This window comes from Cryptomeria japonica, chromosome 7 (assembly GCF_030272615.1).
Source record: "Cryptomeria japonica chromosome 7, Sugi_1.0, whole genome shotgun sequence".
Lineage (NCBI taxonomy): Eukaryota > Viridiplantae > Streptophyta > Pinopsida > Cupressales > Cupressaceae > Cryptomeria > Cryptomeria japonica.
In genome coordinates this window covers 385,817,905-385,962,083 of record NC_081411.1, presented here as the reverse complement: position 1 = coordinate 385,962,083, position 144,179 = coordinate 385,817,905, and the positions used below count along the sequence as shown (strand labels likewise).

The 144,179-nt window shown below is 36.4% G+C and overlaps 1 protein-coding gene and 1 long non-coding RNA gene across 4 annotated transcripts; both read left to right on the top strand.

The window, feature by feature from the left end:
* The first annotated feature begins 51,489 nt into the window (after positions 1–51,489).
* Positions 51,490–59,449, top strand: LOC131067108 (uncharacterized). Of its 3 annotated transcripts, none has more exons than XR_009111777.2 (3): positions 51,490–52,195; positions 52,366–52,555; positions 58,997–59,449. It is a non-coding gene; the product is annotated as an uncharacterized LOC131067108 (long non-coding RNA). The 3 variants fall into 3 exon arrangements; XR_009358496.1 differs by having other exon boundaries at positions 51,491–52,195; positions 52,371–52,555; XR_009358497.1 differs by having other exon boundaries at positions 51,492–52,195; positions 52,388–52,555.
* A 7,356-nt stretch (positions 59,450–66,805) lies between these two features.
* Positions 66,806–137,160, top strand: LOC131856785 (uncharacterized). Its single transcript, XM_059208708.1, has 4 exons — positions 66,806–66,911; positions 72,927–73,109; positions 136,765–136,901; positions 136,969–137,160. Exons 1-4 carry the CDS (start codon positions 66,806–66,808, stop codon positions 137,158–137,160), a joined length of 618 nt encoding a protein of 205 aa, XP_059064691.1.
* The last annotated feature ends 7,019 nt before the right edge of the window (positions 137,161–144,179 follow it).

Below are 144,179 nucleotides of genomic sequence, written 5' to 3'. Positions count from 1 at the left end.
CTTGCTAAGCATGTATTATCAAACATTAACAATTTGTACCACATTCTCATGCTTCTATACATAACAAATGTCAAACTTTTATGAAATTTTAATCTTAAATAATTGATAAAAATAAATTCTTATATTTCAATCAAAATTAATGTAATATATTTTCAATTCCCTAGAGTTTGTACTATATGGAAAATATTTTATAGAACTCTATTCAAGACAAATTCGTGGTGTTTGTAACAGAAGCGGTGCTCAAAAGAATGGTATGAATGAGGAAGATGTGCAACATACATATGTCAAGTTTTTTAGGACCTACTCTTTATAAGTTAATTATGCATTTGCTTGAGACATTTCAACAAAATTTTAAATCAATTCCATAATGTTTATGACTATATTGTGCATTTTCTACATATTTATTTATAAAAACTATTAGTCATTGATCATATTTCAATGTTTATTTATACTAAAAATTCTAACATTTCAATCTCCCTACCCTTAATTCCAATCACCTACTTTTTGTTGATAGATAGAAAATTGCTTAACTTGTTTGACTTCTTCAAAAAATGAACCATAATATGTCAATTTATCAAAATTGACTTTTCCTACTCTTCTATTTCCCCTCTTCAATGTTTTGTCCAATATTATTGTATTCAGCGTAACATTTGCACACCAAGGTGCAATTGCTAGTAATACGAGATTGTATAAAATCGTAAACAAATTAGAACATGTGGTATAGATGATGTGACCTCTCAGGAAGGTCCAATGCTTCACCTATATGAATATAACCTAGATGCAATGAGTGCTAAGTGTTTCATTCATTCTCATGAGAGATGGGTTCTTGTGAACCACTACTCATGAATGATGGGTCAATGAGTTGACTCAAAATCTACATAGTTGAACCTTGATAGCAATATCACAATATATGATGTATGTTTAGCCTAATATGTGATGTTGGAATGATAGTCTTTTTGTGGTTTAAAGGTAAGGTTAAGGATCTTGTTCTAGATGTGAGGATGTAAAATATGGAAGAATTGAGCACGTACAATATTCTTGGGGATGAAACATTTCAATAAATTTGTACTTATAGAACAATAGGAGTTTAGGTTATGTAAACAAATCAATTTGTTGAAAAGGATTGAGAAGCTTCAGTTAAATGTAGAAGGTAGGTCTAAAATCAATTATTCAAATCATGGCATCATTCAAAAGTGATAAGGTATCAAGCATTAGTAGAAATGAAGTGGGTGTGTGGAAACTAAGAACGATGATGACTAAATGTTTGTAATTTGATTTTGAGAATGCAAATCTTGCCAAGGAATGTTCTTAGACTCTTGCAATCATGTTGGCTTTGAGCATCGCCTTTGTGTTTATATTTTTGTGGCTACTCTATGCTTTCATAAAACACATTTTTTATGCTTGCCTACCTTTCTTTATTCTTATCTTGATTGTCATGGATGTGTTATGATTTGTAGTGTGTGAGATCAATGAGAATAGCAAGGAGTCATTTAGCCTTATCGTGAGGATTTATCTATTTATAGTTATATAAGCAATATGTGCAATTATAATTTGGGTCATTTATGAAAAATAAATAGCATATAGAATTGGTAATTAGAGATATGCATATTGTTTATGAAGTTCTTAGAAGAAATACATAATTGCTTCTAAATTTATATGGATTGAATATTTTGATATCATTGTACTTGGTTCCCATCATAGTGTTATTTTAGAGAGATGCGAATTATCTTTTTCTTGTTGGGTCAATGCATTTGTGAGTTGAGGGTTATGTAGGAGGAATTGCACCTCTATGCCGTATTAGATCCTTCAACAAGAAGAGAATTATTGTAGTTATTTTATTGGGAAAAAATATTAATTTGTTTCTCCTTGTGTGGTTCTACCATGGCTAGGATTTGATTTTGAGGCCACTGATTTTCTCCTCTAGCTCCACATTCTTGGGTTTCAATTTTAATGCTATTGTAATCTAGAGCAAAATTTATTGGGAATGTTCTTTATTTCCTTCCTTAGGGCTAGTGAAGGAAATTGCAATCTTATCATTATTAGACATTTTCATTATGCAAGGATGATACCTTGATCCTAATCGAATTGTTAGAGCCATACCTATTAGGGCCTCAATTTACATTTTAGCTTTAGAATGTATACCTTGATCCTAATCGAAATATTAGAGCCATATCTAGTAGGGCCTCAATTTACATTATAGCTTTAGAATTTTGTTCCTTAATCATCTAGTGAAAGTGTTGTACTTAGAAAATTAAAAATCTCCATTATGTTTCAGCTTGTATCTCTATTAATAAAATCTACATGATTCTTGTTGGCTCGAGAGAAGTTTTTAACTTCATTTATCTTAGAATCTGAACTAGTTGGAAACCATATGGTCTTATAGATTGTTGCATATCTAGAACAACTTTTTTGAACCTAAAAAATAATTTTTTCATTGGTTTCTTGTTCTTAAAAATATTTTTGTTACTTATGTGTTTCTTAATTATGGTTTATCTTCCAAAACTTGTGATTTTTATGTATGCATGAAACCTTTGAGCATCTATTTTTTTATTGCAAATATGTTGTCCATATTTGGTCTTATTTTTTGGTCAACTTGTGAACTGGAATGATAAGATTGTCTTTTCATGGCATGAGGTCCTTGTGGATAATGTTGATGCTTTCAACTGTGAACTAAATAGATTTTTGTTGATTTTTATTAATGTGATTTTGTGGTAGATTTGGAAGAAGAGAAACAATGAGGTATTATGAGGGAAGAGGAGGGATCTTACTGAGTTCATTAGGGAACTCACATATTTGACTATTATGTTTCAGGCCTCAATTACATTATAGATCCCAAAAGAATGCTTCATGATCCTCTTGAAATAAAGTGTAACGATGGTTTAAAAAAAAAACAAACACATCAACTCAATTTTTCTGACAAGGCAGCAATAACCTGAATCAAGAAGACTTGGAGCTATTGAATAACTACTTGCAAGAGAAGAAGATCACCAAACCTATGACTAAAGAGACGTCAAAGAAGCAAAAAACTAAATTCCAATTTGATCCTAAGGAGATTGATCCCAATTTTATAGTGCCTCTTCTAGGAACCTATGCATGTGACAAGGCACAATCTAGTAATAATTTTATAGGATCGTGTGACTAGCTTCAGATTAAGCAAAATGACATAATGCTATATCTTATGTAAAGAAATTATCTCTTTTTTTGCCTTTTTGTTATTCGGTAATCAATATTGAACATCTGGAGTAGTATCTTCGTATAATGTAACTTTGTTTTACAAACTATATCTGATAGAAAAAGAAGAGATCTCATTGTTCTCTCTTTGCCCTCATGTATGAACCTTAACTTCATGTATAATATAAACAAGGTTTGTAATAAATAAACATATATTATTAAATTGGATAGTAAGCTAATGAATATGTGTGTGAGACATACCAAATATCCTATCATGGTAGGAATGTGGGTGAATTGTATCATCATGTGTATGAATATAGGCAAGTCTATCATAATGGTTGGTAATATAAAATAAGCTCAAAATATAGAAGTTAGAATATATATAATCTCACTATCATGAAACCTCAACTTGTTTATAATGACCTTGAGGTAATAAGTGGCATAATGACATCCTATTCATTTGTAAGAACAACATTTCTCCAACCATAAATAAAATTATATGCTAGAAATAGTACAATGTTCCTATTTATGAGGACTATAATAAGGCTATCTAGAATTCCTTTGGAAAGATAAACTTTGTGAATTATATTCATATGGGGAACATGTTTAAAATTCAAGTGGAAAGTAAATTATCTTAATATTATAGTTCTTCAAGAAAGTTGATATTACATAATTAAATATTCTTCACATCAGAACACATGTAGTGATTGACCATGGGGATTCCACTACAACTAAACAAGTTAATCTATATAAATGTGTTGGCACTGTCATTCTTAATCAGAGTTAGTTTAGTACTCTTGTTGTTAATTTTGTACCATCTTAACCTATTGAATTGATGCATGTCAGTAGAATCATACATAGTTGTTTTTTGTATCACCATCCTGATCTTTCTTGGTTAAATTAGTCCTTAGCTTTTGGGAGATACTTTATAAGAAGAGTAGGAATCCTCAAGGATTATACATTGCAAATGTATTCAAAAAAATGATTCCATCTAGTACCTATATAAGTTAAATCCTTAAATATGGATAGCTCCTCAAATAATTGGATGATCGAGTTATCTTTCCTTTTATAATTTTAATAAAAGCAATGCACATAACTAGGTTTTATTGTGTATCTTTCTTCTAGAAATATTCTTAGGTGGACTATAATGCATTTGATTTAGGCATGCGAATATGTTCCTTGTCATGTGATCATTGTACTCTACCAATCCATAGACTACTCTATCCCCTTTGGATTGTACAATGTCCTCTCCTCTTAAACACCCTTGTAATTATTTAGTGTAGCTTACTATAAATCATATGCACTTTCACATATTTCACAAATGTTTTTTAACCCATCTTGACAGTTTGTGTGTTGTCATTAACGATACTAATGGTCACTATTGTCACAAAATTTTGAACCCTTGTTGAGGTATCAACTCAACAACCTTGTGAAACATGGAAACTACCTCAAACTATGGCACCTTATGGAAGGGGGTTGGATGTTCAAAGAAGGTCAAATTACTTCTCAATCCAAATGTGGATGTTGAAGCAACTCAACACTCCAAATTCTACTTCTAAACCTATCCTAACAACTTGTAGAGGAAAATGGAAGAAGGAAATGCTAAAATGAAAGGAGGTGATGCACCAAGATAAGAGATGTTTCTCTCCCCACCCAAAAGTGACACAAAGAAACAATTGAAATACCTAGGAGATGCACAAACCTTATTTGCATGAATGACTGGACCAAACACATGTATGAAGGTTACAATTTGTTGAATGTCAAAGGAGAGAAGGTTTCCCACAAGTCACACTCGGAAACAAGTTAACACATCATATAAATAAGTGAAAGCCACAAAACATGCACTTACAATGAAGGTAAGAAAACATACACAACATGTATAAGTTTAAGAAATGCAAGAATGATAATTTCAATTCATTATAAGGCCAATGGCCAAACTTGAAGTTGCAGAAATGCAAAAAATATATGTCTTTTCAAGAGAAGTGAAAGAGCATAAGAATAGCTCAAGCTAACAGGGGGAGAACCCTTTAAAAGGAGGATTAACAATCTTTATATAGAAAATTGGTTGCAGAGAAGAGACCAATGGTCAAGGAAGGGAAGCCTTGACCCCTGTGTGTGCAGAGGAATGTCAATTAAAGAATGCAGGGAAGTGCATAGACTTGACATGGCATACATGCAAGCAACCCGACCATTCCTTGACATGCCAATCCCAAGAAGAAAATTACTTCTAGAAAATTGATTGCTTGGTATTCCAAAGTTAGAGCATGCAATTTTGACATGAAGGCCATCAAGTAACCATAAAGAAACATGGCCCTAAACTCCACTTGATGGAAATCCTACAAAAACATTAAATGCACCCTTGTAGCTTCATGAATGAAAGTATACAAGTCGCAAGAGTTAGTAGAGCATTAAGAGCTTTGAGTGTTGATCATGCCATCTGGAAGTGTCACAAGTCAAAAACTTGGGTTTTCAGGTTTTGGAAGACTTGGGAAACTTGGGTTTTCAGGGTTTGGAAGACTTGGGAAACTTGGGTTTTTGAGGTTGAAAGACTTTGAAAAAATGGGTTTCTAGGGTTTGGTAGACTTGGGAAACTTGGAATTCTACAGTTGGAAGACATGGGAAACTTAGGTTTTCAAGGTTTAGAAGACTTGGGAAACTTTGGTTTCCAAGGTTTTGAAGACTTGGAAAACTTGGGTTTCTAGGGTTTGGAAGACTTGGGAAACTTGGGTTTCTAGGGTTTGGAAGACTTGAAAAATTGGGTTTTTAGGGTTTGGAAAACTTGGGATACCTGGGTTTTTGGGGTTTGGAAGACTTGGGAAACTTAGGTTTCCAGGGTTTGGAAGATTTGGGAAACCTGCATTTTCGAGATTAGGAAGACTTGGGCAACCTAGGATTTTGGGATTTGGAAGACTTGGGAAATCTAAGTTTCTAAGGTTTGGTAGATGTGGGAAAATTGGGTTTTCTGGGGTTTGGTAGACTTGGGAAACCTAGGTTTTCGGGGTTTGGAAGACTTGGGAAAGTTGGTTTTTTCAGGGTCTGTAGGTTCAATGAAGAACTTACCTATCAAAAAGATAACAATTAACACTTAATGACAAGTGGCCTTTCCCTTGATCAATTGGGATAGTGTTGGTCCATGGAACATATCTCTAATCAATTCTCACTGATGGACCAAGGATGTCATAAAAATGACAACATTTTGGTGACCTTTGTGGGATGCTTGCCTACTAAGCATGGAATATAGAAGCCTTAAGCATACATTAGGCAATGAGTCACTGGAAGGACCCAACAACATCTGTGTGCCAACACTTGGAGAGAAGCTGGAAACTAGAGCATGCACTCTCTTAAGGAGAATTTAGTAGGGCAAAATCACTTAGGAAATCAAAAAAATGTCCAATCTAATATTTATATTGCTATATATGGAAAGGAGTTTAAACAAATCCATTGAATGGATTATCAAAATAGCTACCTTTCCTAACCATATTCTAATGCTCTTCATTCTCGTGGATAACTAGCCAGGAAAAGAAAAATCATAGGCACTCGACAAGCTGTTGGAATGCTTCCCAAATCTTGATAACAAAGAAGTTCACCCATGTTTGAATTTTGTCCTCTTAAGGTGGATGGGTGAAAATAACTTACTCTCCTTGATGTGCAACTTCATGCTTAGACATAATCATGACAAGGGAATTCCTACAAAGCTCAATCTAAGCTAGATGCCTAATTAGACACCCTCTTGAAAATGTTGAATCAAAGCAAGCATCCTTGGATTCAATATCATGTTATGATTCTTTGATTTCTTGTTGGCTAACAGAGGCTAGCACTAAGGACTCAGCTGATGGTATGTGGACCTCTTTCTGTTGTTGTTGCAACTCGTGACTCTTCAATTCAAGGGTTGGTGGCTTGACATCAATGGATGAAAAAAAGACGTCCCTCTCATCCCAAAAGTGGTCCTCTTCATGAATCTTTTCATTTTTTCCTCCCATGACATGTAATTTCTCTTCACAAGTCTTCATGATAGTTTGAAGAAATGAGATGCTCCTTCTCTTGAAATGTAGGCTTCGTTATAGCATCATAGGCTTCCTCACCATCAAGAACAAGATTATACTTATGCTCCTCCACCTTCAGCTCAATGTCATGCTCATGTTATAGCTCTATAACGTCCTTGACTTCCATCTGCTAATGATCTGAGACCTCATCAATTGTAGGTATGTCCTCTTCCTCATTCTTAAAGAATAAATGAAGGTTTTCAAATAGGAGGAATGAATCCTCTTCCTCATTGTCTTTTTTTGCCTAGATAGAGCCTTCCAGAGTAGGCTAAGAGTGATTATATTCAATCACCTCATGCAACTAGGCCGACGCTTCATCCTTGCAAGCCTGTGAGAGCTCACAAATGGCAGGCAACACCTCCCCCTTCCTCTACTCACAGGCACCATCAACTCTCCATGCATCAGGTTTGTCCCTGAAGAGAGAAATAGTATCTAGACAAGAGGGTTGAGTGGGTGAAAAAATTTGCAAGGGAAGCCGAGGCATTTGAATTTCTTACATAGGAAAAGACCCCCGAGGTGGGCACCTCTATGAGATAGTAGATTGGGAGCCTCTCAATTTTGGGATGTTGAGTCTTGAAGGTTTAGAGCGTGTCCCTTGTCTGAAACTTTGAATTTCAAACTTGGGCACCTTAGGGGTAGATTTTTCTTCTTGCATGAGATACCTCTCCGAAGCTACTAATTGCCTAATTTGTTCCTCATGAACAACAACCTGGTTTTCAAGGAACTCCTCATGTTGTTGTTTCTATGCCTCTTCATATTGTGACTAGAGTTGAGATTGATGGGCAAGTTGAGCTTATCGTAGGTATCTCTCTTGCTCCAAGTCAATGGCCTTGAGTTGCTCCTAGAAGCTCAATATTATACTTATGATGTTGAGGTCCCCTAAACTTTTCACATTTTTATGCTAGTTGCAAGGATGCAAATGTTGAATGGGAGAAAAAGAGTCATCTTGGGGTTGTTCATAAACATATGGTGGATTCCAAGAAGGTTGAGCTAGGGTGGGTGGGTGGTAAGCATTTAAAAACTTCCCACTCGCTTTTGTAGAAAGGTTGTTTGGAATGAAACTAGGAGCAGTCCTAGTTTGATATTGTTCGCAAGGAGGTGAATGATAATTTGCATATTCATGAAATGGAGGGGGAGAATAATTCTACTCATAATATCTTTCCATGGCAATAGCATAGAGAAGGCCAAAGCTTATTTAAAAGATTATGCAAATATGAGTAACAAGTCCGCTCTAATCAAAGAGCTAGACACATACTAGTAGGGTCACCAAATTGATTGAGCTATAGAGTCACCAGGTGCTTGAAACACACCTCTTGAAGGCTGAGTCTACTGAAGAATGGACTAATATTCAACCCAATGAAGAACTTGTCCCACCAGGTGTTCCAGATACCGTTGTCACAAAAATTTTCACCTTTGTTGAGGTATCCACTTAGCAACCTTGTGAAACATGGAAACAACACCAAAGTGTGGGACCTTGTGCAAGGGGTTGAATCTCCAGAGAAGGATGACTTCCTTCTTAATCCAAATGCAGGTGTTGAACCAACTCAACACTCTAAATTATACTTCTAAACCTATCCTAATGACTTGCAGAGGAAAAGGGAAGAAGGAAATGCTAAAATGAAAGGAGGTGATGCACCAAGATAAGATATGTTTCTCTCCCCACCCAAAAATGACACAAAGAATCAATTGAAATACCCAGGAGATGCACAATATCTAGTTGCATGAATGACCCAAAACGCATGTATGAAGGTTAGAATTTGTTGATATCAAAGGGGAGAAGGTTTCCCACAAGTCACACTCAGAAACAAGTTAACACAACATATACATAAGAGAAAAACAAAAACATGCACTTACAATGAAGGTAATAAAACATACACAACATGCATAAGTTAAAGGAAGGAAAGAATGATAATTTCAATTCATTATAAGGCAAATGGCCAGACTTATAATTGTAGAAATGCAAGAAATATACAATTCTTCAAGAGAAGTGAAAGAGCATAAGAATAGCTCAAGCCAGTAGGGAGCAAATCCTTTACAATGAAGCTTAACAAACTTTACATGGCAAATTGGTCATAGAGAAGAAACCAGTGGTTAAGAAACAAAAGCATTTTACCCTTGTGTGTGCAAAGGAATGTTAGTCAAAGAAGGCAGGAAGTGCACAGACCTGACATGGTGTACATGCAAGAAACATGATCATACCTTGACAAGGCAATCCCAAGAAGAAAAGTACTTCTAGAATATCCATTGCCTAACATTCCAAAGTTAGAGCAAGTAGGCCTGACATGAAGGCCATGAAGTAACCTTAAATAAGCATGGCCCTGTACTCAACTTGATGGCAATCCTGCAAAAACATTAAATGTGCCCATGTAGTTGCATGAATGAAAATGTACAAGTCACAAGTGTTGGTGGAGCATTAAGAGCTTTGATTGTTAATCATTCCATCTGGAAGTGTCGCAAGTTTGAAAATTTGGTTTCTAGAGTTTGAAAGACTTGGGAAACTTGGGTTTCCAAGGTTTGGAAGACTTTGGAAACTTGGATTTTTAGGGTCGGAAGACTTGTGAAACTTGGGTTTTCAGAGTTGGAAGACATGGGAAACTTGGGTTTTCGGGTTTTGGAAGACTTGGGAAACTTGGGTTTTTGAGGTTTGCAAGACTTGGTAAACTTGGGTTTTCATAGTTGGAAGACTTAGGAAACCTAGGTTTCTAAGGTTGGAAGACATGCAAAACTTGGGTTTTCGGGATTCAGAAGACTTGGGAAACTTGGGTTTCTAGGGTTTGGAAGACTTGGGAAACTTGGGTTTCTGGGGTTTGGAAGACTTGGAAAACTTGGGTTTTTGAGATTGGGAAAGACTTGGAAAACTTGGGTTTTCGGGATTGGGATGACTTGGGAAACCTGGGATTCCAGGGTTTGGATGACTTGGGAAACTTAGGTTTTTGGGGTTCAGTAGACTTGGGAAACCTGGGTTTCTGGGGCTTGGAAGACTTGGGAAACTTGGGTTTTTCAGGGTTTCTAGGTTCAATGAAGAACCTACCTCTCAACAAGACAACACTTAACACTTCATGACCATTGGTCTTATCCTTTATCAACAAGGGCATCACTAGTCCATGAAACATATCTTTGATCAATTCTCACCAATGGACCAAGGGACCATAAAAATGGCAACAATCACCTAGCACTATTATGTGATCGGGGACTTCTATTATATTTCAACATGTTCCTATCTTGACTATTATACATGCTTGGAACTATCATATTTATTATATCTCTTTATTTCTCCATGTACCCTCTATTATTGTTCATCATAACTATGAATGACCTTGAAATTTCATTAATATTTTCCTTTGTATCTTTAACATGCTCTTCTACTTTTAAGGTTGTCCTCATAGATCCCTGTGACTTCTATAATAATTGCTCAGAGTTTAGTCACTTTTATAATGCCCTCTCTTTTCCATTAACTATGTTGAATACTTTAGACAACTAAGAGGGGAGGGGTGAATTAGTTGTATAATAAGAAATATATTACTTTTCCTACAGAAATTGATTCGACAAATTAAAACTTAAAGTACTTAACCATAAACATCTATGAACATGAAATAACACACACATGAAACACCAAATATGATGTGGAAAACCCAAGAAGGGAAAAACCACAAACAATGTTAGTTCTCAATATGAAAACACCTATTAAGGTGATACCGGTTAAGGTGATGTTTACAAATATGGCTCATTGTCAAAATGCTCACTATAGGGGGACTCACTGCCCAATTAAAACCACTAGAAAAAGGAAGGCTCACTACCTGGAAGAATAAAGAAAGAATTCACCACATAGGCACAACTGTCACATAGTTGTACAATGCCCAAAGAAACCTTAAGCACACTGCCACCAATACCAAACAACATCAGCATACAACCATACTGATCAACAAATTTGGATCAATAAAGATAGATCTTCCTTTTACAGTCAATTGTGTTCTATATATCTATGCCTCTATATATTATTTCATTACAATCATTCTTTATATATACTAATCTTTGAAATAGAAATTTCCAAGTTCGCCAAGGAGATGATAAAACATAATTCAAAATAGATCTTCACTAAGCATTCCCATGGTGGAAATGAATGAGAAGTGGACCTCACCACAACAACACATTATCCAAATTCTGCAATCACCAAACCAAAAGATAGAGAATCTGAGGTCAATCGGACTAGGAAAGAGCATAGCCAAAAACACATCTCTAGAGCACACCAACACGTGTCGAATCAAAATAACAAAGATACATGCATGAATAGAAAAAATCCAAAAATGCAACAAGAGAACTGAACATGCGAAGCAATGTAGAACTTTGCAAACTCTGCCAGGCAATCATCATCATCATTGCATAGACTTCTAGAGCACAACTTCTAGACCACCAGAACATGAGAGTAGTATCTCAAGGCAATATCCAACAACATGTCATCATATCATGAATATATTTGCAGCCAATCAGAAATGTGGACCACAAACCAAATATTGAAACATAGAATCAATACATTAACATCATTGAAAACCATAAATGACAACCATACCGATACATCAAGCAACTTCACATTTGTAACAATCTCCCCCTTTGTCATTAACAACAACATTCATCAACAAAAAACAATTTCTCCAACATCTTTCCCAAAAACTCTCCCCCTTTGACATCAAAGACAAAGGTGAACAACAACTCAACTCAGATTTCACACAACTCCACCTCAGAGGAATCCCCAAACATTAGCTAAGACTGAAATATGCATGAAGTTCCCTAGACTAATGCACTACCAAATGCACTTAGTTCAAACTAGGAAGGGGTATGACCCCCAACATTTGTCGGAGATAATCAAAATTATCTTTTCATAAAGTCTTCATAAACATATCTACAACTTTCTCTTTGGTAGGTACATATTCAAGTTTTACTTCACTATCCAATACTTTTTCTCTCAAGAAATGATATTGAATGGAAATATGTTTTGTTTTGGAATGTAATACTAGGTTCTTAGAAATATTGATTGCACTTTTTTATTATCATACATGATTGAGATAGTTTCATCAAACATCATGCTATAGACACACAAATCTGTCCACTTAATTAAATGAATATTTAATATTTATTTGATTAATTAACCATCAATAATCAGTTAATTAAATGAATATTTAATTAATTCATCCTCAACCTCTTCTTCTATTAACTAAATAAATTATTCAATTTATTCAAATTAATTCATTAAACCATACTCTAACAATTGGGCATCCCTTTCTTTATGGGAGCAGGGAAACCCTCTTTTTGGAATTCTGTGATTGACAAATTAAAAAGAAGAATTTATGTGTGGAAAGCTAGATTTTATCTCTGTCAGGCAGAATCCTTCTTGTCAAAACTGTTTTGGATACAATCCCAAACTACTACATTTCAATCCTTCAAGCCCTAAAATCTATTGTTTCCCATATCAAGAAAATTATTCAGAATTTTATTTGGAAAGGTAATCTTTCAGAGGATAAAAAGATCCCACTTGTATCTCTCAACAAAATGACTACAAGTAAATCTATGGGCAGGGTTGGTCTACATGATATTTCAAAAAGGATCAAGGCCTTTGGGGGAAAGTTGGTTTGGAAAATTTATGTAAAACCACATACTTTGTGGTGTCAAATTATGCAATAAAAGTATTTAGATACTCCTAACCCATCGCATATTTTTACTATCCTTGATCCTCCATCAGGCTCTGTGGTTTGGAACTTCATGATGGCTTCTAGGAATGTGATTACTAGATATTTATCTTGGCAAGTACATAATGACAAAGATGTCAAATTCTGGCATGACTCGTGGAGTGGTCTCCCCCCCTTAATCTTGAGGAATCTTACCTTTATTACTCAATGGGGATCTTACCTTTATGATTACATAGATGATCTTGAGAAGCCTTCAAATCATGTCATTTGGAAGAATCCAACTTCACTCCCGATCTCCCCGACTTAAAAGGTAAAATTTTCTTTGGTTCTCAAGAACCGCATCATTTTTATCTCCAATGGTTCGGACAAATTGATATGGTGCCCTACGAAGAACGAAAGTACTCTATCAAGGAAGGATATAAGGCAATTCATCAGATGTCGATTCAATCCTATTCACAAAGAGCTTATAACTTATGTTGGAACAACAATATTCTTCCCAAGGCAGGGATGTTTGCTTGGCTTGCTCTACACAAGAGAACACTTACCAATGAGAGACTTGATAAATTGAACATTGCACCTCCATTTGCCTGTGTACTTTGTGGTGAGCATAATGAAACGTTAGATCATCTCCTCCTCCAATGTGATTTTGCTCATAATTGTTGGATGTTTGTGCTTGCTAAACTTTCCTTTAGCATCCCTCTTCCAAATAATATATGGGATTTGTTCTAGTCCTGGACAGTCTTATACTCATCCTCTCTTTTTGTGTGCATTTGGAAAGTGATCCCATCCACAGTAGTATGGTCAATTTGGTGGGAAAGAAATAAACGTATTTTTAGAAAACAAACATCTCCTCTTTTTGATGTTTTCAATTACATTAAAAAATCAGTATCAGAACTGGTTAATGCTCATGTTTCAAATTAGTTCAATCCAAGTAGGGAATTTACTTCTTGGGATGGTCAAGTTATTAATTGTTGGAAGGGCATCACTATTTCCGTATCATCTTTCTTTTCGAGAGTGAGAATTAGTAAAATTGACAAAAATAAAGTGAAATGGTGTCCTCTGAATTCAACACATTTTAAATTGAATTTTGATGGCTCCTCTAAAGGGAACCTAGGTGATGCAGGAGTGCGAGTATGCATTAGGGACCATACAGGGTGTGTTTTTGCTTTGAAATTTGTTTCCATTCCACCGGGTACTAACAAGTATGCAGAGGCATATGCTTTGCTTGAAGGCATTCTACTAGTTAAAAAATTGAACATCTCTTATATTCACATCGAAGGCGACTCAGCTATTATTATCAATGCTTGCATAAAGAGAACTATTGACAATTGATAGATAAGATATTTGCTTGAACAAGTGTAGGCACTCATTGATACATTTGTAAATTTTACTATTTCACATGTGTATAGAGAAGGAAACCGGGTTGCAGATCATTTGGCAAATATGGGAAGTTCCAAGGTAGAACCTAATGTGATGGGTCTGAATTGTGATCTCAATTCTTTTCCAATCCTTAGAAAAATAATTTTGGAGGAAATGGGTACAGGATAATATTGTACAAGGTTATGCAGATGTTTTCATAATGATAAAAAGTTGATATGTGAGGTATTATAATTGCAGGGTTCCGTGGTTGTCCAGTATCTGAATAATGTGAATGGATGTTGATTTGGGCATCTATGAAACGAGATAGACTATGGACTGCTATGTAAATGTGTACAAATTTCATGATGTTTTGGTTCGGACTTCATCTTGGTCAACATACTTTAGGAAGCATTCGGTACTTGGAGATGGCTTGCGACATTTGGTATTCTAGAGATTACAAGATATATTGTACTTTTGTGGTATATTAGGGATTTAAGTTTCACAACCTTTCTATGTAATATTGAGCAAGGATCAAAGTTTTTCTTTCTGGTTCTTTTCTCTGGGAACTCTTTGAATCAACTTAAAGAAATATATAAATAAAATATATTAAGTGGCATTGCCACCTTTTCTCAAAAAAAAATATTTAAATGAATAAAACATATTTATTTAATTTAATCCCTTTCCTCCTTTAAATAAATAAATAAATATTTATTTAAATCCCTAAACTACCCCCCCCCCCCCCCCCCGCCACTTGCGTTCTCCTACAAATGCAAGTTGCGCCTATTTGGTTGAGTAAAGTAATTTTATATTAATTAAAATCATATTTTCTCTCACCCACTAAACCTAGTTGCAACCTAAATCCCCTTCTGGATTCTTCTAAACCAATCCTAATTAGCCTAATCCATCCCCTAATTATTGTCACATCCCTAAGAAATTTGAAGTCACTTCTCAAAGCCTCCAAAGTCTTTGAAAAGGATTAAAGGCTTTATGTCTTCAAAAAGTTAACCCCTAAAGTCTTCCAAACCATTAATGGCTCTTACATAACCATTAATGGTTAATTCCACTTGCCCACATGGTTAGAGGCTTTCCCTCTAACTCAACCCCCATTTAACTCATGGGTCTCTTCAAACATTTATTGCTTTGACTATGGTTATCCCCACTAACTCTTGCACAAGAGTTTTTCCATTGGATAAAGGCATTATTCATTGGATAAGGGTTTTATTCACGAACTCAAGCTTAACTAAAACCTCCCAAGGTAACCTTCATGTATTATCATGCATTTAATGCTCCTTCCCTCTCCTCTCAAGCCATCTCATGTTGACATTTGTCATCCTAGGATTGGGTTGAAAGCTATCACATGGATCACAAACCCATCAATCCTGACCCTTGTTGAGATTACTCAATCTCAACCAACCATTTCTATATTTTTCCTATAAATAGAGCCCATTCCCTCTTCAAAAAGATCCAGAAATCTAGTATGCATCAAACTTATAGTAATTTTGAGAGAGAATTTAGAAGCATTTTTCTTTGTTATTTTGGCTAAAATTAAGATAGAATAATTAAGATACTTTATCATATTAGCTTGTTTACATTTGCATAATTAGTTATCTTCATTTTCATAATCTTGAATCTCCATAAGACATCCATAATAGTGCAAAAAGATGAGGGCTACACTCATGTGGAACTTGGAAAGGAGAGGAACAAGGGAGGAGCAACTATGAGCATGTTGGAGAGCATCTTGGAGGGTTTTATTTCATTCCTTCGTTTTTGTATGCTTTTCATTATCTGTTTTATATCTCTCTTGATATGCATGTTTAGGATCATAGGTTCATCTTTTTTTCACTTTTGTAACTAACATACTAATGTTTTTGTGAACTTGTGTGCACCTTTCACCATCCATTCTAGTGTGCATCATTTGGTGAACCCAACGTGAATCAAACACGCAACCTTCTGATTCAAAACTAAACTTTTTTTTGTGATTTTTCATAAATTTCCACACATAGGTTGCGCTTTAGCACTATTGACATGCGTTTTAGCTATAATACCCTAAAATTGGTCATCTAAACCATGGGCCCCTAATCTTGACAACATCACCAAGGTCCTAACCAAGGCAATTAAATTAATCTTGAGCACATTATTAATTCTTTAATTATCAAAAATCATATGGCAAATCAACTACTCAACATTAATTAAATATTTATTTAATTAATTGAATTATTCCAAGAATATCATTTTGATCAATTATCCCATTTTAATTTATTAAATATCCTTGCATATTTAATTAAATTAATAAATTTGCCATTCAATCATGCAAAAAGGATTAATTTATTACAAAAGATGAATTAATTTATTACAAAGAGTTGAATTAAAACAAAACAAACAAAAAAAAAGAATTTAATTAAAAGAGAAATCAAACTTGAGATATTATTTCTTTTTCTAAATTTAGAACTTGAAATCAGAAAAGCAATTTAATTGAATTGTGGAATTATTCTCTAAATTGGAACTCAAAGCTTTTCAAAACAGAAAAATAAGTTTAGTTGCATTGAAAAAAAGTTTTTTCTTGAATGAATCAAATATGTGCATGGAATTATCTATTTTTATCAGATGTGCATGGAATTAATTTATTATTATTTTCCAATGCAACTTGGACTTCTAATTTGAGTGCATTTCAATTAAATTATAATTGGAATCTATCTCAAGGTTAACTCAACCTGATTTCTCAATTATTTTCAATTAATCCTAAATTGAGCTTTTTGTGATTCTCTATAAATTTAGTCTTCAGCTCTCATTCCGATTCACCCTAGAGATTTTTGAGAACACGCTTGGAGATTATTATCATGCTAATTTCGTTTTGGAGTCATTGAAATCATTGTGCTTTTTTTAGATTACTTGCATCCATTTTACATTCATTATTGCTTGCATCCCATTGTTGCTTGAATTGGTTATTATTGCTTGAATTATTCATCCATCTTGCATCCATATAGTTTAATATCATATAGATTAAATCCTTCGTCTTGGTGTAGTCTAGTCACTGGTATTGCTTATAAAAAATCTGAGAGCAATCTTATACTCGCATCTTTTAGAAGGCAATTAGTCGCTTTGCTATGGTTTATTTCTTATTGATTATTGATTACTAACCATGCATATAATGACTTAATTGAAGTGTTGTGCTTGTAGCTATAGGTTCACTTTTTCACACACACATCTTTGGCGCCCATCGTGGGGCCCGAAGACTACATTTTTTCTGCCTCCAAGACTGATTGCTTTATTTTTTGTTATTTTCCAGGTTTCAGATTTTTTTTGGTTTTTCGTCCATACATCTCGTACGACAATTCTTACAGGCTAAAATGACAAATTGCAGGTGTCACACGAATTACAAATATATTATCGTATGAGTAGATCCTCTGTCATACGAGCAGATTCTCTGTCGTATGAGCATAAATCATCTGTCGTATGAGCCAACATCATCAGCAATCTTGTTTCGCACTATATTGCATCCTGTCTCATACGAATCAAGTATTTTTCATACGATTCTGTATTTTTTGGTAAAGGAGGCAAATTTCATTTTTTTTTCATTTCTGATTGATTATTCTGACGACTGACCTTGACTATTTATCTGTCTATCTCAGAGTTTTTCATAGCCTAACTAGTTTTTTGCAGAACGCTTGTCGCACAAAGACAATATGACTACTGATTCGTTGTCTTTGTAGGTTGCCTGAAGGAGAATCGACCAAACATCGTGTATTCTTTAAATTCATTTTTAGGAACCTAACTTGCTATCTGGTTAAAGAATAAATCTGTCTTTTGTGTTTTTAGAAGATTCTGAGAGGTAGGAGAGTATGCTCTTGTCTTTTTCTAGACAATCAGAAATCCAGACCCTTGAAGCTTTTTCTTTATTTGAGATTTGTACATCTTTAGCAGGCCTGCCCTCCCAAGGGGTTGAAAAACTCTTAAAGCCGTTACGACCGGTGTGAGGGGAATGACCTAAGTGGGAACGACTAGATGCCAAGTACTCCAACCCACTATAAAATAAAAGTGATTTGATGAAAATCAAGTCAACGACAGTGCTCGGGAATAGCTCTCCTCCGTACCTTTGGGTATATTAAAGCTTGGTTTTCAAGGCTAGGAGACCTCTTAATTGAGTTTATACCTCGACGCGCCAAACGGATCCCTAACTAAATCCAATTTAAAATTAGAAGCTACCTGGTTCATCTCTGAAAGGGGGATAATTTTTGTGCAAGAGAGATAGTAACTCTCTCAAGATACTTGTCATTTCGTGCCCCCATTAGCATTTGGAGTCAGATAATACGGCGTTGAGAATCCATTGCGTGAGACTCAGCAGCCGTATTCTGATTAGCTATTGGGTGTGTACCTGAGTCTACAAGCAAAGGATTTCTTTCCTCACCAAATTCTTTAGGGTTTGCATGTTGTGATTGGAGTCACTATACATACTACTTGTTTTCTGTGTTTCATCCCCGAAACAAAAAAAACTGAAATACCAAAAATTAGTGAAGACCAGAAACAACTCAGTGAGTCGAAACTCTATCCGTGTCAAAAAATAGTCCATCCTAAGTCAAAACTCTGTCCGTGTCAGAAACTAGTCTATCCTGGTAAAAAATCAGTCCATCTCAGAATTGGTCATACTTAGCAAATCGAAAAAAAAAAAAAAAACTCAAAATTTCTAGGCTCTATCATGTGAACAGTCATACGAGTCTAATAATTCATCATCCTATATCACATCCTGTGTCGTATGAGTTTTTTGGTTTGTCATCCTAGACCCAATTCTGTGTCGTACGAGCCATTTTATTCTGTCATCTGACTTTGTATCCTGTGTCGTACGAAACATAACTGCTCTGAGTCTTTTGTCGTCCTGCACATGCCCATTTGTTGTATGGTACGAGGCAGCAACTCATATGAAATAGAACTATTGTCGTCCTGTAGCTGCTAAATTGTCATCTGGTCCAGAAAATCCTATCGTACGAGTCTTTGGTTTTGTTAGAACAGAACAATCAAACTTGCCTAAAAACAGCTTACAACAAACATAATACTAGTTATCATTTTCTTGAGCATAAACAGATCAAGACAGTGTACCTCTGCCATTTGCGTTGCACGATTTGGTCGATCACCTCTCAGCTAGTTCAATCAACTACCTATCAAATTTTAGTCACTTAGATAATGTCTTATACAGGATAGATCGTTCCTGAAACCAAACTGCATCTTACACTACGCTTAGAATCAACTTGGATAACGTCTTAGATAGGATAGATTGTTCTTGAAATCAAACAAAATCTTAGTTGTCTCTCCCAAACAATACTCTAAACAGAATAACTAGCTCTGAAATTGATCTTGACCTCTGCATCATAAAACAACTCTAGGTCACACTAATCCATAAAAATGCCTATTCAAACCAGGAGTTCTCGTAAGAAACAAGCCAAAGGCAAAGAACAAACCTTCACTTATCAAGATAATCCATTCTATGTGAAGGATCCCCTCACTGACATGCCATCATCATTAGGCGGACCAATTTTTGATGAACTGAAATCTCCCACTATACATGAGATAGAATACAATGATGGAAACAAAAATGACTGTAATATTCCTGAAAATCATAATGACTCCTCATCATCAAGTGAGATTGACGAAGCTGCTAAACCTCTAGAAAAATAAATACTTGACTGTCAGAAAGACAAAGACTTTAGAAAAATGATGAAAACTATCATGACCCGAGAAAAGGAAGACTATTTCTTAGAACTAGCAAATCAAGGTGCCAAACTTCCTATTGGGTATGATGTTCAAACACTTGTTACTAAAAGAGAAGACTCACCTATAATCATGGTACACAAACAGTTACTAGCTTTGCAGATAGAGCTCACAGAGCTGAAGAATAAGGACAAGTCCCTGAAACAATATGTCCCTTTCCATTTAACAAGAATTTACACATGCCTCCATTCCCTTCACGAGTGGAAATCCCAAAATTTGACAAATATGATGGTGCCTTAGATCCTTAAGATCATGTTAGATAATTTAGTGTTGCTTGTATGGAATTCATGCACGATCAAACGTACCTCATGCGCCTCTTCCCAAGGAGTTTAGGGGGTCAAGCAATGGAATGGTTCTCAAGTCTACCCAAAGGAATAAAAACATTCAAAGAACTAATCCAACTATTTTTACAACAATACTCATACAACATTCAACATCTTGTGACTATGATCGATCTTTGTAATACTCAACAAAAAATAGGGGAACCTCTTCTTACATTTCTCCAACGCTGGAGAAGGATGTTCTCTAGGTACCCACGACCTATTCCAGACTCTGAGAAAATGGATATATTTGTCAATAACTTGGTCCCCGAACTGAAATATAGTGTACAAATGCAAGTACACCCATCATTTAGCAAAATGGTAGATAATGCCATTCGAATGGAAGATGTGCTCATAAAGAAGGGAGATATCACACCTTGGAAAGAAACACAAACATGATCTAGCTCTAAAGAGAAGAACAAGTATTGGAAATTTGCCAAAGACAACAACAAGAATGTTGTTAATGATGGAGTAGTAGACACTGTCAAAACCAACTCAAAATCCACAATATTCAACTTGGCTAGTGGTACACAAGCACTTAAAGCCGCTGAGATTGCAGCAGAGAATCCACCAAAGAAAACAAAGGAATGGTTCAAAGAAAAGCCTTGTCTTTCCAAACCTAAGCATGATTTTACTCCTCTTGAAGAATCATATGAGTCTGCTTTCAAAAATCTGTTGGCAAACAACTTTATAACACTACCAAATAACTCCAGACCATATGATCTGGATGTCAAACCAAGATGGTGGAGAGAAAATGAATACTGTGACTTCCATCGGAATAAGGGTCATAACATAAACAATTGCATGAAGCTAAAACATGCGATTCAGGATCTCATAGACACTGGTAAAGTTGTTGTTGGGAATCATCCAACCAATGCTGATCATAAAGAATTTAAAGACCCTTTGCCTGCTTATGAACAAGGTGATTCCTCAAAGACCAAAGGAGGTGCCAAGGTAAATTATGCTTATGCCAGCTAGGACAACGTTATCAACAAGATTGAACCTTCACACTTATAATATTGCAATGTGATTATAGTTCAAGATAAACCAAATGAATCACGATATGCAAAAGCTCTGACCAGATATCAAAAGAAAGTTACCCTCCAAGGAGATAGTTCTTCCAAACCGGCTCAAGAAACATCAAATCCAATAGCCTTGCCAAACAAACAAAAGCAATCAACCTTGGACAAATTTAAAATATTAACCTCATCATCATCCTCTGGATACAGCGTGGTTGAACAGTTAAAAAGGACAAAGGCTCAAATTTCAATTTTTGAATTGCTACAACTCTCATCTGCTCACAAGGAAATCCTAGACAAAGCATTGCTCACTACCAACATTCCAAAAGATTTAGACATTGATTGGTTTCAGTCTATGGTGGGTCATCTGACTTCACCTCACTATTTGACCTTCTCTGAGGAAGATGACAATTCATTAAATCATCCACATAACCATCCATTGCATATTGAAGCCATGATCCACAAACATAGAGTTAAACGTGTTTTGATAGATGGAGGCGCGGGGTTGAATATATGTACTTATCATCTACTTACACAACTAGGATTATCTGAAAATGTCATTGATCTAGGCAAGAAAATAAAAATTAAAGCCTATGATGAAGAAGAGAGGACCTCCAAAGATTTGGTATCATTACCAATCAGAGTGGGACCGGTAGAGAGAGATGTCCTTTTCCAGGTTCTCGATATTCCATTGTCATACAATATATTACTGGGTGGGCCATGGATTCATGAAATGAAGGCAGTACCATCAACATATCACCAATGCTTAAAGTTTCCTTATAATGGAGCTAAAGTCAATATTCCTACTGATACAAATGTCATCTGTAATGCATTAACAAAAGGTGTAGATACTTTTGTGCCTCATAATAGGGCAACCTCTCCAAATGAAGATCCAAAAACATTGATGAAAGACTTAGAAAAGAGATTGAAGATTACAGATACCAACATGGATGGCTGTAAGATAGAACCGGTACTATCATTAGTTTCTCCCCCTCCATCGCCAAAACAGTCAGGCAAGCCATCAGAGGCTATGAGGACACAAACTTCAGCTCCGAATACTATATATGATGGTCTCTTCATACAGTCTTCTACCTCCTTGGCGGATGAAATAGAAGAGGATGTTGTGCTTAACTGGCTCTTTAAGGAAGATAGTCCAAATGAGGAGGTATGACATTGTGAGATTTCCTCAAACCAATATGGTCGTGGTTACAAAATGATTCAGAGAATGGGATACTTAGGTACTGGTCCTTTGGGCAAACAAAAAGAAGGTATTACTGAACCAATTCAGCTACAAACCAAATCCACACATGATAAGGCTGGACTGGGATATAATCCTAAAAAGACATCATAACAAAAGCATGTTTCTAAGTCTAAAGGCTTGAAAAAGATATCGCCTTTAACATTACATGAAGCAAACACTAAACAAACAAAAGTAGAGTGTAGAAAAGAGAAAGAGGAATCAACGGTCAAGAAAGAAGAAATAGTCAGTGCTCAAGCTTCGATGGTATCAGCTCCAATAATACAAGAAGTTGAGGTTCCTGAGGATATAAGAGATGAAGTTGTGAGAATCAGAGAATTGTTTGCACCATTAAAAGTTCCAGTCACATATACTGGCAGGCAACAAGTAGATGATTCAGAGACTGATTCAAACAAGTATGAATGGGGTCCTGACTATCTTTCAGACACATCTACTACAGAAACTCTAGAAGAATCTAGTGGTGTCATTGATGATACTCAAGAGTTGATGTGCATAAAACTAGAGAGGGAAATAAAAGAAATTAGACAAAAGAGGCAAGCAAATTATGAACAAGCATTGAAAGAAGGAACAATACCAGAAAGCTTCTCATCTATGTGTCCTTATCCTAAAATAGAACAAATCAATTATAGCACTACATGGGAAGAGTTAGAAGCTACAGAACAAGAACCAGTTATCAGTCCAGAAGAATCTAAATGGAGTAGATGACAAAAAATCATAGAAACACTGAGATCATGTCAACAGGTGTGTCAGATACAAATGATAAATGAACTACAATATGAAGGAATTTGTAGCATTAAAGATGTTAGTATTGATACCATACGTATGCTTACTAAATCACCTAAAAGAGACTTGGAAACTTCACCTGATAACTCTGATGACTCTGATGACAGTCCTGTTCATGATGATACCCACTCATCCTCAAATTCTGAATCATTTGATACAAACAATGAAAAGTTGCCTACTAGTCTTATTGATGTTAAACCACGACATGACGTCTAGTCCGGCGTAGTAAACGACGTTACAAGTATGTCTATTGGATTAGATCGATTAAATATTAACGTGAACTAAAGTTAATCATGATCTGACTCTTCCTGGTCTCGAGACACTTACGCAAGGTATCATTCTATGAACCTATGAACTCTTCCACCAGTGAATGGAGTGAAAATATGACTGAAGAGGATATCAAGTATCTTACTCGCAAAAACAAGAAAAATAAAAATAAAAGATCTGATGGTGAAAACCATATTGTAGCGATGTCAGAATCTAAAAAAGAGAAAATAAAGGACGTACCTAAAGGTGAAAACCTCTCTGAGGCGCCTAAAGGTGAGATACTTGGTATACTGCCCAGTCATTTTCAGGAGCAGTCTTCCATATTGATTGAGCCAACTCAGCCAGTGAATATCGGGAATCAAGAGACACCACAAATTATTCACGTAGCTCAATCACTATTGGTAGAGGGACTGAAGGATTTCACTCAGCTATTCTTAGAGAAGAAAATAAATTTTGCATGGACATACTCTGATATGCCAGGCTTGGATCCTGATCTCATTATGCACCATCTCTCAATCACACCAGGAGTAAAACCAGTCTAACAAAAACTCTATAAGATGCACCTGCATGTCGCACTATTGGTGAAAGATGAACTAGAGAAACTAGTCAAAGCTAGATTTATCAGAGCAATAGATTATGCTGAATGGATTTCTAACATAGCACCTATGTCGAAGGTAGATAAATCTATCAGAGTTTGTATAGATTTTAGAGATCTCAATAAAGCATGTCCAAAAGATGATTTTCCATTGCCAAATATTGATATGATAGTCGACATGACAGTTGGGTCTGAGATGTACTCACTAATGGACGGATTTTCTGGCTACAATCAGATTAAAATCTCTCCTGGAGATCAAGAAAAGACATCTTTCACTTGTGCATGGGGAACCTTTTGCTGGAACGTTATGCCATTTGGGTTAAAGAGCGTAGGGGCGACCTATCAAAAAGTAGTTACAACTATCTTTCATGACATGATGCATAAGAATATGGAAGATTATGTTGATGACACCTTAGTGAAGACTATGAAAAGATCAACGCATATTCAAGAGTTAGGTCCTATACTTGAAAGAATGGAAAAGTTCAAGCTCCAGTTAAATCCAAAAAAGTGTGCATTTGGAGTGACATCTGGTAAACTACTTGGCTACATCATTTCAAAGAAGGGCATCGAGGTTGATCTTGAGAAGGTCCAAGCTATAATGGAAATGCCAGCTCCAAAGAACATCAATAAAATGAGAAGTCTACAGGGATGTCTCCAATCCATTAGAAGATTCATTTCTCAACTAGCAGACAAAGCTCAACCTTTTAAAAATGTATTGAGAAAAGGAATAATATACAACTGGGATTAGCAGTGTGAACAACATCTTCAGCAGATAAAAGAGTGCCTATCTAACCCACCGATATTGATGCCACCTATTCAGGGTGAGCCACTAATCTTATATATATCAGCAACTGATTCATCACTGGGGGCACTTCTGGCGCAACAGGATGACAACAAAAAGGAAAGAGCTATTTATTACATCAGCAGGACATTGGTGTCTTATGAAATGAGCTACAATATAATATAAAAAGCATTTTTGGCATTAGTCTTTGCATCACAGAAACTGAGGCACTATATGCCTGCACATTCAGTCAAGTTGGTGGCCAAAATTGATCCACTCAAGTATCTTCTTAATAAAGCAACACTCATCGGACGATTGGCAAAGTGGGTAATGATCCTTATAGAGTTTGACATTGAATATGTGGACCGCAATGCCATAAAAGGACAAGTAATTGCTGATCAACTTGCTGAAGCTCCACTTGAGGATACTCAACCACTACACATTGAGTTCCCAGATGAATCAATAACGCATCTTACTCAACAACCCTGGAAGATGTTCTTTGATGGTTCCTTTACTCAAAATGGTTCAGGTGCTGGCATACTATTCATTACTCCTCAAAAATACTCAATTCCAAAGTCTTATAAGATTCTATTCCCTTGCACAAACAACATTGTAGAATATGAAGCTTTGGTGAATGGAATAAAACTAGCCATTGAATGGAAGGTTGTTGAATTACATATTTATGGAGATTCTCAGCTAGTCATCAATCAAATCAATGATACATATCAGACTCGAGATGAGAAATTGATGCCTTACAAGAGGATGGTAGATGATTTCAAGAAGTATTTTGCTTTTGTATCATTCCAACAAATTCCTAGATCAGCGAATAGAGAAGCAAATGCTATGGTTACCTTGGCATCTATACTTGAGCTACATGAGTCCAATTTTCATTTTGATTTCCTGGTGGAAGAGTTATATTACCTTGCTTATGATTCTCCTGAGACCCAAATAGTCTGTTCTATTATTGGGCACGACTCATCCCGATACAACCACATCTATTCCTATCTATGTGATCAAATTATCCCTGAAAACTTTACTCATAATGAGAAAAGAAACCTAACTTGAAACGCTTTGTGGTATGTTATCATAGCTAATGATTTATTTAGATGAGGTTTGGTCGGTACTTTGTTTAGATGTCTAGAAACTGAAGAATCTAAACGTGCATTATCGGAAGTCCATGAAGGTATTTGTGGATCTCATTCAAATGGTTTTACTTTAACTCGGAAACTATTATGGGATGGCTACTACTGGCCAGATATGGAAAAAGATGCCATTAAATTTGCTAAGACTTATGAGAAATGTTAGCTTCATGGAAATCTCATACATGCCTTAGCAAGGGACCTCATACCATTTATAACACACTGGCCTTTTTAGCAATGGGCCTTTGATCTCATTGGTTAGATATATCTAGCTTCATCCAACAGACATAAGTTCATCATAACTGCCACTGAGTATTTCACCAAGTGGGTAGAGGAAGTTCCGCTTACCAAGGCAACCGATAAACAAGTCGCCTTATTCATCCTAAACTATATAATTTGCAGGTATGGGATACCTTCGTCCATCGTGATTGATAATGGAGGACAATTCAAAAATAAAGATCTAGACGAGCTTTGTGAGAAATTCAAAATAAAGCAACACTGGTCATCAGTATATTACCCTCAAGGTAATGGACAAGCTGAGGTGTCTAACAAAAACCTACTGACTATCTTGCATAGAACAGTGAACAAGTCTGGGAAGGATTGACATCTGCAGCTCAATCCTGCAGTATGGGCTTACAGAACTAGTATCAGAACACCTATTGGGGCTACACCTTTTTCTTTGGTGTATGGGTCCGAAGCAGTATTACCTATTGAAGTAGAAATACCATCTCTAAGAGTTTTGTTGCAAGGTCTTGTTACTGATGAAGATCATAGAATATATAGATTGCAAGAACTCGAATTGCTGGATGAGCATCAGCAAGTGGCGTTTGATCATCTCAGAGTGTATCAGAAGAGAATGTCCAGAGTGTATAACAAGAAAGTTTGACAAAGATAATTTCAAGTTGGTGACCTAGTTCTGAGAGAAAATCCAAAAAATCAACAGTTTCGCGACAACAAAGGGAAGTTTGAACCTAACTAGCTGGGTTCCTACATTGTTACTGCAATATTCAGTTCTGGTGCCTATCAACTCTCAAACTCGGAAGGAGAACAACTCCATGAACTGATTAACACCATCCACTTGAAGAAATTCTTCGCTTAGCACTCTTTGCTCCAGCAAACTTGTACAGTTGGAAAAAGTCCTGAAAAAATTCTAAAAATCGGAAAAAGTCCTGAAGAAACCCCCCCAAAAAAAAAGAATAGAAAAAAAAAAGCCCTGGTGAAAACCTGGTAAATAGGCACTTTGGTAAAAAAAAAAAAGAATCTCTGCTAAGCAGGTGAAAACCTGGCAAATAGGCGCCTCTTGTACTCAAGCACTACATCTATCAACGCAACGTTGGCATTTCCCACTTTCAAGCATCTTTTGCTTTCGCTTGTACATATTTTCAGTCACTTTTGTGACATCCTGGTTCGTTGGAACCCTCATGACTTGAAACTGATCAACGTCCTAGTCTTAGGTTACTTGACAGAGCACATTACATATCCTAAGTAGTGTCAACCAAGTCATTATTCCGTCAGTGAAACCTGGTCATCCACTCCAAGTCAGTTACCTGTTTCCTGACTACTACAGAGTTTTTATCACTGAGTTCACAAGCAAAACAACATAACGGAAAACAATTACTACATAGTTTGGGCTATGAATGAAAATTTTCTTTGTATGCTATCTTTTATATTTTCGATTAATGTCCCTCTGAGTAACTCGAGGAAGTCTATTGTGACTAAGAGGAGCAAGGATTGGGGGCGTAATATTTTCTTTGTTTTCTGCTTGTAGGAATGATCCCGATGATCTGGAAACATATAAATTAGCTGGGTGTCTGTGATAAGAGCCTTCACATTAAGGTGAAATCGCCTCACATACCTCGACTCCGCTTATTTGTATGTTGCAGGGAGGTCCATATCATTTCTTTGTTTGTTTTGAGGGAATTTCTTTATGATGCAATTCAGGTCCCTGCGAAATCTGTCCAAGGATATGAACAAAAAAAAAAGGGTCATTGCAGACAAGATAACTAATATTGCACATTGAAAAAGAAAGGACTCTAACCTTCCTGTTGTGTTCATTATGCTCAGTGATGAATCTTAAGTATTTTAAATCCAGTGACTAGGTTTAGGTGCATTTGACATATCATTTTGCATTTCATTCTGCATTTTTGTGAATCTAGAGTGATTTCGGCATAGTAATAATCTCCTTATCTTATGAATGAGAGCTGAGAGCGTCATCATTTCTTACGCTAAGTGGTCTTTTTTATCATTATTTCTTTGATCAAGTACTTGTGTTTTGAGATGTTTAGCTGCATACATCACATTTCATATAGATTCATTCATTCATTTTATTATTAATCATTTGCATTCATCTTATTGCATAGAAAAAAAAAAAAGTTGCACTACTCATTGTCATTCATTTATTTGCATATGAAGAGAAACAAAAACATAGACATTCATTATCATTTGCAATACATACATTCATGCTGAAAGAAATACATACATGTAGAATAAAGCATATAGAAACATCTCATAATCGAATTGACACAAGTATAATGAAATCAAATTGGATCTCGTATATATATATATAATTTCAAGTCTAAGAGTACAAAATGATGTCCAATGACATGTACAAAACTCCCATCGGAGCAAGAATCGTATCGGCTACAAAAAAATGGGTGTGTCTACAAAAAAATATCCTTGCTACAAAAAGGATCATCTAGCTGGTGCCCTCTCCCTCATCGCCTGGTGGAGGAGGAGGAGCTTGATGCCCAGGATCCTGGCGCGGTGCTCGTGCTCCCTTCGATCTAGCCATATACTGTGAATAGGGTTGCACCTACTGTGCAATAGGAACTGCGACACTATATGCTGCCACATAATATGCAGCCCTACTACTCTGAAGTAGCACCTCCTGTCGAAGAGACTCTATCTCTGCTCTTGACTCGACTCTCAATGCTGTGATTTGGCGATCATGCCCTACCCTAACCTCAACTAGCTGTCAGTCTCGCTCCACCAGCTGAGTCTGAGCCACTGTCAACTGTGACTGAAACTCTGCAAGGCGTGCTCTCATCGACCGACCCATGTTAGCCCCCTGCTCTCTCGCAGGCTCTCCATCACCATCTCCACCGCCATCTCCACCTATGGCTCCACCCTGCTCAGCTCGTCGCTGTCGGACCTACCTCGGAGCTACTCGCTCCTCCTCTCCACCACCCAACCTCATGCCTACTCTCCCAAGGGATCCACCCTCAACCCTTTGCTGTCCAACATCATCTCGCACTCCGTTGCTGCTAGGACCAGGATCACCACCAGTCCGTCATGGAATATTTGGTCTCTGTGCCTGTCTTTGGCCCTATCCCTGCCTATGGCCCTATCTCTGTGCCTGTCCCTATGCTTGTGCGGGGGCATCATCCTTGTACTGAGGCAATACCCCCACATTTGCTATATCCTCCAGGTAATCCCACCTTAGCCGGTGTAAACCTATCAGCTCTTGCATCGCTAAAGCATAGGATAGCCTAGGTGACCATCCTTGTCTCTCCTCATTAGCGTATCGATCATACATTGTATACTCCTGAGAGATACCCTGAGGTCAGTCGTACTGCCTCATCACTCATGAAATGATGAATCGCTCCACAATAGTTTGCAATCTCCCAATCAGTGGGCATGTAACAAAAAGATCTCTCTGAACTGCCCACCAGTCATCCCATGACTCCAACCCCCTGCACGGTCTCCATATAACAGCTATCAGATCATCAAGCTGTTGTCGCCAGAAGTCTATCTTGCGTAGATGGGGCTACATAATATATCCGGCATACCTGTAGATAATAGGCTGCCCGGGCTCTCTGCTATCATCAACTATCGGTCGACAAATGGGAAGGTGCTCCCAAGCCCACACCTGTAAAATGTAAACCCCTGCAGCCATGCTCCGCCCATCTCTGTAAACAATCTCATGCATCTCCTGATACATGTGGGCCAATAAGCAAGAGCCACAGCCAAGTATCTGAGGGGTCTCTATCAACCTCTCTAGCATACGACCCCATCCGCTCTGAAAACCCTATTGCCCTTTGTCTGGCATCAAGAAGCAACCAATGAAACCTGCTAGGACACATGCCAGCGGATACTCCTCACTGTACCTACCCATCAATATATCCCAACTCATAGAATGAGTCAAGATGTCAAGATCCCTGAATACGTTCCTAAGAGCTTGTAGTCTAGGTAACAATGCAGTATCATAATCCACCTTATCCCTAGTAAAAGGGATACGAAGGATCTTGTACACATCCTTGGGAGTGATAGTCAACTCCCCAACTGGCAAATGAAAGGTATTATGCTCTAAATGAAATCACTCTACCAACACTGTCAACATCCCGTGGTTCACATAGATATCAGGTAACCTCATCAGGTGAGTAAAGCCACACATATGAATATAAGCCTGCTCGACCTCAGACAAATCACGAACTAAAGCCATAGTAGGAGGATATACGCATCTGAAGAGCATAGGAGGTAAGCACACTTGCACAAAAACCCAACAATGATCATCAGAAAACATTTCACATGAGCCTACAAGAGAAGTTAAACATCACGCAAATCCAAATAAGTCAAATGCAAAACCAAAATTTCATGTTTACACTTTCAAAAATGGTCACTATTTTTCGAACGACAAAACACAGTTAAACAGAATCTCGTATGAGTCAGGAATGGCTTTCGTATGAGAAAACAGCCTCAAACGACACTTTATTGGACTCCACACGACAAAATGGTCTCCTAACTGACCTGTCGTATGACACAAGGGTGGATCTAGTATGACAAATCTAATGGCTTCAAATGATAAAAGAAAAATTGCCAATTTCTCGTACGAGACAGGATCCTATCTCGCACGATAAACCGCAACACCTAACCCAAAACCCGTGAAAAACATGAAAAATAAACAAAAAATTTCAAAATTGGAAACATAAAGAGGCTAAAGATCGATCACTTACCGCTAGCTCGTAGTTTTGAGGTTGATTGTGATGTCTCTGGCGCTCAAATCGATGCTAACGAGTAGGGACCACCATTTTTCTTCGTAGAAGGCTTTTTGAATTTTCAAACTTGGAGGGTTAAAATGAATTGAAAATGACACTTTCGTCCTATATATAGCCTAAAACCTAATTTTTCAACTTGCTCCGATGGTCACGAAAATTTTACCCTTAGCTAATATGCCTGCTCTGATTCCATTTTCGCGATCGAAATCGAAATTTGAGATCATTTTGCTAGTCAATTTCAAAATTTTGACCACTTAGCGCTTTTTTTTTCATCAAATGCTCATTCTTTCTTCAAATTGTGCTCAATTTCAAACACTGAATCTTAATTCAATTTCATTCTACACATCAACATTACAATCAACGCTATGCTCAATTTCTTATCAATCATCGTCGAAATTTTCAAAAAAAATCCTCAAAATCGATCTGTGCTCAAATAAGTTATTTTTTGCCGTACAATTGCCTATAATCAATCCCTCACTATCTTTCAATTTCGCTCTCGAGGGGGCATACTCATGACCTTATGACTTCACATCTCACAAGTCGAGAAATTTTTTCAAATCTTCATAAAAAATCGAGCAAAATCTTTTCAATTAAAGAAAATCAATCCTTATCGCTAAGGGGCATCTCAGTTTCATTGCTTCACATCAAGTTGAGATCTCTCGATCATCTGAATCAAATCAATCGCCAGGGGCATATCAGTTTCATCGCTTCAAATCAAACTGATATTTGTCTTTTATTTGAAATAATCTCTTAACATTAATTAGTTTCATCGCTTTAAATCAAACTAATTATTCGTTTAAACTCAATCAAAAGTTTAAAGAGTTTCTTTGATCACACTAAATATAAACAGGTGTTTAGTATTCGTTTCTTGATCAAGCTGGACTATTTATTCTTTGCTCATCGTGTCTTGATCAATCAAGTTCAAGATCGATTTTTATCATCACTCACTGTATCTAAGATCAATCAAGTTCTAGATCAGTAAGATCCGCTTCTTGATCAATCAAGTTCAAGTTATTTATCTTTGTTTTCTATCGTTCCTCAGTTCAATCAAGTTCGGGATCAGTATCACTTTAATCAGACTTTATTCAGCTTTGTCGCTTCAAATCAAGCTAAACACCTTGCTTTTTATCTAGTTCATGATCAATCAAGTTCAAAACTGGCATCTCCTAGACATCACACATTCTTTGAATCAAAGTGCTGCTCGCACATTAATTCAAAGAGGGGCAAATGTAATACCCTAAAATTCATCATCTAAACCATGGCCCCCTAATCTCGACAACATCACCAAGGTCCTAACCAAGGCAATTAAATTAATCTTGAGCACATTATTAATTCTTTAATTATCAAAAATCATATGGCAAATCAACTACTCAACATTAATTAAATATTTATTTAATTAATTGAATTATTCCAAGAATATCATTTTGATCAATTATCCCATTTTAATTTATTAAATATCCTTGCATATTTAATTAAATTAATAAATTTGTCATTCAATCATGCAAAAAGGATTAATTTATTACAAAAGATGAATTAATTTATTACAAAAAGTTGAATTAAAACAAAACAAAAATTAAAAAAAAAGAATTGAATTAAAAGAGAAATCAAACTTGAGATATTATTTCTTTTTCTAAATTTAGAACTTGAAATCAGAAAAGCAATTTAATTGAATTGTGGAATTATTCTCTAAATTGGAACTCAAAGCTTTTCAAAACAGAAAAAGAAGTTCAGTTGCATTGAAAAAAAACTTTTTCTTGAATGAATCAAATATGTGCATGGAATTATCTATTTTTATCAAATGTGCATGGAATTAATTTATTATTATTTTCCAATGCAACTTGGACTTCTAATTTGAATGCATTTCAATTAAATTATAATTGGAATCTATCTCAAGGTTAACTCAACCAAATTTCTCAATTATTTTCAATTAATCCTAAATTGAGCTTTTTGTGATTCTCTATAAATTCAGGCTTCAGCTCTCATTCTGATTCACCCCAGAGATTTTTGAGAACACACTTGGAGATTATTATCACGCTAAATTCGCTCTAGAGTCATTGAAATCATTGTGCTTTTTTTAGATTACTTGCATCCATTTTACATTCATTATTGCTTGCATCCCATTGTTGCTTGAATTGGTTATTATTACTTGAATTATTCATCCATCTTGCATCCATATAGTTTAATATCATATAGATTAAATCCTTCATCTTGGTGTAGTCTAGTCACTGGTATTGCTTATAAAAAATCTGAGAGTAATCTTATACTCGCATCTTTTAGAAGGTAATTAGTCACTTTGCTATGGTTTATTTCTTATTGATTATTGATTACTAACCATGCATATAATGACTTAATTGAAGTGTTGTGCTTGCAGCTACAGGTTCACTTTTTCACACACACATTAGCGCCATTGACAACAAACGATTTAGCGTCTTTGATCGAGTTCTGGTGCTTTTGACACAAGATTTAGTGCTTTTGTTGTTGTTATAGCACTATTGTTTGTTAAATAGTGCTATTGTCACATCCCTAAGCAACTTGAAGTCACTTCTCAAAGCCTCCAAAGTCTTTGAAAAGCATTAAAGGCTTTGCCTTCAACAAGTTAACCCCTATAGTCTTCCAAACCATTAATGGCTCTTGCATAACCATTAATGGTTAATTCCACTTGCCCACATTGTTAGAGGCTTTCCATCTAACTCAACCCCCATTTAACTCATGGGTCTCTTCAAGCATTTATTACTTTGACCATGGTTATCCCCACTAACTCTTGCACAAGAGTTTGTCCATTGGATAAAGGCATTATTCATTGGATAAGGGTTTTATTCACTCACTCAAGCTTAAATAAACCCTCCCAAGGTAACCTTCATGTCTTCTCAAGCATTTAATGCTTCTTCCCTCTCTTCTCAAGCCATATCATGTTGACATTTGTCTTCCTGGGATTGGGTTGAAAGCTATCACATGGATCACAAACCCATCAATCCTGACCCTTGTTGAGATTACTCAATCTCAACCATCAATTTCTATATTTTTCTTATAAATAGAGCCCATTCCTTCTTCAAAAAGATCCACAAATCTTATATGCATCAAACTTATAGTAATTTTGAGAGAGCATTTAGAAGCATTTTTCTTTGTTATTTTGGCTAAAATTAATATAGAATAATTAAGATACTTTCTCATATTATCTTGTTTACATTTGCATAATTATTTATCTTCATTTTCATAATCTTGAATCTCCATAAGACATCCATAATAGTGCAAAAAACTGAGGGCTACACTCATGTGGAACTTGGAAAGGAGAGGAACAAGGGAGGACCAACTATGAGCATGTTGGAGGGTTTTATTTCATTCCTTCATTTTTGTATGCTTTTCATTATCTGTTTTATATCCGTCTTGATATGCATGTTTAGGATCATAGGTTTATTTGTTTTTCAATTTTGTAACTAACATACTAATGTTTTGTGAACTTGTGTGCATCTTTTGCCATCCATTCTAGCATGCATCATTTCGTGAACCCGACGTGAATCAAACACGCAACCTTCTGATTCAAAACTTTTTTTTTGTGATTTTCCATAAATTTCCACACACAAGTTTCACTTTAGTTCTATTGACATGCGTTTTAGTGCCATAGACAGTAAAAGATTTAGTGCCTTTGTTGAAGTTCTGGTGCTTTTGACACAAGATTTAGCGCTTTTGTTGTAGTTATAACGCTATTGTAATATTTTAGTGCCTTTGTGCTCTCTGTCTGTCAGTATTTTAATTCTGTCGAAGTTTAAATTAGCACGTTTGTCCATGTTTTAGAGTTGTTGATGTTTATTTAGTGCTTTTGCTAATACTTTGGCACTTTTGTCTGAAGTGGCGCTTCTGTGTTTACACAGAGTAGCGCTTTTGTAACAGAGAGTTCAAAGAAAAAAATTGTAACCGAAAAATTAAAAATTTAGGCTTGTAGAAGCCCACCAAAATCCTTCATTTCACTAACTTTTTTCTTTTTTTGTGCAGGTTGCTAACGTTTTGTTTGCAGGATTGAAGGAGTTAAAATTAAGAATTTATTTCTTTTCTTTCTAGCTTTGTTTAAAGTTAGACTAAAAATAATTCACTTTCCTTTGTTTTAAAAAGAATCTCGTCTTTTATTTTTGGACTAAAATCAACAAAATCTTCAATTTGGGCTTAAAAAGAATTTCATTTGCAAGCTGAAAAGAACCACAAACTCAAACAAACAAACTTTGCTTTCTTGCAAGTTAGGGACAAACTTTTCATTTTGGGCTTAAAACAAACCAACAACTTTCATTTCTTACAAGGATAAAATTCACAATCAACCTTTTATTTGCAAGTTAAAAAGAACAAACAACTTGTCCATTTTGTTTATAAAATATTTTTACTTTGAGCAAACGTGCTTTCATTTTGTTGAACAAAATTTTCACTTTCCTAGTTAGAGAACAAATTGCTTTGTGGGATTAAAAAGAACACCATGGTTGTTGGAGCAACATCTCCAAATAGCAAATAGATCACATTGCGATAAAAAGGTTAAAAAGAACACGTGTTTTCCATGTTTGGCACGCTTGTGCAAATCTGTAGAGTGGTCCCATTTCTAACACACGCTATCCTCTCCCTTGAGTCTCGTGGTCCTAGGTGCAAGAGAAAAGTGTTAGTAATGCTCTAAATTTTCTATTTTTAAGAGAGGTCTGCCAAGAGACACATCACTCTTGGGAACGACCTTGCGCGGTTAATCCTTTGAGCCACTATATAAATTAGGTGAGAGCGAAAGTTGTAGCCTTGGGTATAGTTGTTCCTACAATGTAACTTGCCGAAAGGACATATGGGCCCCACCACAGTTACAAAGCTCTTAAGTGAGTCACTGCAGAATGAACTTATGTCCAAAAATATCGAACATTACTAGAAACCTCCTATTTTAGAAGCCCACCCATTCTATTGATTGAGGATATTTGTGAAAAGTTCAGTGCAAGAGCATAATTGTTTTGCTCGCAAGATACTCACCATACATATTTCCTTGAGTAGAAATAGGGCTTTTTGAAAGGCTACTTGTAGCTTGATGAAAGTGGTGACTCCCCCATCATAGGGATCATCTATCTATTATGCTCGTGCAAGACTTAGTATATCACATCCTTACCTGCCACGGCAAGATTCATAAGGTATGTAGTACCAAAGTCAAATAAATATCAAGATGTGGGCTAAAAATATCGCAACTAGCCATGACCTTAGGGATAAAAAGTGTTTGAGTTGTCTTCATCTTGTTTTAGACTAGTAATAATTTGGGCCGACTTCAGGCTTTGGGAACATAAAGTGCATTTATAAAGGGTCAAAAAGTTCATGATTGGGTTGATTTAGACCCACACCTATTGTGCCTTTTATTGAAAAGGGGCAAGGTTATTGTGCTTGCTGTGTTTTCTTGTCAAAAAAATTCAAAACAATTAAAACCAAGTATCAATCCAACAAATCTATATCAACATTGATAGAACAAAACAACATCAACAAGTGAAAACAAAGTATCATTTTGTATAACCATCACTCATATCAAAAAGAGTAAATTTCTCTACATCAACCTATCAAAAACATCAACTTTGATCATTTTTATGACCATTCATCATCAAACCGAGAAAAAGGAAACTCAGTCAAAGGAAATGATCCTACTCCAAGTCAAGATCAAGATCAAGTAATATTTTCATCCTCCAAATCCATTTTAGGTCCTTTCATTCCAAAGTCAAACTTTTCATCCTCCAAATCTATCTTAGGTCCTTTCATTCCAAAGTCAAACTCTTTTTCTAAATCTATCTTAGGTCCTTTCATTCCAAATTCAAACTCTCCATCCCTTCCATCCATATTGGGTCCTTATCTCCCTCCATCCACCAATCCATCACTTCAAATAATCCATAAGAAAGATCAACAAAGGAACACATCCTTTGAACTCCTTTCAACCATCTATGCTTGGGGGCAAATTTCATCCACTCTATTCTTCCTACCATATCTCCCATTATCCTTCCTCCAATATCCATTACCCTATCTAAATTCATCATTATCTATGAACTTGCTTCACCTCATCCATATCCTCTAATCCATACCATCTATCCTATCTATTCATAGCTTCTATCATCTAGTGCTATCTACGATCTTGCTTCACATCATCCATATCCTCTAATCCACATCCCTTATCACATCAATTCAAAGCATGAATGCATGACCCATCCATCAATTCAACAACATGATAAATCTCAAAGTCTGAAATAAAACTAATCACATGTATTGTTAATCAATTCATCACTCGAAATCAACATAAACATCAAACATGTCTTATACAGGGATAGGTACACTCGAAACCAGACAGATCGGTCTTATACGGGGTACTCACTCTTTGAAACCAAACATTCCTATCAATCATCAAGTCTTAATAATCAATCCATCTATCAACATGAACATCAACATGTCTTATACAAGGATAGGTACACTCGAAACCAGACATATCGGTCTTATACAGGGTACTCAATCTTTGAAACCAAACATTCTTATCAATCATCGAACAAATCAAAACAATGACATAGATCAGTATGACTACTGGATTTTGTTCTAAGTTAGCCTTATATTTATTAATTGATGGTAGTACATGTTTCACAGATCATGTTGTACATATCATATCCACCCATCTGAGTCATCACCATAAATTCACAAATGCTTATCAATACTAGACATACTTAGCATAGTCATTGTCCTTGGTTTATCTGAATCAGTTATCCAAATCATATCCCACCATGGCTTGGTGATTAGTGTACATATCCATATCAAAGTAGTATCAATAGCAAGGGACAAAATTCTAACCTCGGTGGGGGCATTTCGCCTTCAGGGTTTTCAACATTGGACCAAACACGTAGTAAGACAACAACATAATTAAAGTGATCATTTAGTTGCATATCATTTTAAAACTTGCATTTAGTTGCATATCATTTTAATATTGCATTAGTATCACATCATTATCATTATCATTATCATACATCTCATCATCATCATCTAGACACATTCATCATTGCATCCCTCGCATGCATATCTATCGCATCATCATGGAATCTTTCTTCATTTTCATATCTTCATCATTCTTCCAACTATCATCTATCAATTCTTATACAAGATATATCATTCCTAAAACTAGATGTTTTGATCAAGTCTTATACAGGATGTATCTTTCCTGAAACTAGACATTTTGATCAAGTCTTATACAGGATATATCATTCCTGAAACCAGATGTTTTGATCAAGTCTTATACAGGATGTATCCATCTTGAAACAAGATGTTTTGATCGTCTTATACAGGATATATCATTTATGAAACCAGACACTTTGATTATCTTATTCTTATACATGTGGTGTCATTCGTAAAACTAGATGCTTTGATCATTTTTGTCTTATACAGGTGCCATTCGTAAAAGGCTATTGCTCCATTATCTTTCAAACTCATTGCGATCACATCCATTGCATCCATTCATCCATCATTCAAACCATGGCTTGTTATTGATCTCCAATCATGGTTGTTACTTCGTGTGTCCTACATCTCGCTTCCATAGCAACATCTAACTGGGGGCAATGCTCTTAACCTACTAATGGAAGTGGATTCTACATTACTTGTAAGTCATTGGGTTCTTCATTCAAAATTGTCTGGAAATATACCAAAAACATTCACAAAATCCATAAAAACATGAAAAGAACATCAAAAAGCAATAAAAAACATTAAAACATATATTATTCTTTGTACATACACATCGCAACAGACACCAAACAAACATTTTGAGCTACTCAAACGATGACCACCTATCAAATCAACCAACCAATCAAAACATCTTCACACAATCGTCTTTGCAAGAATACATCCTTCCTCACGAAACAAAGACATGGTAACATTTTCTTTGACAAGAAAATTTTGTTTAAGTTGCTAAGCACTTGGTCAATTTTTTATTTCTTTATTTATTCATATCAAGTTCCTACGCTACTCCAAGATACCTTAAAGTGATTAGAGTAGTCGGGATGGTTCCTAATATCTTTTTTTGTTTGCTGTCTGCGGATTGTTCCAATGAAGTTTTGGGGCATGTACTAATGGTGTATACGTGGGAAGTTCACTAAGCTACGTAATCCTATACAAAATACAGTCATAGATCACTATGGCTTATTGACTATGACGTATACCTCAACCATTTGCACATGAACCAGAATGGAGGGTAACTTTCCTTGTCTGTGATGCTTGCTTACAGGTGAAATGCTCAAACTTGGTTTTTGCTACCTTGACCAAGAACAATACTACCATGCTCGATGATGAAAATTAATTCACTGTGAATAATCTATGGATTGTCGTTTTATCTCATATGTATATATTGCATTCTGTTGCATTCCATCCATCCATAAATCCATATCGCTACATATCATTCATACATAGTAATGATGATGCATACTCTCTTTTGTTGATCCTCTGCCATAGGAATGATTCCTAGGTCCTCCATACCTTCTATCTAACACTAAATCCCCCCTCACCCTCTCTATCTAGGTCATCATCATAAATCGCATACCCTACATCGTGTCCCATCAACCTAATCAAGCCATGTTCATCACCGTCCATCTCTAATAGGAGGGGCTACGTTTCCCATCCTAAGTCATCCTATAAGAAAAGCAAGTTACTCTGTCCACATAGGTACATCGACCCACACACACCTAGACTATCAACATATACTTTGATCAAGTATCTTCGGGTCTCAACAGGTAATCGATTATGGAAATCCTAGACTACAATAGGCATTTACATCAATTGCCTAGTCTCAACGGGGCTACTATGATTCACCACAACCAACCTACAACGCAAACACTATCAATTGATCAACCAATCAAACACAATCAAATTGGACAATTGCATCAATTGTCTAAGTCTAAATGAGTATTTTGCTTCAGATACCTTGACTTCATCGAGCAATTACATCAATTGTCTATGTCACAATAGGTCACTTTGATTCACTTACTCAGACTTTATCATGTCCAAGCGAACAACTAACATCAACTATCACGCTTACATTCAACCAGGGCAATTCAACCGATTGCACCAGATTGTCTAGCGAATTTTGATCAATTGTACAGTATCAATCAAAAGAACACACTACAATTACATTGTATCTCTTATCTGACCTAAGGGTACTCACTGGCTTGCCATTTCTCCGTATTCACTCCGTTTTCTCTCATTCTTTCACCATTATTTCTAATTTCTTCTATTCTACCCCCCATCAACTTCTTTCTCTTTTTCGAGAGATCGCTCGATTTTTTGAAATTTTTTGGCCCATCTCTTGAGGGGGCATAGCACCCACTAAATTAACATTTATGGGGCATATTTATTCACACCTATCTTTCTTTCTTTGAAACAATGCAATAATCCACACTGTCTCAAAGATGGGCAAATGTAGACACATAAATATGTCCACTTAATTAAATGAATATTTAATATTTATTTGATTAATTAACCATCAATAATCAATTAATTAAATGAATATTTAATTAATTCATCCTCAACCTCTTCTTTTATTAACTAAATAAATTCTTCAATTTATTTAAATTAATTCATTAAACCATACTCTAACAATTAATTAAATGAATAATTTTATTTTTTTAATTTAATCCCTTTCCTCCTTTAAATAAATAAATAAATATTTATTTAAATCCCTAAACTACCCCCTCCCCACCACCACTTGCATTCTCCTACAAATGCAAGTTGCACCTATTTGGTTGAAATAAAGTAATTTTATTTTAATTAAAATCCTATTTTCTCTCACCCACCAAACCCACTTGCATCCTAAATCCCCTTCTAGATTCTTCTAAACCATTCCTAATTAGCCTAATCCATCCCCTAATTATTGTCACATCCATAAGCAACTTGAAGTCACTTCTCAAAGCCTCCAAAGTCTTTGAAAAGCATTAAAGGCTTTATGTCTTCAACAAGTTAACCCCTAATGTCTTCCAAACCATTAATGGCTCTTAAATAACCATTAATGGTTAATTCCACTTGCCCACATGGTTAGAGGTTTTCCCTCTAACTCAACCCCCGTTTAACGCATGGGTCTCTTCAAGCATTTATTGTTTTGACCGTGGTTATCCCCACTAACTCTTGCACAAGAGTTTGTCCACTGGATAAAGGCATTATTCATTGGATAAGGGTTTTATTCACTAACTCAAGCTTAACTAAACCCTCCCAAGGTAACCTTCATGTCTTCTCAAGCATTTACTGCTTCTTCCCTCTCCTCTCAAGCCATCTCATGTTGACATTTGTCATCCTAGGAGTGGGTTGAAAGCTATCACATGGATCACAAACCCATCAATCTTGACCCTTGTTGAGATTACTCAATCTCAACCATCCATTTCTCTATTTTTCCTATAAATAGAGCCCATTCCTTCTTCAAAAAGATCCATAAATCTTGTATGCATCAAACTTATAGTAATTTTGAGAGAGCATTTAGAAACATTTTTCTTTGTTACTTTGGCTAAAATTAACATAGAATAATTAAGATACTTTCTCATATTAGCTTGTTTACATTTGCATAATTAGTTATCTTCATTTTCATAATCTTGAATCTCCATAAGACATCCATAATAGTGCAAAAAGTTGAGGGCTACACTCATGTGGAACTTGGAAAGGAGAGGAACAAGGGAGGAGCAACTATGAGCATGTTGGAGGGTTTTATTTCATTCCTTCATTTTTGTATGCTTTTCATTATCTACTTTATATCTCTCTTGATATGCATGTTTAGGATCATAGGTTCATTTATTTTTTAATTTTGTAATTAACATACTAATGTTTTTGTGAACTTGTGTGCACCTTTTGCCATCCATTCTAGCGTGCATCACATGCCAATATCCTTCATTGTTTGTTTCATCCAAAGTACCTATGTGCAACATGAAGCCGTTACAATGTACTCAACTTCTGCGGTTGATAAAGATATAGAATCTTGCTTCTTACTTAAACTATGCAAATAACCATGAGCCAAATAAAAATGCTCCTCCACTAGTACTTTTCCTATCATCAACACTTGCCCAATTTACATCAGTATAAGCCTTCTAAGCAAAGTCTGATCTTCTGGGATACCACAGTCCAAAATCATTTGTGCCCTTCAAATATCTGAATATCCTCTTCACTACGACAACATGTGACTCTTTTGTTTCTTGCTAAAATATAGCTGCAAGACAAATAACATACATGATATCTAGCCTTGTAGCAGTCAAGTATAATAGTCCTCCAATTATTGATATGTACTTGCTAACATCAGCCTTAGGAAATTTATCATCATTATTCAACTTGCATCTGGTAGTCATAGGAGTTCAGACCGGTTTGGAATTATCCAATCCAAACTTCTTCAACAACTCTCTAACATACTTTGACTAAGAAATGAAAATACCTTTTTTATTTTGACTCACTTGCAATCCAAGAAAGAAATTTAATTGAAAATTCCTTTTGCATTTCACAAGCAAACTTTTTGTGCATACCATCATTTCTTACAAAAATTATATCATCCACATACAGAATAATAATTAACATCTTACTTCATTCAATTTTCAATTAAAGATTGCAATTAACAGACCCTTTTTGAAAACCTTGATCTAGTAGATACTTTTCCATCCATACCAAGCTATAGGATCTTGCTTCAATTCATATAGCAACTTCTTCAATCTGCAAACAACATTTGAATTATCTAATAACTTGAATCCTTTCGATTGTTTGGTGTAAACTTCTTTCAACTCCCCATTTAGAAATGTTGACTTCACATCCATTTGATACACATCGAAATCCTTATATGTTGCAAAATCCAAAAACATCCTAATAGCCTCCTTTTCTAGTAACATGAGTGTATGTTTCTTCGAAATCAATGCCTTCAACTTGTGTGTAACCTTTGCATATCAATCTTGTTTTGTTTCTTACTGCATGACCATCTTCATCAAGCTTATTTTGGAACACACATTTTGTTCCAATAATATTCTTATCTGCCAGTCTAGACACCAGTTTCCAAGTCTTATTTTTCTCAATTTGATTCAACTCTTCTTTCATTGCTTTCAACCAATTTTGATCACCATAGGCTTCTTCAACTATCTTAGGTTCAATTTTAGAAAGTAAACATAGAAGAACTTGTTCTTCAGCAACTTTGCTTCTTGTAATGGCTCATTTGTTCTTGTCACCTATAATTTGATTCTCAAAATAATATTTTTGCATATACCTTGGAGTTTTGGATATAGTTGTTGGAGCAACTTGATTTTCTTTTTGCTTGTCTTCATCTTTGTCATTTTCCATTTCTTCGTAAAATTCATATCCTACTTGAATACTAGTTTCTTTGAAAATGTTCTCATCAACCTTCACATTTGCACTTTCAACAATTCTATTCAAACTCTTGTTATAACATCTGTAATCTTTACCCTTCATAGAATAACCAAGAAATATACCTTCATCTTCTTTTCTATCAAACTCTCCAAGATTTCCTTCATCTCTTTAGATATAACATTTACTTCCAAAAAAATTGAAATACTTCATAGATGGGATCCTTCCATACCATAACTCATATGATGTCTTCCCATACTTCTTCCTAAATAGAACTTTGTTAAGGTATACATAGCGGTGTGTATAGCTTCTCTCCAATAAACTTTTGGTATATTTGCTTCTTTGATCATAGTTCTTGCCACCTCTTGAATAGTCTTGTTCATTCTTTCTACTACGTCATTCTTTTGAGGTGTATTGTGAGCTAATAAATGTCTTCTAATTCCATATTTCTCACAAAAAGTATCAAATTCATTAGAAATAAATTCACTTCCTTAGTCAAATCATAATCTTTTCATTCTTTTATCAACTTCATTCTCAACTCTAGCTTTAAATATCTTAAATTTTTCTAGTTCTTCTATCTTTCCTCTTAGAAATGTAGCCCAAGTCATTATAGAATGATCATCAATTAAAAGTATGAAATACCTCTCACCTTGAAAACTCCTTGTTCTAGTGGGACCACAAAGGTCTATGTGTATCAAATCCAAAAATCTGATAGAAGATTGTTCCTTTCCTTTAAATATTCATTTTGTTTGCTTTCCCATTTGGCATTCTTTGCAAATACTGTTATCTAGTTTAGTTAGTCTTGGTAAATCTCTCATAGCTCTTATCATACTAATCCTCACCAAATTGTCAAAATTGATAGGACACATCCTCTGGTGCCATAGCCAACTTTCATTGATCTATGATAACAAGTAATGTCCTATAGTAGCTTCTAGTTGATACATATTTCCACCTATATTTTTCCTAGCAATATTAGTTATGGATCTCTTTTGAATCTCACAACTATTGGAATCAATGAACACTGAGAAGGGGGGAGGTTGAATCACTATTTTGTAATTTTCAAACTGATTAATTTGATTCTCAAACCACCAGATGCATAAAAATGAAAGTGAAATGCAAAAACATAAAGCAATTAACCACACAACCATAACACCAAGATTTTTAAGTGGAAAATCGAAAAGGGAAAAACCACGGTGGGATTTGAACCCACAATATTATTATACTATGACTAGAAGTATGATAAAATTACATGAGGGGAATGCACTTGCATTCAGGCACACTGGTTAGAGCTCACTACTCAAACACAAAAAAACTACAACTCAGAGGAAGTCTCACTGCCTTACAGGCTATTACAATTGATTACAATAATAAATAAACTAAAGTATAGCATCTACATATGCCAAAATGTAGTTCCAGTTAGTCTCAGATTGTTTCCTACAAATGATCTATCATTCTGCTCTATTTTCCTACTCTTTCACACACCGGACCACCAAAACCGTCAATCACATTCACCAAACTTGCAAATTCGCTCATACAGACTTCTCTGGCTCATTACATACATCAAAATGATCAACCAAATCGATCTTATATATCCGCACCAATAAAAAGAATAATTTACCATGTCGGCTTCCAAAAACCGCATAACACACAACCATGAAATGTGTATCACCAAGTCGACTCAATCCGTCCGCAAATCCAAATGCAAACCAAAACAAGATGATAATAAGATTCCCATAACTCGGCCCAATCACCTTGAATACAAAACTGATAATCAAAATCAACCCTAAGATTCTGCAACACACTTTACACCAAAATAGCTTTGCTCAAACTAAATTACCAGATACCGGATCTCAAAACTTGCTCACGAATTAACACTAGATATCAGGATCATGAGATAATCTACCTCAAACCTAGAATCAACTACATCTATCACTGCAACCAGAATTATCCAATCAAAATCAAGATCCACACATCCATCGGTTACCGTGTTCCACCTTCCAAACTTATGCCTTATGAATAAAATGACTTTTGGTAAACCAAATCTATGTACACCGGATGTGATTTCTGAACTCAGTTGCCAATTTCAATGCTTGAATCAGAGATAAAGAGCTTAGATCAATAGGCCCTTGACCAAAATCATTTGGATCGATGACAATCTGTTTACACCAACTACTTGAGGATAATAATACTTTCTTAAGAAATAAAACTATCATAATAAATCAATTTACTTGAAAGATAATTTTTGTTTTAAAAGAATATATATTTAATAATTAAACTTCAAAACTTGAATAAATAAACAAAAATACAAATTATTATTTTTTAGGACAAAATTTGTGAAGCTTGGAAATAAATCCGATACAAAATAATAATAACTTACAAAATGATTCTAATTTCACATAAGATACTAATTTCTTGGAAGAAAAAACAACAGTAATAATAAAAATAATTAGTAGCATAGTCTTAACTACTTTGCAACAAATTCAAATACTTGAAAATAATGAAACTATGCAATTAATTGTTTTAAAATTAATTATCTACTCTTTAGGTATTATATGGTATTATAGTTTGGAAGTGAAACTAATTACTCGATGAGTACAATTTTCTTAGTAGAAAAACTATGAAATGATTAACTAAATACCTGAAAGGTACTTTTTTTTCTCTCTTTCGAAAACAATCTTATTGAATTGAAAAATGATCTAATTACTTCTTTTGTTTTCAATTAATACTAAAAAGAACCTTATTATTTGAAAAAATAAAACTCTATAAATCATATTGCTCTAAATGCATCTAAAAACTAATTAAAATGAACTTATATATATATATATATATATATATATATATATATATATATATATATATATATATATATATATATATATATATATATATATATATATATATATATATATAGTAAACATTTAAATTAGTAAGGATTAACAACTTGCAAATAAAACTCATCTATATTCTAGATTTATTTCCTTAAATCCTTCATACTCTTGGAACTAAATACTATATATTTCTTCAAAATATGATTGGTAAGACAAGTAATCTAACTTTATTGCACATATAAGATAACCTTATCACATTCAAATTATTAAAAGAGAAAACTTATTCATGGATATTATTTGTATTTCTAAGAGACCATTTGGGTTAGGTTTCTTTATAAGTCACTTTGATTAATAATATATGGACCCAATATTCTAAGACAACTAAGTTCCATTAATCTAAAAAAAACTAGAAAAATTCTTTAAGTTTACTAATCTTCTACTAATAACCTTAATAAAAATATTTGATCAAACTAATGCAATTATAATTTTTGTTGCATATATAACTTTAACTAAAATTGATACCTTAAATGTGACACAATATTTAATTCTTATTTATTCATATTGAGCTAATTCTAAATGAATAAAATGGTTTATACCTTTTATTTTACTTACATAATACTTATATCAATTCGAAATTTAACTATTTATATTTAATTTTCTTAGTAATGAAGGTTTCTCTAACTGTGAAAGTGGTTACTAAAAATATCTCAAATAAATTAATTTGTGTGTTCAAAGATAATGTAATTGCTTTCATGCAAAAAAACAACCAGATTTTAGGAAATGATCTTAAAAAACAAAATGTAAAGATTCTAAAGAGTTCTTACTTTTTGAAGGTCTTATTTCTAATTATATTGCTTTATTAGGTCTTTTAAAAGCAAAATTTTAGAGTTGTGGGAAATGAGTAAAACCACATTCAAATTGATTTTGATCTTATAACTTTTCTCTTACAATCAAATTTACCTTCTATATATATAAAATCTTAAGTTCAAATTACATATTCACCATAAATGTTTTTTATTAAAAAAACAACGTTGACTAGGGGGCACCGACCCTTAACATAGTCAGAGACTATAAAAAGGACAAAATAAACCAAGGGAGCAAGCCCCTTTACAACAATCAGATAAAAAAACAAACTAGACCCAACTCAAGGAGGGGAAGAGACACCCAAGCCTTGAGAAGGAGAGGTTAGGACAAGGGGGGAAGACCTCTCCTTCCGCCTTCGACGAACCACAGTCCAGGCGATACAATCTTTAGGACCAAGAGAGAGATCAGGTGGAAGTGATTCAACAGAGTTGTGATCAGAAGTAGCTACAGAGTGTTGTTGTAGAACCACAACAGGAAGCTGAGAAACAACGACAAATTGTTGTAGGGTAGGCTGTCGAAGCAGAGCAACACCAGAAGCAGGCTCAACAGTAGTAGAACAAGGTTGCTGAACAACATTTAGAGGATCAGTAGAAGGTTCCGCAACGGTGAGAGGTTATTCATCACAGGAGGAAACATCATCCTCATGAGAGGAACAAGTAGTATCCAATGCATTGATAGTCAAATGTTCAATAGTGGCATCTTTCCACCAAGTAGCAACACCCTTATGGGGAGGAGGAGAACAGTCTGAAGCAAGATACCCCATTGAGAAACATTTTCGACAATGGAAGGGCATGCCCTCATAATCCAACGGCTGAGACCAAAGCCTATCCCTAACCATAAGAACAACATCCTTGGGGAGAGGCGAGGAGATGTTGATGTCAACCAATAAGCAAGCAAAGGTAGAGTGCCCCATAGAAGACATGGCCTCATCCACCTTCAAAAAATGACCAATGGAGTTGCCAATGGCCTCGTAGCAGGAGAGTTCCCAAAAATGGAGAGGGAGATTAGGAAGGCAGACCCATATTGGATGCACAAACAAAGATTCAGTAAGGGGATTAAAAGAGGTTGTCCAAGCTTGATAGAAATAGAGTGATCTCCCCAAGCCCACACTTTGTCCAAAACCAAGTTTCTATCCAAGGTAGAAGTAAAGGATGCAATAAAAAAACCCTTCCCAAAAGGAAAGAGCTGTTGTGGGCAATCAGGGGTTTCCAAGAGTTACTCACCCAACGATGGAGGTCTAGAAGAGAGGGCCAGAGCCCAGAAAATCTGCACACCAAAGCATTACTTTGATAGAAGTCAATATTGTCCACAACATCCTGGCCACAAACCACCACAGGGGAAGATTGGCACAGGGAAGGGGACAAACCCCCTTAATAGTAGAAGCCCTAGCCGCATGAGCATAACTTCTTCCACTAGAAAGAGGAGGAGGTTTGGGAGCATCCACACCTTTGCCAGCAAAAGCAACAACCGAAGGAGCAACAATGCCCATACTAAAGGGAAGACCCCCTGCGCTAGAGCCCACGGGAGGAGGGGAAGGTCCGAGCCAGCCAAAGCATCGTCGGGAGAGACAACATCAACCGACACAGAGTAGGAGGGCGAGGGAAGCTCGCTAGCATCCCCCATGCGAGGGAGGGGGTGGAAATTTGCAGACAAGCGCATGTGTGTAGAGGCGGACGGAGCAACCCACACACCAAAGCCAACACCAGTAGCAGAAGCATCGATCAAACATTGCGAAGCGGGAGAGCCGTTGTTGGGGAGTGGGAGGAGCGGGAGAGACATTTCAAACTTATTTTTCACCATAAATGTTAACACTAATGAGTGGAATTATATATTGTACAACCTATCAAATCCAAGTTGAATTCCCACCATAAAAAATGTGCTAAGTTAAATTACTGACAAAAAAATTATCTCATTATTAAATTATGATATATACCTCCATCATAAACAAAATGAGGGAAAGGAACCCATACGTCTTAAATGTATTGTCTGTGACGTGAGGGATACAAATATTTATCAATAAAAACCTCACTATTTTGTGCATGCCCTAACCCTAACATGTTCTAATGCATACAAATATTTATCAATAAAAACCTCACTATTTTGTGCATGCCCTAACCCTAACATGTTCTAATGCAACGCTACAATCTGTAGACATAGAAAAATATGTAAGGTTTACAAGGCTATCCACATTCCAATTATTTTCGTCAATATTTCCACCTGGATAAATTAAGGTTGCACAGGAAATTTAAGGCATAAATTTTATTTTTTATTTTTATGGAATACATATTTTTTCAAGTTTGGATAAACTTTGCATCATAAGACTTGGCAATACTTTTTTCACATGCATGCATTTCACATTTGGAGTTGCATGTTTGCTAGGTTTACTAAAAGTTGTAGGCAAAAAAAAGGAGTTTGAAGGCTTCATTATGCTTATTACCGAAGAAAGTGAAAAGAAAGTTGCAGCTCTTGAAGATTGAAAGAGAATTGCAGTTGTTTAACTAACATAAAAGTTTGAAAAGGAAATTGAAGCAGGAAGAAAATACCTCTTTCCAAAGTGTGAAATAGGTCCATGACAAAGTGTAGCAGTACCTCGCGAAGGCAGAAATGTGAATAAAATTTAAGCAAAGATGACCAGTATTTGTCAGAATTATGTTCAAGCAATATAATTCAGGCATGTTTTTTAAACCCAATTCAATGAAGAACATACCTCTTTGAATAGGTAACAGATTAATGACGGCTATACGCAAACAAAGCAGAATTAAATTGTTTGAGAGAAAGACAAGCATTTGTAGATTTTTTTTCTTCTGTAGCATGCAGGTGAAGAGAAGTATTTAATATTCTAGTCAATTCTATTTTAAATGGAGAATGTACACCAACAACTCTTTTTTGTAGAAGTTTAAACAATTGGCAAGCAATTTTATTGAGATGGGACACAAGATGTTACCGACTTGACTGGTTACTGCAGTATGACAAAAGCTTTTATGAACCACCACCATACGACATAGGAAGAGTTTGCAAGTAATATAGTACGAGATTCTTAATGCACAACGACTAGTGTCACAGTTGATTACTGGAGCAGGTAGGGTGCACCATAAAAGAATAGTTGAGTGGATGTGGTCAAATTAATATTATGTTCAAAGATTATCCTTACTATGCCGAATTACTGTACACATCCTATGACAGGAGGAGAGGATTGACATTCTTTAAACAACTTCATATAAACGTGGGTGGGCGACACTTGCTAGCTCATACAATGGAGGCAACCGCAACACCAATGGAGCTCATGTTTCAATTATTCAATTATTTCAATGTCACTTGTCTATTCAATGTCATTCTTCACAATTGATGTTTTGCAATTACTGATTCAATTATCTCAATGTCCCCTGAATTTTATTCTTCACAATCGATGTTTTGCAATTAGTATGCTTTGTCGATGATGTAGTTCTTTAAGCAATTTGCAGTTTGTGCAGTTTAAAATCATCCCAATTGATTGATTTCTTTCTATACATTTAATTATGTTTTTTAAAATAGGGTTATGTTTCATATTACTTTAAAAGTCATGTACAAAAACAATAAAGTTTGTAGTTAGTATTGTAATCATGCATTTTTTAAGTCGATTCTCAAGTGGGTTTGTCCCTTGCCAGCAAAGATACAGTAACCTATCAGTCAAACACATAGTACATTATAATTGTTAACCATGCAACTAATCACATCCATCCGTTTCTTCTAGCCAACGATCCGTTTGCAATGCGAATGAATCCATTTAGCTTAGAAAAATGGCGATCAAACATGCAAATTGGAACCATGTGAATGAATTCAGTTTGGCTTACAAAAACGATGATCAAACACACAATTCCAAGCACAATAGTCTTTGTTGTACTAAGTAGATGACAATGCTTGATTTTTTGATTTGTTTGAACACACAAGTCTTTGTAGAGAGATAATAATGGAGGGCTAGGATAACCCCAATCGTCTTACGATGGATAACCGATGATATAAACCTTCGATAGCAATTTTGAGGTTGTCCATTTCAAATAAGAGACGTCTTCGACGTAATTATAATATTCCATTAAAAAAGAAAGACCTATAAATAACTCCAACATAAATAAGAACCTCAAAACCATTTTAATTTTAATTTTGACATCCTAATCACTATACAAAGAAGACACTATCATTCCCAGAGTCACAACATGGAACACTAAACAGTAGCGACTCAACCATGATCCTACGTTAATATTAGCGCATAAGAAACTCAATCAAGCATAAATCAACCAAATTAGGCCCCACATCAACATTAGCGCGTAAGCATAAATCTCAGTTAAGCATGAACAACCCAAATTAAGTATTTTCAGAATTTCACATTAACTTAGGCATGGCTTGGGGTTCGGCTATCACTTATCGAAGCACGATGCTAAAAATGGAGAAGCGAGTGAATCCAGTGCCCTCTTGTGAATTCAAATGAAATCCTTGTGAGAGTCCAAATAGTCGTTATCAGAATGTTCAAAATATCTGAGACTAGAACGTAACGGGAAAAAGCAAAAAAATGAACGTTGTTATGGATGGCAGGAAAAAGCAAAAAAAGCATATCGGGGTTATATAAAACCATTTCGTCTTTCATTTACAACAAGTATTCTTCCTGTTAGTGTTTCGTTATGTTTCTGTTCTCTCTCTCTGTTATATTTTTTTTTCTCTGTCTTCTATAGGATCTCTTTGTTTGTTCAGGATTTTTCATCTTTTTGTTTGTTTTGTTTTCTCTAGGATTTTTGATCTTTCTGGTAAGGGTTTTGTTACAGCGTGCACGCTGGTCTGTATTTCCATTTTATTTTGGTTGGTTTCTCTGTGATTTTTTACCTTTTTTTGGGTTGGTTTTTCTGTGATTTTTTGCCAGTTTTTTTGGTTGGTTTCTCTGTTTTACATAGGAACAGGCTGAACAGGGGAAGATGCAGAGCAAAAGGAAGAGACAGGGCAAAAGGCAGCGATAACTGATAGAGGCAAAATCTTTGTTCTAGGTAATTCTTCTTACAGGTTATCCTAATTATAAGAAATTCTTCTAGTTTTAGATTGTTTTGATGTCAATTTTCGGTGACTACCTGTCCTTGTTTATGATGCTGCTACTTTGAATATAAATTAATTGCATTTGAAGAGCTTCCATTAATAATCTCTTTTTAAAACATCGTAGACTAGATAATGAATTTGTGCAGGAATATTTGGCAAGTGAGGAAGGATGGAGGAGTTGTGCTACAAGTTGATTCTGCTATTTTGGATTGAACGATAAAACCACCAAGGAGGGATGGAGGAACTGAGAGACAGGTTAAGAGGGACATTCTCATCTGCCTGAAATTGAAGGCTCTGCGCCAGTGTACATTCAGGTATGTCTATCTGCTATTTTTTTTCTTCCACCCACTAGCCATTCTTTACATTAGAAACTGTTTTTTATCTTATTTCCATATTCTAAATGAATTGAAACTGAGATTGAGAATTTTTTGCGCTTTAATATTCTTTCTCTTCTCTCCCCAATATTGGATTTAATTGAAATAAGGGTCAGGTTTTCACACTAAGCACGAACACACCGATGTATGGAAAAAAATAATGGGGATAGGGAAGACATGAACCGAAACTATATATTTCAGAATCACAGAATCAGTCATAGGAGCAAAATCACATTTCACAATAAATGCTAGATGTAAGGTCTTTAAACTTAGAGGATTAAACTTAGAGGACAGGCGTCACAATTTAGTGCCTACCAACATTATGAAAATATCTTAATTCTAGAATTTTATGGGGAGGCAGATCATAAGGGAATTAGGGTTCAATTTGATTAGAGATTTATAACATCCTATAAATCTAATTACAAAACAGGACCCACTTTAGCTACTAGTAAATGAATCCAACAAAAATACAAGCATAGGAGTTCTGATATCAAGTAGATGAGAAGTGTTGTTTCCAAAACCCATCCTAACTTAATTTTATCACATAGTAACGGTTCCACACACTATAATCTGCGCACAAATTTAATCACAATGAAGATTGTTCAAGCGAAATTTTCTATATAAATCTTTTGTATCTCATAAGTGTGTGGGAAGAGAGATTTTTATCTTAGTAATTGAACTACCAAATGGAATTAAAGTAGTGTTTTGGGTAACTACATACCATGGTCAACCATGGAACGCTTAATACAAGGATGCATAGGGTTTATGCAATATAAATATAGTAACTATGTTTCATCCAATTGTAATATGATCATTTAGAAGTCATGGTAATTTGCTATGCAGCTTCTAATGATGCTTTGATATACTCTTTGACCTACCTCAAATTTCCTACTAGCATGACCTTCATTCTCATCTTCTTCCTTCCTCACTGCACCACAGCTCACTGCACCACAGCTCAGTATTCCACCATAAGGAGTAGGAGGCTATTATTGATATATGTGAAACTAGCTTCATGTGGTCTCCTCCACTCTCTATCATTATATCACCATAAGGAGCAGGGGGTTATTATTGATCTATGTGGAGCAGGGGGTTATTATTGATCTATGTGAAACTAGCTTCATGTGGTCTCCTCCACTCTCTAATAGGGTGCACCATTCTACCATTTTACATGCCCTGCAGCATCCTCTTCGTACTCCTTAACTCACCTCTTCTTCCACCTCGTTTGTCCCTGTTTCCCTCCACTCTCTTCTCTTCCTATATATTAAATATGTGTCTTGACATATGGTAGTTGTACTCCCCAATTGACATATTATTCTCTTACACTAACAAGTTTACAACAAATATCTCACATTACTAGTCTTTCTTAGTCTAAACATGATTTCTTTGGACATAAAGATAGTGTTTACATTCTTCTTGCTATCATCACAAAAATAGAGTCTCTTAATTATAGATAGAAAAAATCAGTATGGGAGAATTACTTTAGTGTTGAGAAGCTCATCTTAGGAGTGCCCACAGTAGATGTGAAGGAGATATTGGCTTATCAATCACTATGGTATACCCTATTTTTTTCATACTTGTCCATACTTGTCTCGCCTCTCCATACTTGTCATTGACCCTAATTTGTCTCGCCTATCCATACTTGTCATTGACCCTAATTTTAATGCCCTGTTGTTTCGCAAGGATATGTCAGCCTTAGTGCATATATAGACCCCAAAAAAAATAAAAAACCAAAAAAATGGAAAAGAATGAAGCCCTAGCAAAGTAAAGTGAATTAATCCTTTGGTAAGTCATTGTAGATTCTATAGCACTCCTATAGTTCATCCCCATTCACTAGAAAATTTGTGGTCATATCCCCTCTTACAATTCCGTATAATCAATTTGAAAGCAACAAAAGATGTTCAATATAAAACTGAGAGTAGTACCTTCTTAACTGCCTCAGACATCGTTTTGCCATACTATCACTTCACTTTTCTTGTTCAAGTGCCCTAGTTGCTTATTTTATACCTCTTTCTCGTTTCCCTAATTCAGTCGCCTCCTGGAAATAACAGGCTGACAGGGATGCTATTTTATACCATGCCCTTTAGTGTTTGTAATCCTTCATCATATGCTATGAAAATTTAAAATTTAAAATCACCAAAAACAGGCTGACAGGGATATATTGCGCGTAAGTAATAACGGCTTTGGGTTAGCAAACGAAAGAGAATGAAAACCCAAAGGCAAACAAGCATTTACTACGCAAACATCAAATTAGTAAATTATTGAACCAGGAGGGAGATAAGGAGAACCACGATAATGAAGAACCCATTCAAGAGATTTGTATGATACTATGAAGTGTAATGCAATTGTCTTATCAGTGTAGACTTTATCTTATATTATATCGAGTACTTTTCTTTTCACACAAAGTCAAAGATAAATATTAACAAAATAAGGGTATTCAGGTCTGTTGTTATCGTAGGTACCACAGATCTTCTATATTTGTCAGTACTAATTTTCTTTGAAAATAAATCAATAGGAAATGAAATTTAGAACTCAAGGAAGAATACGAATATATACACTTATAGTATAAATACATAGGGAAAGATTTTGGTACCACACCTAAGCAACCTGTGGCATTTCTCGTTTAGAACAGAAGAACCAAGAGTCCATGATGAACAGCCGATACAATGTGACAGCATTCTTTCCAAAATGTCGCAAAGTTTCTGAGACAATTCATGTAAGAGAGTTAGTTATCTTGCCCTTGACAGGGCGTTTGACAGTGGGATTTTCTTTTGTGAACTTCAGTGAGAAGTTGTTTCTATATTCCTCCAAAAATGAATTCTATTGTAAGACACTGGCATGTGATCCTAAAGCAGTTCCTGGATCGAAGTGAAAGACTACACATATCAGGCCATTGGGTGCTTGCATATTCAGTGTCACAATTATTGGTTGAATATTAATTGACATTACAGTCTTCAATCTAAACAGATTAGCCTATTATGGCAGATCTCCACTAGACATTTTGTTGTAAAATATATTTCATTTTTTGGAATTGAGGAAGAAAAATGTTGGGATTTTAGGCTTCTAAACATTCCATTAAGACACTGAAAAAAAACAAATAAGCAACACCTTGCGTTTACCCTTTTTTTCAAACTAGAAACTAGTTCAAAGGAGAACATCAAGCTATAGAAGCAAAAAGGAAAACAGAATTCAACAAACAACAACATTATCTTTAATATATTAAGAATTGAGAACCAACCATGCTAATATCCATCCACACTAAATTAATAGAGAATGTTTTGGAGTTAGACTGTATATACTCGGACAATAGTGCCTCTCTAGTAGTGAAATTGCCTGGAAATAATGTGTTGAATCTATGAATTGTGAAAAGATAAGGAAATGAAATGTATAAAGGAATTCTACTTTCTCATTCACTTGATATACCTTTATTTGCTTTGCTCTTTCTATTGATTTGAGGTCTATATAATATATATATATAAATTAGAAGGATTACTGTTTCTTAGCAATTACAAAAAGTCTCCCTGTTCAACCCTCCCTTTATATCGTCATGCATGCTATGCACAATGAAAGAAACACACTGTCATGTCATGAACCTTCCCTGAGCATTCTCACTGAGGGTTAGGATTTGAGATATATAAGTTTGGGTGCTCTAATTAAGGGGAGGTAAAAGAATGAAAAAGAATATTATTGTGCCAGATTGAATGGATTATATCGTCATGCCTGCTATGCACACTGATAGAAACACGCTGTCATGTCATGAACCTTCCCTGAGCATTCTCACCGAGGGTTAGGATTTGAGATATATAAGTTTGGGTGCTCTAATTAATGGGAGGTAAAAGAATGAAAAAGAATATTATTGTGCCAGATTGAATGGATGTGTTAGCTCTATGCAAGGTAGAAGGATGTTTGGAATCAGCCTTGCATTCTAAAACCAAATATGCAGTTCCAGCTAGGTCAATGCAGATTAATTAAATCAATTGAGATAGAAGAAAAGCCACTACGTTTGGAGAAATAAACCACTTCAGAAATTGGTATGTTAATCTGCAACTTACCAGATGAGGTTTGCATCTTAAGTCGAGAAAATATATACAACTATTCATTTCTAGGATCTGCCTATCCTTCTTTCTTATCTTTTGTTGTTTCTGATAAACATGAAATCTTCAGAGTCCTTGATATGATTGAAATGTTTCTGGATAAACTTGTAAATTTTGGTTTGCAGATATGCTTTGATCATACTTCTTAATTTGAGTAAGAATCGAATCATGGTATTATCTGATAAGTCGATTCTTTTTTGAAAGTATTTCAATCACTCTGTTGATTTTCTTAATCATTTAGAATTTAGGGTGTGAAGCAGCTATCTTTCCTATAACCAAAGAAGAGTAATTGAAAATGCTATTTCATCATCATGCACACAGATATTAGAAAAATAGTAGATAATGCTTTATTACTAAATAGTAGAGGGTATTTGTCTGTGTTCGTATAGCTTGTATATGTTGTCTCTGGCTTGAATTTTTCATCTTATAATGGTAGTCCTTTTTTTTAAGAACAAATCATATGCAGAGACCAGCCTACTAAAATCTATACATGAAATAGCTACAAATTAAGTGGCATAGAATTAAAACCTATTCTAATTCACCTAAATAAAAAATAGGATTCGAAGAGATAAGCTTATGTAGTCTCCATAAGAGGTCTTGCAAAATGAAAAACTACCAATGAAAAACTACCTTAAATTGTTGCTGACAAAAAAAAGTTGTTATATCCAAAAGGTAAGTCAATAGAATTCTAGACCGCCAATTATCACATACATGCACAGATCCAGACACTAAGACTTGACAAGATGTCAAGATTTTTCTTCACAGACATGCACAGATCCAGACAGTAACGCTTGACAAGATGTCAAAAAGATTTTTTCACATACATGCACAGATCCAGACACCAACTCTTGAGAAGATGTCAAAAGATTTTTTTTGGTACACTGAAATGAACTTTTTACATGAGAAGAAGAAAACCCTTAGGATAGTTAGGATCTACTAAATGTCTTAGCTTAAGATACACAACCAGAATACCACAGAGGTCTTACTCAACTCTCCATACATCCAAATGAGTACAGTTCCTTTCTTTTATATTTCTTTCTTGAGAGTCTCACCTCATGAATTACAACTCTTACAATGGAAAATCTTATATATTCCATTCTAGATTTTCAGAAGCTTTTTCTTGACCCATTGTGTACATTCTTCTAATTTAGCACAGGAATTTTGGTGAGAATGAACCCATATCAGTAAGTAACAGTTAAATCATGTTTGTCAGATGATCTCCCTAGATTCATAGGGTTCGCGCCCATGGTCTTGGACTAACCAAATATTATATCTGGAGCCCATATCAGTAAGTACCAATTAAATCCTCTTTGTCAGATAATACTTTAATCGTAAACAGTAGAGGGGATTTGTCTGCATCGTATAGCTTCTGTATCTTTTCTTTGCCTTAAATATTCCATTGCCCATTCTTTGTTAAAGACGCTATTTACCATTCATTTTGTTTAAAACAACCATATTCTTTGGATTGCATCCTTCGAGTGTTAGAGAGCTTTTAACAACCAACACATTCTGATTTTGTTAGACGCTGTTTACTATTCATTTTGTTTAGAACAACCATATTCTTTGGATTGCATCCTTTGAGCGTTAAAGAGATTTAACAACCAACACATTCTGATTTAGTTTGTATCCAAACCTTAATAGAAACAAAAGCATATGATGTTTACCAACATGCCGAGTCTGCTAACCGAATTGAGCTTGCATAAGCAGAACTTTCTTTGCATTATGTATTTCTATCGTAACCCTCGGCTCTGAGTGGCTTAATTTACAATGCTCTTTTTCTTGCCTAGTTATGTGCAGCCTCTTGTACTGAACATTGACCACGATCTGCATACCCAGAAACAATACCCAGAAACAATCTTTTTTGGATTTTGGGTTGGTTTTGCTGTATTTATATTCGATTAGAATGGGTTTTACATGGCCATAAATGGTTCAAGATAGGGTTTTTGGAGGTCATCCCTGTAATTCCTTTTAGGCATGGGATTGTATTATAAGTTTTTGCTGGCAAATTATTCCATATGGCAAAAATGCAGATGCCACTATGGTCCAATAGCCCCTATTTAATTGGTAACAGACTATAATTGGGAGTCTTTAAATTCAAATGGTTTTCTATTTATGTGATTTCTAGTTTGTTTGTTTTTTTGAATCTTTCAGCTTCTTAAATTTAATTTTCTAGATCGATTATAGATTTATTTTCATTATTTATATATATCTCCCGATGTTTTTTTAATCTTTCAGCTTCTTCCATTATGGGAATTGATGTATGGCTAAATTGGTATTGACTGGGTGGCAGGGATAAACAATTCAAGCAGATAGTGCAAGCTCACAAACCACTCACAGCAACCTCCTCAACGTAAAGTATTGGATCCTGATGCAAATTTCCAACATGTTGGAGGCAAAATCATTGCAGCTATACCTAGTTGTTCTTGGAACATGTTGCTGAGAAGTTGGTTAACAAGATTGCAAAGAAAGCTAAACAACTTTGTCTATTAGTTGTTTTCAATATTGATTTAGAAAGCTAAACAACTTTGTCAATTAGTTGTTTTGAATATTGATTTAGAGCAGCAAGGGATGGGATTAGGTATTTTACCATTTTTTAGTCATTTCTTGGTCAATTACATTGACTTGGTATGGTAGCTTTGTAACATGTACAAATACAATGATTAATAAAAGAAAGTTATTGAAAGGGGTTAAAACCCCTTTTAGAGACTGAAAGGAATGGTCATTGGCCATGACCATTCTTTAAGGTCTGTATTTTTCTTACAGCTTAAAGAATGGTCAATTGGCCAAGGCCATTCTTTAAGGTCTGTATCATGTGTCTCTTGCATTTTTGAATTTTTTTTTTGCTTCATGTTTTATTTTATTTAAGTATTTATTAATTCTGATCTTAACATTAAAGTTACAAATCATAATCTTAAAACCATTCACAATGGACAGTCATAAATTATCATAATGAAAACAACATTTACAAGGCAATCATGAACTCACTTTTTGAATGCATTTCACATGACATAACCATGCCACTATTATAATAAAACTTACATTTGGACTTGTCACATATTAACATTGATCATAATGGACTAATCATAAATTACCCTTATATAAACAACATTTAAAAGACAGACATAAACTCACTTTAAATTAATGCAGATCAAGTGACATAATTGTGTCTACATAAAAATTTTAAATGTATGTTTTGACCCATCACATATTTGAGGATAATCTCTTGCACATCACTAAAGACATTGCCCTATTTTACTATCACATACATGACTATAATCTTTCGCACATCACTAAAAACATTGCCCTATTTTACCATCACATATTAACATTATTGCAATTACACAATGTTTTGCTTGTAATCTTTATAAACTATGACAACATTACATGTAACATAGTTTTCATCATCATCATTATTAAGTTTTATGTTCTTTTTAATAAAAAAAGAATGTGAATAACTTTTTAATAAAAAAAAATGTATGTTGTATTTTGTATAATGTTGTGTAGTGTTGTTTTGTGTAATGTTGTGTTGTGTTGTTTTGTGTAAAGTTGTGTTGTATTGTGTAAATGTTATGTTGTGTTGTGTTGTGTTGTGCTGTTTTGTGTAAAGTTGTGTTGTATTGTGTAAATGTTATGTTGTGTTGTTTTGTGGTTGTCTTAGGTCAATTAGGAAAGGCCATTGAGCTTCCACCTTCACGTGGTTGGCCTTGTCAGTAAAGAATATTCTTGAAGCCAAGAGAAGCTTATTACAAAAGTCATCATTTAATTATAGTGATATTTTATAAATTTAAATTAGTTCATATTAAATGCACTATAAAATTCTAAAATTAAAGAAAATCTGGTTTACAAAGGTAAAATTAGGAAAAAAATAAACTACCAAATTGAGTATTATTTTTCTAGTTGTTATAATTGAATAATTTTACAAATGCTCTCAATTTGGAGTTTTTCCAAGGAAAACAATTTATTAAAAATGCTTCTTATAAGATAATTTATTGCATAATAATTTTCATTCCAATTTCAAATTTTATTTTAAAGCCCAAGAAACATAAAAATATTTGATTTTAGAATAATGAAAAAATTATATTAGATTTTTTATAAGTATTGGGAATACACTAACGTTAGATTATTTTTTAATGCACTTATAGAGAAATTTATATGCTTTTCACTTTTTCTATTTTTTGTTGAAATGAGGTGACTAACTTGGGCTCCTAAAGGTGTTTTTCATCACTACTTCGATCATAATTTAGTTGCTAGAGTAGAGGTGAAAGATTTAGAGGCAATTGACCAAGAGTTAAAATTATATTGTATTCATTTAGATTATGGGGGAGACCTAGATAGAATTGTAGGCACAATCAATCATGACCGGTGATGCTATCGTGACAAGCTCTCGCCAATCGAGTTAGGCCCCCAACCTGCCTCTTAGCCTTATTGAATTTACCTTTATTTGCCCTATTTCTTATATAATTTTGAGGGGCTAAGGTCTGATTATAGTGTTACCTCATTGAATTAATATCATTTTTAGAGGGATGGTTTTACTTCTTTACATTTTGGTGAACTTGACTTGTTGAACTACTCTTAACTCTCTCCCCTAGGATTGTGCCATATTTTTAATTTCATTCGATTAGATACTTATGAAATTTTAAATTCTATGATATACGTGGTTCTTATTATTTCATTGACTTAATATATCTATTTAATCTTGTCGCCCATATGCCAAAATATTAACTAGTTTCTAACCTTCCATTTAGGAGACCTAGGTTTAACTCAACAATGTCTATGAACTAAATCGATGTAATCATTATTAAAAAAATTTAACACTGCAATTTACCTAGATTAAGAAGATTACTTTGATCATTATCCTCGCATTGCAACCATCTTCCCCACAATCCAAACCTTTCTCTTTAATCATTTACTACAAAATTCTATCTCCTACATTACAAAATTCTATCTCCTACATTTTCTGTTCTTAATACCATTGCCCTTCTTTTAACCTCAAAAAATTGTTATTCTCATATTCAATATAACTCCATTATTCTCTCTTTCACATCCCACACTATATGTCAATTCATCATCTTTCATTCTCCTTCTTTAATGCTCCCTCTTTAGTTTAAATTTCTAAGCTAGCCATCCCTCATCTGCAAGCAATACAAATACGGCTAATTACCTAATCTCCAAGAAGTAAAGAGGAGATGTACTGGTAAGATAAAAAATACAATTTACTTATAACATTAGCTTCACATATCCTTTCCCTATAGATATTTTTTTGTAGTGAACTCTTAGCCTGTTTAGTTTGCCACCGAATCTTATGATTTATGAAAAAACTGTGCAACATCACCCTTATTTGTGTCATTAGGATCGTTAGTGTAGATATTCACATCCTCCTACACAATGACTGCAACCATTGATCACCACTTTCTTCCTCTAATCATGCTTTAACTTCAATTTTTAAGACTCCAATGCATGGGAGAGTCGAAATCGTAATCTTTTATGATGTTCTGACGTCATTTAAAATCCTCCAGGGTTCTTCACAAGCCAAAAGTGATTTGTTATTCCCTAAAATACAAAGCAATAACCTCCATTAAAAATTGTAGTGAATCGAAGCTATACTTCATACAAACACTACAATCTACTCACAATAAATGAAAAACATATCTAAGAAGTATTAGAGCTTTGGAGATGTTATATTCATGAGCTTGAGACAATTGTTTTTCAGCTTTTGAAATCGAATATAGGCTGAAAGTTTGTTTTCATTCTCAGGTGTGACATGATAAATGTTTCAACTATTCAAAGGTTCTTGTCTAGTGTTTCATTCCTTTGAATACGAATTTCACTTCTACTGGCTCCTTTTGCTCATGGTTAGGGTGTTCAACCTTTTCCAACACAATTTGTACATCTATGGCATGGAATTTTAAACCTTGTGGGCATTGCTTTGAAGCATTGATAGTGATTTCCTTCATGTCCAGGCATTGAAATTTGTTGGTTAATTTATTTCTTGGATTTAGATTAAATTATCAATTTTTTCTGGTTTCCATACTTTAGGAGCTTTATATTTTTAATTTTTTTTTTTTGTTTTGTTTTGTTTTGTACGAGGAGATGGTTTTAAATTTTTTCTTTGTAACTATATATCAATTCCTACATTATTTGAATATTCCCTCCTTTCATACCTACATTGGAATGGAAAGTAGAACTCACATATTGCATGGCCAAAACCAATTAGAACAAAAGTTGAAAACCATATTTTCTCTCCCTCCAAAAAGAAATAATGCATGACCTTCTCTTAGCATGTCATTGTGAGGCTAAAAACTGAAATTATAATAAGTTCTTGTTTAAATTGTCATGGGATTAAAAAAGTATTAATCGAATTTCATTTTTAACAGTTATGTCAAATTCAAATTGAAAAATATTATTTTGATTCTTTACATTAAAGAAATCATGAAACTTGTAATTAAGGCTTTACAATTGATAATTGTATTTACATCATGGGTTCACGTTACATTTAGTGGTCATGAAACTTTGTAAAGAGATTATAAATTCCAATGATCCTTTTTCATTTACCAAAATTTAAAAAATAAGCCATTTTTGGGGTTCCTTTGCAATGTTAACCAATTTATAGGTAGTTAATAGAAAAGTTGTCACAATCACAAAACTTATTTAGTAGACATCAAATTGAAACTAGAGACTACTCATAAATTTTCAACATATATAAAATTGTCAAAACTTAGAAATTTATTTTTCATCCCATGTTCTATACACCTACTCCTAGGGGTAAAAACATCAATTTTTGGCTCAAAATTCGTATAATTGATTATATAGTAGAGGTTGAGGCTCATTTTAAATTATAGAAACACTGTGCAATGCTATAATTTGAAATTCAACTCAGGAATTCATTATTTAAATGCCCCAAGTTTGTGGATAGCCCACCATTCTTGTGTAGTCATGACTAGGAGGTATTACTAGATTGACCAATCATGCAACCAAAAACACAAATTTTCCAAACATAATATTGAAAACTTTCCTTTATCAGTCAATAATAAAACCATTACAACATGAGTATTAATCTATTTTACAATATCATTGGAAAATGTTTGGCCTTAGCTCTCAAGCCTTACAACTTTACATGCATTGACTCAAGAAACATACTTCAACTTCTTATTAAAATATTATAACTCTATCTAGCAACCTATAAACCTATAGAAGAATCTTCAAAAATATCCTTAAAATAGGTTTGAAATCGCTATTTATAGAACACAATGGAGTTGAGGTGGTTTTCACATGCCGAAGCATGATATGTCACGTTTCAAGAATCCATTCATCCTTAGGATTATTGTGTAGTTGGTTAAAATCGTTACTTTATCATTTTTGTTATAAAAATATACTCTAACATCTATTGCAAAAAAAGGGGTATAGGGATATATCCACTTGATTATAAAGTTCCACAGTTGCATGGTTGCAATTTTTTTTGAAAGGAAACTTGCAACCATATTTTTACAATTTCTACAAAGAGATCTATGTAGACAAGTATTCATAATCCACATGCAAGAGAATATATATCATACCCATCAAAGATGACATGAGATATACCTTGGAAAAACCCTCATAGAGGAAAAAATCCAATCTCCAAAAGCATCCATGACTCATGTATTATTCAACAATAAACATTACAATACATCTCGAGAACATCTATGAAAACCTCTAAAACATCAAGCCTCTCTAATGAGTCCTCCATGTGTCCAAGAATTAATCCATAAACCCCATGCCATGCTTCACATATGCACTCTTTAGAAGAAGACTCAAAATCCTAGTTGGCCAACCTTAAAAAATACTCGTGTGTTTTATTTTATAGAAAAAGCTCACACAAAACCACCAAGTGGTATTACATAAAACAATGTGACTAATTCCATGAAATTGAAAAGCAATTGACCCCTCATCTAATATTGCGTACTAATTTTTTACTTTATAAATGTTTCCCCAATATTAAATTTAATACATTTCTCCAATTTGAGACCCCACATTAAGTATATTTTCCAACATTACATACAACACATAGAGTGGCCCCAAGAATGTTTTTGAATAGTAAAGCAACGTTAACCAGGGCATTGACCCTTAACATAGTCGAAGACTATCAACAACACATTTAACAACATCAATCAACAAGAACAAGGATGTTGGCCCATAATACAACAACCTGTAGGTAGTGAGAGAATAACTAACCAAGGGAGAAAGCCCCTAAACAACAAGGTGAGATAGGGGAATAGGAAAGCTTGTCAAACCACAAACAACCCAGATCCAACTCAAGGAGGGGTAGAGACACCCAAGCCTTGACAAGGAAGGGTTTGGGGGAGGGAGACTTCCCCCTCTGCCTGTGACAAACCACAATCTAGGTGAAAATTTCATTAGGACCATCAAGAGAGAGATCGAGTGGGGGACCCCTCAGGATTACAGTTAATTGTGGCATTAGAGTGTTGTTGTAGGATTACAGTAGGCTGCAACACAATAATGATAGGCTATTGCAGAGGATCAACATCAAGAGCAGAATCGGTAGGAGTAGAACGAGGTTGTGAATCCTCAAGGGCACAAGGAGTTGCAATAGTGGCAACAACAACATCAACAATAAGAGGCACAACATCTCGGGAGGAGGACTCATCATCATGAGAGAAGCCAACCGAATCATAATCAAAAGCATAGATAGTCAAGTGGTCAACTATAGCATCCTTTTGCCAAGTAGCAACACCCTTATGACATGAAATAGAGCAATCCAAAGCCAAATGACTGCGGAGAAGCATTTTCGACAGTGAAAGGGGAGGCCCTCAAAATCCAACAGTTGTATCCAAGGCTTGTCCCCTACCATGAACCACATCCCTCAGGAGAGGCAAAGAGATGCCAATGTTGACTAAGATACAAGCAAAAGTGGAGTGGCCCATTGAGGATGTGACATCATCAACCTTCAAGAAGCAATCAATAGAGTTACCAATGGCCTCATAGAAAGAATGCTCCTAGAAATGGAGGGGAATATTTGAAAGGTGAACCCAAACTAGACGCACATTAAGTGGTTCAATAAGAGGGCTGAAAGAAGTTATCTAGGGCTTAATAGAGAGAGGGTGAACTCCCCAAGTCCACAAATTTCCCAAAACCAAATCTTAATCAGTCGAAGAAGAAAAGGAAACAATGAAAAAGCCTTTAGCACAAGGAAAGAGCTCAATACTATTAGCAACCAAAGGTTTCTAGGAGTCACTCACCCAATGATGAAGGTTTGATAGCGAAGGCTAGAAGCTAGAGAATATACACACCAGAGAATAGCGTTGATAGAACCCAATGTTGTCCATCACATCCTACCCACAAACCACCATAGGGGAGGACTTGGCACAGGAAAGAAGATGAACCCCCTTAGAGGGTTGGGAAGTAGATCTAGCTACATATGAAAAGTTGCATTTGCTAGCTAAAAGAGGTCTAGATGGGACCCTAGAACCCACAATAGGGTCACCCTTTGTAGTAGCGTTTCTAGAAAGAGTAGAAGATCCACAAGCCATAGAAACAATAGAAGCAACATCCACTGAGAGGGCATCCACGGAGGGTAGGGGAGGGAAAAAACCATACTCTATTGGGCAGGAAGCATCAATGAGAGGGGCAACCTCACAAGGTGGACCAAAGCCATCCATCGCCAAGGACAAGGCACCAGTGTCCTCCCAGTGATGCATGTAATTCTAGGTCCCCCTAAGTGTACCACATGTATAACAATAAATTAAACATTATAAATATCATGCAAGGTGTACAACACCTAGTTCCTAAGACTCTCCCACTTTTTGTATACGTTTCATAAGGAGTAACAAGTATCCTCAAACCATATTAATTACCACTCTTCTGTGATGGGAGTGAATCTCCTTTGTGTTGGTCTTTTAAACCCTATTTCCATGTTCCTTCATTAGGAGATCCTCCCATCATTTCCAATCTACTGGGTTCCCATCCTCCTATAGTGCCTTTGGATGCCAACTCTACTGCTCTGTTGGGGCCTTTGTCTATGTCATTAGGACATGCCAATGCTCATGTCCCCCTTGTGGCTGGATTTGGTCCCGTGAGTCTTGTTGTGCATCCTTCTTTTAGTCCCATGGGAGTTGATAGTGGTGGTGTTACCCCTAGGAATCCTATCTTTAATATTGGTGAAAAAATATTTGCTTGTGTTGCCAATGCTATTGTTGTTCACTCTCCTAGGGGTAAATCGTACCCTTTTCCTTATGCCAAAGCCTCCCCTATTATGGTGTGAGGGGACAATAAAAATTTCTACTAGACTTGTGGTATGATTTATAAGTTCTCTAGTCTATGACATTTCCTTCCAGATCTTCATGCAAGGTTTTGGAATCTTGGTTGCCTTTAGTGTCTAGTAAGATTGAGCTCTTTCCTTGATCTAAGGACTCTTTATTCCTTTTTTGAACTTCTAATGATAGAGATTGTTGGCATAAGTGATGAAGATAATGATGGAGAGATTGTTGGCATGTGGAGATGATGATGAGATGTCATGATGACCGGTAAAGTTATTGTTGGCATAACTGGTAAAGTTGATATGATGTGATGACCGGTAAAGTGGATATGGCTTGATGATGATGATAAGTTATTTTGATGACTTTATTTGTGTTGTCATTGATGGAAACCATGTTTTTTGAGTCATCTAAGTCATCTAGGCCTACCGGTATAGCCTAATCGATAGAGGAATGTGTTAGACAACAAAACTACTAAGTTGTTGTAAATCGGTAAATAGGAACAAAGTGACGATCAAGAGACATGTACAAATGATTGGTAAAGAGTTAGATGTTTTGGTTTTACAAGAGTGTTGAAGACAGGAACATGCACCTATGTTCCAAACCGCATCAGTAGATTTAGAGTATCGAGTGAGTTATGATTGACTATCATGAACTCTGTGAAGAAGAATGTATACCGGTAACGGATCTTTAACCAGTAATGATTTAAGGTTTGGCGGTGGATCTTATCATGTTCATAACTTAGTGATGACATGTCAGAATCCATGTGTAATAATAAGATGGTGTTTGAGCGCGTACAAGGATTGAATTTCTTGGGAAACAACAAAGTGTAGGATTTGAGAAATACAAATCCACAGAACCCAAAAGCAAACCTGCATGCAAGAAACCTGTCACAGAGAAAGAGAGAGAACGAATACAATAGTTTTGGCTCTGACAAAGAGAAAAGATGTATTATCAGAGAAAAATGAATCAAGAATATGAATAATACAAGAGATCAATCCTTATAAAGGAGATCAACACCAAAAGGAAAACCTAACCCTAAGGTGTGTGCATTTAATAATTAAATATTAATTATTAAATGACTAATATGTGCATAAAGGGAAATCTTAAGAGGAGACAAAGTTAATTAATTACTTTACTCTAACACCCCCCCTTAAGATGAGCTACAATGCAACTACAAACAATGCAGAAGAAAGCAAAGGAACTACAATGCAAAAGAGGGTCCCGGCAACAAGGCCTGATCAGGTACCCTAATACAAGAAAATCTCTATAAAGCGGAGTAAAGGAGAAAACCCAGTGGGAAAAAACTCCTCTCCAAAAAGAGATACAGAAACATGTTGAAAAGAAAACATGAAGGAAGGAAGGCCTCACTGAGACCCCCCAAGGACAACTTCCTTCACCCCAAGCATGGAGCGCAACTGAAGATAGTGCGGAGATGCCAAAGGTTTAGTGAAGATGTCTGCAACCTGCTCCTCTGTAGGAATATACTCCAAGATGAGAGAACCATCCTGAATCAACTGTCTGATGAAGTGCATGTGGATTTCAATGTGCTTTGTCCGCTGATGCTCCACTGGGTTGCGAGAAATATGAATGGCACTCTGATTATCACACTAAAGAGTAGTGGGACAATCTGGAGGAAACCCAAACTCTGTCATCGACTGCCGAAGCCATAAAACCTCCTGACTGGCTAACACTACTGCATGGTACTCAGCCTCTGTAGAGGATAATGCAATAGCAGACTGCTTCTTGCAAGACCATGTAATAGGACCAGAACCAAGGCAAAAAATGAAGCCAGAAGTAGACTTCCGATCATTGACATCACCAGCCCAATCGGAGTTAGTGAAGCCAATGATGTGAGGGGATCCTAAAGTGTAGTAAATGCCATAATGTGTGGTGCCCCGAATGTACCTCAAAATACATTTGGCTGCTTGCCAATGACTCTCATGAGGATCATGGGAGAACCGAGAGACAAGACCAACCACAAAGGAAAGATCTGGATGAGAATGTGTCAGGTACAACAAACTGCCAACCAACTGCCTGTATAAAGTGGGGTCTACTGAAGGAGTAGAGCAAGTGGAAGACAAAACAACACCTGACTGAAATGGAGTGGGGGTAGACTTGCAATCAAGCATGCCAAATCACTGAAGCATATCAAGAGCATACTTCTCCTGAAATATGGAAATCCCATCCGAAGACTGAATAACCTATAGACCCAGAAAGAAGTGCAAGAGACCAAGATCTGTCATCTCAAACTGCTCCATCAAAGCTCTCTGAACACTCTGAATCATGGAGGATGAGCTACCTGTAATGATGAGATCATCGACATATAGCACAAGAATCAAAAGATCACCCTCCTGGCGCTGAAGATACACTATGTGATCGAAATGACAGCGTGTGAAGTGAGAGGAAAGCAAAAAAGAGTCCATCTTCTCATACCAAGCCCTGGGGGCTTGTTTGAGACCATACAATGAACGACGAAGTCTGCAAACCAAAGAAGTGTCCTGCACAAATCCCTGAGGCTGCTCCATATAGATCTCCTCATGTAGGTCTCCATGCAAGAAGGCACTCTTCACATCCATCTGAAACACTGTCCATCCCTGTGAAGCTACAAGGGAAAGTACCAGGTGTATAGAATTCATCTTGGTGACAGGAGCAAAGGTCTCAGAGTAGTCAATACCCTCTACCTGAGAAAACCCCTTCGCAACAAGACGGGCCTTATACTTATCAATAGAACCATCTGCAGCATACTTGGTACGATACACCCACTTGCATCGAACCAACTTTCTTCCCTTAGGAAGAGGAAAAAGATCCCAAGTATGATTCTTCATCAAAGAAGAATACTCCTCATCCATGGCCCTATCCCACTCAAGGTGTCCTGTCGCCTCTGAAAACTTTTGAGGATCATCTGAAATGGCATGACTCAAAAGACTAGAACCAGATGTCTGAGCACGAGTGCGACGAGTATCTGAAGGATCACCTGCCAAAGAACCAGCTGCATCAACAGTATCACGGGCCCACTTCGACAAAGACGGAGCAACTGGTGGTGGTGGAGATGGTGGATCATCATCTACATCTTCCTCAAGAGATAAGTAATCCTCAAGAGATGAAGAGGAAGGAGTAGGCAATGAGGGAGAAGCTGGGGATGGAGAATCCATCTGAGGATAACACTCATCAAACTGGACATCCCGTCGAAACAGGATCAAACAACTTGTATGCCTTAACATCCTCACAGTAGCCAACAAATATGAGTGGTCAGCTCTTCCTCTCCATGGCTATCCGCTGAGCATCAGGAATAAATGCCCAAGACTCACTACCAAAAACTCAGAATGTAGAAACATCAGGCTTGACATGGGTCCAAGCCTCCTCAGGAGTCATATGTCGCAATGCCTTATGGGGCATCCGATTTTGAATATAATTGGCACAATTGACTGCCTCAGCCCAAAACGAAGTACTCATAGCTCGAGACTGTATCATACAATTAGCCATCTCCCGTAAGGTTCAGTTCTTTCTCTCAGCAACACCATTCTGCTGAGGGGTGTAAGGAACTGTAAACTGATGCTGTAAACCATGCTCAGTGCAAAAATCTCTGAAAGCCTGATTTACATACTCCCCCCCATTTTCTGTGCATATCCTCCTGATAGAAAGTCCAGATTGCTTCTCCACAAATGTCTTAAAAATCCTGAATGAGTCAAAGACATCAGACTTGTACTTAAGAAAGTACACCCATGTACGTCTGGAGAAGTCATCAATAAAAGTGAGCACATAACGGGCACCTAAAAAAGGAGTCAGAAAGGACATAAGATCACTGTGTACCAACTCTAGGGCAGCCCTAGCACGAGAGGCTCAACCCTTAGGAAAAGGATCTCGATGATGTTTGCCAAGGACACAACCACGACATACACCATCCGTACAAGAAATCTGTGGAAGCCCAATCACAAGTGCCTGTGTACTCATCTGCTATAGATATCTGTAATTGACATGACCAAAACGCTCATGCCAAAGCCTGCTCACTGAATCTGCATGTGCTATAAGAGAGGAACCAACAGTGTCTGAACTCTCAAAGCCATCAAAACTATATAAGTGAGATGCAGAATCCACACTCCCAGTAGCCACAACCAAGTCAAGATCATGAAGATCTCGAATAACCACATCATGAGGTGAGAACTCAACTGTCTTACTAGAGCCAGAGTGGCAAATCTGATAAACGGATAGAAGGTTTGTCGAAATGTCAGGAACCAAAAGCACATCTTGAAGACAACCACCATCCAATGAAATAGTACCAGAACCCTGAATGGAAAGTTGTGCTAAGTCACCAACTACAATATGTCTAGTGCCGGTAGGGGCAAGAGCGGTGACCAAATCCTCTGTGTGTGTCATATGGTGAGAAGCACCAGAATCTAGAATCCAAGTGGATGCGGAGGACAATGCTCGTGCAGAAAGAGCATGACCTTTCCCTGTGGGCTGTGAAGGGGGTTGTGGTGCACTGATATTATGCTGCCGCATGGCTTCCTCCAAAGCCTCTAAACGTTTCCAACACCTGGAAACGGGATGTCCTTCCTTGCCACAAAAACTGCAAGGATCACCTGATTTCTTCTTAGTCTTGGAGGAAGACTCACCAGACTTTGAAGATTTGCCCTGTTTAGAATTGGACTGTGGTTTTGAATCAAACTTAGGTGGTGGCTTGGAGGGATTCTCACTAGCCTCTGAATCTTTCTTAGGCTTCAGTTTCTGCTTCTGTTTTCCTTTGGAGGACTGGGCTACCAATGCTTGGTTCTGTGAACTTGAAAGTGAATCCAACTACTTAAGCTTAGCTTGCTCACGAGTCAAACGATCACAAAAAACCTCAAAAGAAGGCATGACATGGCGAGCACCCAAGGCATCCATGGTGGAATAGAAGGTCGAAGAGAAGATCTGAAATGAACCCCGAAGCTTGGAGAGAATCAGGAAAATGCACTTTGTATCAGTCTTAGTCTTACCACAACCCTGCAAGATAGATCGTTGCTGTTTGAACTTCATCAGAAAGTCCTCAATAGAAGGAAATGAATCAGGTACCAAGGAAATTAACTCTGCCTCAAGCTGTTCTGAACTCGTTGACAGTACCAAAAAGTCCTTCAAACTTGGTCCAAATGGCTCGAGGAGTGAGACAACCCTCAAGATGAAACTAGAGATTGTCGGAAATGTGTAAAGCCATCAATCCCATAGCCTGATCCATATTGTTCCTGTGCTGCATAACCTCAAATGGACGTGTCAACTGAGGTTGAATATCATCCAAATAGGACCATAACCCCTGAGACTGAAGAAGAGTCATCATGCGACCCTTCCAAGTGTGGTAATTATGCGGTGTGAGAGAGTCAATAGGTTTGTCTGCCATCCTGTAAACTGTGTCTCAACTGCTCTGAATGTTTTAATTATTATTAAGTGGTCTTTCAGAACTAGACAGAAGATTGCAGAAGGGGTTTGATTGTTTTGTATTGGTGTTTGTATATTCTGGTTTTTTGATGTAAATAACAGAAAGCAAGAGAAAACACCCCCCCCAATGCAAAAAACTAATCCCCAGTACAAACTGAAAGCCAGAAAATGATAGAAAGCAATAACGGGTTGAGACACAATTTGGAGAACTTGAAGAATTTTTTGATGAAATAGACTATAGATCTGGAAAGAGCATAGAACCACCTTTCCGACGCCTATTCACTTTCGAAAAACGGAGCAAAAACAAGCAAGTTATGCCCCTCGGAGTGCAAAAAGGCTCTTCTAACTTTGACTGCGAAAAAATGCAATCAAACTAGAGAAATTTGAAAAAAATTTTGCACCATTAGAGCGGGATCAGAGTCAGCTTTCCAACGCCTATTCGTTCGCCAAAAACGGAGATCGGACGCCCAAGTTATGCCCGATTTTGTAAGACTGCTCCTAAAGGGACCCAGATGGGCCTTTAAGCCCTCAAGGGCTTAAAAAAAATAAGCCCTTGGTCTGCAGGGCGACTAGGGGCTAGCGCTCTGCTGGCGGCGGAGTGCCGGCGCTTGGGTGGGGCGCGGGCTGGGCGCGGGCGGCGCGCAGGCGGCAGGCGGGCGGCGGGTGGCGCGCAGGCGGCAGGCGGCGCGCGGGCAGCGCTGGGCGGGTTACCTCCCGGTGGCTGCCGGGCTGCTTACTGGCGGCGCGGTGGTTTACACTAGTTGCGCCCGGTTTTTTAAAAAAAACGTGGTTTTGTATTTTTTCTTTTTAAAATTTTTTTTTGCCTCGGTTTTCGTGCCCTAGGGCCGTACGGCCTTGGGGCAAATTTTTTTTTCCTTCTGGAGCAACTGTGTCCAAATCGGATGAATTTTATATGGAAAGAGGGGTTTTTGGGCACTACGAGCTCAACGGTGAGGTTCGTTTGGGCTCAAAGTGCACCGAAAAAAAAATACTCCCCTATTCCAAAATAAAAAATAGAAGACAAACACAGATCTGATGCAACCAAAACCTGGATCTCAAAATCTTTCAAAAGTCTGAACAAGCTGTAGTAGATCTGGCTCTGATACCATGTAGGATTTGAGAAATACAAATCCATAGAACCCAAAAGCAAACCTGCATGCAAGAAACTTGTCATAGAGAAAGAGAGAGAACGAATACAACGGTTTTGGCTCTGACAAAGAGAAAAGATGTATTATCAGAGAAAAATGAATCAAGAATATGAATAATACAAGAGATCAATCCTTATAAAGGAGATCAACACCAAAAGGAAAACCTAACCCTAAGGTGTGTGCATTTAATAATTAAATATTAATTATTAAATTACTAATATGTGCATAAAGGGAAATCTTAAGAGGAGAGCAAAGTTAATTAATTACTTTACTCTAACACAAAGTGCTTAGCAGAATGTGACAAGGATTTGATTACTTATCAAATCAATGTGCGATGATGTGCAGTGATCATTCAAAGGTGGAAATTGTCTAGAAATTTGTTGTAATGATCTATAATGTATTTTTGGTGGATTGTTTTGCTGCGCTAAATGCAAATTCATTGTATTTTGAATGTAGTTAGGATTATGTAGCCGACTCAATTGAAAAATGTATTTAGGGCTAGTTGGAGAAGGGTTTTAGTGTCGGTAGTTTGTGGAGAAGGTATTGCCGAACCAGATTGAAGTGTCTGCATATGTGTAGCAGAGTTGTACTGAAAAGGATCTGTACTAGCAAGCAAGAAAGTCTTGTGATCAGATCATTTGCCTTGTTCTTCCCTAACAGTTACAACAGTTTGAAATCCCTTAACCGGGTAGATCCTAACAAGTCTTTTATTGTAAATTCCTTCACCGGGTGGCTCATTAATTTGAGTTTGAAATCCTCTAACAAGGTTACTCCTAAGAGGGTAGAGCTCCTAACAAGGCTGAGGTAAAATCCCTTGATCGGGTGACTCCTAACAGGGTCTTCTTTTAACCGGGCATATTTTAAGCTCTTAACCAGGTTAGGCCTTTAACCGGGCGCATTCCAAAAGAGTTCAAATATTTTGTGGGTGCTAATTCCCATCATGTTTTTTCCCATTTGGGTTTCCATGTGAAAAAGATTTGTTTTCATATGGTGGTTGCATTGTTGATTTGTGCATTTGATATCTTTACTTTGTTTGCATATCTTGAAGAAATTTCATGATTAATCTTAATAATGTCATAAATATCATCAGAGTCATTAGGATCAACATTGTTAGCATGAACAACATCATCATCCATATCATCATCTAAATTAATCAAAATAGGATCTTTCACACGTAAAGGATCTATAGGTATACTCAAGGCTGATATCATCTCATTTTTCTATTTTCAATAAGATAAGAAAAGAACATCATTTCAAGATTGTAAAGGTTTAGGTTTTTTAGGTCAAAAGTAATCAATTGTGAAATTTTCAAACTTTGATGTGGGTTGGCAAAGGCTATGGTTGATCATGATAATTTGCCCATTATGAGGGAACTTCAAACACTTATGGATGGTAAAAGGGATGGCTTGTATGGAAGAGAGCCAAGGATGTACCAACTTCACATGAAACTGATCAGACATAGGGATGATAGCAAAGGTGACATCTAAGAACTTAGTACCAACCTCAACTGGAAGAGTGATGTAATCTATAGTAGGACAAGAGAAACCATCATACACCTTGATCATAACATTCAATCTGTCGTATGTTTCTTGATAAAATTATTCAGAAAAGAGATATTCTTTAGTGATAACATTCATCATCAATCATTGAGCACTCCACATATGATCTTTCCTTTAATCTTCGTAGTAATGTATAATGGTCCATTAGGTGCCTTAATAGTCTCCCTAGAGCCAAAGTTATGTAAGGTTCAGGTTTAGGTTTTTCAATAAGGTTCATAACATTGTTAGATTCCATGCCTAAATAAATAGAAGCAAAGCTATGCTTTTTAGACTCAACCACATTAGCAAAATGAGAAGGAAAAGGATCAATGAAGTTTGGTAAATTTTGATTAGGAGGTGCTACAGAATTGTTTCCTTTATCATTCACACCTTCCACAAAAATGATATTGGAATTTCTAAGATCTTGAATCTTATTTCTCAATTTGTAACATTTTTTCTGTATCATGGCCCGCTTGATGATGAAATTGGAAAAAGACTCTATGGTCAAATTGAGGTGCTAGAAGCTTAGAGGTGTATATAGGTTTTTTGGGAGGAAGTTGCAACACATTAGCATTTATCAATCTAAGCATTATATTAAGTAAAGATTAAGAAAGAGGAGTCAAGGAGTTAATTGTTAAATTATTTTCTTGTCACCTCCATTAGAATGTAATACATTGTTGAGAAATTTTATGAAACGTGGAGGGACCTTAGAGAACATAAGGAAACCTAAATACTTTCTCAAATTCTTAGGATATCTAAATTTTCGCCCACACAAGTAAAATGTTGAAGTCATTTTACTTGTTTGATTATGCCCTTGGATTAGGCTAGCTCAAAGAGGATGAATTTAACTAGAAATATATTTAATGGTCAAAACCTTATCACCTATAAGAACTTTGGTCATTATTTGAAAGATTAGTCCTTAAGAAATTGACTAAGAGTGAATGATTTGATACCAAAGAAGTTCACTACAAGTAGTAATTTTTTTTTTCATATAGCCCAAGGAGGTAAGGTTAAAATTCTTTAAATTATAGGAAAATGATCAAAAAATTGTGTGGACATAACTTTATATTCATTCCAACTTAAGATGAATGTTCTATTTATCTATAAACATAAAACATATGGAATACTTAATTCTAACTTGGGATAGTATCCAGTAAGGAGAGTAAATTTGTAGTGTTTAAAGGGCCCACCTTACATTTGGTTGCTTCATGTAAACCATGTTTCTAAACACTTGTTATATCCCATGAGTAAATGAGCCACCTTACCCTATACTCGAATGTTATGTGTTAACACAATACACTTCCCTCTTCCCTTGTACATTCTTAACTACATAAGACAACTAGCTCATTCTTGTGATACTCATGATATGTTTTCCTATTGTGACAAGAAATTAACATTGAAATGACTAACAAAAATAGGGATGTAAGATACAACTTATTGTTAAATTGGTTGAATGGACTGGAATACTGAGAGGGGGGGGGGGTGAATCTGTATTCCCACACTTTCAAAACTTTTAGAGATATATTAACCTTAACAATTGAGCTCATCAACATGAAGTAACAAATTTAAAATAAACAAATAACACAACCACAAATTGAACACCAGATTTTATACGTGGAAAACCTAAATGGGGAAAACCACATAGAGTGTTAGCTCACAAGATAATATAACTAGTTGTATAATGTTTACAAAAGGGTAGCTCACTGCCAGATGGCTCACTGCTAGATACAAAAGTGGATTACTACTAGAATGCTCACTGCAATTGAAAGTAAGAGAATTGGGAAAATTACATCTCCTAATGCATGAATTCAATTCCAAGTTAAGCTCAAATAACAACTCACAAAAATCACAGCTGATATTTTAAGGGATCACTATACCACTATCTATAATAACCTACATCAAGTCTAGTAAGGGATTATTGCACTGCTTTGCTGAGCCAACTACTTGCAGCAGATCCGATAAAGGATTACTAAAACATTGTCCATAGCTCTATCACTCACACACTCCTTACTCTGCCACATAACAAATATTCTATGTTGATCCACACACTGTTGTTTTGTCTAATGTCACACACACATATTATATGTATATATATCGGTAAACACATACACCAAAATACTATGTCGACCAAGAAAAAAATATTTACACAATAACACAATGCTTGAATCAAAGTCTCAACCAAAAACATGATAACAAAGTCGGCCTTCACTTGATCCTTTTGTAGCGTCGTAAATTGTACGCACTTGCTAGGGTGGTACAATTTCACACCTAGTTTAGCACCCGCCTTGGCGCATTTTGCATTTTGCATTGCATTTCCCCTTTAGCACTTAATTAATCAAATTAATTAGGTCTAAGGTTATATTTCATCATCTTCCACATCATAAAGTTGGGCCCTTTCATTAAAGTGTGCCCCTTTCATTTTATTCTTCCAATACATCATTTAATCAAAAACCCTAATTAGGTCCTATTTTGAACTTGGGGGCCTGATTTCGGGGGTCAAAACATCTCAAAATTAGCTGTAACTTTGGGATTCTCTCTAAAATCATCATATCTGACGGCCCTAAAAATTTGGTGAAAAGTTGTTGGGACGATGGCGCCCGGAGTGCACATGGTCCCGGACATTTTTCCCGAAATTTTAGGAGCGCGATCCAATCATAAAATAAAGCTTAACCCAAGAAATTGGCGGGATATTCAATCTCTAGGTCGGCCAAAAGTTGAAATTAAGACCTAGGGTTTCATATATAAGAGCTCTCTTTCTTCATTTGAAATAGGAAGAATTTTGGTTTCAAGGACCTCATATGCAGCGAAAGAGCAGATCTTTGAAGACTTCAATAACATTCAACATCCATCCATCAAGCATTCATCAATTTCATTCATTTAGGGCTTGGGAGAAATTGAAGAACAACAGGAGATTACCGACTGAAGATTGGCTTGTACTCCTCCCTTGAGGGTTGGGTATGATTTCATGTTGTTTTCATGTCTTTGCATAAGCTTCAATATATCCTTTATTCATTCTTTAGATCACTTTGCATCTTGAGTTAGAGCATTTACATTATCATTTACAAGCAATTAGGGTTTACTTTCTAGGTTGCTCTAGTTTGCTTTCTTGCATTTAAGGACCTTGCACACACACTAGGTCTGCACACACAATACATTTTACAATACAATTTGGCTATTCGTGGAGGTGGAAATCACCGAAGCGGGGGTTTGACTAAGGCAAAACCCTATATAGCTGCCCATACCCTTTTCAGATATAAGTGCAGGTTTCGGGACTCGAACGACGCCGCAGGTGACAGATCCGGAAGAAGCAGACGGAGACCAAACAACACACCAAATCTCAAAGCAAAAGACCAGGACAGGGGCGTGGGGCGCCCTGGTCCTGCCAGGACAGGGGCACTGGGCACCCTGGTCCCTGGGACAGGGGCGTTGGGCGCCCTGGTCCTCCTGACAGACAACATTTTCAGCATTTTTGACAGCTTTTCCAGAGTGCAAAACAGCAGTTTCCGGAGCAGTTTCAAGGGCAGAATCAGGACAGTGGCGCCCGCGCCCCTGTCCTGAACATTTTCATTCATATTTTAACACCGGGTACGCATCTGCACTCTTGTCTTGTCCTTGTGTTTACAGCTTTCCATTGTTTAAGTTCAATTCTGCAATCTTGTTATTAGTTCATACTTGCACTTTGGGGTTAGGAATTGAACTTGCATCATTTCATCTTTCTATTACAACAAAGGAATAGAAATCCTATTAGGTAGCCCGTGGCTCTCTCTTCCACAAAAAGAAGTAGCCAATTGTGTGATACCTCTAGGCTCTTTCGTATTCCACAAATGTGTGATTGAAGGTGAGATTAGGGCATGTTTGCTTAGTGTCACTTTTTCCCCCACACATTTTGGTGAACCCGACGTGAATCTATCATTGCTTCCTCTTGCATTGTATTTGTTAGATCTAGATCTAGATTTAGTGTGTTTTCATTTCATTTTCATTAAAAAGAAAAAAAAAAAAAAGTGTTTTTCTTTGAATCGTGTGTTTAAATTTTATGCAATTTCAAAATGTCAGATTTTTATTTGCAAGATGTTCATATTTGTGATGATTATGAGTTAGATGAAGCTTTAGATGAATTTTTGAAACCTAAATATACAAAACCTTCATTTTACCAAAAACTCATAAACATTGTTACTATGCCATTTTGTTGTGATGAGAAAGATAAGTCGAATGATTCCTCTCAAGGGTACATTCCTATCAGCTCTTCCACTAAATCTAGTAACATGGTTGTTTTCAATGATCCCCTCTATGAAGAGATATCTCCTTTTGAATCAAAAGATAAACCTTTTAATAGATATGATCATGCTTTGTTGAATGATGCCCTTGATGCCTTTGTGTCCCCTAAAAAACACTTCCTTCATGAGGATCCTTTTGTGCAAGAAGATGACATTATCCTTACATTTCCTAGTGATGGCCTTTCCTTTTCCAACAAAATTCCCACTAGAGATGATGAATTAATGATAAATGCTTACCTTACCCATAAGCATCCCTTAAAGAAAGAAGATGAAATAATAAGCAATTTCCTTAATTCTCTCTCCCCTATTGAACATATTTTGAGGAAAGAGGATGAGTTTAACACATCTATTGATTCTCTCCCTCCTAAGGATGAGGAATTAATAAACAATGTTATCTCCTCTCCCGAAATTGACAATACTTCAAACATTCCTTTCAACAACCTCACTATTTGGGATGAACCATTAGAAGAAGGTATAGATTATTCTCTATCCCATGAGAGAACCCTAGCCAAAGGGGATGAAATCAAGATGGAAAACTCCCTTGATAGTTTCTCACCTTCCTGGAATCTCAATCATTCTCCATCTAAAAATAAAGCATCTCCCTCTCCTCAACTTGGTTCTACTCATAAGGAAACCCTAGTTCAAAGCAAGGTGGTTAACATCTCTTTCAAAGATCTCCCTCTCAAAAGTCAGACTTTAGAGAGTAATGTTGATCCTTCTCCTAGAGAGTTTATTCCCCATGTAGATCCTATGATGATAAAGGATGATATGACCTTTCCTAGTATTACTCTTCCTACTAGAACATCAATGCCTATCCCTTGTCTCTCTCCTAAAATTGATTTGATCCGTGATAAGATTTTAGTGCAAGAGAAGACTATCAATAATTCTTCCAACACTTTTGTTCATTCCTCTAAACCATCCTCAATCAATTTGATACATGTGAATGAAACACCTAACAAACCTCTCTTCACTGTCCAAGGTGCTTGTCCTTCTCAAAATTCTCAACCTTTAAATAAGCCTATCTTAGTGGTTCAAGGCGGTTATGCTAATGATTCTTTTTGCACTCCTAAGAAACCTATTATTACTGTGCAAGAAGGTTATTCCTCTAAGAGCCCTTATGAGTATGCTAAGCAATTGACTAGAGAGAGTTATCATGTGGTTGCCCATACTTATAATACTAGAAACAATAGGCAACCTACTCCTCCTCCAGTTATCCCAACTTCACTTCCTCCTTCCCAACCTATTCTTCCCCAAGCTCCACGTATTTCACAAGTTCTTGGTAAGGAATATGATCTCATAGAACAACTTAAAACTACCCCTGCTAAGATATCCCTTTGGGATTTGATCCAAACTTCTTCCGCTCATCATGGAATGTTACAAGATGCCTTGAAAGATTTGAATGTTCCTCCACCTAATACATCTAGTAATATAGTGTCTTTGGTTAACTCTATGATGAATCCTAAAGCTCAAATTGTGTTTACTCAAGATGAGTTGCCTACTAGTGAAATTCAACATCAATATGATCCCTTGATGATTGTGGTTATCATAAATGACACTGCTATAAGACGAACACTGGTAGATAATGGTTCTGGCCTTAATGTGTGTAGCATTAATCTATTGCATAAGATGAATGTGGATACATCCCTTATTGAGCCTGACTCTCATCCCATTCGAGGCTTTGATAATGTGGCTAAGTCTTGATTAGGTATTATCACCTTACCCATCACAGTGGGACCTGTTACTTTGCCTACTCCTATCCATGTTATGTCGGGAAATCTAACATACAACTTGTTATTAGGGAGACCTTGGATTCACGGTATGCAAGCTGTCCCCTCTACATTGCATAGACAAGTTAAATTTATTTATAACAATAAGACATATACCTTGATAGGTGATACTAATTTTCAAGCTTGTTTACAAACATCTACTTCCAAAGGGAGTTCTTCTAAATCTTCCTCTTCTAGTGATGACTCTTTACCTATGGACAAATCATCATCCTCTGATAATCAAAATTCTTTGGATGAAGATTCTTCTCAACTTGAATCTACACATGAAGAGGCTTTTGATCCTGAGAAGGTTCTCACAGAAGACGACTGGGGATCTCTTGATTTCACTCCCACCTTCGTAGGTGAGTATAGGGTTCCTCCTAGAGAGCTTAAAGTTAAAAAGAAGGAAGAAACTAGAGATCAATCAGTCTTACCTGAACCTATGAGTAATAATTTTGTGGCCGCTTCTCAAACTTCTTCTCCTCACACTTCTAATTCTGAAGAGTTTGATTCTTTGTCTTATGAAAAACCGCCTTCTCTTTTTGAAATGGCTGATCATTATGGTCGTGGTTTTCGCATTTTTGCTAAGCATGGGTATCATGGAAATGGTTGTGGCGCTCACGAACAAGGGATAAAGGTTCCTCTAGAGAATAATCTTCACAATTATGCCTTTGGACTTGGCTATAATCCCTACAAGCCCACCAAAGCATCTAAAAGACCATCTCTCAGTGTGAATGCTATATTTAGTAGTGATGATGATCTCACTTCAACTAAATCATCTTCTACTTCTATCAACTCTCATTCCCCTCATAAGGAAATCTTGGCGATGAACAAATCTCTTTATGACTCCCCTCAAATTTCTAAATCCACTTATGAATCTTTATCTCATATTCATCATAAAGTCCTTTCCTCTAGGGATAAGGCTCTAATAAATTACACTCATCCCTCTTCTAAGATTTCTTGTGACTTTTCTTCTTCAATTTTTATCACTTTATACATGTTTTTGATCTCACTTATAGTTGAGCATTTAGCATGTCATATTCAAATACCTCATTCAATCTATCATGTCTTTAAATAACATTAATGGCTGTTATGTTGCTCATCATTATGTGACATTGGTAGCTCATTTACTGGGGGCTCATTGTCATTCATGATGGTACAATTTCAAGTGCAATCATATTTTTGAAGCAACATAATAGCCTAATTTTCTTGTTCCTATGGGGACAAGAATGATTTCATACATCTCTTCTTTTTATGGTTAAAATTTCCCTTTGGGGTAATAGTGTGGAAATATTGATCATCTTTTCTTTAGAATCCTCTTTTCCTAGATATGGGAGAAGATGTGTATTCTCTTTCTTATCCTACCCACTTCTTGTGGGAAGCATTTTTACATACACTAATGTCTTGCTTGCATGAACTCATGTGAGTATGTAGTACATTTTGCTTATGTCTAAATCTCTCCCTAGAAGATTGTGTAAGTCCTTCATCCTTTGGGAGGCAATGATCTTTCCTTATTTTTATCTAAGGATCCACTTTTTCCTATTTTGTGGATGGTGTGGACTTTATTACTTGATGTTATGCCTTGTACGCATTTGTTGTTGTTTGTTCAAGGATTCTCTCTTACAAGAGGTGTAAGTCCTTAACTACAACCTCTTTTGCACTTGGTAAAATACATCCATAATGAATTCACTCTCCCAATTGGGTTAAAAAGAGCGTCATCCTTCATTAAGAATCACTTTCACCTCGCAAAAGAAGGAGGTATTGCATTCTTATTCTCTTCTTTGTCTTATTCTAGAAGATGTTATATTTGTCTAAGACAATTCCTCTTGGGGATAGGTGTCTTTTGTACAAAGATTTCTTCTCCTCTAAGGATCTCCTTTACACATACTACAAGATATCCCTTTTCAACTATCTAATCCTTGCTTAAGGAGTAAAAAACTCTCTTGCTTGGATCTATGACATTGTTGCATTTTTGGGGTATCTTCTTTTGTGATGAAGGTAGGTATCCTTGTTCTACTTTGCTTATGACATAAACATTACACTTTTTGAGCAATGGGTCATTCTCGGAACCAGAGCACAGACTCTTAGAGCGAGATGTCTCCATTTTTCTTTTATGCAAGGTTATTATTCTCGGAACCAGAGCACAGACTCTTAGAGCGAGATGTCACACTTTTGTACTATACATATACAGGTTGTAGCATACTCGGGCATAGACTCCTATGAGGTGCTTCTAACCTCCCTTACACACACATGCACGAGGTTGAGTGGAACTAGCAGCATAAGGCTAGACTTTCTCACTCTCCTCCCTTACATGGATCACCTAGACAAACTCTAGGGGCTAGTTTTCCATGTCCTTTTTCCCATGGATCACCTAGACAAGATCTAGGGGCGAGAAGTCCGTGTTTTTCTCTCTCACTATTCTTCTCATGGATCACCAATGTGTGTATTCATGCTTTTTTCCTTTCTTTTCTTCTCTTTGCATTTTGTTTCCATTTACATCCTTCATCTTGTGTTAGAGAACTCTCAAATCCTCACACTCTTTGTTGTGTTGGAATTGAGATTTAGTCCTCTTTCTTACCAAATGATTCTCCATTAGTTTTTGATCTCATATCGAATCTTCTTGTGAGCATTTGTCATCAATATTCTTTAACAATTCGAAGTGGTAAACATGATACCCTGTTTCAACTCACTAAAATTAGCAAGCCGAAACAGGGGGGGGGCATATAGCTACCCTCAAATTTTCATCACCTTCCTTAGTAAGCATTAGGTGATTTTGTGATCTAACGTGTGTTTTGTAGGGTGCAGTGCCTAACTGTGTACTGCAGATACCGCTGGGGGCTTCATTCGACAGACTTATGGATATATCCTTTTTCAAATAATGTTTACTTTTCTGTACTTTAGCTTGCATATGCACATAGTGTTCATATGACCGCTAAAGTGGGGGCTAAATGTAGCGTCGTAAATTGTACGCACTTGCTAGGGTGGTACAATTTCACACCTAGTTTAGCACCCGCCTTGGCGCATTTTGCATTGCATTTCCCCTTTAGCACTTAATTAATCAAATTAATTAGGTCTAAGGTTATATTTCATCATCTTCCACATCATAAAGTTGGGCCCTTTCATTAAAGTGTGCCCCTTTCATTTTATTCTTCCAATACATCATTTAATCAAAAACCCTAATTAGGTCCTATTTTGAACTTGGGGGCTTGATTTCGGGGGTCAAAACATCTCGAAATCAGCTGTAACTTTGAGATTCTCTCTAAAATCATCATATCCGACGGCCCTGAAAATTTGGTGAAAAGTTGTCGGGACCATGGCGCCCGGAGTGCACATGGTCCCGGACATTTTTCCCAAAATTTTAGGAGCGTGATCCAATCATAAAATAGGTCTTAACCCCAAGAAATTGGCGGGATATTCAATCTCTAGGTCGGCCAAAAGTTGAAATTAAGACCTAGGGTTTCATATATAAGAGCTCTCTTTCTTCATTTGAAATAGGAAGAATTTTGGTTTCAAGGACCTCATATGCAGTGAAAGAGAAGATCTTTGAAGACTTCAATAACATTCAACATCCATCCATCAAGCATTCATCAATTTTATTCATTTAGGGCTTGGGAGACATTGAAGAACAACAGGAGATTACCGACTAAAGATTGGCTTGTACTCCTCCCTTGAGGGTTGGGTATGATTTCATGTTGTTTTCATGTCTTTGCATAAGCTTCAATATATCCTTTATTCATGCTTTAGATCACTTTGCATCTTGAGTTAGAGCATTTACATTATCATTTACAAGCAATTAGGGTTTACTTTCTAGGTTGCTCTAGTTTGCTTTCTTGCATTTAAGGACCTTGCACACACACTAGGTCTGCACACACAATACATTTTACAATACAACTTGGCTATTCGTGGAGGTGGAAATCACTGAAGCGGGGGTTTGACTAAGGCAAAACCCTATATAGCCGCCCATACCCTTTTCAGATATAAGTGCAGGTTTCGGGACTCGAACGACGCCGCAGGTGACAGATCCGGAAGAAGTAGACGGAGACCAAACAACACACCAAATCTCAAAGCAAAAGACCAGGACAGGGGCGTGGGGCGCCCTGGTCTTTCCAGGACAGGGGCACTGGGCGCCCTGGTCCCTGGGACAGGGGCGCTGGGCGCCCTGGTCCTCCTGACAGACAGCATTTTCAGCATTTTTGACAGCTTTTCCAGAGTGCAAAATAGCAGTTTCCGGAGCAGTTTCAGGGGCAGAATCAGGACAGTGGCGCCCGCGCCCCCGTCCTGAACATTTTCATTCATATTTTAACACCGGGTATGCATCTGCACTCTTGTCTTGTCCTTGTGTTTAGAGCTTTCCATTGTTTAAGTTCAATTCTGCAATCTTGTTATTAGTTCATACTTGCACTTTGGGGTTAGGAATTGAACTTGCATCATTTCATCTTTCTATTACAACAAAGGAATAGAAATCCTAATAGGTAGCCCTTGGCTCTCTCTTCCACAAAAAGAAGTAGCCAATTGTGTGATACCTCTAGGCTCTTTGGTATTCCACAAATGTGTGATTGAAGGTGAGATTAGGGCATGTTTGCTTAGTGTCACTTTTTCCCTCACACACCTTTACATGCTTCCTTTACATACTCCATTTACTGAGTCATACACCTTAATTATCAGAGCAAAACAAGGGTCTAACAGACCCTTAGACTCAAACCCATAAGCACAAACACATAGATACAAATACCATGGATTTCACAAATTTCAAAACATAAAATAGATAGAGTTGATATGAATGATACCACTGGTACCAGAACACACACAATTGATACTAGAACTGGATACAAACCAAGGTAAGCAAAACACACAATTTCAAAGAAGGAAATCTTTTGAAAATGACTCTAGTAGAACATATTAATTTTACTGCAACATATCACATACATACCTATCTTCCACTATTGCTCAACAAGCCTCATCTGGTCCAATTGGGTAACCATGTTTGACATCAATGACAACAATGACAATATTCACATAATTCTAACAATATCCCCTTTTTCATTGATGATAAAATATCTCTCAAAAACACATCCGTATATAACTCCCCCTTACTCATACACCTCCATTTACCTTTCTCCTCTTTGAAATCAAGGACAAAGAGTGCCTTTGATGAAAAAGAAAAGTATGAAAAATAAATGCATTCAGCAAAAAAATTGTCAAAATTGCATACCAACTCAAAAAGATTCTCAACTACTTCTCTTCTGAAATACCTGCTTATACTTCTCCTTCAATTCCATAAGAAGAACCTTCCAGGAATGTACAACCAATTTAATGCTAACATATAAAATTCTCCACTCCACCAATACATCAAAAACATGAGAAAAACTATCTAGAGAAAATATATTCTACTCATTTTCAACTGCATCATTAAACAATGCAAAGAAATGTTCCAATTTTTCTTTAATAATCTCCTTTAATTTTTAGAAAATATAGACACAATCCTCCTTCTGCCTCTGCAAGGATAACAATTTAGACTACAGGGAATTCACCTTCTTCCTTTTCTCACCATCTTTCTTGCTCAGAAAATCAAATGTCTTACTGATATAACTCAATTCTTCCTCAAAAGATTCAACTTTTGCTTTATGCTTCACCATAGTAGCTGGCCATGAAAGACAATACTTATAAATTTTTCTAGCACTATCGATACAATATGATTTCATTTATGCAAACTGATAGAGACCTTTGTAAATTGCTGCATATCTCAAACATACTTTGCATATTATCAGTTTTCGTCTCTTAATCATTTATACTAATAGGTTGCACAACCGAATTCTCTTTAATTAACTTAGACAAAGATTCTAGATGCACATCACTAACATCTTCAATTTTAACATTGTTCCAGAGCAAATAATCTATCAGGACTTCCAAAATTCTAACTGACTCAACAAAGTAAGCCACATCTCACCAATTTTCTTTATTCCTTATCCTCTACTAATGATTTCCAAAAAATCAACCTCATCATCATCAAATTTAGATACTTTTACTTTCTACTCTGCAACAACCACTTCTTCCTTAACCACAAGGGATTTTGGATCTTTAATATCAACAATGTCTTTCTCATTTTGATCCTTTTTTTTCTTCTTAGATCCCAAGGTACTAGTAAGAATAACCTCTTTCCTTTTTCTCTTTCTGGAGGATGAACTCTCCTTAGATAAACTAGTAGTAGGAGATACCAAGTCGATACACCAAGCATCTAGAAATGATTTGAAGTAAGCATCACAAGTTTCTTCTCTCTTATCCAATCCATTCAACTATCGAAAGATTTGTCTAGCAATTGGAACATGGGACTCCCACAACACATTTTCCTTTTCTTATAAAGATCCTAGACAATACATATCCAAACAAACAAGCAACAATCCAAACCGGAAGTGGTAACCATGCTCTTTTGTCATCTTGATGTTTTCTATCAATATATTCTTTAATAATTCACACAATTTGAATACTATGTCTTCCATAACAAGAATATGCACCATATATATAACAATAGACAAAGTAAAACCTTCCCTATTTCTAAAATAAATCTTGTATGAGATACTATATGAAACATACCTCACAATGGGATTGATAATTTTGTTGATCAATAGGTCTCTCTGATCACCCATCACACTGGTTAGGGTTACAATTTCCTTGTTCTTTATAGATTTATTAACTGGTACAAATCCTTTGTCGCACAAACCAGTGGGCTGAAATAATCTCCTTCGTGATTAGATAGGGTTTGTCCAATTTGATATAATCATTCTGCACATGACTTAGAATTACTTTGATCACATCCTCATTGTCAAACCAGGAAAAATTGGTCCATAGATCCAATCCTTTATACTCAAATTCCTTAATCTTCAGCAAATATGCTTCACTTAAACTCTTTTCCACCTTTCTCATCTTCTTAGGGTTAGATTCATCTAGCCATACCTTCTCCAAAATTTGAAAATCTTCGACGCTTGACTCCTCGACGATCATCTTGGATTCCATGACTACTAGCTCTGCTTCTCTACTCTTTTCTCTTCAACTGCACACAACCTCTTCGAGCACTTCTACTTGCATGATAAAGAAATAGTCTCAAACATTGATACTTATCTTTCCAAAATATCTTCTAAGGTTTTTTTTCCAAAAAAGTGTCTCATTAATGATGTCAATAAACTTAATGAATTACTGAATTGCACACCTAACATAGTTATGCTAGATCGACAACATGAACTAACTCGAGATTCTGGTACACCAGGAAAGCCCCCATTGTTCACCTCCTTTCTCCAAACCATGAATTCCTTTTTCTTTGATTCACTATCCTTTACTGCATTCTTCTCTATACACTTCTTGAATTCATTCTTACACTAATTAGCACAATGTCTAGATTGCTTGCACTTGTAACAATTTATTTTTCTTTGCACTGAATTTGTTGAATGCGATCTATATCTGCACTAATTGGCTTTGTGACCATAGCCATTTCATACATAACAATATCCATGAAAGCTATTATTCACCTTATTCGTTCCAACTAGATTATGATTCTGACTCATTGCATGATTTATATAGTAATTTGCTTTATGAACAAACTTCTTGCAATTGTAACATTGAATGCTTCAATAGTCTGCAACTTTATGACCAAATTTATTGCATTGAAAATAATAACCATTAAATGATGGATACCTATGTCCATTCAATTGACGAACCAATGGTATCTTTGAATTAGATCTCTGATTTTGGATTGTTCTTGCATCTTCAAGTTTCTTCTCTACTTCTATCTTAACCTCTTTTCCTTTATCATTCTAATTTGAACTTTCATTGGGCTAAAATACTAGTCCAGTCTTGTCTAAATGAGCTTTCTACATGTTAATTGGGTCTTCTAAAAGTTTACTACTATCAAGAACCTTACTTTCTTCCTTCAACTTCTTCACTTCTTTTTCTAGCTTCTCACATTCTTTAGTCTTCATCTTAATTGATTCTTTTAGGTTTCTTCTATCTTGGTCTTCTCCTCAATCTTCATCATCAAATGTTTAATGGTCTCAATCACTTTCTTCAATTGATTGTTAACTTTTGTATGTCTCAACTTGAACTTCCAGATCTGTTCTCATAGCTTTTGTACACATTCATTCACTACCTTCACATTCTCTTTCAATTACTCATTCTCAGACTCAACACTTTCTAGATCTTCAAGAGCTATCTATAATTTTTCATCTAACCGATATCCTTTGGTCATACTCATCAGTGCCATGATTCAACCAACAAGGATCCCTCTCAAGCAGTTAATCTTTCAAGCAAGGGACCAAAGCTCTGATGCTAATTTTGGGTTGAATAGATTGTAATACTAAGAGGGGGGGTGAATTAATATTCTCATACTTTCAAAACTTTTATAGATAAATGAACCTTATCAATTAATCTCATCAACATGAAGTAACAAATGCAAAATAAACAAATAACATAACCACAAATAGAACACCGGATTTTATACGTGAAAAACCCAAATTGGAAAAAACACAAAGAGTGTTAGCTCTCAAGATAATATATCTATTTATACGGTGTTTACAAAAGGGTGGCTCACTGCTAGATTGCTCACAGTCAGATATAAAAGCGTCTCACTACTAGAATGCTCACTACAATAGAAAGTAAAAGAACTAGGAAAATTGAATCTCCTAATGCATGAATTTAGTTCCAAGTTAAGCTTATATAACTGAAGAGGGGAAAACGAGCAAATGTAGGATTAGATGGTTAGTATTCATATAAAACATTAAAACATATAATAAACCATTTATACCTTGCTATCTTTCCTTCTCCTTCGGATTAGACCTTCAGTGAAGTGAAGAATGCACCCCTTCCTCACTTGAGTGGATTGCTCCTTGATGGGGATGTGGATTACTCTCCTTTTCTCAACAAGAGGGATTGGATTTTATAGGATTTGATAGGATTTTGTATGGATTTGGATTGGAATATTGAAGGAAGAAGAGAGAGGAGAAACAAACAACATGAGAATTCTATGGAGGAAGTGGATCCTTTTGTGAGGAAATGATCTTCCCATTTATAGATTTGATGAGGCTGATGAAGGGCCAAGATTGATTTTCTTATGGAGGGCTGAAATTGATTTAAGATAGAAGGCATGGATCAGTGATGCCTTGGGAAAATAAACAGGAATATAAAATTCCTTGAGAAGAGGGGGGAAAGAAAATTTGAATTTCAAAATGAGGAATTAAAAATTCCAAAATAAGGATACATTAAGGGATTGAAAGAAATTTGAATTTATTTGTGAGTGGGAATATAAAACTGAAGGATAATGATAAGAATGGTCATGAGAGATTCTAGAAGGATTAATTAGGTTGAGTGGGATTAGGAAAAGTGATTTGTATGAATCACATGACTAGGTTAATTAATTAAAATTAACTAATTGAGTGGGTTTAGAGGAAATAATGATTGAGATGACTTTAGAATAATTTGATAAATTAATTATTGGATAATAGCGATAAGATTAATTAAATTGGATTTAATTAACACTAAGAAGAATAAGTACAACACAATTAAATAAATTAATTATGTTGACAGGCTTAAATTAATAAAATATTAATTTTAGGTGTCTACATTTTGCCCCTCTTTGATATAGCATCATGAAATGATGTTATATCAAAGAAGAATAGAACATAGTGGAAGAAAGAGGATAAGGACTAGTAGCATGATGCCACAGTTATAAGGTGAGGAAGAATGACGAGGAGGAAGGATGACGAGGAAGTAGTTGTATGCCCCCTCGAGAGGACATGCGGGTTCGAAGAACATGGGTGTGCTCTCGAAATGGTTTAGAAGACTAGGTGATGAAAGCATGAAGATGATGAAAGAGGGAACGAGGATGGATTGGATTCTTGTGAATGAAATGAGATAAAGAAATGATAAAGGGATGGGATTTTTTGTTGAGAAAATATAGAGAGCAAACCTAGGTTTGATATTGCCATGAATAATCTATATCACTGATTATAAGAACCAGGATGACATGAAGATCTGAGGCATGGAATGACACTCAGTCAAACAAAAATGCCTTGCACACAAACATGCAAGTGTTGATAAACACTAATGCAGGATTGTCGGTTCGCACAAGGAAAACCTTCAAACACACCATGTCATGAAAAACTATGCCCTATTATACACCAGCCAAGACATACCAAGATATAGGATGATCAAGGTAGTCCTGAACAAATATACTCCCGGGACACAATGCAGAGCCAAAATAATGACTCTGTTTTGATAGAATTTTGTCATAGAATTCCTTCTTAGGTCTTGTGTCAGGATAATATTTGGGTTAAAAGACTTTCCTAGTTGATGCCTTTTTAAGTATTTCAAGAAATGATTTATCATATACCTAAGGTTGTTATATAATGATTTCTAAATGGTTCATCTATGTAAATTATCTAAACCAATCTTAGAATGTGGTTTAATTTATGTTATGTTAACATTAGTAGATACACATTCTTTTGTGCAAATTAACACCATGATGTAGGGTCAGCCAAGATGAAAGAAAGACTAAGTTGGCGGTTAAGAGGAACATCAACATGCCACTACGATGCAGACCCAGTCAAAGTGAAGCAACATTGAAGAAGATCATAACCACTTGATCGCTTCATTAGTAGAGCAATTTGTGGGGCATTCATAATTGTTCTTTGTGGAGCTTAATTCTAGGAAGGAAGTCATGCTATATATTCTTAGCTGTAGGACAAATGTTGTTATGTTTTCCTGCATTGACTTCTTCTTTAGTATAATAAACCTGTTCACCCATTCCATTGGAATGTGGGTTGATCAGTTAGGAATTTGTTATAAACTTCCTTATAAATAAAAGGTCTCTATCTCCTCTTGGGGACACAAGAATGACCATAGAATTTGTAGTATCCAGTTTTTAGACTTATATATTTTGCAGTCAATTTCAAATAAAGAAGACAATGTTATTTTGAGCTTATCAGTTGCAATCTAAGAATTTTGGATATACTCACTCAAGGGGGCCCACTTGGTGAGTAGTCCCTTTGTGTTTTTCAGTTAATTTTCATCTTGCAATAGTTATTGTTTTGGCTTTTGACTATTCCTACAACCACTAGAAATAGCTCATGTGTCTGTTCTTGTAGCCACAACAGGTAGAGTAGTTCCTATCCACTGACCATAACCTTATCATTTGATAGTAGTTGGTTAAGTTACTTTTATTTGTGAGTTTTGATAAAATATTAGTTCATCATGTTTTTACATATTTATTTCAGAAGATTTTCCTTTCTCACAGTAGGATAGAATGGTTGCAATTTGAACTTAGTGCACATACAATGCTATCCCTTTTCAAGTTTACATCCCTGGTTGATAAAGTAAATGATCCTTTGCTACACGAAAGCTAGTTGTTTAGTAAGGATGTCCAATCCTTGAATTGATTTTTTATAACCTAGTTGCCATTCTAGTTGTGAGGACCAACATTTTTGGTGCCGTTGTCGGGGATGGTGCCAAACTAAGAACCTATTGTAACCATTAGTTTTAAGCTTTCTTAGTTTTCTTTAAGAGTTAGCTCTTAGAATTCCTTCATCAAATTTGTATGCATAGATGAAGAAGAGATGCATTATGAAGATTTCTTCCCTTGCATTCCACTTGTGACATAAGATCAAATCAAGCACAAGAAGTAAATCCTTTTGCAGAGACTTTTGTGTGAGTCAAAAACCAAGGTGTTTTTGATTTGTCAGAGGGAGACCTTGAACTCTTAAACAAACCCCTTGAGGAATTTTTTTAACCTTTTGTTCTTTATCAAGGACCAAGGGCAGAAAATCCTCCACCTCCACATGCAAACCCAATATTTGAGTTTCCTATTCTTGACCAGCATGATAATGCAAACTTGAAGAATATACCAGCCTCCTCTCTTCCAAAATTTTATGGCTTGGTCACAAAAGATCCAAAAACCTTTCTGTTTGAATTTGACATCCTCTATAGAAGTTATGACTACACCACTGATGCCCATAAACTCAAGTTATTCCCCGCTACTCTGAAAGAAACCGCTCTTAGGTGGTTTATGAGTTTAGGTAGAGATGTAATCACTACCTAGGATGAAATGAAGGAAAACTTCTTTGAGAAGTACGAAGATTATTGCAGGGGAATGGATCAACATGGTGATGATATCTTTTGGATTACACAAAAAGAAGATGAGAGTATGGAACATTATCTTGAGAGGTTTCTGTTCAGTGTCAGAAAATCCAAGCACCACACCTTGAGTGAAGAATCCTTGAAATTGATTTTTCTAAGGGGAATCAATAAGGACTGTGTTGACTCATTGGACCTTATGGGAGGAGGAGACATTAATCAAGTTCAATGGGATGACATCAAGAATATATGTCAAAAATATTCCATAGCTTCAACCAAGAAAGGAAGACACTATAGGCCTAGCTCTTCAACAACAAAGGCATCTACAACAGTTTCAAGGATGGAGATAACTCATCTACTAAAAGACTTTAAAGAGGATATTATTAACAATATGGAAACTTAGTTGGATACAATTAAAGCAAGGAAGAGGCATGAAGAAGCAGAGGCCATGCTTGCTGAGTTTTGTCCTCATTGTCGGCAAAAGAAAAAGGACTGAAAGTGTAAACTCCTCGCTAAAATTGACAGCCAACATGCTCCTCCATATTTCAAGCCAGTCTACGAAGATGATGAACAACTCTTTAATGTTGCACAATGAAGGCCTTGGCCTCCGAGACAAGGTATGCCACAAGATCCATTGTCCTTTTTTGGTCCTTATATGAACTTTAATTTACAAAATAATTAGTGGCAACCCCCATATTCCCAAAATTTTGGGAATTATACTCCTCAATCTTGGAATAGATCTCAAAACCTCTGGCCCAATTATCATAGCCCTTCCTTTCAGTGGCAACAACCACAAGGGAATTGGTCACAACCTCAAGGTAACTGGCAACAGTCACAACAATAGAGGTGAGGTTAGCAATGGTCAAACTAGTCATTAGGTTTCTTGCAGCCACAACAACAGTCCCAACAACTGACTTTAATGCCACGAACTGCTAATGCTACTCCATCCAAGTCAACTCAACTACCCACACAGCCTATGTCAAATCCAAATAAAAAACCTCAACAACAACAACAACAAGTTTATTCAGCCAATCCTAATCAATATCTTGCATATTCTCTTAATATAAGTGATATTCACTTACGATCAAGAACAACTTTGCATGCCCCATCTCCTCCATTTATAACAGAATTACCATTTGAGGAGATTTCTCATCAACCTGATCAACCTGAAACCCCTAAGTAGGTACCTCAATCTGAGACTTCAGGCACACCTGTCAAAACACCTCCATTTTCTCAAAGATTGTAGGTAGAAATGTCTAGGCAATAGGAAGACATAGCTTTTGATCTTATTGATCAATTAAAATATATGTGTAAAGATCCCACTATTTCAAGCTATTAAGGATATTACCATATATGGAAAAGCTATTAAGGAGGCATGTTTAAAAAAACCTGGATGAAAGAAAAAGGACCCACAAACAATACATGTAGTAGGGCAACTGACTGATATCATGTTAGGAAAAGTTGTTGTCCCTAAATATTATGACCCAAGTAGTCCTATTGTGAAGGTAGTTATCAATGGAACTCAAATTAAAAATGCCTTGATAGATTTGGGAGCAACCATAAATGTGATGACCAAGGATGTCATGCAGCAACTTAGTATTACTAGTCTTAGATCTACCCCAACAGTCCTGCAGCTTGCTGATAGCTCCACTGTCTGACCTAATGGGATGGTTCAGGATATTGTTGTCACACTATATTCTTGGGAATATCCGGCTGATTTTAAGACACTCTCTCCTAAGGAAATATTGGGGGGATATCCAATCATTTTGGGAAGACCCTAGCTTGCTATAACTGATGCATACATAGGTTGTAGATCAAGGGACATGACCATTTCAGATGGTATTGTTAGGATTCCCACAGATACTGAGAGGGGGGGTGAATCAGTATCTAATCGGTAGTAAGAATTTATTAAGTTAAAACATGCAAAACATAAAATAACAGTGTACCGGTATGTAAGAATTAATGCAATAAACAGAATCAGAAATATCCACATGAAAATCACACCATAACACAAGATGTTTAACGAGGAAACCTGGTGTGGGAAAAACCTTGGTGGGATTTGTGACCCACAATATTCACTCACTGGCCAATAAGAGAATATTACTTACAACAGGGGCCTGCACATGTAGGAAGGCCAACTGCCTAGAGCTCACTGCTCAAAGAGAAGTCACACTGACTTACAATAAGGATTATACTAATCCAATGACTTGTACTACTTTACAATAACATCTCCAATGCCAGATTCAGTACCGGTTCTTGCTCTGTTCTTTACATATACCCTTGACCTATAATTCACACATTAGGTCTGCCTAACAATTTTCTTTATGCTCGCTACATTACCTTTTTAAATGTCTACAATGATCTCCTTTACATACAAGAGTCATTTTACAATTTTCCAAGTCGACTTACAATAATAAACAAAATATTACATAAAAAAAATCCTGTCGGCCTCTATGCCGGTATACATGTTTTCTTCTGTGCCAGTGCCGGTGCCGGTGTAGAGTGATCTGTTGATGCCGGTGCACTGTCTTTCCTATGTAATGCTTTGCCGATATGATGTCTTGCCAGTGCCATAGGATTGCAAGGTTGCCATCAATGACAAAACCTTCAATCACATACAATGTCTCATTGGAGTGTCCATATGCCAACAGGTATCACTACTAAAACTCTTGCACTTTATTCTTCAGCACAACCACAACTTGATCAAGAGAAAGTAGTATGGCCAGCTATAGGAGAATAAGCAGAGGAATTTAATTGTATTTAACAACTTATGATGTTGACTAGGGAACCGTTCATAAAACTCCAAGAAGATGATAAGGTACTCTCTAACATCATAGGAAATCATTATGGAGCAGCTCAATAGTCATCTGGTATACCAACAAGTCCTTTTCATATTCTCCTTCCAACCACAAGTTCTTTGGATTATCCTACTGCCACAAATATATTTCATACCTTATTGCCATAGGAAATCCAAACCTCTTGTTTATCTGAAATATCTAATATTGAGTCAATCACTCAAGTAGAGGTTGCTTCAGGAAGGAGCCTGAATGTCAAAAGTCAACTTACAACAGACCAAAGGTTGTCCTTAATAGAACTACTCAAAACCCAAAAACAAGCCTTTGCATGGGATTATCATGACATGAAGGGATTAAATCCTACATTGTGTACTCACAAAATTTATATAAGAGAAGATTGCAAACCAGTTAGACAACCTCAACAAAGTATTAATCCTACATTAAGGGAAATAGTCAAGGAGGAATTACAAAAGTTACTCAATGCAGGGTTCATTTACCCTATTTCAAACAGTCAATGGGTATCTCCTCTGGTTATAGTCCCTAAGAAAGGAGGTAAATGGAGAGTTTGTGTGGACTATAAGGAGCTTAACATTGCTACTAAAAAAGATCATTTTCCACTTATGTTCATCGATCAAGTATTAGATTCTCTAGCAGGCAAGCAATACTTTTCATTTTTGGATGGGTTTAGTGGTTAAAATAAAATCGAAATAGCTCTCGAAGACCAGGAAAAGACAACCTTCACTTGCCCTTGGGGAACACATGCCTATTCAGTTCTTCCTTTTGGTCTATGCAATACTCCTGCAACCTTTAAAAGGATTGTCCTTGGTATATTTTCAGATATTTCTCATGATTGTATGGAAATTTACATGAATGATTTCACTGCTTATGGGGCCACCTTTGAGGAATCATTGCAAAATCTTGCCAAAGTGTTGCAACGGTGTGAGGATCATAATTTATCCCTAAATAGTGAAAAATGCTTCATGATGATGCAAGAAGGGATAGTGTTGGGGCATCATATTTCTCAATTAGGCATTCAAGCTGATCCAACCAAAATTGAGGTAATACTTAACCTTCCTATCCCTGCAAAACAAGAGGATGTAAAAAGTTTTTAACGCCATGCAGGGTACTAGAGGAGATTTATCAAGGACTTCAGTAAGATGGTAGGACCTCTATATTCTCTCTTAACATAGAATGTTGAGTTTGAATGGACAACAACATGTGAAGAGGCATTTTCTAAACTTAAGGGACCCTTAACCCAGGCTCCTGTGCTTAAAGGACTTGATGGGTCTCTTCCTTTTCACATTCACATAAATGCATCAGATTTTGCAATTGGAGTAGTCTTGGGTCAAAAACAGTGAGTTTTGGAGAATGTAATTTATTATATGAGCAAAAATTTGCAAGGACCTGAGCTAAATTATACTGTCATAGATGAGAAAATTTTAGTTGTTATCTATGCCCTCAACAAGTTCAGACACTATATCACTGGTTATCAAATCTTTGTGCATACTGATCATGCAACCATTAGGTACCTTATGAATAAAAGTTCCATTTCAGGTAGGTTGGCATGATGGTTATTGCTAATGCAAGAATTTGACATCACTATCATCGACAAGCCAGGTAAAGAAAATGTAGTGGTAGATTTTCTACCCAGACTTCGAACATAGAATGGTCCTAAAGCCATTGATGATTCCTTTCTAGATGAGCATTTGTTTTCAATTAATGTGAACATTCCATGGTATGCTAACATAGCTAAATACCTAGTAGCTAACAAAATCCCTTCTTATTTCTCACCGAAAGAAAGAAGGTTGTTGGTAGAAAAGAGTTTCAATTTTTCATGGATAACATATTACTTTTTCTATACAGGACCAAATCAAGTAATGAGGCGATGTGTTAGAGAAGATGAAACTTATTATATCCTTCATGCTTGTCATGATGAGCTTTGTGGAGGTCACTTTGCTGCCAAGAGAACAAATCTCAAGATACTGACTACAGGATATTATTGGCTGACTTTGCACAAAGATGCAGTCAAGTATACCAGGAAATGTGATAGATGTCAATGAATGGGAAGACCAACTTGGTCTGATGAGATGCCTTTGCATCCACAAGTGGTTGTTACACCATTTGACAAATGGGGGTTAGAATTTGTTGGGCCAATTGATCCATCCTCAAATGGTAGGTCATACATTCTTGTGTGTATTGACTATGTCACACAATGGGTTGAGGTCAAAGCATTTAAACATTCCAAGGATAATAAGGTAGTAGAATTTTTATATGAGGAGATATTTACCCGATATGGAGTTCCTAGAGAGATTGTGACAGATCAAGGGGCACAATTCACTTCCACTTTGATCACCACCCTGGTCAATGAATATAATATAAGGCATAGGAAATCCACTCCCTACCATCCTCAGGTAGATGGACAAGTTGGAATCACCAATAGGGAAATTGAATCTATATTAACCAAGACAATATCACTTCATCGTAAGGATTGGTCTAGTAAGTTATTTGAAGCAGTATGGGCCTATCGAACCACATGGAAAACCACAACAGGGTTTACACCCTTTGAAATGGTGTATGGGACAAAAGCTATGATACTTGTGGAATTTGAGCATAAAACAATGAGAACAACCATAGCCTTGGATATGAGTCTCTCTGTAGCACAACAGGAAAGGCTCCTACAACTTAATGCCTTGGACAAAATCAGAAAGTTAGCCTTGCAGCACACAGAAACAATTCAGAATCAACGCATGAAGTGGCATGATCGATATATAAAAGGCAAAGCATTTAAGCCAAGCGATTGGGCCCTTCTCTATGATTCACGATAAAAAGACAATTTGGGAAAACTGCAGATGTGTTGGTTAGGGCCTTATGAGGTGATTGAAAAATTCTCTAATGGTGCAGTACGCTTGTCCATAATTGATCCTATCAAATTCAAACTATTGGTGGATGGTCATCGCCTACGCCTCTATCTTAAACCTCTTTCCAAAGAAAAATTCCTATAGCAGTTCACTAATCTAGAAAATGTTGAGATTCTTGCAGCAACACTCAATGACTTTGTCGTTTCACCTTCTTCCTAAATGTTTGTTGCATGCTCATAATATATACTTCCATATACGGTGGAATTACATTTGTACACAATAAATATTCCATTTCTGCCTTCACTCATTCCCTTCCACTCTCGTCATTCATTTCTGCCTCGCTTGCCTACATAGCGGATCAACTTCCTACATAATAAATTTCTTCAACTAGAGTCACTATGGCACGATATCAAGTACGCTTGTGTGTATTTATTTTTAATACATACATATTATTGAACCATATTTCGTATCATAATGATATTTGCATAGTGTCCTTTTCAATCATCCTTCGCATGTGTGGACACGTGGTAAACCTTAGGTTGGGGGGGAGTACAATATGAATTATTCTCACGAATAATTCTGATGTCATCTTAGATTGAGTTTAAATTTTAAATTTTTTTTTTGGTTTGCTGTGATATTATGTACTTTGTTCATTTTGTCTTCCTTGAGTTAATTTGGAATTGCAACTGGGTTCTGGCCAAATAGAGCATATTTCTTTTGAAAGTGGCAGAGTTGGGCATATTTCCGCCATTGGTGAGTTGAGAGTTTCATTGTTATGATGGGTGGTCCACTGGTTCATCATGAACCTACAGTCCATGATATCCTTCTCCAAGACTAGGATTGTGAGCCAGAATTCCGCAATAGTGGGTGGTTAGATTATTTTCTGAAGCTAATTAAGTTTAATGAGGAGGTTGCAAGAGAATTCACCCACACATTTTCAAATGGAGAAGACCAGCTGAAAGGATTGAGAGTCATAGAGATAGAAGAATGGATTGCAAAAGTAACTGGGTTGCCAACAGATAGGGAAAAATACTCTAAATCAAAGGATGCACGAAGTGTGCGAGCATAATTTACACAACAGGGAGACCCACGTTTGGTAATAGATAAGTAGGGGGCCAAACAAGAATCTCTTCCACCTGAATGGTGAGCAATAGCATTATATGTCATGAAGTATTTAACTTGTGAAGGGAGATTATCATGTCTACATTCCCATCATTTCAAGCTTCTGAGTCATCTATGAAACGAAAGAAGGATGAATGTTTCAAATATATTATACAATCTTCTTTCCATTAGCGCCGCAGAAACACAGAAAGGTAGGCCTCATTATGTTTCTCATCATTGTTTGATTAAGTTGTTGATTGAAAGGTCTTTAAGAGATGTCTCCCCAATGTCCTTGGATGAATTTGTGAAAATTAGAAGATTTAGGGTAGATAATGTGGGTCCAACAGAACCACTCCCATCTCAAGAGTAGGAAAACTAAGAAAGACCTGGTCCTCCTATTGAACCATGATCCTCCGAGATATCACCAAAAAAAAATGTTCCTATAATAGAGGAACCCTCACAAGGAGAAGCCTTGTTTAAAGTAGCAGAAGCCTCAATAGGGGTTCCTTTGCAAAGCCTAGTAAGAACTAGGGTTGTTGCACGGAGGGAGAAAGACAAAGAGAAAAAAATTGACACAAAAAAGAAGAAAGAGAAAGGAAAAAGTGGGGATTTAGCCTCTCCTATTGCAAAGAAAAGGAAAGTTGCAAAAATGGTTTCTCCTGTAACCACTGAATTAGCTAAGGAAGCAACTGAGGAATTAGGTACAGGAAGTCATCTTGCAGCCACCAAAGAAAACTCTTAGAGAAGAAGCGGTAGGCTTCAAAAAAATCCTAAAGATCAGAAGCAATCAGAGGAGCCTAATTTCAACATTCTGGTTGATTCTCTAGAGCATGAGCCACACAGTCCTCACCAGGATAATGTTCCTTCTTCCTCACCTAAGGAGCTTAGTAAGGAAGAAGAAAAAGATGATGAAGAAGAGTTGCAGAACCCTCATGAGTAGCTATAGGAAGAAGTAGGCTTTGATGGGCTTAACAATTTGGCATCTGTCGCAGAGAAAATTGTTGAAATAGGAAGTAGCGTTGGAAAGTCGAAGCCTAAAGCACCTATTCATAGGACACCATCTTCTCTTACCAGTCATGCAGTGGTACTTGCCTTTTAATGAGAATGGGAATTAAAAAAAGTAGAAATGCAAAGGCTTATTGACCAACAAAAGAATGTTATTGAACAAAAGGATGAGGAGATTTCTCAGCTTAAAATTAAGGTGGAAATGGTAGCCACCATGGTACCACAGCTAATGCAATGCAGAGCAACGCCTTGAGTTTACTCTTTGTATTTAAAGGAACAACATATTTGTTTCCAAATGATGATAATTGTTAGGGATCTAAGCCCCTCTTTAAAGACACCTAAGGAGTTCTATCATGTCTACCAAACATCTCCTACAACCATCAAGAATTTTCTATGAAAATTTTACTTACATAATTACGCTGTTCATGATGACGTTGATTGGAACCCTCTCCTTTACATTGGAGATATCCAACTAAGAGCTCTCATGTCATGGGTTCAAAATGAGATTTCAAGGGGAGAGCAATTCAAGATACATAGGAAGGAAGATCTTGATCTCTCACTTCCATTGAGAGCTAAGTCAAGAAATCCAAGAAGACTTTATTATGACTGGCAAAAAATTGTGTATCAACCAGATTTTGGGAAAGACATTATTCCCTTAAGAGAATAAATATATAGGGAATATGAGCAAATAGCTACAGGAGAAGGACATGTAGTAATAGGACATTTAATCTAGCATTGGAATAGCCTGGATGAGTTGAAACAATCTGAGCCACACTCCCTATCAAATTATCATGCAACGTTGAGGAGGGCACCCAAATATATATATTTGGGAAGAACAAAAGGAAGACACTACTGGCCCCTTAGTTTCCAGCCACTAATTCTCCTATGGCCACTAATGCGATGCATGAATAATGACCCACTGTATGATGAAGCAACAAAATGCTCCAGGTGAACACGATTGGAAAAGATGAAAGGATTCTATTTGAGTTTGTCTACAAGAGGTTCTTGGCAAGTTACCCCTTGCAATTTCAGAATCAATGTCAGAATTTGAAACTTTCCTATTGCTGGAGGATCAACAAGAATCTAGGTTGGGGGCAATGATGAGCTGAAATAATGGCTCTGTTTTGATAGATTTTTGTCACATAATTCTTGCTTAGGTCTTGTGTCTGGATAATATTTGGGTTAGAAGACTTTCCTAGTTGATGCCTTTTTAAGTATTTATGGAACTAATTTATCATATACCTAAGGTTGTTATATAATGATTTCTAAATGGTTCATCTATGCAAATTATCTAAATCAATCTTAGAATGTGGTTTAATTTATGTTATGTTAACATCAATAGATACACATTCTTCTGTGCACATTAACACCATGATGTAGGGTTAGCCAAGATGAAAGAAAGACTAAGCTAGTTGTTAAGAGGAACATCAACATGTTGCTACGATGTAGACCCAGTCAAAGTGAAGCAGCATTAAAGAAGATCATAACCACTTGACACTTCCTCAACAGAGCGGTTTGTGGGGCATTCATAATTGTTCTTAGTGGAGCTTAAATCTATGAAGGAATCCATGCTATATCTTCTCAGCTGCAGGACATGTGTTGTTTTGTTTTCTTGCGTTGACTTCTTCTTTAGTATAATAAACCTATTCGCCTATTCCGTTGGAATGTGGGCTGATCAGTTAGGAATCTGTTATAAGTTTACTTATAAATAAAATGTCTCTATCTCCTCTCGGGGACACAAGAATGACCATAGAATTTGTAGTATCCACTTTTCAAACTTATATATTTTGTAGTCAATTTGGAATAAAGAAGACAATGTTATTTTGAGCTTATCAATTGCAATCTAAGAATTTTGGATATACTCACTCAAGGGGGCCCACTTGGTGAGTAGTCCCTTTGTGTTTTTTAGTTAATTTCCATCTTGCAATAGTTGTTGTTTTGGCATTTGACTATTCCTACAACAACTGGAAATAGTTCATGTGTCTATTCTTGCAACCACAATGGGTAGAGTAGTTCCTATTCACTAGCCAGAACCTTATCATTTGGTAGTAGTTACTTAACTTACTTTTAGTTATGAGTTCTGATAAAATATTAGTTCATCATGTTTTTGCACATCTATTTTAGAAGATTTTCCTTTCCTACAGTAGGATAGAATGGTTGCAAATTGAACTTAGTGCACATACAGTGCTGGCCCATTTCAAGTTTACGTCCCTGGTAGATAAAGTAATGAGCCTTTGTTGTAGGAAAGATAGTTGTTTAGTAAGGGTGTCCAATCCTTGAATTGAGTTTTTATAACCTAGTTGCCATTCTAGTTGTGAGGACCAAGATGAAAATAAAGCGAAAATCTCAAGCATGCAAAAAACATACACATGACCAATTGAAATCTCTTGCCAAGTGTAGGACATGAATTTGGATAAACTACCAGACTAGGGAAGGATGCATCCCGATGGGTAGGTGATGGATTTAGATAAACTGCCAAACATGGGAAGGATTCATCCTGATGGGCAGGGTGTGGATAGATTGATGGATGACAAAAGATAATTTGGATGTGCAAGGTTTGCAGATGAGAGGATTGCCACTTGGATTTGATTAGAAAAGGTGCTTGAATTAGGCACAAGTCAGTGTGAGCTCAGGTAGATGGGAAAAACTCAGTTTGATGGATTGGATAGGATGGATGAAGGATAAATGATTAGATATGATGAAAAAAGGGGATGGATGATTGAGTATGATTGGATTGGGGATGAGATTAATGATTGAATTGGAAGAGATGGAGAATATGATTGGATGAGATAGGATTGGATTAGAAATTGGATAGGATGGGGTTGATTGGTGGATAGGATTTGATTGACTGGAACCAATGACAAGGGAGAACCAAGGATTGGTAGGAGAATGGATGAATGGAAGGAGGGAGATATTGTTTGGATAGGAGACAGATGGATTGAGTGGATGGATATGGATGGGATATGGAGGAATAAAGGATGGAGGGTAGGATTATGTAGACCCAAGGACTATGTTGCAAAGGAGGGAAAAATGCCCCACTAAGGGTAGTGGATAGGAAAGATGGTGGATAATAATGTGTGAGGTAGAAAGATAATGTGTAATGGATATAGATGGTAGAGGTATTAAGGCTTGTGTTTTCCAAATAATGCATGCATATATATTATTTTGCCTCTATGTGATCTAGACCAAAGATAAGAATGGAGGATTCATTTTGATAGGATGAGGGATATGAGATGGAGGATATGGATAGGGTAGTGAAGATCAAAGATAGGAAAGGAGAATGGACTTAGATAGGATGCAAATGGATGGGAGGATTGCATGGATGAAGCTTGCCCCCAAGTGTAGGGTGCAAGAGGATGAGGGGATTACACATGACGCTTGTTTGCCAAGTTTTCATCATGGTACTCACCCAAGGTGCCACAAGAATTGGTTTTTACCATTGGATGAAATGATTTTTCTTTAATTTTTTTTTATTTGTATTTTTATTAATTTTTTGATTTTTAAAATTTTTGGAATATTTTTTATGGATAGGGATGAGGATGAGTGGATATGGAAGGTAGTGGATGCATGACGGAGAAAGGGAGGACTCAATAATATAGTTCCATGGATGGTATCCCTTAGTATTTATTTGAACTGGAGGCATGCTCATAGATGTTGGAAATAATTGGGAAGATGAAATGGATAAGGGATAGAAGATAAGGATTTGCAAAGGATTGGACTAACAGAATGGGATTGTGAAAAATGGATGGGGTTTTGAAAAAATTGTGGAAGATCAACACTGGAACACATCTCAAATGGTGGTGGAGTAGTGGAGGAGAGTGTTTTGAATTAGATGGAGGATAAAGTGTGGGTTTTGGGACATGTGGACCCAAAATAGAATAGGGGGATGATGGAGTTGGGATGGCGGATTTTGGGACATAAGGACCCAAAATGGATTTTGAAGATGGAGGAGTGTTTGATTTATGAATGGATGGAGATTTTGGATTAGCAAGTTTGGATGCCAATTTTGATTGTTCTGCTTCTAGAAGTATCTTACGAATCCACGTAGTTTTTGATTTTTTCTTTTGGGGCCTTTGTGGCCTTTTTTATATTTGTGGATTTTGAGCTTTATACTTTTTAGATTGGGCATCCAAATTGCTTCCAATGGCAATGGGATGGGTGAATGAGGAGGAACGACTTAAGGATTTTATGGATGGTGGGATGATGGGAGGAGAGTGTTGGGAGGCATTCAATGATGTGTGCCTTCGTTGATCTTGCTTAGGGATTATTTGAGGTGATGGGGTGGTGGATGGAGGGATATAAGGACCCAAAATAGATGGAAGGAAAGGAGGATTTATCTTTAGAATATAGGGTCCCAAAATGGATGTGGATGACGGGGGATAATGAGATTTTGATTTTCAAGAAGGACTTTTGGATTTAGGAGGAATAGAGGATGTACCAACATCTTGAGCATTAGCTTGAGGACCCTTATTATTTTGGAAACAAGATATGAGTCCATTTTGAGAGGGATGAGATGTGGAAGGAAGATTAGGATCTTTAGATGGATTAGGATTATGACATGGACATGAAGGGATAGTTTGACCTTGACTAGGGAGGGTATCATGAGATGGAGTGGAAGGGGTGATTGGATCATGAGCTGGAAGAGGATCATGCGATAGAGGGGGAGGGGTGGATAGAGGAATCATATGATCATGAGAGGAAGTGGAGGGAATGATATCATTAGATGGAGTGGAGGGAAATTCATCATGAGATGGAGAGGATTCTATGCCAGCATGCTTTGGAACAACCTTTTAACATATTTGGAGTTGTGGGGATTGTGTGATGGAGGAGGATACAGAAGCTTCGATGTGAGTAGATGGAGGAATGGGGGTATCATGAAGTATGGGGTATTGAGATTTTTTTTTAGGTGGAGGTGATTGGGGTGGATGGAGGATTTGAGGAGACAAGGTAACTTGATTTTAAGAAGGCGATTTTGTCTCCTTTGCTAGTATATCTTGAATAAGATTATGGATGATGGATTTGGAGGGCGTGGATAATATGGATTTTGAAGGATTGGGATTATATGGAAGATTGGGATTAGATGGAGGATGAGGATTGGATGGAGGATTAGGATAATGGATTGGGGAACTAGGATTAATGCTTGAAGAACTATGGAGTGAAGGGTTTGGATGGGGAGTAGAGGTAATGAATGTTTTGTAAAAGGATGAGGATTGGGATGTAGATGGGAGGAGAGATTTAGGTATATATGTGAATGAGGGATAATATGGAGATATGGATAGGGAATAAGATGGATTTCCCTTGTCAAATGTAGAGGAAGGATAAGAGATATGATACAGATTGGGATTAGGTGCAATGTGTTGAGGTGGGATGGATGAAGGTATGATAGGTGGATGAGAGATTATGGGATTGACTTGGTATGAAGGTTGAGGTGGTTCATGAACTTCCATGAGCATGTTATCATACCAAGCTTTGAATTCAGGGTAGCCATGTTTAGAATGAAAGATTAGATGGGAATTGGACGAGTATGACAATTAGGACTTGGCTTGGAATGATGATGGGTCGAATTTGATTAGATTTTAATTGGATTTGATTTGGATTGGACTTAATTTGATTGAATTGGTCCTTGGATTAGGACTTGATTGGATTGGATTGGATTGGTCCTTGGATTAAGGCTTGATTGGATTGGATTAGATTGGATTGGATTGGATTAAAGGATTGGATAACCAGATTAGAAAGATGGATTGATTAATTGATTGGAATCTTGGAGATTTGATTGGATTAGAGGAAGAATGATTATGGAAGATTGGATAGATAATGAGAAATGGGAAGGCTACCCGAAGTCAGATGAATGATTTGGACATAAATATTGGTTGAGGAAGGATTATTGTTTGAATGGATGAAAGTGGATTGGGGATTGGAGAGTTATTTGGATAGATAAAAATGGATTAGAGGTTCGATGATGACAAGATGGAATTTGGAAAGAGGGAGGATTGATTGGCTGGAGGAATGATGGACTTGGAAAGAGATATCAACCAATGAATACATGCTGGCCACTGACACACATAGAGAATCCAAACACAACGTGCTACCTTAGGAAGTTGGATGAGGAGGAAAACTTTTCTTGCTGACTCAGGTACACAACCAATAGCTAATCAAAATACAAGCACTAAGCCTCATGCAATAGATTCTCAATGTCGTATTAGCTAACTCCAAACACTAATGGGGGTACGATATGGCAAGTCTCTTGGGGGAGTTACTATATCCCTTGCACAAAGATTATCCACCTTTCAGAGGTGAACTGAGCGGCTTCTATTACTAGGATTTTTAGTGTGGATTCTCATTCGAAGACTACTCCTTGTAGTCATGCAAGCGCAATTGAGGGTTACAGCCCTACAAAGTACTAAGCAAGATGTAGTCACACAAGCGTGGTTGAGCCCTCAAGGGGCCCTACAAAGTGCTCAATATGAGAGTGAACTCTTAATAACTTTGTCCTTTGAAAATTTTGTCTCAAGAGGCCTATTTATTATAGTAAGTTGGAATACATAGGTCCGGCTATACTCACTTGGGTCGTTCCCCTCTCACCAATGCCTAAGTAAATCAGGAGGGTAGACTCGCTAAGGGTAAAAACATGCAAGCAAATAAGAAAAGGTTCGAGGGTCAAGATTTCTGATTGTCTATGCAGACAAGAGCATACTCTGCTACCTCTACACTTTCCTCAAACATAAAAAGAAAGAGTTTTTTTACCCCTAATTAAATCTAGGTGCCTAAAATAAGAAGATTAAGAAAAACACAATGTTTAGCTAGATTTCCTTAACCTACAGAAAATCAGATTTGTAGTTTTGTTTATGTCTTTGACCGCTCGGGCAGGACCTGTAAAACTAAAAAATCTAATTAGTAGACAAAATTTTGCTGAAACAACGCTTGCACTATTCTACAAACACTTGCGCTAAAGCGCCAACGCAGGTGTTGAAATGCTTGTGTACGCATTAAAGGGAGTTCAAAAAGAGAAAAGTGAATAAATTCAGAGATAGAAAAAATTAAAAAAAAATAGAATATACCTAAGGCGGACGCATTGTTCTGATAGTGGTTGCACTAAAGCAAGTTAGTGAAACATAAATTTAAAAATTCAAAAACGAGCAGGATTCTATCGGAGCGCCCACGCTATTCACAGAATGCTTGCGCTGAAGCAACAATTTCAACATAAAAAGGATAGCTAAATACAAAATTAACTAACGTTTTGATATTTTTAAGTACCAATTCCAGAATAAAAATGGAAGGTGGAAGAATAGAAGAGAGAAGAAGGAATAGGATGATGTTGTAGGTAGATGCGTTGTTCTGCAGACCTGGAAAAGGGCGGGCTAAAAATTTAAAACTCCTATCCCACGTGCTAAAGCACGTGCACACACACCAAAGTAGGTGACGCTTGCACTGATCCCATGATGGTCATGCTATTTTGTAGTCACTTGCACTGTTCAAACACCTGTGAGCAAAAACTCACAAAAACTTGCAAAAAGGATTAAATTATAGGGACGTGGGTCCCACTGAGCGTGCCAAAATAAAGAGGGGGAAAATGAGAAAATGTAGGATTAGATGGTTAGTATTCAAATAAAACATTCAAACATATAATAAACCATTTATACCTTGCTATCTTGCCTTCTCCTTTGGATTAGACCTTCGGTGAAGTGAAGAATGCACCCCTTCCTCACTTGAGTGGATTGGTCCTTGATGGGGATGTGGATTGCTCTCCCTTGCTCAATAAGAGGGATTTGATTTGATAGGATTTTGGATGGATTTGGGTTGGAAGATTGAAGGAAGAAGAGGGAGGAGAAATGGGCAGCATGAGAATGCTATGGAGGAAGTGGATCCTTTTGTGAGGAAATGATTTTCTCATTTATAGATTTGAGGAGGTCAATGAAGGGCCAAGATTGATTTTCTTATGGAGGGTTGTGATTGATTTAGATAGAAGGCATGGATCAAGGATGCCTTGGAAAAATAAACATGAATATAAAATTCCTTGAGAAGAGTGGGGAAAAGAAATTTGAATTTAAAAATGAGGAATTAAAAATTCCAAAATAAGGATGCATTGAGGGATTCAAAGAAATTTGAATTTCTTTGAGAGGCTCAATGTTGATGTGACATGAGTGGGAAGATAAAATTGAAGGATAATGATAAGCATGATTATGGGAGATTCTCAAAGGATTAATTAGGTTGAGTGGGATTAGGAAAAGTGATTTGTAGGAATCACATGACTAGGTTAATTAATTAAAATTAATTAATTGAGTGGGTTTAAAGGAAATAATGATTGAGATGACTTTAGAAGAATTTGATAAATTAATTATTGGATAATAGTGATAGGATTAATTAAATTGGATTTAATTAACATTGAGAAGAATAAGGATAACACAATTAAATCAATTAATTATGTTGCCAGGCTTGAATTAATTAAATATTAATTTTAGGTGTCTACAATAACAACTCACAAAACTCATAGTTGATCCGATAAGGGATCACTATACCACTATATACAATCACCTGTAGTAAGTCTAGTAAGGGATTACTGCACTGCTTTGCCAAACCAACTACTTGCAACAGATCTGGTAAAGGATTACTGCAAGAAGGGGAGATAGTCTACAATGAAACACATTATTGGGCAACGACCTCAAGATAGGCGCTAATGATTGTGATGCTTGTTGGCATTTTTGATGTTTATGTTGTGATTGTCATTGATGGACACACACTTGCATTAACATCCACTTTATATGTATGAGCTAGAGCTCAACCGGTATCTGTTCCAACCGGTATGTTGTATTCTAGTCTTTAGACTATTGGTGATTTTGCAAAATGTGTTTCCTGGTCTGAAGCAGAATTTTGACCTCAAGCAGTTTGTAGATCTCAAGTGGTATGAGGGAGCAAAGTGGCATAACACATTCTTACTAGTCTTCATTTGTCAAACCGGCAACCAGTATTTTGTATGAACCGGTAATACTCTGTGATGAGTTACCAACTGGTATTTTTGTGATGAGTTACCAATCCACTGATTGTTTGATGGTGCTGACACACTGACGGTGCTTCTTGTGTCATGTTACTGAGTATGTCTAGATTCATTGAACCTAGGAAATTGTAATGTAATCTTATTGGACCGACATGAAATCAGATTCCTTTAAAAGGACATCATGTCTAGGGTTTTAGGTTGTTGCGGAAAAGGGTTTATGTTGTGACTAGGGTTTAAGGTGGTTGATGAGTAGTTATAAGAGTGATCTTATCCGAGAAGATCAAGTTGTAATTGAGTGAGAGATAGAGAAGACTGAAGTAATGTTGGAATGCATTAGCAGTGAGCTATACTGGATCTAACCAAGCAGTTTGTGCTATTAGATAGATCAAACACTTGTTGATTACTCACATCTTTGACAAGTCTATAGCCCTTAGCCCGGTAGGCCCAAAAGCCTTTTGTAAAATCCTCTAACTAGGTGGTTCACCTCTGTGAATCTAAGATCCTCTAGCAAGGTAGTCTTTAATTGGACTTATCTCCTAACAGAGATTGAGATTCCTAACAGGATCTGTTCTAGTGAAGAACATTGTAAGACCTTAACCGGTCTGGTTTCTATTCTGCAGATAGTGACTTGTGAGTTCCATCTCACCGTGGTTTTTTCTAGTTGGGTTTCCACATCAAATATCTTGTGTTATGGTTGTATTGCTTTTGTGGGTGAATTCTTTATTTGCATTTTGGTTTGCATGTGTGTTAACTGGTCTGTCTGTTAAACTGCTTTACCAATTTATCTTCAGATTGTTTAAGTGTTTTAGTGCATTGTTTTTTGGCATACTAATTCACCCCCCCCTCTTAGTATTCATCAATTGGTATCAGAGCCTACCTTTCTATAAGTTTAACCACTTGGAAAGAGATATGGGGGAATACACCTTTAGGGAACTTACTCAACGACTCACTCAGTCTGAGTAAGCCTATGATGATCTTATGGTCAAATACAAGGCATCTCAAGAAAAAAGGAGAGAACATGCAGAGAAGCTGATGGAGCTATCTGAAAAATAGTTCTGAAGATGAAGAAAATATGGGAGCCATGATTGCAGAAGTAAATAAGCTAAATGATTCAAACTCCAATCTAAGAAAGGAGTTGGAAGGACTGACTATCCGGTTTAGTCAAGAGCTTGAGAACATGAGGAAAGCTGAAGATCTGGTGAAGGACAGAGATCATGAGATCTCCAAGTCGAAACAAGAGATTAGTTCACTGACTACTTGCCTTCATGAGAGCAGAATGGAAAAAAAAGGAGTACAAGATGAACTAAACATAGCCATCTCTAAAAATGCAAGCCTAATGGAGACAAATACTGCTATTTCCAAAGAACTCTCTGAGTCAAAGGAAATACTTGCTAAGTTCAGCAAAAGTACTGTCAAGCTAGAGCAAAAGCTTGAGTCATCTAGACCAATAAAGAATACCAATGGACTTGGTTTCTCTGGACATGAGGAAGGAGAATCCTCAGGAACAAATGCTGAAGCATCAAAGAAGCAATCGACACTCAAAGGAAAAGGTAAGAAAAAGTTCAAACCTATTTGCTTTAACTGTCTTAAAGAAGGACACACTGCCAATGTATGTACGAGAAAAGCCTACAATAATTTTCCTTACTTTATCAACAATGTACCTAGATCCAATAAGTTCAATGGTCATTGTTATGCATGCAACAAGTTTGGGCATGAAGCATTTGGATGTAGGTCTGTGATGAACAACACCAGAAGATATCCTCAGAGGACCCAGGGAGCTGGTCCTGAACCTTTTGTAAACCGAAACCACAACCAGTTTAATGTCTTCAATCATGAGTCAAGAAGCAGTGGCCATCAAGCGGCAACCAGATGGAGAGAAAACTATTAGATTTGTCATGGACATGGTCACACTGCTGCAACATGCAGAAGGAAGAATGGAAACATGAACAATGGACCTTGGAAAGCACTTGGATTGGTTTGCTACCACTGCAACAAACTGGGTCACATTGCAAGATTCTGCAGGAGCAGAAAGAGTATATCTGGTAAATATACCGGTCACTCAGAAAGGAGAAATTGATGTTGAAACAGTTCAAGTGGACATGAACAAAACCTGGAGGAAGAAACCAACAATGTTGGAAGAGGAACCGGTTTCTGCACCTAGTGTGGAAATATCGAAACCGACAAATTAAGCTTCAAAAGGCTTAGGGGGAGCAAACGGCGAAATGTTTTCGAACCCTCGGTTTACACTAGTAAAAGACCTTAACCGGTATGTGATACCTGTCGCTTGGCAGAAGACCGGAAATGGTAAAAAGGGTAAATTAGGGTTTACGCCCTAATAGAGGAGCATTAATGGCGGTAGGTGAGAGACATGTATAAAAGCACATTTCAAATCATTTCTCACTATCTATTTTCGAGCGAAGAAAAGTTTTTCAAAGTGCAGAGCGAAGAAAAGGCGATTTGAGCTGTGATTTCAAGGAATTGAATAATCTTGAAGGAAATTCAAATTCAATTTGCAAACGATCAAGTGGAGAACACAAAGTGGTGATTTGGCAACCAACGAAGTGTGGAGTGAAGGAGAATCAAAAATCCCTAAATTCACGTTTAAAGGTATTCTTCGAGTTTTTTAAAATACTCTACAATGGCTTCCGCATCTCATACCAATTCTAGTACATCCATTGAGTTGGAAAGTTTCATTCAAAGGAAGTCCAAGTATAATGCCCTATCACAAGTTTCAATTGGAGTGATAGTAGAAGAGGGAATTTCTGACTATATTGATTGCAAAATAGAAGACCTAGGGTCTTTAGCTATTCACACCCAGTTAGGTTTATTTTGCGGCAAGGATAAGAAAATAAAACCGAAATATAGTATCTTAGAGAAGAAGAAACTCCATAATGTCATATACTTTCTGGAAGACTTTACGGAGGATCATATTAGGATCATTTTGAGCAGAGTCCATGGTGACAAGATGTACCTAGAGAGGATGCATGATATCACACCACAGGTAATTCATGCTGTCACCAGTTTCTGCAACATAGGGGAAGTGCCAACCCTAAGAACGGTAAGCAAAATAGAAATGGCCAAGCTCACCGGTTCAACAAGTGACTCATGAGGTATGACAGTTAATCCTATCAAGGATGATCTGGTGAAATATGCCTTCATGGTGATAGGCTACATAACATTCTCAGCCAGTAGGATTAATTTTGTATCTACTGCACCGGTAAATGCCGCTTACCGAATGATTAAAGAGGATGCATCTTTTGACCTGTGCACCGGTATGCAGAGGCAACTCCTGTCTAATCTGAAGTCAATTAAACAGGATAATGCACTAAGATTCAAGTTCAGACAACTATTGGTTGGGTTGTTCTTCTATTTCCAAGGCTACTTTCTTGGAGTAGGAGATGTCCAATGGTCTCTTGACCAACCGGTAACCAAGCAGATCAAGGAAAGCATTCAAGCTATCGGAACCGGTTACCCTGATGTGCTGAACAAATATTTTGATGAGTTCAAATGAAAGATGAGCCAAAGGATGAGGATCTCAGGTGATATTGTTAAGAAATATGAAGATGACATTTGTTTCACCATCCAGGTGGACAAATGCTTAATGGAGGCTATTGAGCCTAGAATGGAAGAAGTGGAGCCAATGGGCTATGAGGTGATGTACGATATGCTGGAAGGGTATGCCTCAACCCTTATTGCCTCACCTCTTTATCCCAAGGCAAAGAGGATAGAAACCTATTTGGAGAGGATTGCACCGGCTGAGGAACCCTCTATTAAGAAAGGAAAAGAACCAACAGCAAAGAAAGCAAAGGCAGTGCCTGCAGCATTGACACTGGCTACTACTGCAACTCCAAGAGTGACCAAGTGGTCACCTGCAAAGAAGAAACTAGAAGTGGCATTGATGAAAGTCTTTGAAATAAAAAGAAAGACTAAGTCAAATGAACCGGACATGGAAGAGACTAAGTCTGAGTAAATGCCAAAGAAGGCCAGAGAGACAAAGAAGATGAAGAAGAATGAACCGGCAACATCTACACCGGTAAATATCGATATCTCCTCATATAAACCTTTGACACATTGTCAAAGAATAGTAAAGAATATTAGGAGAAAATTACTTCATGATTTAGTAGATTACTATGATGATTTTAGTGATGAGGAGAAAGAAGAAGTACTTTAGGAAATTATTATTAATTTGTGTAAAAATGACTAGTCGCCATCAGAGATTAAATCTCAGACATCGGATTCATTATATAAGGCATTGGATAATAAATGGTGCATTTCCATAGAAAAAGAATAGGAGATTAGGGAGAAAGTCTTTGGATAGTACTTTCCCGACCTCTCAAACTCAGAATTATTTGATGTTTTGGACCAAAATAAAGGACTCTTCTTCACAAGGAGAAGAAGACTTTGGCTGTTAGAGGGAAGAATTGATGATGTTGAAAAAGATACTCATCAGTATATGAATCATGCTATTCAAGCTCACAAAGCATGTATGGCCAACCTGCAAGCCGAAAAAGAACTGGTTATATCCAAATTGGATGAAGTTTTTGATGAAGAAGGAAACTCGGTTGAAGAACCAATCAACACTATTGATGTTGATGCCTTGGACATAGAAGATGTCACTCACGACATACCTTCTGAGGGAACAGAACAGGTGCAACAAGCCAAACAGGGCAGTGAGCAAGCCGAGGACAGACATGAAGCAACTAAGGAACAGGAAGAGAAAAAGAAGAGGGATGAAGAGGAAGAGAAGAGAAAAGAGGAAGAGGAGAAAATAAAAGATGAAGAGAAAAAGAAGCAAGAAGATGAGAGGAAAAAGAAAGAAGAAGAGGATAAGGAAGAAAAGAAGAAGAAGGAAGAGGAAGAGAAAGAAGAGGAAAAGAAGAAGAAGGAAGAGGAGGATAAAGAAAAGGAAAAGCAGAAGGAAGAAGAAAAGAAGAAGAAGGAAGAGGAAGAGAAAGAAGAAGAGAAGAGGAAGGTGTTGGGAAAAATGGTGTCTCAACCTTGCATTTATGCGAGGTTACTATTTATAGTAAGTTTTTATTTGAGCACGAAATGGTGCGAAACTCTCTCTGAAGCTTCTGGTTGGCTAGATAAGCATTCCGGTAAAGTTGCGTCGCAAGGTCACAGCTAGTTTTGAAGATATTAAAGTTTTCGTCTTGGAGGGGTGCAATAAAATGTTTAAACTTAATTTTGGGGACTTTAGAGGCTCCGAAACGCCCTGAAAAGTTGCTGTAACCGGCGAAGCGGGTTACGAGGTGATAGAGCACTTCGCGAGCTTTCCGGCGCTTCAAACGGTTCGTCAATCGGACACCCGGTTCTCAAGTTATGGCCTCTGAAAGTTTGTACTCCTGAAATAGGAAAAATAATTTGTATCGAATACATAAATGAGCTGTAAAAGGGAGCGACATGTGTTGATGTGTGCTTTAACATGTCATAGAAGGGAGATAAGGTTGGCTACACCTTATTGGGTGGTTTTAGCCCATGGTTTTGTAATACCGTTTGACGGTTTTTTGTATTGTATCTCCTATTTATGAGGTGTGTGAGATAGAGGTTGTGTGTAAGAGTCTCATGGCTATTGAGTTGCCTCTGAATCTCTGATTAGTGGTACTCCTGCGAAGAGCTTGCTCTGCAAGTATTTTGTAATCTGTTTTTGACTGCTGAATAAAATATTGAGCTGCTTTTGGAGGGTGGGGTTTTTCTCCCGAAAGGGTTTTCCCCACGTAAATCACTGTGTTGTGGTATGAATGCTATTATATCTATTTCTATTTTCTGTAACTGTTGTAACAATCTGAAATTTTTTTGCATTACCCTCCTCTCAAGGTTAGTGTAGGAAGTTGTTTCCGCTACTTAACTTCCTTACAAGTGGTATCAGAGCCTGATCACCTTTGGTTTCAATTGTGGGCAGTTGGGTTTTTTTAACTAATCCAGATTTGAGTGGGAGCTTGTGCAGAAGACACTTTTTGATCTTGTTGCAGGAATATTCAGATGGCGAGTTCGTCAGGGAGAATAGAGGTGGAGAAATTTAATGGAAGTAATTTTGAGATGTGGAAGCTGAAGATGGAAGATCTGCTAATAGATCGAGATCTTTGGGATGCTGTTGATGCGAATGTCCAAAGGCCCTCAGATCCTACTGCGGCAGCTCAGTATGATGTTATGGACCGAAAAGCCAAGGGTCTAATCAGACTGTGCCTGGCAGACTCTGTTCTAATCAATGTCCATGAAGAGAACTCTGCAAAGAAGCTATGGACTAAGCTTGGTGAGATGTATCAAGTGAAATCTTTATTAAATCAAATTTTCTTAAGAAAGAAATTGTATTCCTTGAAGATGGAAGAGGGTGGACGAATTGCAGACCACCTAGAAGCATTCAATATGATTGTGGCTCAATTAGTATCCGTCGGTGTTAAGATGGATGAGGAGGAGAAATGTCAGATCTTGCTTTGCTCTTTGCCTGATTCGTGGGATTCTCTTGTTATGGCTATCGGTAGTACTTCTGTTGTTTTGAAATCTGAAGACGTGGTGGGTGCCCTACTCGGTGAAGAGATGCGAAGGAAGGTATCCATCAGTTCAAAGGAAGCCCTAACCGTTCGTGGAAGACCTAAGGAGAAAGGCAAGAAGAATGAGAAGCGTGGCAAGTCCAAATCCAAAGGGAGATCAAAATCTCCTGGAAAGTCCAAAGTCATTTGCTGGATTTGCGGTAAACCGGGTCACATCCGTAAGGACTGCAAAGAAGAAAAGAAGAAGAAAAAGAAAAAGTTCGATTCTGATTCTGAGTCCGACAAGGAAGATGGCGATGCCTTTATTGCGGCTTTGGCGACTCATGTAGGTAATGATGCCTGGCTAATTGACTCAGGTGCATCTTTTCATATGACTTCCAATAGAGGTTGGTTTTCTGAATATGAAGGATTTAATGGAGGTAAGGTGTACTTGGGTGATGATTCACATCTAGACATTGTTGGTCGAGGTAAAGTTAGAATCAGGTTTTCTGATGGTAGAATAAAAAGGATTAATGGTGTGCTGCATATCCCTGGATTAAAACGAAACCTGTTATCTGTGAGCAAACTGATAGATGCAGGTGTGCAGGTAGTCTTTTCTGAAGCAGGATGTAAGATGATTAAGGGTGCTATGGTAGTTGCTAGAGGTGTCAGGTTTGGCACTTTGTATAAGCTTGAAGCATACACTGTTGAGTGTAATAGCACTTCTGTAAAAAGTAAATCTGCAGATACTTCACTAGAAGATTTGAAGGTTTCACCTTTAGTAGATGGAAATGGTTTTTGGATACCTAAGGGTGCACTTTTGTCTGAAGCAAAGTTACCTGCAGAGAAGACTATGTTATGGCACCAGAGACTTGGCCACATTGGAGAAAAGGGTCTAAGGACCTTGAAAAATAAAAATCTTGTTGAAGGTTTGAAAGATTGTAATCTTGACTTTGATTTCTGTGAGCATTGCATTTATGGAAAACAAAACCGCGTTCAGTTTTACTCGAGTTCTCATAAAACTTGTGGTGTTTTGGACCTTATCCATTCTGATGTGCTTGGTCCAGTAGATGTCTCTTCGATTGGAAAATCCACATATTATGTTTCATTTATTGATGATTTTAGTAGAAGGACATGGGTATATTTTCTAAAGAGTAAATCTGAAGTTTTTAGTCGTTTTAAAGAATTTAAAGCAATGGTTGAGTTGCAGACTGGAAAGAAAATAAAATGTTTGAGAACTGATAATGGCGGTGAGTTTTGCTCTAATGATTTTGATAGATTCTGTAAAGACTGTGGAATTAACAGGCAGAAGACAACTCCGTATTCTCCACAGCAGAATGGAGTTGCAGAAAGAATGAACAGGACACTGATGGAGAAGGCTAGGAGTATGTTGAGTGGTGCTGGTCTTGAACAAAAGTTTTGGGCTGAAGCTGTTGCCACTGCTTGCTACCTGATTAACAGGTCTCCTACATCAGCTCTTGTCGATAAAACGCCTATGGAAGCATGGTCAGGTCACAAGCCTTCATTAAGACATCTTAGAGTTTTTGGTTGCGAGGCATATGCACATGTGCCAAAGGAGAAGCGAACAAAGTTGGAGAACAAGGCTGTGAAATGTATCTTCATCGGGTATAGTTATGGTGTGAAAGGATACAAGCTTTGGGACCCTGTTGCACAAAAGGTAATTCACAGTAGAAGTGTTATTTTTAGAGAAATTAAGTCTCCTTCTGTTACATTGCAGCCAGAACAGACTAAAAAAGAAGATGTGATTCAACTTCCTTCTACACCTGAAAGAGTTGAATCGAGACCCCTAGATAGGCAAGAATTTGAGGAGAGCTCGTCTAGCTCTGAATCTTCAGAAGAGGAGGAAGAACCTCCAACTCAGCTTGTTCGAAGGTCTACAAGACATAGACAACCACCTGAAAGGTATTCACCTGATGATTGGAGATGTATTTTTGCTCTGAATACTAGTGTGGATGAACCGAAATCTGTAGAAGAGGCATTAGGTATTAATGATGCAGAATCCTGGAAGATTGCTATGGAGGAAGAAATGGCAGCTTTGAAAAAGAATGATACATGGGATCTTGTACCATTGCCTGAAGGACGAAAACCTGTTGGTTGTAAATGGGTGTTCAAGAAAAAGATTGGTTCAGATGGAAGCATTGAGAAGTATAAAGCAAGGTTGGTTGCAAAAGGCTACTCTCAGGTTGAGGGTGTTGATTACGGTGAGATATTTTCTCCTGTTGCAAAAATGACGTCCATTAGATTTTTGCTTTCTATTGCTACTGCTTATGATTTAGAGGTTGAGCAAATGGATGTGAAAACTGCTTTCCTTCATGGTGATTTGGAGGAAGATATTTATATGACACAGCCGGAGCACTATGTGGTGAAAGGCAAAAGTAATTTGGTCTGTAAATTGAAGAAATCTTTGTATGGCCTCAAACAAAGTCCTAGGATGTGGTACCAGAAATTTGATACATATGTGTTGAGTCTGGGATTTGAACGTTCTAAATCAGATCACTGTGTTTATTATAAATCTTATGGTGATCATTTCTTATTCATTGCATTGTATGTTGATGATATGTTATTCATTGGCAAAGGGAAAGGTATGATTTCAGAACTGAAGTCTCAGCTCGCTGCTAAATTTGAAATGAAAGATCTTGGTGCAGCAAAGCACATTCTTGGGATGGAAATTAGAAGAGATAGGGTGAACAGAAAGCTATGGCTAGGCCAGAGTAATTATGTGAATTCAGTGTTACAGAGGTTCAACATGCAGAATTGTAGACCATTGAGTGTTCCTTTTACAGTTGGAATGAAACTATCTATTTCAGATTGTCCTACATCCCCATTGGAGATGGAAGACATGAGCAGAGTGCCTTACCAAAGTGCGGTTGGAAGCTTGATGTATGCTATGGTCTGTACTAGACCAGACATTGCCCAAGCAGTGGGAGTACTTTCTAGATATATGTCTAATCCTGGTAGAGTTCATTGGGATGCAGTCAAAAGAGTCTTCAGATATTTGAAGGGTACTTCAGAGTATTCTTTGTGTTATCATGGTAATTCAGTTGGAGACATGACTTCCCTTGACATCCATGGTTATGTGGATTCAGATTGGGCAGGTGATATTGATAGCAGAAGATCCACCAGTGCTTATGTGTTTACTTTGTTTGGTGGTGCAATTAGTTGGATGAGTAAGCGACAGGCTGTGGTTGCTTTATCCACTACTGAAGCAGAGTATATGGTAGCTACTCATGCTTGTAAAGAAGCCATTTGGCTTAAGAGACTGTGTTCGGATATTGGAATAAAACAAGGTACAGTGACAGTTTACTGTGACAGTCAGAGTGCAATTAGCCTAGCTAAGAACCCGACATTTCATGCCCGGACCAAACATATTGATGTTCAGTATCATTTTGTTAGAGATATGGTCGAAGATGGTAGGGTGAAGCTGGTTAAGGTGAACACTTTGATGAATGTTGCAGATGCTTTAACTAAGGCTGTGAGCACAGAGAAGTTCAGATGGTGTTCAGAGTCTATGGGCCTTATGGCCCCTAGCAATTGATTCATTGTGTTGACATTCCCTTCCGCTCATGCAAGGTGTTCGACAAGTGGGAGATTTGTTGGGAAAAATGGTGTCTCAACCTTGCATTTATGCGAGGTTACTATTTATAGTAAGTTTTTATTTGAGCACGAAATGGTGCGAAACTCTCCCTGAAGCTTCTGGTTGGCTAGATAAGCATTCCGGTAAAGTTGCGTCGCAAGGTCACAGCTAGTTTTGAAGATATTAAAGTTTTCGTCTTGGAGGGGTGCAATAAAATGTTTAAACTTAATTTTGGGGACTTTAGAGGCTCCGAAACGCCCTGAAAAGTTGCTGTAACTGGCGAAGCGGGTTATGAGGTGATAGAGCACTTCGCGAGCTTTTCGGCGCTTCAAACGGTTCGTCAATCGGACACCCGGTTCTCAAGTTATGGCCTCCGAAAGTTTGTACTCCTGAAATAGGAAAAATAATTTGTATCGAATACATAAATGAGCTGTAAAAGGGAGCGACACGTGTTGATGTGTGCTTTAACATGTCATAGAAGGGAGATAAGGTTGGCTACACCTTATTGGGTGGTTTTAGCCCATGGTTTTGTAATACCGTTTGACGGTTTTTTGTATTGTATCTCCTATTTATGAGGTGTGTGAGATAGAGGTTGTGTGTAAGAGTCTCATGGCTATTGAGTTGCCTCTGAATCTCTGATTAGTGGTACTCCTGCGAAGAGCTTGCTCTGCAAGTATTTTGTAATCTGTTTTTGACTGCTGAATAAAATATTGAGCTGCTTTTGGAGGGTGGGGTTTTTCTCCCGAAAGGGTTTTCCCCACGTAAATCACTGTGTTGTGGTATGAATGCTATTATATCTATTTCTATTTTCTATAACTGTTGTAACAATCTGAAAAATTTTTGCATTACCCTCCTCTCAAGGTTAGTGTAGGAAGTTGTTTCCGCTACTTAACTTCCTTACAGAAGGAAGAAGAGAGGAAAAATAAAGAAGAGGAAGACAAGGAACAAGAAAAGAAGAAGGAAGCAGAGAAAAAGAAGAAGGAAGAAGTAGACAAGGCAGCAGAAGCGGTGAAGAGCACACAGATGGAGACTTCGAAGGCAACCGAGAGTCAAGCCAAACTGGCTGATATCTCCAGTCCTATCGGTCTCCAGTCTGCAAGTGAATCGTAGCTAATGCAGAGCATCAAGGTTGCTCAAGAGTGCCTTGAAATCATTCAAAGGAAAAAGGAGCAAGATATAATTCAAGCGGCTATAGACACCCTTACCGGTTTGATCCCCAGTACCAATCTTCCCAACACTGAATCATCACTAGCATAGCTTAAGCTACTGTGTACTGTAGTGGATGATCAGGTGTAGAGTCTGGAAGAAGTAGCTGAGGCAAATGTCAAGAAAGAGCATCAAAAGGCTCTTAATATTGCTCTGGTGAAAAAGTTGAATGAACTCCGGTCTGAACTTCTGAAAGACCAAAAGGATATAAGGGATGCTTTGGATGAGGGAAACCTGGTACTAAGAAAAATCTGTCAACCCCATCTATTCTGTGATGATGTGCTAGCCCAGAAGAAAAAGCTTCAAACGGACTTACAGTCTTACTTAAGCACATTTAAGCCACCTTATGATTCCTTTACAACTATGGGCAAACTGTTCACCGGTTTTAGATCCAGTCAGCCAAAATGGAACAAGAGATTAGTACACAGTCTAGAGATTTGCAGGAGCTACAACTGGTTTTACTTCCATGTCTGCAAATTCTTTAGAAGTGTTATCTGAACCTGGATGCCTTGACAGTTACGCAGGAGATGAGCATAGTTGATGCCATGGAAGAACAGGTATCCTAGATGCAAACAAAGAAAGAAGTGGCCACCTCTCTACTTGAGTCCTGGTCTCTATCCATGAAACAATTTTTGCAGGACTATAAATCGGTTTTTGACAAGTATTATTCCTTGTTGTCATAAACTCTTATTATTTTAATATCAAATGGAAATAGGGTTGTTCAGCGGTACTTTGTCATTGTTGGCAAAGGGGGAGAAGTACTCTATCAATTTTAGAGAAGAATAGGGAGAAGTATCTGGCTTTAAAATTTTGATATATATTTTGATATATGCTTTATGCTCTAATATCTCAATGTTTATGCTCTGTATGCAAAATTGCTATACATTTTATTGATTAAGGGATAGTGTATATGCTTAGGGGGAGAAATTTTGTTAATGGCATGTTTTTGTTGTAAAACACTTAGATGTCAAAATTTTATTTTCCTAAGTGTTGCCATCAATGCCAAAGGGGGAGATTGTTGGCATTTTTTATGTTTATGTTATGATTGTCATTGATGGACACACACTTGCATTGAGATCCACTTTATATGTATGAGCTAGAGCTCAACCGGTATCTGTTCCAATCGGTATATTGTATTCTAGTCTTTAGACTATTGGTGATTTTGTAGAATGTGTTTCCCGGTCTGAAGCGGCATGTCGACCCCAAGAAGTTTGTAGATCTCAAGCGGTACAAGGGAGCAAAGTGGCATAGCACATTCTTACCAGTCTTCATTTGTTAAACCGACAACCGGTATTTTCGGTATTTTGTATGAACTGGTAATACTCTGTGATGAGTTACCAACCGACATTTTTGTGATGAGTTACCAATCCACCAATTTTTTGACGGTGCCGACACACTGACGGTGCTTCTTGTGTCATGTTACTGAGTATGTCTACATTCATTGAACCTAGGAAATTGTAATGTAATCCTATTGGACTGACATGAAATTAGATTCCTTTAAAAGGACATCATGTCTAGGGTTTTAGGTTGTTGCAGAAAAGGGTTTATGTTGTGACTAGGGTTTAAGGTGGTTGATGAGTTGTTGTTAGAGAGATCTTATCTGAGAAGATCAAGTTGTAACTGAGGGAGAGATAGAGAAGACTGAAGTAATGTTGGAATGCATTAGCAGTGAGCTATATTGGATCTAACCAAGTAGTTTGTGCTATTAGATAGATCAAACACTTGTTGATTACTCACATCTTTGACAAGTCTGTAGCCCTTAACCGGGTAGGCCCAAAAGCCTTTTGTAAAATCCTCTAACCAGGTGGTTCACCTCTGTGAATCTAAAATGCTCTAGCAAGGTAGTATTTAATCGGACTTATCTCCTAACAGAGATTGAGATTCCTAATAGGATCTGTTTTGGTGAAGAACATTGTAAGACCTTAACCGGTTTGACCTTAACCGGTTTGGTTTCTATTCTGTAGATAGTGACTTGTGAGTTCCATCTCACCATGGTTTTTCCCAGTTGGGTTTCCACATCAAATATCTTGTGTTATGGTTGTATTGCTTTTGTGGGTGAATGCTTTATTTGCATTTTGGTTTGCATGTGTGTTAACCGGTCTGTCTATTAAACTGCTTTACCGGTTTATCTTCAGACTGTTTAAGTGTTTTAGTGCATTATTTTTTGGCATACTAATTCACCCCCCCCCCTCTTAGTATTCATCAATGCTATGCTTCATGGATTCTTGACTAGAGGGAATCATAAGTTGTTATGAGCATATTAATTTATGAACTCTAAAAATATTGATTCGATTAACCCACTTCCTCCCACCCACTAATATATTAAGACCCTCTTTATTAATTGACCTGCTAGAATAAGCAAATATATTGAGACCCTCCCACTACCCCCATAGAGTTTTAGGGTAAAGGCTCTGCATATTGTCCACAACTCTATCACTCACACACTCCTTACTCTGCCACATAACACACATGCTCTGCTAGTCCACACACTACTCTTCTATCTAATTTCACAAACACACATCTTCTATGTATATATATTGGTAAGAACATACACCAAAATACTATGTTGGCGAAGCACAAATGATTTACACAATAACACAATGCTCGAATAAAAGCCTTAACCAAAACCAAGATAACAAAGTCGGCCTTCACTTGATCCTTTACATGCTTCCTTTACATTCTCTATTTATCGAAGCATACACCTTAATTATCAAAGTAAAACATGGGTCTACCAAACCCTCAAACTCGGATGCATAAGAAAAAATTCTAAGATACAGATACCATGGATTCCACAAGTATCCGAACATAAAACAAATACAACTAATATGATGGGTACCACTGATACCGCAACAAGCACAGCTGATACCAAAATTGGATATAAACCAAGATAAGAAAAACACAAGTTTAGAGAAGGGAATCTTCTGGAAATGATTCCAGTGGATCATATATACTTTAGTGCAACATATCACATACATACATATCTTCAATTATTTCTCAACAAGCCTCATCTGGTCCAACTAGGTAACCAGGTTTGACATTAATGACAATAATGACAATATTCACACAAGTCTAATAATCTCCCCCATTGTCATTGATGACAAAACATCTCTAAAAAGGATATTTGCATATAAATACCCCTTACTCATACACCTCCAATTACCTTTCTCCCCCTTTAACATCAAGGACAAAGGGTGCCTTTGATGAAAAAGAAAATAAAGAAAAATAAATGCATTCAACAACAAAATTGTCAAAATTGCATACCAACTCAAAAAGATTCTCAATTTATACTTTCTTTCAATTTTGGAAGAAGAACCTTCCATGAATGGACAACCAATTTAATGCTAATAGATAAAATTCTGCACTCCACCAATATATCATAACATGAGAAAAACTATCCAGAGTAGATGGATTATGCTCATACTCAACTGCATCATTAAGCAATGCAAAGAAATGTTTCAATTTTGCTTCATCAATCTCCTTTACTTTTTAGAAAATACTGACATAATCCTTTGTTTTCCTCTACAAGGATAACAATTCAAATTGTAGAGAATTCAAATTCTTCCTTTTCTCACCATCTTTTTCACTTGCAAAATCAAATGTCTTACTGATAGAACTCAATTCTTCCTAAAAAAATTAAACTTTTTATTTATGCTTCACTATAGCAGTCGACCATGAAAGGCAATACCTATAAATTTTTTTAGTACCATCGATACAATCTCTCATTTCATTTATACAAACTAATAGAGGCCTCTGTGCATCACTACATTTCTCCAACATACTCTGCATATTATTAGTTTATGTCTTTGAATCATTTATACGAATAGGTTGCACAACCAATTTCTATTTAATTAACTCAAATAAAGATTCTGGAATCACTTCACTAACATCTTCAATTTTAACATTGTTCTGGAGCAAATAATCTATAGGACTTTCTCAATTCTATCCAGCTCAACAAAAGTAAGCAGCATCTCACTGGTTTTCTTTATTCCATCTCCTCTGCCAATGATTTCAAGCAAATCAACCTCATCATCATCATATTCAAATAAAAAAAGAAATTCTTCTACAACCACCACTTCTTCCTTAGCCATAGGGGATTCCGGATCTTCAATCTCAACAATATCTTTCTCTTTTTTATCCTTATTTTTCTTCTTAGATCCCAGAGTACTAGTAGGCACAATCTCTTTCCCTTTTCTCTTTCTGGGGGATGAACTCTCCTTAGTTGAACTAGTAGCAAGAGATATCGGGCCAATACACCAAGCATCCAAAAATGATTTGAAGTAAGCGCCACAAGTTTCTTCTCTCTTATCCAATCCATTTAAATATCAATATATTTGTCTAGCAATTGGAACAAGGGACCCCCACAAAACAATTTTCATGTGTCGGTAAAGATCGTAGACAATACATAGCCCAACAAACAAGCACCGATCCAAATTGGAAGGGGTAACCATGCTCTTTTGTCATCTTGATGTTTTCTAGTGATAGATTCTTTAATAATTCACACAAGTCAAATACTCTATCTTCCATAACAAGCATATGCACCACATATACAACAATAGCCAAAGTAGAACCTTCCCTATTTTCGAAATAAATATTATAAGAGATACCATACTCAACATACCTTACAATGGGATTGATAATTTTGTCGATCAACAATGCTCTCTAATCACCCATCACACCAGTTAGGGTTTCAAATTCCTTGTTCTTTATAGATTTTTAAACCGGTATAGATCCTTTGTCGCATAAACTTGTAATGACTGAAATAATCTGCTTCATGATTGGATAGGGTTTGTCCAATATGATACAATTATGCTACACATGACTTAAAATTACTCTGATCACATCCTCATTATCAAACCAGGGAAACTTAGTCCCTAGATCCAATCCTTTATGCTCAAATTCCTTAATATTCTACAAATCTGCTTCACTTAATCTCTTTTCCACCTTTTTGATCTTTTTAGGGTTAAATTCAGCTAGGCATACCTTCTCCAAAATCCAAAAATCTTCGCTGCTTGACTCCTCAATGATCATCTTGAATTCCATGACTACTAGCTCTGTGTGTCTCCTCTTTTCTCTTCAATTGTACAAAACCTTTTCAAGAACTTCTATTTACATGATAAATAAATAATCTCAAACATCAATAGTTATCTTGCCAAAAATATATTCTAGGGTTTTTCCACCAAAAAGTGTCTTGTTGATGATGTTAATAAACATATTGAATTACCAGATTGCACACCCAACATTGGCATGCCAAACCGATGACATGAACTAAATCAAGAGAGAGGACCCAAAAGATTTTTCTTGAGAAACTCACCTTGGGTGAAATCAATAAGCTCGGTTATCAAAGGAAGGGGTGTCCACTAGATTCTGATACACCAAGAAAGCTCCCATTTTTCACCTCCTTCTTTCTCCAAACCATGACTTTCTTTTTCTTTGATTCACGAGACTTTACTATATTCTTCTGTGTTGACTGATTAGCATAATGTCTAGATTGCTTGCACTTGTAATAATTGATGTTCCTCTATACTAAATTTGTTGAATCTAATCTATATCTGCATTGATTAGTTTTGTGACCATAGCCATTGCATACATAACAATATCCATGGAAGCTATTTTTCACCTTATTTTCAACAACCAAATTTTGATTCTGACTCATAGCATGATTTCTACAGTAATTTTCTTTATGACCAAACTTCTTGAAATTGTAACATTGAATACTTCTATAGTCTATAGCTTTATGATCAAATTTATTATAGTGAAAAAAAAACTTTAAATGATGGATACCTTTGTGCATTCAGTTGACGAACGAGTGGTCTCTTTGCATTAGATCTTTGATTCCAGACTATCCTTGCATCTTCAGGTTGCTTCTTTGCTTCTGCCTTAACCTCTTTTCCTTTATCATTCTGATTTGAACTTTCACCAGGCTGAAATCCTAGTCCAGTCTTCTCTAAATGAGCTTTCTGCATTTTAATCAGGTCTTTCAAAAGTAAACTGCTATCAAGAACCTTATTTTCTGCGTTCAACTTCTTTACTTTTTATTCTAGCTTCTCACATTGTTTAGTCTTTAGCTTAATTGATTCTTTCAAGATTTATTCTATCTTGTTCTTTCCCTCAGTCATCATCATCAAATCTTTAATGGTCTCATTTGCTTGCTTCAATTGATTGTTAACTTTCTTATGTCTCAACTTGAACTTCTAGATGTATTCTCTTAGCTTCTTTACACAATAATTTGCTACCTTCATATTCTCTTTCAATTCCTCATTCTTAGACTCAGCGCTTTCTAGATCTTCAAGAGTTATCTATAATTATTCATCTAACTAATATTCTCCAATCATTATCATTAGTTGGATGATTCAACCAAAAAGGATCTCCCTCAAGTGATTAAGATTTCAAGAAAGGGACCAAATCTCCAATACCAATTGTTGAATTGGTTGAATGGACCAGAATACTAAGAGGGGGGGAGAATTAGTATTCCCACACTTTCAAAACTTGTATATATATATATATATATTAACCTTATCAATCAATCTTGTCAATATGAAGTAACAGATGTAGAATAAACAAATAACACAACCACAAAGTGAACACCAAATGGGAAAAACCATGGAGAGTGTTAGCTCTCTATAACTAGGTATATGTTGTTTACAAAAGGGTGGCTCACTATCAGATGGTTGATTGCCAGATAGAAAAGTGACTCACTACCGAAATTCTCACTGCAATAAAATGTAAGGGAATTGGGAAAATTGCATCTTCTAATGCATGAATTCATTTCCAAGTTAAGATCAGATAATAACTCACAAACTCACAACTAATCTAGTAAGGGATCACTGTACCACTATCTACAATCACTTGCAACAGGTCCAGTAAGGGATTACTGCATTGCTCTATCGAACCAAATACTTGCAGCAGATCTAATAAAGGAATACTACAATACCGTCCATGGTTTCTTTCACTCACACACTCCTTACTCTACTACATAATGCACATGCTCTGCTAATCCAGACACCACTCTTCTATCTGATGTCACACACACACGCACACATATTCTATGCATATATAAATTGGTAAGCACATACACCAAAATACTATGTCAGACAAGCACAAATGATTTACGCAATAACACAATGCTCGAATCAAAGCCCTGATAAAAAACATGATAACAAAATTGACCTTCACTTGATCCTTTACATGCTTTCTTTACATACTCCATTTACTGAAATATACACCTTAATTACCAGAGAAAAATAGGAATCTACTAAACCTTTAGACTTAGATCCATAAGCACAAACTCTAAGAAACAAATACCAGAACATAAAATAGATACAACTGATATGACTGATACCACTAATACCAGAATATAGACTACTGATACCAGAATTGGATATAAACTAAGATAAGTAAACACATGATTCCAGAGAAGTAAATATTCCAAAAATGACTCTAGTAGATCATATATACTTTACTACAACATATCACATGCATACCAATCTTCCACTATTGCTCAACAAGCCTCATCCAGTCCAACTAGGTAACCGGGTTTGACATCAATGGCAACAATGACAATATTAAAATAAGTATAACACTTATGAGGTCGAAAAAGAAGATTTATTAACTCCAACCCCTATGAAATGATGGATTCTATAGCATATTTTAACATTTGCAATACCTTATTTTTGTGGCCCTATCTTATAATAAATATTTTAATAATTGATTAGTTTTAGAGAGATAGATATTTCATGAGCATGTGAGCCATAGTATGTAAACTTATGTGTTTTTAATTATATGGTTAAGAAAAATAATATGGTGTAGTATAAGACTCAATGTTGTTAACTTCTATGATAATAAATTTCTTGTAGGAAGGATATTGTTCTTGTAATCATAGTGATTTATATAACGTTGCATTGTGCATGTTACCTAGAATAAGAAAATAATTATAAAGGACTGTTTTGATTTGGCTAAGGTTTCTCATGAACCCATACATTGCACCCTTTGTGAAATAATGATAAATGTTGAAAGTATGAAATAACTTGTTTCACATGCATGCACACATGCCACACCTTGTAGTCATAATCAAATTTAACGTTATATTGTCTATGTTACCTAGAATACGAAAATAATTATAAAGTATTGTTAGCATCCAATTTGGATAAGGTTTCTCATGAACCCATACATTGCACCCTTTGTGAAATAATGATAAATATTTAAAATAACTTGTTTTTCTACACGCATATGTGCACACGCACATGCACACATGCACATGCACACACACACACACACACACACATGCACATGCACACACACACACACACACACACACACACACACACACACACACACTCACTCACTCTCTCTCACACACACACACAGTCACATGCACATGCACATGCACACACACACACATGCATCCACACATGATACACACACACACACATAATTGTACTCCAAAACATTGATAAAATATTACATTATTAGAAATATTCATTTAATTTCTATGAGAATTAAATAGTTTAGACATAAGTTCTAAAGATAGAAAGTGGTTGATTAATCATCTGTATTTATGCAAGGAATAATCTAATGGGGAGATCAAGACCTTAGTGATATAAAAACTAATCAAAGACTTTATTTCTATATTCCTCAGTTAATGGTATAAGTGAACAATAGTCTAGTGAAGTGTCGGAATGAAGTAAAACCTCAAGATTATGTAGAGGATTGATATAGTCAATATTAATTCATGTATGTAAAATATCCCTATAATATTATCTAATAAAGCATGAATCATAGCCATGGAACAATTAATTTCTATTATTATATGTAAGGATCACTCTAAAAAGGACTACAAAGAAATTTTCCATCCAACTAAAATGGTTATTTATAGATATTATTGACCACAAGCGATATACATGTTAACACAAGATATAGGTATGGGCGTATTCTTGTTTGGTTCTTGGATCACTCCTCTTAGGTCGTCATGACACCTATTATTTGGTGTTTACTCCCTTACTATGCCAAAGATATAGGTGCATTTTAGAGGGAAGAATGAAATTATTGAGGAGGTATAACACCTCATGGAATTGTATGAATTAAGAATAATCATTCCCTAGTGCATTGAGTGTTTAAAAAACCCTTATACCACTCAATTTATTGACCCTAATTGATAATAGTGTGGAAACGCCTTCTAGGAAAATGTTGGCATGGTAAAGATTAAGGTTTGGATACATAACCACCCAATTGTAATGAATAATTGAGTTATATATTTTGCATACATATTTCTATCTTTAAAGATGCTTCATCCAAGTCATGAGTTAACACTAGGGTCATCTTCCTCAACAATGACCATTTCCCTTTATTGTGAATGACAAGTGAGTATCTAATTTGAGAATCCATTCTAGATTATGATCTTATGGTCAAATACACAAACTCTCTTCTTCCCCTTCCAATGGCTCGAAAGAGTCATAATGTGATTTTATGTGTAGTTATTCTTGACATTGTTGAATTGTTAAATTGTTTAAGTTATTGTACCTCGATATAAATTTTTCTTATTCAATAATGAATTTTCAAAAGATATACCTGTAGTATTTGGGCTACTAGGCCAATTTTCTTCTATGGTCCCATTCCTCAAGGACTTTGTTCAATTGAACTTTGACTAAAATTTTCATTGTTGCATTTGTGGCCACAATGGGGTTTATTTTCATTACTGATATTTTTATGACATTTATTTATGATTTAAAATGCATATTTTCAAAGGCCTTTTCCTTATTGCTACTATTGGTACTTGTGGAATTTTGTTTGTGTCAATAATTATGATCGTGTACTTGGGAACTTAACTTAATGTATAGGCAGGAGACAAAAGTTGGAAAACTCTACAAGATGTGAGGGTTATATACATATAAATGGAAGAGAAATATACCTTTTCTTTCTTAAGGTCTTAAGGGTGACTCACTTTGGTCCCTTGGTTGGGGTAGTGTGTTATTACATCATATGAAAATTGGTCTTGTCTAGTACCAGAAGAACTCTTTTGTTAGAGTCATGACTCTAAGTTGACTTGAATACATACAAGATAGAAAGTTCTTATACATGTTTGAATAGTAAACTATTTTATTAAATTATCTACTAAGTATCACCTTGTGATATGGAACCTTATTGATGTCATATGCAGGGCTTACAAGAGGAAGTATTCATAAGTTGAGTGTCCTAAAAGGAAGAGTGTTGTTGAGGGATTTAGGAGAAGAGCATGCTTGAGGTATAGGGAAAGTTCCTAATGATGAAGACCAAATTATGGTTGTTAGGATGACTAATAACTAACAATACTTGAACTTGATAAGTTTCACATATGGACATCATTAACAAGTGGAATGTTGGTATATGTTGCAATAATCCTTTACTTTGAAATGACCTTATTGTATACATATATTGGATATTAATGTATCAAAACCCTTGTTTTACATACACACCTTGAATATGAGTGAAATTTTGTCTAATTATTAGGTAATGATTGTCCCATCCTTTGATAAAAGAAATATTGTGCTTCATCTTATATTAGATTGACTAAATTATGTAGCCAATTTTTTTAATGAAACTCCTTGGTCAAATGAATCTCTTTTGAAGGAATTCTAGGAGTAAGTCCAATTCTAGGGGGGGCGTGTGAGGCCCAACCCCTACAATAGATTTGTGTACTCACAATAGGACCATTCTTTCCATCATTATGAGGGATTTATGATATATTTTTCTATCACATAATTGGACGTATGGTTATGAGTATTTTGGTTGGACTAATGGCATTTCATATTTGAGAAGAGTACACTCAATGATAGGTTAGATGGTGCTATGATTATGGTGTAATCATGTGGCTTATGATATTGATCTATGGATGGTCAATTTTACATTTATAGTATGTTAATGTTATGTGTTGAGTAACCATTACTCCTAGTTAAAAAATGGTATAATTAATGAATGATAGCCATAAAATGTACATTAGGAGATTGTATATGTGATTTTGTTATAATAGGTATTATAAATTTAATTCAACTATAAGTGAGTGTTATCATTGCGGACTAATATGTGCTCAAGTGTGCAGGTTACCCATGGCCAATGGGATTGGGGAGACTACCTAGTGACCCAATGTATAGACTAGTGAAGCCAATCTAGCCTATTGGAGAGGCTAAGCTCTTATATTATGTGTTGATTGATGTGATTTAGAAATTGTTATGTGTTAATTATTGTGATGAAGAGTGTTTTATGAAGTGATTTATATCCTTGTGGTGTGGCATAAATGTTATGTATATCCATGTTTTTATGTAGTGATGGGTAAGTCAAGTATTCAAATGTATCGAATTCTCATTCTGAAGTTTTATGTTAGATTGGGTTTAAAGGAGTATTTTCATCATTTTATGTATCAATTAAAGCCCTAAGACCTAGAGCTATGGGTTGGGAGTCCTTAGGAAACCTCAAACCTAGTTTTATGAGGTTTTTAACCCCTTTTCTACCCCCTTTTTCATTAGTGACAAATTTTAGCATGCGGTTGAAGTTTAGTTGTGGAAGCTTGGGTGTAGTGGGACACATGGAAGGATCTTGAGAGAGAATAATTCCCACTAACCAAATCACACACTTGAGAGACCAATCCATGATGAGAGGAATCTCATGTGGTTTGTGTGAACTAATAGTCATGATTACCATGTGAAAATTTTTGAAAGAAAAAATATCACCATAGAATGAGAGAGGGAAATTTTTTTCATTTTTTCAAAATTCAGAGGGGAGGAGTTATTTGCATTTGGGGAGAGTGAATTTGGCTAATTATTAGGGAGTAAGTTTTGTAATTTGAGTCTGGAGTGAAGGGAAGTAAGCTAGAAGGAAGTTGGTTGATTATTGAGCTTAACCAAATTCTTCAATTTCAAGGGTTGGTTCAAGGTAGGGAACTTACCTATTTGTCTTCTTGTTTATCAAACATGAAACATGATCTTTGAATGGGGAATTATTCAATTATTTTCTTATTGTGATTGTATGTGTTAATGTTATATGGAAAGTGTCTTCAAAATTGTCCTTGTCATTATAGTATTGGATTTTTCTAGCCTTGGGTTTAAGGGTAGTGGAGTAGGCTCTCCCAATTAGTTGAGAGTGCTCCATGTGAGGGGGTAGAGTGATTTTGAAGCCATTGTGGGGAGATTTATTTTAGTTATGAGTAGCCATACAATTTTTCTACATGGATGGTTGGAGATTTATTTTGGGTATGAACACCCATGCACAATTGTTACATGGAATGACTTGGGGATTTATTTTGGGTATGAGAAATCATTCAAACTTTTTACATGGGATGGTTGTCCTTGGGTGATTGTTATGATGATTTGAGGAGGAAATGGTGACTAAATATAGTGACATTATGGAGATTTTTGGAGGATTATTGAAGCTTAATTTGGGTGTTTATGATATGTATTATATTTTCCTACTACTCCCACAATATGGTGTTCCTTACTCCCCCCATTTTTTGTTCTTGAGAGAACCTTTGTGTAGAAAGTTTTCCTTTGGGTTGGGTAGAGTCAAGTGGTGCAATATGTTGTAATGTTGTGTATCTTTATGAAATGTGACTATAAGCTATATGTATCTTGTTACTTGGTCACCTTGGTGTCCCCCCAAGCTCTGGGGTAGACTACAATATAGTCCTATGGTTGGGAGGTGAACTCCCATTGGCCTTGGAGGCATTTGTAGCTGACCTTATGTGTAGGTTGTAACTTGAAGACACCTTATTGTGAAGAGAAACCCAGATTCCTTGACATCCTAAGGTGCAAATGAAAGACCGGTTAACAACTCTCAAGTTAAATAATGCATGGTTGTAATAGGAGAAGACAATCCATTCTGAAAGCCTAGATTAAAATCAACTTACTTGTATATCATCATGCATAGAAATGAGAGTGTGTTGTTTTATAAATATTTAGTAAATGGGTGGCTGAGAGAAATGTAATGTTAGGTGGATCTATGAAGATTTCCTTCTTGTCAAAAGGAAAGGTGTTCTTTGTTGGATGAGTTGGTATTTGTTTGTACACATAGATGTGATAACCTCCCTCAAATAACTCGTGTAGAATTGTTGTTAACAGATTTGTTAATGTCTTCTATGTACTTGTTGTTCGAATAAAAAAGAAAGAGAAGTAACTTAACATTATGTATGTCTCCATCACTCTTTAAAAAGATAATGTTAATTCCCTCTTATAATAAAAAAAATGTCTACATATTTGTGCATAAAGCCTTGAGTTTTGACTTGTTGCTATACATAGAGACTAATATGGAACTAATCTAAACAAGCGTGTATGTAGAAATAATTGCATGTTTCCCTTTTATGTGATTTATACATTTAAATTTAAATGGTATGGGCCATCCTCTATTTTTTTTTCTAAAGGCTAAATTAAAACTTAACCAAGTACATGAAAACCATGAGACAATCATGGGTGTGGTTTACCATTTTAGGCATTTGTTACAGAGTATTCAATAAATAACCAAGAAATATATATGGATAATGAGTATTCTAATATTCCGCAGTAAATTGATTTAATGTGTTTAGTCAATTGATACTTTTGCTAATCTAAGGTCAAAAAAACAAAATGTATTATACCATATTGAGAATGTAGGTAGACTAGTGCGAATAAACAAGGATTGAGTATAGATAGTATTTCAGGAGGATAAAATAAGAGAAAATAATGAATTCATAATTTAAAAATATATAATTGAAAATACATCAAAGAGACCATATGTTCCTCATCAAGTTAGACTTGAATGAGAATTTTGAGTCACATCGACTAGGCTAAGGTATGATCTTGTCCAATCAGGACATAATCACAAGAAAACAAATGAAATACTTATGGAAACTTTGTGGAACAAAGAAAAGGATATATATAGTAAATATTATTGGAGTTGAGAAAATACAACACCACAGGGGCCCAAATGATCTCTGCAAGCTAAAAAAACCTGTTACAAGGAGAAGCAAGGAAGCAAATCACAGAAGAACGAAATACATAGAAAATATGCTCAAAAAGAGAGAGCTCAATATTCACAAAAAATGTAAATGTAATAATCCTCCTTCTTGTTACAAAGAAAAGAATGAACTTAACCTTTAATAGGTCAAGAAGCCCTAAAAGGGAAAACCTAGGTTTGCACTTAATAATTAATAAAATAATTAATTATTATGCACCTAAAGTTAGCTTAAGTGTAAAAGAGATAAAATGAACTTAAATAATTAAACAAATATTGTTTAATCGGTCAAGTAAATAACCAAATACTCTAAAACCCCCCCTTAAGCTAGACTTAGGGAGAAGCTAAAACCTAGAACAACTACTGAAAGCAATAAAGATGGGTCCCGACAACAAGGCCTGATCAGGTACCCAAATACAATGAAATCTCTATGAACTGGAGAAATAGAGAAAACCACATGGGAAACAAACTCTACTCCAAAAAGAGATGGAAAAGACCACCACTGAAGCATGAAGAAACTGCAAACACTGTCAAAGAATAACTATTGATCTGAAGAACCTCCACTGAAATAGAACATGACCAGGTAGAGAAGACTGTAATCTATATGAGTGCCCTCAAATGACACTACTTGAATCAGAAGGCAAACAAGGCAAACAACTGAAATCGAAGATACAGATGGCATGAAAAACACCAAAGCCTAAAGAGTTGATCAATTGACCCACATAAGCATTAGAACCAATAGGACAAACCTCCCCATAATGCTGAAGAGGGAGAGGGATAGGAACACTGAAAAGAACGGCCAAGAAGAATTGCATGACGAAGAACCAGGAACATCAAAGGTGCTGAGAAAAGTACATGGTGTCGTGGAAGGAACACTCACTTGACACACATCATGAGACAAATGTCATGGAAGGAACACTCACTGGACAAAGGTAGATGGCAAACAAGGCAAACATCAACCCCTTCATGGCACTTTATAAGGAGTGCATGTACAACAAGGCACAAGATGTGCAAGATCCCGAGTAAACAATGCATGATGGCACTTTATCTTAGTGCGTTTACATAAATAAAATGTTACAATGATAATAAGACTGGAAACAGAAAGAACAACAAAAACTAAGACATCCTACTTAGAGAAAAGATCCCAGGACCTGTAACAACCAAGATATCCACCAGAATGCTGAAAAGCAAAAACCTGAATAAAATATGCATGGAGTAGAATCTAGATATAAAACTCATATGGCTGGAAATTACACAACACACGCTTTCCAAAAATATAATTTTTTCAAAAAATGGAGTTCAAATGCTTATTCTATGTCCCTTGGAGTGCAAACAAAAGACCTCACTTTGACTAGAAAAAAACATAGTCAAACAACAAAATTGGAAAAAATTACCAACATGACAAGGTCCGTCTTGGAACTAGCTTTTCGACGCCTATTCATTTTCGAAAAAATGACTCTGTATGCCCAAGATATGACCAAAAAACCAAACCCCCTTCAAAACAAGAAGAAGGGGTAGTCTGGTGGCTCTGCGAGTGGAGGTGGCTAGTGAATGGGGCACTGGTGGCACTCTGGTGGCGGCCAAGTGTAGCTTCGGTGGCCGGCAGTGGCACCCAGGCGGCGCTTCGGTGGTCAGGAGGCTGTTTCTGGTGGCAGGCCGGCGGCGCGGAGCTGGTCCGGGTGGTAGCTGAGGTGATCGGAGTTGCGGTTTTTGGTGGCGAGGCCAAGGTGCTAGCGAGAGGCAGTAGGGAGGCCCGGTGGTGTCCGATAGGGGGGTTTTGGCTGGTGGAGCTAGGGTGGCCGCCGAGTAGAGCCAAGGCTACCGGGAAAGGCGCGGCAACCGGAAAACAATGCAGGGAGGCCGGGTTCGTCGGGCGGTGGGAGCCAGGGACCATTTGGAGGCCGTAGGGGAGCAGCAGGGCTGGCAGATGCAGCGGTAGGGGCCATCAGGGGAGGTGCGGACGCAACGGTGAGGGTCAAGGACTAGCAGGCAGCGAGGAGCCAGGGAGAAGCTGTGAGCGGTCGGGGGGACCGACAGGGGCCGACGAAAGGGTGCTGGGGGGGCCGAGGCAGCAAGGAAGGCATGGGGCCTAAGGCTCGGACGAGCGGTGGCGACCTGTGGAGGTAGGGGGCCCCACAGTACCCTGCGTACTGTGGGGTTGCCCCCCCCAATTTTTTTTTTTTGATTTTTTTGCTTAAAAAAAACTTCGCCCCCTTTTTTTATTTTTTATTTTATTTTATTTTTTTCAAAAAATCAAAATCCGGCTTGCATGCCGTAAAAAAGAAAAAATATTTTTTTTGAAATTTTTTCTCAAACTACGTGCCAAGGCTGTATGGCCTGTATCTGGAGAAAAAATACTCCCAAAGGCTCAAGAACCAAAATAGGTCAAATTTTATATGACCATAGGGGTTTTCGGGCCGTCTAAGCATGATGGTGAGGTCGGTTTAGGCCCAAAGTTCTCAGAAGAAAGGCCAATCCCTAGGTACATAAAAAAAAATTCTGAAACCCTAGATCTGCTTCTAATGCAAAAATTCTCAAAACAAGAATAGGTAGTTGCAGATCTGAAACTCTGATACCAAATTGGAGTTGAGAAAATACAACACCATAGGAGCCCAAATGATCTCTGCAAGCTGAAAAAACCTGTTACAAGGAGAAGCAAGGAAGCAAATCACAGAAGAAAGAAATACACAAAAATATGCTCAAAAAGAGAGAGCTCAATATTCACAAAAAATGTAAATGTAATAATCCTCCTTCTTGTTACAAAGAAAAGAATGAACTTAACCTTTAATAGGTCAAGAAGCCCTAAAAGGCAAAACCTAGGTTTGCACATAATAATTAATAAAAGAATTAATTATTATGCACCTAAAGTTAGCTTAAGTGTAAAAGAGATAAAGGGAACTTAAATAATTAAACAAATATTGTTTAATTAGTCAAATAAATACCCGAATACTCTAACAAATATAAACATTAAATTTGTAGCTCAGTCCTCACAGACTAGTCTAGGGAGTTCCTTCTTTTTTCAATCATAAAGAATGCATAAGAAACAATAATAGAGAACATTTGATGCAAAGGACATTTCTACAACACCCTAAAGATCTATGCATATAATAATTCCTCTATCAAAGAAATTATGGCTGATTTCACCCCCACTAGAGTGTTCTACAACTATAGGGGAACTAGAAGATGATATAATAATGATAATAGTCAAAACCTAAGTTGTGATTCCTACACCACACAACCCTACATAGATTTCAAGGTTAGCTAGGGTTTCAGAGAAACTCATCTGTAGTAGCAGTCTAGCTCTATGTCTTGAAAAGTAAAACCAAAGGAAGAGTAATAATGTCATGTATTGAGTCAAGGATGATCAACAATAGATAAAACCTTAAAATACTAGATCGACTACTCTATAGAGTGCAATGACTCAAGGGATCACAACATTATTGACCATGCTAGTGCAGGGATATACCTAGCTAATATGAGATATGACTAATGCAAACAAAAAAAAAAACAAAAAGGGATGTAAAATTTTTGAGACCTTGTTCAACATAACATAAGGTAATGATGTAATTGAGTGAATGCATTATCCATTTGTGAAAAATAAGTGATAGAATAATGAGGCAAAGAGAAATACCATTGCAAATATTTATCTATAAAAGTACAAGCAAAACTTTTGGCACGAGTCGATGATCTTGAGAGAAATCACTACACAAGGTTTGGAATATTTTCACACGAGTCAAGAGGTCACCTTTTCTATTATATAACTCCAATTGGGGAATTTCCACATTCTTAGGAGAAATTTCATGAACCATACCATTAGATAGTGGGGTAGCTACTAGGAACATTGAACTTAGATTGGGTTAAAGAAGCCAACTGTTGTTGTAAATATGAAACACTTTGAGCTAGGTTATTGATAGTGGCTTCAATGGATAGCTAGAATCAAACATGTTGGGTTGTGATGGAGGTGTAATGTTGTGATAGATTTAGAATAAGGAGGTGGAATGTTATAACATGTTGGTAAAAGAGATGGTTGGGAAACAAATAGAAGGCTAACAGAAGGAGGTATGCAAGAGTATTGACTAGTAGGATTGCCCCGATGACTAACATGTTTATTTATTAACATTTTGTGTAGAGGTAGTCCCAATAGAATATGTCTATGTAAACACATTAGGAAAGGATGTAGGCAAAAACCTAAGAAGGGAAAAACCACAAAGAATGCTATTTATCAATTATGAAGCACCTATTAGGGCGACACTCGTTAAGGTTATTTTTACAAAGGGTGGCTCAACACTAGAATGATCATTGTAGGTGGGATCATTGCTCAACTACAACCACTGGAATAAGATAGGCTCACTACTTGGAAGAAGAAGAAAGAAAAAGAAAGAATCCACCACTAAAGCATAGCTACCACAATGCTGCAACGCCAAAAGAAACCTTTGGCTCGCAGCCTCCAATACCAAACAACAACAACACACAATCTTACTTCTCAACCAAAACTTCACAACCTCGCATACATTCACATAAAATAGATCTTCCTTTTCAATCCAATCACTTTTTACATTTTCACATTACAATCATCCTCAATTTATACTAATTTCCTGAATTAAGAACCTCTCTAAGTCGGCCAAGCAAAGAATTCACCAAAACACAATTTGAAATAGGTCTACACTAAACATTCCTACAATGGAAATGAATGAGAACTAGACAACACCACAACACAACATCGATCAAAACAACACGTTATCCATATGCCACAAATGCCAGAGCAAAAATAGAATCATTCGAGGTAAAATGCACCCATAATGAATATATCAACAACTACGATTGTGGAGCTCATCATCACGTTCCAAATCACAATGCCAAAGTTAAATATATGAATAAAATAAATCTAAAATATCATCATTAGAATTAGAAATACAGATAAATGTGAAGCTTTTCAAGCTCTACTAGAAAAACACCATCATTACTAAATTTTTTTTCTAATGCACAACTTTTGGACCACCAAAATGAAAGAATAGAATCTCAAGGCAATATCCAACGACATACCAACACATCCTGAACTCATTTGCAACATATCAAAAATGCAGAAGACAATCCCCTCATAGAATCACATAATCATTATGTTGACATCAATGACAACCATACTGACATACCATCAACTTCACATTTGCAACAATCCATATATGAGATCATGATAGCAAGTAACATACATTCAATGTAACAATCAATCATATTGTCACTACTTATAATTTATTTACATCATAAATGATAATGGAGTTGAACAACTAACAATACTTGGAAGCATACCTTATGAGCTCTATGAGGTATTGTAGGATTTTAATTTTCTTTGGATTCCTTGAGGTGAAAAGTGAACCCTCCATAATGAATTTTGTCCCTATCCACCCCTCCAATTGGATTTCATGGCCCATGGTGAGAGAGAGAGACATTGGTTTGGTCCACTTGTAAAGACCAAACACATAAGGTGTTGACTACCTCAAGGTTCAAATACATAAAACATGTCATTTCACACTAAGAGATTATTTGGGTTTCTATATGTTAATTCCCATTAGAAATTTTCCTTTCCTTGTAGTCCATTGGATGACTAAGGAACAAGGACATACATCACTGACATGCAGTTGGTCTCCAGGCCCACATGCTCATGGAAAAATCCATCGAATTACCCTAGATCAATGTAGGTATCCATCACCTAAATGCAACTAGCGACATCTATCCACTAACTAGGGGTATGAATAATAATATATAGGCACAAAATTATCCTTAAATAAAGTCAATCTTGAGTGGATAAGGTTATCTTGGGCGGGTCATAGGATTTATCCTTCTATGATAACCTTGGATTGGGAGGACTAATCTATGTCTTAGAGGAATATGATCCTCTACCTATGCCCTCTTAGGGTCCTAACTCTATCAGTTGCCTTAAAGTCAACACCTGTAATAGCTTAGCACTATAAGTGGAAAGAGAATCCTAATTTGGAAGGAGGTAGCTTCTCAACCAGCCTCTTCTATGGCTCACTTAATAATCCTATAGCTGTCACAATATGAAATTTTCATTGGGATGCTTATACCCAAGATATTATGCCAACTTCCAACATATGGTAGGTTCCAAGATTGTCTAATGAAGCCAATACAGTTGATAAATCTAAAGACACCTAGCTTGACTACTTGTTACTTCCCTTCAATTGGGTTAAAACTAACGTAGTTATTCTAAGTCTAATTTTTAGCATTGGTTGGTTATCTAGAATGCTAACTGTGAGTTGAAGACAGGACTTACTTGCCCCAGAGGCAACCAAGTGAACATAAACTTAACCAATTTCATTCTATTATATATAAATATACTTTGTAAACTTCTATTTTATTTCACTTTAACTTAGTGATTCCTACATAATGTTTATCCATAGGGACCATTCCCTTTAATCTTTTCCTCAAGTTTACTTATTAATTTTATGGTATAATCTTCTGAACAAGTTGTCAAATATGCATATTTATAGTTTCATTACAAAAGTTATATGGTTCATCCATTTTTCTTCCTAAATGAACTCTCAAATGAGTAGATAGGATTTATATAATTAAGACTATGTTTCTCAACAATCTAAGGGCTGATTTTAAGCTATTTTGATTTTGTTTAATGAATCTACATGTTGTTTTCATTCTGCTGCCCAAAACAATTGATAAGATGCTATTAATACACTATATATGGTGTTACTTCATGACTTCCAACAAAAGAGACAAAACTCAACGTATGGTTCTAACTCTTATTAAATGCAATATACAATTTATGAGGCAACTACCTATTTGCTTCAACCTGCCATGAATCTAAAGTGGTTGATTGGTCATAGGTGGATAGCCTATAATGCAGTATTAATTTAACCAGTATAATATAATGAGATGTTATTTAAACTTCAAATGGTAGAAATTACAAGCCTATATCTTCTATTTAATTAATGAAACCTTTTCCCAATCAAGTTGAAGTGTTGACTAGCTACTCTTTCTTTGTTCAACAGTAAGAAGTAAGGCCTTTATCATTCATCAAATATAAATTCACTTGAGCATCTAATTATCATCTAATCAATATCACTTAACATTGATGGGAAATGGTTTCATTGATTTATTTGCACATAGCCACCATTTGTATTTGCATATTGTTTTAAAATAACAAGAACAATTTACTTAGAAATAAAAAAATCTTGGGGAAAATAGGCAAATAATTATTTTATTTTATTTTGTGGGAGAAAACCCATGTTGATATGCAAACTTGAACTCAATCTTGACTTATAACAAAAATTGGAAGGAGGAATTGGGTATAGGAAGGTAAAAATATTTGAGTCGGCATTGGTTCTTTTCTTTTCTTGTGTTTATCGTTATAATAAACATATACAAGTAGTAGAAATAACTATGATAGAGTGTTTTAAATCATTTTATTTTGATTCACTACCCCAAATATCAATGCCAACAAGAAACATGAAGAAATATTGAGAAGAAAACTTGGTATAAGGCATTGCATAGATCCTTGCACTAAGAAAGAAGGCACTACTTCTTCACTTGCCTTGGTATTCTTCTTCTTCTCCTTCTTCTTTCTTTCTTATCCCCTATGATCACCTCTGCCATACTAATTTATTTCTTCTTGTCTTTGTGGTTGGGTCATGCAACTATTCTTCATTTATTTTATGCCTTCCTTGTGTGGCTTTCAAGTTTTATTTAATTCTTTTGGGTATATTTTGCTTGTTTCCTTCTCTTTGATGGTATAAGTAATGGCCTTCCTTTATTTTTATTTTTATTTTCTTTTCTTTTCCTTCATTCATAATATAACTTTATCTATTTCCAAATATTTATTTATTTATCTATTTATGCTCATTTGTTTTATATATTATATTTTATTGATATACTTAGTGTCAACTAACATATTTAATATTTATGTATAATACTTATTTGATTCATTTAATTATTATTTAAAAAAATTATTATTTGATGCTTTCAATTAATAGAGGTCAAGATTAATTTCAATGTTCCTTAATCTATCAAAGAAAATAACAGTCGCGATTAAATAAATGACTAGAGTCTTAGGGTAAGACGAACCTTAAGTTGACAAGACTTACTAACGAGTTAAAGATTCTAGCATGGCATTGCCAACGTTGTATCTCTCATTATTGGATCATAGAATCCACTTTACTTTGTACCTTGAGTAACTACAAGCAATTGTTAATCTCACACAGCTCCAGAAATTTTTCAGTTCAAGTTAGTAATAAAATATAATCTAAGCATTAAATTAATAGAACATGATAATATTAATAATATTCACTAATACCAATATCAAAAATTCATAACCATCACACCCACACATCCACATGAGTTTACTTAACTTAGCTAATAACAAATACACCCCTAGTCCAAATTACCACGAGACTAGGGGTCAAACAAGTAAGTTAATTAGGTTTTTTAGGGAATCTAACATACTCCCCCCCTTAGGGCTAAGCCAAATTGGCTTAATTAAATAAGTATGGATATTCTAATTTAATTACATTTTCATGTTTCCAAGTGGCTCCTTGTTCCCCATATTGGTCCCAAAGGACCTTAACTTGTTGGATTGTTTAGTTGGGAAACTGTGATTCAAGGTGTACATCTCTGACCTCTTATACCTATAGTGCCTACTTATCAATTACATGCTTGGGGTCAACAATATTTCTTAAGAAATGATACATGAAATATATTATGAATTCAAGAGAGGGATGGTGGAAGAGCTAGTCAGTAAGCCATATGACTAATATTTTCTAGTATCTCAAAAGGTCCTATGAATTGTGGAGATAATTTGGTAGCCTTGCCAAACTTTATGGAGCTTTTATGAAGTCTAATGTGAAGAACCACATTGTCACCAATTGAAAACTCTCTCAATTTCTTATTGGCATCCACATAACTCTTTTGATGATTTGAAGATTCCTTCAATCTTTCCCTTATAATTTTTATTTGATTGTCACATTCTTGGAGTAGCTTTGACC

Bases quoted from the DNA above. Each gene is read 5' to 3' on its own strand.
- LOC131856785 (XM_059208708.1), top strand. From the start codon at position 66,806: ATGGGAGTTGATAGTGGTGGTGTTACCCCTAGGAATCCTATCTTTAAT. The intron at 73,110-136,764 runs GTGGTTTACACT...GGCCAAGTGTAG, and splicing joins GGCTGCTTACTGGCGGCGCG to CTTCGGTGGCCGGCAGTGGC. The intron at 136,902-136,968 runs GTGCTAGCGAGA...TGGTGGAGCTAG, and splicing joins TTTTTGGTGGCGAGGCCAAG to GGTGGCCGCCGAGTAGAGCC.